This window comes from Rousettus aegyptiacus, unplaced genomic scaffold (assembly GCF_014176215.1).
Source record: "Rousettus aegyptiacus isolate mRouAeg1 unplaced genomic scaffold, mRouAeg1.p scaffold_m13_p_14, whole genome shotgun sequence".
NCBI lineage: Eukaryota > Metazoa > Chordata > Mammalia > Chiroptera > Pteropodidae > Rousettus > Rousettus aegyptiacus.
Genome location: NW_023416289.1, coordinates 704,999 through 844,594, shown reverse-complemented (window position 1 = coordinate 844,594; position 139,596 = coordinate 704,999). Strand labels below are relative to the sequence as shown.

Here is a 139,596-nt window from a genome sequence, read left to right as displayed (position 1 = left end):
TGTGGCAGAGTTCCTGTCTCCTCAGGAAAATGGGGAGTGTGGCAGAGGGTCTCCGGGCCACCCCGGAGCCCGTGGGTACGGTGTTGCCAACGGCAATCAAACCTTCCGGAGCTCCTGAAAATAAATGCTTCCGTCTGTAAAGCAAAGATGATAAATAAGATGGCGTCACAGCTTCGGGGAGCCGGCAACAGCGCTGGTCACCGCTGCCGACACGGCGCCTGGGTGCCAAGCCCGCTGGAACCCCTGTGGCCGCGGGCCTCCTGCCCCCCGCGTCCCCTCCCCAACGCGGAGTCGCTCTGCTTCGGGGTCCCCCTCCCAGGCCCTGCCTCCTCCGGACCCTGCGGGCGGCAGAGGTGGGCGGCACAGACGCGGGGGGCCTGGTGGCCTCTGTCCGCAGCCGGGCGGACAGTCCTTCGGGGCGGGGGCAGGCCCGGCCGCCGCCTCGCTCCTTCTCTCGCTACTGGTGGTGTTCGTTCTCGCTGACTTAGCGATGGGTTCCCATCTTAGGAAAAAAAAATATATTAAGCTATTCAGCTGTGATAGAAATGATGGCCTCTGGGCGTGCTGGACGTGGAATCGGAGAGGGTGGACTGTCCCATGGCCAGTGCTGAGCTGTCCTCACAAGGATTCCCATCTGCCTCATGCCGGCCCCCCCAAACCCCACTCCCTCCTTGGCAGCAGGACGAATGAAGGGAAAGGAGAGGCGTCTTGGGGGGGGGGGTCTCCCGGCTCCTGTAGCGGGGCCTCTCTCAGTAGGATGGATTAAGGGTACCGGAGGCCATGGCCTGCTCGAGTCTCATGGTTTCCTGCCAGATGCTCAGAATTACTTAAGGTAATTCTGGGTGCGACCGATACACAAGGAGCGCGCTGTAAACTCCACCCTGGGGTGCTGAGGAGCAGCCTGGGGGCGGGGCGCCCCCAGACCGCGGCCGCTCCAGTGAGCTGCGTGCAGCCCGCCTGAGTGGGTGTCACGCAGGCTGATTCACATCCTTCAAGTGCGCACGATTTTTTCTTTTTTTTAAGAGACACCTACTTGAGAGAATTCCTCTCTGGAATTTAAGAAATAACGAATGCGGACCTCACAGGCCCTGGCCTTTTTGTAGTTCATAATGAAAATGAATGTTCATTTTTCCTTTAAAACTGTCTCAGGCTAAATGATACTGACGCCTTCAATTTTTAACATCATAATCAATAAAGGCTGCTTATGCACACTTTGCAAAACCATCAGTTTAGAAGTTTGAAAAAAAAATCTGCGTATGGCTGCAGCTTGCTGGCTGGAACGCTCTCGCACTAAATCTTCCGAGTTAAAGTTTTACTGGTGTGTTATGAGTAAAAATGCCTTGTCAGCCGTCTGCCAGCTTTTCTCCCAGCATCCATATTTCCAGCCCTCGCTAAACATTGGGAGCACGCGGCCACCAGGGGCCACCTCGACAATTAAACAGCCGCACGCGGCAGCGGAGGCAAGGGCATGTCACCAGAGAACTGTCTCGTATTAATTTTAAAAGTCCGTAAAGACCAGCTCTGACCCATCCAAGATGACAGACTGATTGGAACTGTCAGCCCCAGGAGACAAAATAGCAGGGGTCGGGGGGGGGGGGGAGTCGAAAAGAAGAGAAAAAAGGAAATAAAGACAGGAAAAAAAAACAACAAACAATACGCCAGTGTCAAAAGCTTCAATAAGTGCTAATCATGGCTGATTAATCAGTCCAGTCATCCAAAAAGGTCACCGAGTCAATCGTGTGGAATGAGCTCTTCCTCGTGGGTCCCCCTGCGTTTGGGGTCTCTGTCTGTTCATTTGCATCTTTTGCCGGTGTTGACGCAGAATTCCAGTTCATTAGCTCTTCAGCATTGTCGGAAATGGGAGGGGCCTCTGCGTTTTCTCAGGGAGCATAGTCCTCAAAACTGCCGGCATTCCTGCCTCAAATATTTGTGGAGGGAGCTAACCTGCGTTAATTGTGTAAATCTCAGAGGTGTGGGGAGCGGAGGGAATGCAAACGCCCCTCTGAGTCACGGAGCTGCCTCCTTCCCCTGGGACAGACAGACGTCTCCTGTCCTTGGGGGCCAAATCGATGAGGATTAACAGGGAGCTTAACAGGGAGGGAGTGGGGAGGGGTGCCCTGGGCCGCCCCACCCCGGCCCACTAACTTTCTGCAGAGCAGCCTTTTGCAAAGCTCAGGAGCAGAAGGCGCAGGTCGAAGAGACAAGCCTGCCACACACGTGGAGGCTGCCGTGAGACGCCTGTCCTAGCCGCGTTCTGTGTTTGAAAATCTTGAAATCTTCCAAATGGAGGAAGAGAAAGTAATTCAGCCAGGCTTCATGGGGACAGTGGGGACAACGGGGCCATGAGGGACCCCCCCCCCCGCCCCGCCGCGTCTCAGAGGTGCACCTCGCGGTGCGTTTCAGACCCCACTGATAAGGACCCTGCCTCTCAGGGCTCACAGCAGCCAGCGAACTCCGGGTCCGGAAGCAGGCAGTTGTGATACGGGTCAGGCACGAGAGCCTCGCCTCCTCCAGGAAGCCCGCCCTGAGCTCGGGCTGCACTCCCACCCTCTTTTCCCTGCGTGCTCCTCGGCGAGGTCCTGGACACATCATTCCGCGTGACGGGTTCACGTCTGTCTGCTGAGCACGAGGCTCTAAAGAGCGGGACAGCTCGTCTTCATCTCGTCGTCCCTGTCAGCGCGCGGCAGACCCCGTCCTGCCAGGCGGGTGCAGCCCGTCGGGGCTCAGGCCTGGGCCGGGGAACAGACGGGGGTGGGGCGAGGGGCGGGCACGCCAGGCGTGTGTGTCGGAGGAGCCCACGACGCGCTTCCTGCAGGGCCCTCACGCAGGGCCCGGGTTCGGGGTGACGAGGGGTGAGGTCACCTCCTCTCCTCCTTTATTTCGGGTCAGCGGCCAATCGTGTCAGGGGCTGGCCGAGCACAGCCCGGGCTCAGGGCTGGGGCCCAGAAAGTGTTTGCAGAGGGACCGGCCAGTGGCCCTCGGGCCTCTCTTAAGACCCTCGCTGTGGAAAACAGACGTGGGGTTGATCTCGTGGGCGCTGAACGGAGCAGGGGCAATGCAGGCAGAGGTCAAGGTCACCCTGGGAAACCCGCCGGGCAACACCTGCTGGGCACCCACGGTGCCCTCGATGCTGGCCCAGCGCCTCCTGCGGGCCGGGGGTGGGACGAGGTGGCGAGCCTGCCTTGGGCGCCGTGTTGCATGAAACCTTTCTCCGGTGGGATCGCACTGTTGGTGACCAGGGTCCGGCCACTGTGTCCAGCAGGGCAGTGAGAGGCCCGCAGTTCGGGACGGGGTGAATGGCTGGGGACGTGGCCGCAGAGTAGGTTGCCCGCCTCATGCCAACCGCAGGCCAAGGTGAGAAGGTAAGTCACCTGCACTGCCGATCCCGAGTTCCCACGCGCCCTCCGCACCCAGGGGTGCCCGCATGCTCCAAGAAGCGGCAGCCGCGCAAGCCGGCACGGGCGGCCCCCGAGTGTGTCGGGCCCCGGGGCTGGGGCCGGCCGGGGCGGGGGCAGCAGGCGGGCATCGCACGGGCTCCCGTTCTCCTGATTCATCGTGTTTTATTAGCTCTCTTCCCTGACACACCTCCGCGGAAGGCGGGTCCTGCGAGCAGCCGGGGCGAGCGCCCCAGCCGGCAGGGCTTGGCAGGCGGCTCGCATCCAGCCGCCAAGCCACGCCGCCCAAAGCCCAGACGGGGAGAAGGAGGCTGCTGCCTGCCACGGCCCCTGCTTCTCCCGCCAGGACGGAGCGCCAGGGGACGGGGACAGTGCCCCCCGCTGGGACCGCGAGTGCGTCCCACGTGGCTCTGCTGCCCAGGGCGTTTGTGGACGGGGGTCAAATCTCTCCGCGGCTCTGACTCCCCGGCTTCCCCAGAGCAGCCACGGGGCGCGTTCTCCCCCGGCCTCGCCCTTCCTCCCTCTCAGGGTTCCCCACGCGCTCTGGGCCCCCCTTCTCGCTTCATTCAGTCTGGGCCCCATGGGAAAGGAAACAGGGGAAGCGAGGACTTTGCTATAAATGGCGTTGTCACGACATTCTCACGAATGCTCACGCGTGTGCTCGTCTGACCGGAGATGTGAGGAGGCGTGTGTGCAGCCCCGGCCACACTGGGGTGTGAGACCACGTCCACGCGCATTCACGCTCGTTCACGCGGGGGCTCCGGGCCCCACGAGGGGACGGGCGGAGCCCACAGCCCTGCGCCCCTTCCCCGTGTTAAGTCTGGGCTCCGTTCTCTGTCTCCCTAGTTGTGGCTTTGCTCTCACATGATCCTGGGGACCCCACTACAGTAGCGACAAGAAGCCCGTGGGGCACTGTCCCCACCCTCCGTGACCACCTGGGCAGCCGATCACGGGTTCTGAGTGGGGCTGGCATTCCAGGGTTTCGAGACCGTGAAGTGGACATTCGCATGACTGTCAAGATGGCCCGGCAGCAGCTGGCTCCAGCGGGACTGGGCGGCTGAGGCGTGTGGCCGGGGCAGTGGCAGTGGCCACGCTCCCCGCAGAAGCTGTCCACGCCCTTCCATCTGGCCTGGGAATCCCGGAGCTCAGTTTCAGTGGTAAACCAAGTATTTCCAAAGTCAGGGAGCACTCCAGAAACCCTGCCAGACGCATCTGCCCGCTCGGCCCCTGTCCACGTGGGAAGGGGGCTCTGCGGAATCCTCCTTCCTGTGGGACTTAAAGGCTCCCTTCGGCACCGATCCCCATCGTGACTTGTAAAGGTCCCTGGGACACGAGAGCGGGGGGCCCAGCTGCCGGAGCCGCGGTGACGGGGACCAGCAGAGGCGGCACGTGTGTCCTCTGGGGAGAGACACAGTTCTGTGAGTGGCAACAGTTGCGTTTTCTGTGACACTTTTGGAATTGCAACATCCATTTGCACAGCAACTCGTAGATGCATTAAAAAAAAAGACAAAAGAAGAAAAGGTAAAGATTACGAGACGTATTTCCCGTAATATTTAATAATCACATTGAAACACTGACATAAATTGTGCTGCATTTACGAATCTGTTTCCTTTGAAAATTACACCCCAGCATTTAATTCACCAAAATAACTCATTTTATACAGCACAACAATGTAGTAAAATAACTCATCTCGAACGTGTGGATGGGAATAGATTTAGCGATTCTGCGCTGAACGCCGTGAATCCGCCTGGAGCCCGGAGTGCGGCCCTGGTGAGGTCACCGTGGACTTCGCCGGCCCCTCGGCTCGCTGTTCGTTTTTGCTAAACCACTTCAGCAATTAGGGAACGCGAAGGGCAGACATGCTGGCGAGGTTGTTCCCTCTTCAAAACGGGGGCACGAGGCATAAATAATCATTTGCCGTGGACCTTATTTCACTAAGAATTGTATTTACCATCGCACGCAGGCGGGGGGCCCTGCACGCAGGCGGGGGGCCCTGCACGCAGGCCGGGGGCCCTGCACGCAGGCCGGGGGCCCTCCTGTTCGGCTGGCTCCGTGGGCAACGCTGCCCCATTCCCACGTTCTCCCGGCAGGGACCAGACAGCAAGGTGGGTTTTGAAGTCGAGCGGAAGTTGCCGAAAGCGAAGCGGAGCCCAGCGCACGGCCCTGCACAGGGCAGGGGCCGAGCGCCGCCGGGGCGGCCCCCTGAGAAGCCGCTCCGGGGAGCTGGTACCTCTTGGTCTCCAGGCCACGGGGGGTGGGGGGGGCGGCATGGGGAACACAGGGGTTCCTGGGCCCAGCGGCGCCTCCAGCTCTGGCTTTGGGGAGCGAGAGGCGTCAGTCACGTGGGCAGAGCCCTCTGTGCGGGGCGGCGGGCAACCAGGGACCCCCCTCCCCTCCCCCGCACAGCAGAGGAGAGCCCGCTGTCCATGCAGGCGCATGTGTCCCGCGGCGGGCGAGGCATGGGGGACCCGAGCGAGCGCGTTGGGGTGCAGAGCCCCGCCTCTCCTGCGGGGAGGCCCTGGGCGAGGCCCCGCCCCATCCGCGCCCTGCTTCCTTGCTGGCCAGGTGCGGAGTTGGAGCGGATGGGCTGGGGCCTCTTGCCTCCCCGGGGGCGAGGAAGCAGGAGAGGAGCTGGAGGTGTCGGGTTAGGGTGTAGCTTGCGGTCCCGGGGTCAAGAATCTCTCTGCGAGTGGGCAGGGCCACCCGACACAGAGGCAGCAGGGCCCAGGGTCCCCAGAGCTGCTGCGAGCCTCCCCGACTCCCCCAGAGGCTGCCCGGCCCAGCTGCCCCCCACAGGGCTTCTGGGCGTGGCACCCCAGACTCACGGGGCGATGCTTGGTGGCCAGGAACCCTCCTGCTGGGAGCCAGGCCTGAGAGGGACGGCCTGGGGGGAGGCGGGGGCTTCCCAGGAGGCCGCGGGCACAGCGTCCGTGATGCCCCGGACGAGCCCCCTGAGCACGGCGGGACAGGCCCCCCGGCAGCCACTGTGGGGCGCGTCACCTCCTTCCTGCTTGCCCCAGCGAATGGGCAGGTCGGCGCGGAGCTGTGGGAACCGTCAAGCCTCACAGGCCTGACGAGCAGGGGGGCCGGTCGGAAGCCCCCGCGGTCAGCGGCCACTGCCCCGGCTGGGCGACCAGACGGGTCAGGGACGCACCTCCCCTTGAGCGGGAGCCCCGCCCTGCTCCCCGGCTTCTCCTTCTGAACTGCCCCTGGGTCCTAAAGCGGCGTTGACAGAACGCTGCCCGGTGACTGCCGCCTGTCACCGCACCCCGTCACCCATCCAGCAGTGACGATCTGACTGGCTGGCTGGCCCCGCCGAGGTCAGGGGTCTGCCGACGCCCGCCTTTCCCAAGGCTGGAGTTACTGGGGGACGGAGGCCGCTGGCCCCCACGCTGGGCTGTCACCAGCTGCCACAGGAGCCGTGGTGACGCTGGCGTGGCCCTCGCCAGCCACGCCCGTTTACTTCACTCTGCTGTTCACTGCCACCAGCAAGCGGACATCACGCCAGCATCTGGGGACGCGCTGTCGACCTCCGAGGCCGGCATGGCTGCCGGGGGCGGTGGACCGGCCGCAGCCCGAGGACGTCCCTGAGGGGCCAGCGGCTCGCAGGGGCGGCACGTGCCCTCTGCGTCACGCCGGCAGGGGTGGCCGGGAGGGTCTGGAGCTGCACGAGGCATGCACGGCTTTGGGGTGCAGCAGGGAACCCCGGCTCCTTCAGGGGTGTGGGGGGTCAGGGCGCCTGGCCGTGTGGATCCTGACGCTCTGACCCCCCGCAGTCTGCGGTCACGCAGCTCCTGCGCCGGCGGCCCACTCACTGGCTCCGTGCTGAGGCGCGGCTGCGTGAGGTTGGGGGGGGCACCCCCAGAAGCGTCTCCCCAAGTGTCTGGAGCTTGCCCGCCAGCTGCAGCCCCTGCAAGCTGCCGTCCCCATGGCCAGGTCCGTGCCCCTCGGGGAGCTCGGGCTGCACACGGAGGGCACGTGTGTGGAGCAGACCTGATGGTCCCCAGCCAGACGGACGCTGTCAATGGCCACGGGCAAGTGCACAGGCAGCCGAGAGTGACAAGGGCCAGGCCTCCAGTGCCGGCCCTCCCCACCGCCGAGGCTGAGCGCTCAGTGTCACTTTGTGGGCCTCCAGCGGTCCCCAAGTCAGAGCAGCGATTCGAGTCCCCAGCGGGGCCCAGAGCACTGGAGCTCGTAAGCGGAGCCCTGACATGAGGACGCTGAAAGATCTGGCCAGGGGACTTCTCCAGCCGCCACGCGCCCGTCCTTCAGAGCCCGGGCCCCTCTGCCGCGGCTGCGTGCGGGCGTCGCCACCCAGCTCCGAGCGCTGCGGCCACCCGCACGCCCGTGTCTGCTCGATGCAGCTCAGCAGAACGATGCATCCGCCAGACACGAGCTTCGGCTGGGGTGGGGGAGGCGGAGACGGCGCCACTGCCCGCTGCTCGCAGCAAGCGCAAGGTGTGCCGCTGACCGGCCGAGCACCCGCAGGCCGCCTCCCGCACCTGGCCGGAACCCCCCACGGCGGGGGGGCCCGGGGCCCAGCTCCACCTGCCCTCCGCAGCTCGCAGAAGCTGGGCGAGGGGACGAGCCGCCTGGGAGCCAATCGGTTGGTTAATCGGGGCGGCGTTCTCCACGTGGGCGTGAGAAGGGCACCGGGGAACAGGCGCCCCTGTAAACCGTCACTGGGAAATACAGCCCGGTCTGTGACCCACATGCGAGGCACGGTCCGCGTGGGAGACCCAGAGCGACGTCGAGCCAGAACCTGCACGTTCTCCAGGGAGTAACTTGACCCGTTAAGCACGCTCGGTGCCCGGGAGCCTTTTCCCCTTCTGCTTCCAAGAGACCCGCCTTCAAAACGTAATTTGTTTCTCTTTTTCGTGTCCACCCCTTATTTGCACTGTTTCTCTACTACCGGGGACTGTGTTGGCTGGTCCTGAGGGGAATGGCACCAGGCCGTCCCACGCCGGGTGGGTGTGGGGCTGGAGGAGGCCGCCCCACAGGTGCCACCCCAGCTGGTGAGGGACACTCCACGTCCATCCTCCAGGCTCCGGGAGGCGAAGTGACATGCAGAAGTGAAAATGCTTCTGGAGGCTCGGGAGGGGGCGCCCCACAGATGCGGGCTGCACTCGTGACCCGTGGCTGGGCCGCCAACGCCGTGGGCGGTCCCTGAGCACCCATCCCGCCGGCCCCCGCGACGGAGGACGGTCCCACCGGGCACTTTGCCAAGGGGACAAGGACGTCACCGAGAAACATGGGCAGCGGCCGATTTCTCGATGGCTGCCCGCCTAGACTCGGCACGACGCCCGCCTCAAACGCCCCGCTTTCCTGTGGGGAAGGCCTGGCGGCGACAGTCGGGGAACGGCAAAAGGAGCGCGTTCCCAGCAAAACACGCGAGTCGCTCCCCGCGACGGCGCCGCGCGCAGAGGCTCCGGGTTTTGCTTCACCTGGCGAAGCCGCGTAAGCGGAACGCTGGCCCCGCCACTCTGCTGCGTCTACCGGGATAATGTGTCGCCAGCCGTTAAGGGAGAGCAGATTCGCAGGCGGAGCGAGCCCCGTGAGGCGACCATGCGCCACGCGGGGCGGATGACCGTTTCGGCATCAGGCAAGGACGGCTCGCGCTCAACGCACACACACCTTCCACACACCGTCGCCGTGCGTGAAAAGGGCTCAGAGGCCGACTGCACCTGGGCGTCACGTCCACGCCCTGTGCCTAATCCAATCTGTAAGTGATCGGAGCGAGGTCAGCAGCCTTTGGCCGCTGCGGTCCACTCCAGAGCCCGGGCGCGGAGTGTCCAGGAACCGCCGTGCTGCCTGCCGGTCAGAGGTGCGGAGGGTCCCCTCAAACGCGAGGCTGCCCCTGAGGTCCATGGACGCCTTCCCGCTCACAGTCCCCTCGTAGCTCCTCGCCCGCCGGTCCTCGTAAGAGGCCCTCGACAACACGCAAACCCGAAGCCAGTGCCATTCACCTTCAAGTGGCAAAGGCAGGACCTGCCCTCCACGGAGGGTGGTGGCCTTGGGGACGGGCTGGACGTGGCCAGGAGCTGTGAGGAGCCCCCGGAGAAGGCCAGCCTCCCCCCCCACACACCCCAGCGCCCCGGGACCCCCGTTTGCATAGGCCCCGCCCAGCTCTGACTTGGAAAACGTGCACCTCTATTATCTTCTTAAGAAGAAAGGCCGCCTGTCACTCAGAAGAGCTGTGTTTGCGACAACAGTCGCCCACGGTATCGCTCCGAGCATTGTCCCCGCGTCGCCGAGGCTGCCGAATCAAGCGCCGCGGGAGTTTAGAGAGCGATGGAAACAGCGACGAAGTCTCGTGCTTCCGTTTCCGCGCCCGACCAAGCCGCCTGGAAGCCCCTCCCGGCCGAAGCGACTCCAGGTCCCCTTCTCATGCCGCCCCACCTAAGGGGGCGGGGGACGGAGGAGGGGGACGGAGGAGGGGCGGAGGGTAAGGGGGCGCGCAGACGGCTGGCTCCCTGGGCAGGCGCACGGCAGCCCCGGACCCTCAGGGGACTGGGGACAGCAGCCGGGGTGCCCTCCGCCGCCCTTGCCCCCGCCCCCGCGTACCTGAGGGCCGGGCGCCCGCGTCTGACTGGACAGCTGGGCCGGCGCGCGTGGCCTTGTCTCCGCGGTGACAGCTGCCTCACTCCCCTGATGTGCGAGGACACTGAGCAGTGCTGACACTCGACCCGCTCCCCCTGCCACCCTCCCGGCTGACAGCTCCCCGGCCGGGGCCGCGGGGCTCGACTGCCGCCCTCCGAGGCGCTGTGGGACCGCTCGCAGGAAGCCGCAGGAAGTTGCAGATGGGGCAGGGTCCTCCCGGCTGTCACTTCGCGAGGGGAAGGCTCTGGTGGGGCGGCCGAGCCGGAGTGGGACCCGGGTGGGGCGCAGCCCGCGCAGCCGTGGACGGCCGCCTGCAGCTCCGGGCCCACACGCCCTGTTCTCGTCACGCGGTCACGCCAGGCCGAGTTCAGAGCCCTCAGAATTGTAGGCGGCGACAGCCCATGTCCTAGTGGCTTTTTCCTGCCTCGACACCCACCCCTCCCAGGCCAAGCGCCAGAGGGAGGGTGCTGCTGAGCGTGAGTGCCATGTCAGCCCCCATCACTGAGTGAGACCAGAGACGTCTGTGGCATCGAAGAAGCTGGTGTCCGGTGACTCGGTCACTCCTTCCTCCGGCTCGGACATCCCCAGACACCAGCGAGCAGGAGGCAGGCGAAGCCGGCTTAAGAGCCGGGGCCGGGCCGTCGGGGCCTCCGAGGGGCCACAGCAGCACGTCAGCAAGCGGCAGACAGCGAAGTCACATGAGGGCTCGAGGACGGCAGCGTGGCGCGGGGTGTCGGGGAGTCTCGGGCCGAACCTCAGGACGTTTGGGGCCAGGAGCCCGACACCGGCAGCCCGGCCTCATCGCCGCCCAGGTCTGCGGGGTCGTCCCCGGCCCTCCCGCTGGTGATTACCAGCAGCTTCAGAACTCACAGCCCAGCATCCCAGAGCACGCCGTCACCCCTGGCTCGGTGTCACGGCTAAGACCCCGGGAGCACATGGCTGGCGCTTGTCGTGTGTCCCTCACGGAACCGACGAACTGCGGCCGGCACACGCCCTCGTGGGGCTGACACGCAGCTTCCGCGGGCGGCGTCCGGATGGCGGGGCCGGGGTGGGGGGGGAGGCGGGGGCGTCCTGCGCAGAGGACTCCGGCCGCTGGCAGGTGGCGCCGTGGAAGCACAGGACGGAAACCGGCGTGAGGTGCACGTGGGGGGCGGGGTCTGACGGCCTCCCCGCGGAGCTGGGCGGAGATTGCCCGCAGTTGGACTGTGCTCACCCCCCTTGGCCTGCGAGCAGTAACTCAGGGGCTTCACTCTGCAAAGCGGCCGGCACGTGACCCGCACGTCAGCCCAAGAAACAGCGGAGAGGGCTGTTTGGGGATCGAGTCCAGCCTGGCAAAGCATAGAGGCCGGAGGCCAAGCCCGCCTGGCCCGCCCACGCCATCCGCCTCTGGTCCCGCGTGGGCCCAGTGAGCCCCACGGACTGGATGTCAGCCAGGCCTGCGGTCAGGGCTGGCTCCAAAGGGGACCCTGGGGGCCACAGGTGGGCCAGCCCGGAGCCAGCGTGACTGAGCAGCGCCCTGCCCATTGGGGACCGGGGAGCTGGGTGCGGAGCCGTGGTCAGCGTGCCTGGAGGGAGCCCTGGGCTGGGCGCCGGCTCTGGCTGGCGCTGGGGCTGCTGGCTGTGCACGAGGCCACCCCTGCGACTCAGGCTCTCTCCAGCCAGCCCCTTCCCGTCGCGCCCCCCGGAGCTGTCCCCAGCCCTGCCCTCCGCGGTGCGCATCTCCCCCGAGCCCCTCCTCCAGCCCCCGGCCCTGGCCGCGTCTCCTGTGAGTCCCCCTTCGAGACCCGGGCCTGTCTTGACCCCGACCCATGCACGTCTACTGTGACAGCTCCGCGGTCCCTCGGCGCCTCTCCACTGCGCTCCGAGAACACAGCGCTCCGAAGGGGCCTCGGCGACAGGGGGACGAGACACCTCCCGGGCCACGTGTCACTCGGCCGCAGCAGCTCCGGGTGCGGGCGGGGGCGGTCGCAGCTCCCATGGCCCCTCCGCACGCGCCCGTGCCCGCTCCCCGCCCCCTGTCCCCGTGGGAGGGCCACACGTGCTCTCTCTGTGCAGAGGACACCCCCCGAAGGGGCAGGGCCTCCTCCGGGCCGCGTGGCCCCGCCCTCCCCGGACTGCTGGGCGCAGGGTCTGCAGTCAGAACCAGGGCTTCGGGCCCCGCCTGGGCTCCTGCGGTTGCATGAGCCGCGCCGTGGACCGGCACAGGGGCCCGCCACCCCTGCACCACCAGGAGGGCAGACGAGGACGACGGGTCCCAACGCCCGCCCGGGGCCCTGCCGCTTGCGCCCAAACAGGACCGACCCGGGTCCGTGGCCCGAACCCTCCACCGCTGCACTTCGTAAACTTTCGCCAAACTCCACATCTTTGTCCCCCTATCTCGTGAGCGCCCCAAAGCCCACAGACACCCTGGGCCTCGCGCTCCGTTCCCCGGAAGCACAGGGCATCGTGGAGGGGAGTCTGGAAGAGGGAGCCGTGGGCAGGAGAACGAGAAGAGAAGTTCCAGCTTGGGGGTCCCTGGGGCCTCCAGGGCAGCTGCTGCCGCATGCCCCTGGGGCCGTGGTCCCCGCGTGCTGCAGAGGTCAGCCTCGCCTGCGTGAGGCCCTGGCTCTGTCGGTTTCGTCAAGACCCTCCCTCACGAAAAGCGAGAGGAATCCCTGAGGCGAACGCGGGCGAAACCCGGGGGAGGGTGGACGCGCCGAGCCGCCCGGCACACGGAGGAACCGCGAGCGAGCAGCCCTCCCTCCCCGCCTCTCCCGCGAGCTGACGGGGCCTCACGTGGCGGGACGGGCCACGGTCCCCAGGGGCCCTCGTGCCCCTCAGCGGGAGCGGCCCCACCCCCGGGCCCACTCACCCCCCACAGCTGCCCCCCGGCCAGCAGCTCAGGCCCGGGCTGAAGTCCGGCTTCTCCGGCTGCCAGGTTAGGGGCCGTGGGGCCACCTGCTTGGTCCTCCGTGCCTGCAGGCGCGGAAGCTGGAGGCTAATGGTCACCGTCGAGGGCTGCCGGAGGCCATGTGCTGGTGTCCGGGGCGCACCCTCCTTTCTCTGCGGTAGTGACCGAGCGGCCACTCCACGCCAGGCTCGGGGTGTGCGCACATCCTGCCTCCTGGAGGGAGACGGCGACCTCGTGAGCCTGTGGGTGAGCACCTGTGGGGGCGGTGCTGGAGGCGGGGTCCCCCTTCCCCAGGGAGCGGCCTGCTGCCCAGCCCGGGACTGTCAGGGACTGGGCCGGCTGCAGGGATCCTGGGGCAGCCTCCCGCGGGGACTCAGGGACCCGGAAACTGGGGCAGAGCGGCCTCCTTAGCCCGGTGCAGCTGGGGGAGCAGGGTCTGCTCCCCGCTCCCTCACTCCAGAGCCCCCAGCTTCTCTGCAGCTTCTCTTTGTCTGGCCACGAGGAGCTCGGGGTGGGGATGGGGGGTGGCTGGCGCTGTCCCTCAGAGAGGGACCTTGGTGCCCCGCCCCAGAGCAAGTGCCGTGATCGGCTGGGTGAGTGACATGTTTGGGAGGCCGAGCTGACACCCACTGTAGCTGTCACTCCCGGGTGCCCCGCTCTGCGGTGAAGCCCGGGTGTCACACGGCCCGCCTGGAGCTGACATACCTGTGTGAGCTGGTTCTGTGCCGACGGACACACATCAGAAAAGAAAAACATTTAGCCGGCGTCTGATGCGAACGGGTCCTTTGCAGCCGAACGCTGAGCGATCCCCTACACACATGTCCCCTGCTGCCCGCAGAGCACCATCCTCGTAAGCACACACGGCGACCTGCGTTCGGCCCCCCGGACCTCCCCCCCCAGAGTCAGAGGGCGAGCAGGCAGGCCCCATGTGGTCACGCCAGGGCCATTACAGCCCTGTGTCAGGACACAAACACCTTTAGCTCCTTCTGTGTGGCCGTAAGGAGCAGGAATTTACGAACGACTCTGTTTAATCAAAACTGCCATCGAAACGCGATTTGGCACAACCCCTCCCCCACCCGCCCCCCCACTGCAAATTTCAAGACGCGGATTCTGCTGGTGGACTAGCCCACGGCGCTGCTTCCCACTCAGATACGGAGACAGCCCCCCGAGAATGCCCGGCACGGGGCCCCAGCTCCCCACACACAATGGTTTAATCGTATATTGTTCTCTGAGCACTAACCCTTTACAAATCATATGACATCAAAAGAAAAATAAGTAACATTGTAAAGACAGTAATGAGAACTGTTGAGCTGAAGTGCCTCTTAAAGAAATCTTAATAAATTCCAGGATCCTGAGTCTCCTGGCAAGCTTTCCATTTAGGAGAAAATCGATGATCAATGGCTGCGTGCGCCGGCGTTGGGTTTGCATGCCTGCGGAGCAGGGGAAACTCGCAGACGAAAGATGACATTTCAGGAAAAAAAGCTGACATTGAGTCCATCACTGTCATCGCTGCTGCCATAAAGCAGCTTCAAATATTAAAACATTCTTCATCTGCGCTCCATTATTGGCACCAGAAATTGTTTTCTCTCTGTCTGGTGTGCACTTGAGCTGCGCGGCCCTCCCCCGAGACTTGGGATTGCTACCAGGGCCTCATGACATATTGACGTGGTGGTGCTCGTGTGCCCTTGCCACTCACAGCCCGCACGCCCCGGCCGCGGGCGCACGCCGCCCACCAGCACGCGGGGCCGGGGCCGCTGTCGCCCGGCCCGCTGGCCCCCCGGAGCTGTACCCCCCACCCCCAGCTGGTGCCCAGGCCGCGCCCGCCCAGGATGGTGTCTCGACCCTTTGGGCTGCGAGGCTGCCCTGCGGGGCAGAGTCTCACCGCGACACACAGCTGACTTCCTCTGGGTCTCGTGGTTCTATGTTCAGGTTCACGGCAATGAGGACAGACGGCCCCTGTGGCTGTCCTCACGGCCCTCGCGGTTTGGATGGTGACACATACGCCCACCTGGAGGGACACACATGGTCAGTCAGAGGAGGCCTCCAGCGTGGAGGGGCCCGTGCAGGGGTGTGCTGGGTGGTCAACGTCACCCAGGCCTAGACAGGTCACTGACTATAAAGGACGCTCCAGGGGTCCTGCCTGGGGATGGTGGCCGTGCATCCTGGGGTCAGCGGCGATGCCCCTGGAGCTCAAAGAACCACGGTAGGTGCCTGGGTCAAGGCAGCGCCTTGGCGGCCGGGGGCCCAGCCCTGCATCACGCTGGGACCCAGGACCTGACCGGTGTTCATGCTCCCAGCCGTCACCCTCGACCTGCGCCAGGATGTCCTTTCTCCCCAGGAGGTGGCCCAGTCCCAGCAAATGCTCCTGTAGGGGGCAGGTCTGGCCCGGGTGGCTTCTCTGGGTCTGGGGGGATGGGGTTAGACAGATGGGTGGCCCGCAGCTGGCGGGGCTCTCGGGGGCCCCCGCTCATGCAGTCTTGGGCTGGGGTGGGGCACCCTGCCCAGGTAGTCAGGGGAAGAGTGGGCACAGTGCCACACAGACTTCCCCAGGAGACACCCAGGGGGCCATGTGCTGGTGTCCGGGGCGCACCTCCGGCCTTAAATACAGAACAATTTCCTTCCAATGAAAATCAGGAGAGAAGTGCGATTCTGCTCGTCAGCAGCTGTGGAGAGGGATTCCGAGTGTTTTTTATGGAGTGAGAGTCCCACTAAGACCAAAGTGCCCAGGGCCTGGGACGAGGGCCGGCCAGGTGAGGGGTCCCCAGAACTGGGCGGTGACCACAGAGGTGCTGGGCAGGTCCTGTAGCCATGCCACGCCCCCCGACTGTCCTGGGAGTCCAGGCCTCTGACCAGGCAGCTGGGCGGGAGCCGGAGGAGAGGGCGTCTCACGGGAAGGATCAGCAGGCCCAGCACACAGACGTGGGCCCGGCCGCGGGAACCAGGCGCCTGGCCAGGTGTGGAGGGGCTGGCATGCCCGCTTGCCCTCCCGCAGCAGACAAACAAGCCAGCCTGGGGGGGAGGGGACGGAGGGCGGGTCACCAGGGCGCTAGGAGAAGAGAAGGGAGGGGTGGGGAGCAGGGAGACCACACAGGGAGCCGAGCACACAGCCATCTGCTGCCTTCCCGCTCCTCTCGGAGACTGACAGACACTCCTTCGGCAAGGCCCGGGCCCGTCAGATGAGTCAATCAATCAAAAACATTCTTATGAAACTTAATCATAGAGGGTCGTGTTAGGGAGTGGGGAGCAGATTAAATTACCACGGTATTAGATACGGGAAATGATTTCTGTCAAAACCATCTTTACTGCAATTATAATATGTTAATTATGTATTTCATTAAGTAAGTGGATTAGCGTCTGCACAGAGACGCTGTGCGGAGCTCAGCGGGAGGACCGTGAGCAGAACCGGCTGATCCGGGGGTGACCGTGAGCAGAACCGGCTGATCGGGGGGCTTCCGTGCTCACTCCGATTTGCCCGCTTCCTCTGCGACCCGCCCGCCCGGGTCTGCGCGCGAGGCCCACATGCGCGGAGCCCTCGGCCTTGCTCCTCGGTGTGGACAGAGCAGTGCCGAGGGCCTCCGGGGAGGACGGACGCCTCTGTGCCCCTGCCGTCTGCCGGCCAAGTCCTCGTCGGGGTCACGGCTGACAGGTCGTTGGTGCGCAGCGGGGCGCGCACGTGGCCCCACGTGCGCGTACGCCTGCCGCCTGCCGCGAGCCTCTGCCCTGCCCCGCACCTCTGGGGCCGCCCTGCACGCTGGGCGGGGGGCTTCGAGCAGCTGAACTCGCTCCTCCTTGCAACCCGGCTCCGGGCGGGACGAGCCGGGGCGGCAGGCACGCGCTCCACGCCGGCGCGGTCAGCCCCCTCCCCCCGGCCCTGCTGTCGGGTAAGGCGCCTCGAGGGGCCCTCCGCCAGCTGGTGTCCAGCCGCCAGGTGGGCAGGGCCGCAGCACGGAGACAGGCGGAGGGCGAAGTGGTGCCACCGAGTCCTCTCGGCCACCGCGGTGTGGCCTGCCCTTCCACGGGGAGGGGCCAGGGGCGCTGCGGGGACTGCCCACCTCGGCTCGCGCGCTCAGGGTCCCGGATACCACCAAGGAGCCAACCCCGCCCCCCGTTCTCCGCTGGTCCCGAAGCCCCTGCAGGATCAAGGGGCACCTGAGCCATGGAGACAAGAAAATAAGAATCGGTAGTTATTTTTCAAAACGAGGCGGTGTCCAGCGCCAGCAAGTGTCCTGGGTGCCCGAGGCTGCGGTTAGGGACGCCAGCCAGGAGGGAGGCTTGACAAAGGGGAAGGAGAGGACGCGGGCCGGCCTGCCTGGAGTGGAGTCGGTGACGGGGAAAGGTTGGCTGATTTGATGAAAACCCCATCAGCCTCTCCGGGGAGATATTACTTTCCTCATTATTCCGCTGATTGGCCTTATTTCATCTGAAGAATGGCTCACATCCCTTACAGGCCTCCTCAACAAGATGCGGGGAAAAAACCTCTCAGCCCCCCAATCCAAACGAGGACACAGACGCAACACATCCTTCCACGGGGATCAGCTGAGGGACCCACCCGACCGCCTCCCGTCTGGCCCTGACGCCCCTGCTGCCACCCCCACAAAACGACCCCCAGGCGCAGGCGCAGGCCGGTGTGGGCGGGGCTTGTCCCCTGGCCCAGGGCCTTTCGTGAATCCCACGCAGAGGACAAAGGGCCCGTGCGGGACCAGGCACCCCCCTTGGCGGAGTCCTAATGCGGCTGGAGGATTCTGGCGGCGTGTGGTCTCCAGGGAGACTGTGCCCTGAAGGGGAGTTGGTTTCACCTGATGCAACCAGGGCCTCGGGGCAGCGCGCCCTGGGGAGGGACGCAGCAGACACGCTGACACACTCGTGTGATTCAGACTCAGACTCAGACCCGTGGCCGGGAGCCGGCAGGGCTGTTAATTAACTGCGCTTTCTCATTATTCGTCAGCGAGGAGTAAGATTCAATGACGCAGCGTAACAATGGGCGATAATTTAAAGTGGTGACAATAGTTTAATTATTCGCACACACACGGAAGTTAACTTTATAACTTCTTTCTTTGTAAGAACAAGTTTACTTAAAATATTTTGAACTGTGCATACAATTATCATGCAGACTCTCCTTGGTGGCTGTCTGGAGACAGCGTCAACTCCGCCTGTGAATTTCCCGCCAGGCAGTTCCACGGATTGAGAATTCTGTCTCAGGAAAGCAAAGTGAAGGAAAGAAGAGAGGAAAAAAAGGAAAAACAGAAGTCCCACCCTTGGGCGTTGCTGTGTGTCCTGAGGACTCAGGAGGGGGTGGGCGGTCGCATACCACGAGGCCTCTCCGGTCACACAGGAGCGAAACAGTGACAAGCGTGTGCGCACGCGTGTGAGCATGGTGCGTGTGCCTGCCCTCCGCCAGCCCGTCCCGGAGGCTCACTTCTCTGTGCTCCCTGTGACCGTCCAGGTTGGAGACAGAAGCAGAAGCTGGGGGTGGGGCGGGGTCACAGCAGGGGGGTCGGCCGCAGGGACATGGTCCCAGCTGAGAACGAAATGCCGGGTCTTCCCTCCGGAGAAGACAGAGGCAGAGACCGGCCGGCCAGAGCTGAGCAGCAGGCAGCTGGCCCGCCGCCTGGCCCCTCCTCACGGCCGCCCTCACGCGGGGCCCTCTCGGTCCCTTGCCACCTGGCACTCGTGTCTGCTTTGCCCAGAGCCGCCCCCTTCAGTCACTCAGAAGCATTTTAGGACGGACGCCACGTTCCGTCACTGCTTCCGGTGGCTGCCGGACGTGGGCCCCGGCCCCTCCAGAGCTGACTGCGTCGCCCGCTGCCACGCATGGTCCACCCCCCGAACGCCTCTTCCCCTCCGCTCTTCTCACAAAGGTCCTTCCCGCTCGCTTCCCAAGACTCCGGTCCCGAGGCCTTTGTGATGATCCACTTCACGGGTCAACCCGGCTGGGCTCGGAGCACCCCGGGTGGGGCAGCGCAGGGTTTCCGGGTGCGTCTGTGCGGTGTCTCCGGAGGGGTCACCCAATGCGCCAAGTGAAGGACGGTGCCCGCCCTGCTGCAGGCGGGCGCCACGCCAGCCATTGGCGGCCTGAGTGACAGCCTAAGGGTGGCGGGGACGGACCCTGTTTCTGCTGGAGCCAGGTGGACACCCACCTCTGCCTCAGACACGGGCCCTCCCGGTTCTCAGACCTTCGGGCTGGACTGTCACGCCACAGCCTTTCCCGGGTCTCCGGCTGGCAGGCGGCCGGGGTGGGGGTGGGGGGGCTCTCAGCCTCCAGCACCTGGGAGCCAGGTCCCACAGTGAACCTCCTACGATGTCACTTACAACGTCACGCACACTCCCATGGGGTCCATCCCCCTGGAGAACCCCGACTCCTCCAGCCTCAGCGTCCAAGGGGCGCACCTTCCTGGAGCAGAACCGACCGTGCCCCAGCGACCCGCTGTGAGGGCCAGGCCCCCCAAGGGTGACCTGTGGGGGCGCCGCGGGGCGTCTCTCTGGCCGGCCGCCTCCCACTCCCCTTGGGGTCAGGCCATGTCCCATGGCCCCAGCTCCAGGCACTTACTAGGTGTGTGACGAAGTCAGGCGAGATGCCATTCACATGCTTCTCCTGCTTCCTGTCCATCCTTCCCTCCTGGCTGGGTGACCGGCAGTGTGGCCGGGGCGCCCACTCTGCCTCCCTCGCCTGCCCCCTGAGACCTGCAGGGTTGGGGAGGAGTCCCACACTCAGCCTCTCCAGGTTTGGGGGGAGGGGCTGCGGACACAGGAGCCAAGAGCAGGAGATCACCCCAAAAGGAGACAAAGCCTGTAACCCAAAGTGGGTTGGATTTCAAGACCAGAGTCCGTGGGGAATGAGACGGGGCGGAGAGCGGCTCGGAGGCCCTCGCCCGCCTGCATCTCCGCCTGTGTCCCGGTGGCTCGCCCGCCTGCAGGCTGGGAGGCTGGGCTGTGGCCCCTGCGACCCAGCCCTCCCCTGGGGCAGCCATGGCTGTCTCCCTCCCCCCAACAGGACACCAGACGGTCAGCGCGCCACCACGGCCTCTCGCCGATGGAGCAGACAAGAGCAGAGCCCGTCCAGACAGTGCCAGGCCCGGCGTTTGCCCGCTCTGTGCTGGGCCCGAGGCAGGTTCGTCACCTGGCCCCTGCGGCCCGCCCAGCCCGGGGACCTCAGCTGCCCACCCTCCGCCTTGGGAGCTGAAGGGCAGCTGTGCCCGGGTCACCGCCCAGCGCTGCCTTCCCCCGGCCACAATCTATCAGCGCTCGGCCACCGCTGTGCGCCCGTCACGTCCCCGCGCAGCGGCAGGAGCCCCGGCCACAGCCATCCTTTATGCCGCCTGAACTCCGGGTGACCTCCCCACACCCACGGGAGCCGCCGCGGGGCACCCGGGGGGCGAGATTTCTCACCCCTTCTCCTTTCGACGCTTTCCCCCCCTGCTACCCGACCCTCTCTTGCAAAATCTCCTTCTGCAAAACGATCTCCGGGTGCCCGTGAGCCATGATGGGAGAGCGGCACCGAGCAGAGAGCAGATTTCACGTGAAACGTGTCGTGGAAAAGGAGGCTCACGACGCCCTGAGCTCCGGGGGCCTCCGGGGGCGGGGGGACAAGCAGGGCGCCCGCAGCCAGCCGCCTGGGACGTCGTGCCCCCAGGCTCTGCTGTGGCCCGCGGGGACCGTGCGGGGTGTCGGGGCGTGTGTGCCCCAGGCCGGGACACTTGGGCTGCGGAGCCGGTTGTGCAGGGCGTGGGGCCTGCGCTAAGGGACGTGATCACATAAATCTCATCACGAGACAATATACTTTTTATTTGTTTGAATTTTATTTGTATTGGTAAAACTGACCCGAAACTGACACAAGTTTATTAGAAAAAGGACTCTGGAGCGAGGGGGCCGGCCTCCTCGCCCAAGATGGATGTGCCGACTTCCAGTGCGATTAGAGAAATGGATAACTCACTAACATCCGTGCAAAGCACAATAAGCCGGGTCCAGTGTGACCGCAAGGAAGACGAGGGAGCCTGTCTGTCCATTAGACGCTTTATTACAGGGCCGGCAGCGCTCCCCTAACCCAGTTACTCCTGCGCGCGCGCAGCGCGGGGCCTGCCTGTCACCCCGCCAGACAGCGCCCGGGGCGGCGCGCTCCCGTGCCAAGCGGGTGGCCATCGAACGAGCCTCTAGGAGGAGAGGGCGCCTCGCCCTGCGAAGGATTAACCGCAGACAGTGAGTGTGATCATGTCACACCATTGCTTAGAATGTTCACAGTCAATTTCTGGACACATGAGACAAGTCCTGCAACGGGCAGCGATCTCGGGAGCGCCACGTCCCCCGGGGCGGAGGGCGCCGTGGCCGGGCCGACCCCGCCAGCGCGCTGGGGCCGCTCGAGCCGGGAATGAAACGGCCGGGAAGGAGGTCGAGGCGCGGGCGCCTCCAAGCACCGGCCTGCCCTCGTCCCTGCCCTCCTGCCCGCGGAGCCCGGCCTCCCCGGGGCCTATGGGCGTGACCCCTCTGGCCAGCCGCCCGAGGTGCTTGCGCTGGTTCGATGTCCGGAAGAAACGCCGTTGCCCCTCCGGCCCCTGCAACCAGCAGAGACCAGGGGCCCCTGCGGCAGTGCCATGGACGAGGGCCCCTCAGGACCTCGCGGTCCGGCAGGCGAGCGACCCCACACCTTAAAACGCACCGCGCGCCCCACGCAGACACCCGTGAAGCACGCGCTGTGGGCCCGCGAGGCAGACGGTGATTTACCGAATCACGGCGACGCGCGCGCGGTAGGGCCACGGGCCAGCCTGCTCCTCGCTTCAGAGGGACGCCTGCGACGCGGAGCAGGGCGGGCGCACCCCGAGCTCGCACCCGGACGCCGGGAGGGGCGCCCGCGACAACGAGGTTCTGCTTCCGGGGCTCGGCCCCGGCGGCTTCCTGGCGAGCCGGACCCAGAACGTGGTTTACCCCTTCGCGTCTATATATGTAAATGAGAAAAGCAAACCACAAACCCCTGAGCTTGGTTCTGCTCAAGTAATTTAACATCTGCTGCCACCTGAATCTAATTGAAACAATTCATTATCAAATTTACTGATCTGCTTAATGATTTTGTATTTCTCTTTCAAAATCACCTTCCGCCTTAGCTCGTCGAGGTAAATCTCTCCTCCCTTCAAGCCCGAGAGCTTGCGGGACGTCGGCGTCCAGCAGTCTCGTTTTAAAGCAGGGGGACAGAGTCGGGGACGGGGGACCATTGGCCTCGCTCGAAGCCACACAGCCAGGCGGGGGACCTGGACGTGGGCTGTGGTCCCTGTTCTTGTCCGCAAGCCCCCTGAGCTCGGCCTCTGGGAGAAGATAGATGGAAGGGGGAGGGACGGACAGGGGTGACGAGAAGGAAGGACGCTAACGAGGGGGAGGGAGGACCTGCGGGGGGGGGGCACACGGTGGCCCTCCGTTGAAGAAATGCCTCGTGGTCACTGCGTGCCGTCGCTGAAGGCGCCTTGGAGGTGTGGGCCCCTCTGCTAGCACCGGGCTCAAGCAGCGACTTCATGCGTGGCATCTCTCGCTCCAGGTAAGGTCACTTGGGCGTGGCCCCTGCTAGCGCGTGTCCCCGCAGAGCGAACGCGATGAAGAAGCCTCTCCCCCCCCCCCCCCCCGCCCCCACCGCGTGACTGGCTCTCACGCCTTCGCTGCTGCGTAAGGTGCGTGGGGAGGGAGGGAGACTCGCACGTCTGCACCCAGGTGCACCTCTGAGCGGGACCCCTTACATCAGAGAGAGAGAGAGAGGGAGAGAGGGAGAGAGGGAGAGAGGGAGAGAGGGAGAGAGAGAGAGAGAGAGAGAGGAGGAGCGGGAGGGAGGGAGGGCGGGAGGGGCGCGGACAGGCGCGCGGTAATTAGAGCAGAGACGCGAGGCTGGAGGGGAGAGAGCACCAGCTCGTAATTGACGTAATTGATCTCGCGTTTCCCCCCTTTTGCCGCAGTAATTTTTATGCGTGCCATTGTTGCCGTTATTATCCGGGATGTGATCTTCCGCGGCTGATAACGCGGACGAGATGCGAGCGCGCGCGCGCCAGCCAATCACAGGCGCGCAGAGTCTATTTCTGCTCCGCCAGGTGCTACCTCAGGGGAAATATCCTCTTTTTTGGCAGGAACACAGAGCGCTGCATTATCTGTCATTTTCATTAGATTCAAGCTACAGCTGAGCCAAAAAGACTTAGTTCTAGCATATGTGCTCAAAATGGCCAAGCAGCCAGCATCCAAACCCCCACCCACCCCCAGGATCGCGTTGCAAACAACTGGCGCCAGAGCTGGAAACGAGACCGAGCAGAGGGCCTGGGTCCCCTGTGGGACGCCGCAGACGCTGCAGCTCCGGCCGGCGGAGCTCAGCGTCTCGGCCGCGGCAGAGGGCGGAGGAGACGCGGCCGCTGTCAGCCGGCTCCGCGGCGTTCGGCCCGTCGTAGGACGAGATGGAGGTGGCGTCGCCTAGATTTTGAGGACACTTAACAAAGGACACCTGATCTCTGTCACTCTGCTCGGCGCGTCTCAGTACGCCCCGCCTTCCAGGAGGCTGCCGGGTCTGTCGCCGGGCCTCGCGCTAGGCAGGCCGCTGATTCCCTTAGACCGCTGCCCACCGGCGGTCGTGGGACGGGATAGCGCGGGTGGCTCCCCGGCAGTGACGATTCCCGCCGGAACCTACAGGTCGACGTAAATCAGCGTGCGTGCAGGCCTGTCTCCACACGTGTCCCCACCTTAGAAATTCAATCCAATCTTTGGGCAGGTGCAGAAGATGCATCCCAGAATGAAACCCGAGTTACAGTGCTGGAGGCGAGAGGCGGCCGGCTGGCAGGTGCCCACTCCACCCGACGTCCCGGCGTTATTCTGAGCAGCCGTTGGGAAAGAGAGGGTGCAACCGAAAGGCCACGGGGATGTGGCACGCGGCACGGACGGCGTCTGGCCGTCCCTCCTGGAAAGGATCAAAGGCAGGGTCTGAAACAGACACCACTCAGCCACATCCCGAGCAGCAGGACTCGCGACAGCCAAAGGGGGAGGCAGCCGCATGCCCAGGGACGGACAAGGGACCAGGGGCGGACGAGGGACCGGGGCGGACGAGGGACCAGCCCGTGTGGCGCTTCGGGCGGAGAGCGGCGTCACAGAGGAAGGGCGCCCTGGCGTGGGAGCCGTGAGGAAGTGGGCGACAGACGGACACGAGAAAACGAACACCGCGGGGTTCGGCCGCGAGGCGCTCAGAGCCGTCAGGTCACGGAGACAGAGGCGCAGGGGTCGCCAGGCTGGGGCGGGGGGTCGCCGACTGCCGGGTCAGGGCTCAGTTCTGAGGGTGGGAAGAGGCCTGAGCACGGAGGGTGGGGACGGCCGCCTGACACCGTGAATGAGCCGGTGCCCCTGGAACCGCACACTTCAACACGGTCAAGACGGGAAATTTTCCGTGCGTTTTACCACAATTAAAAAATGGAAAAAAAGGTTAGACTGTTAAATTTTATGTTAAGTGTATTTTACCATCATCGAAAAGAAATAATACACTTGTGTCTATTTCTTCTGATCCTCGCCACTGTCCGGCCGACCTGCAGCCCGAAGACGCATGTCTGTGTCCCCAAATGCCTCGGTCGCGGGCACCGCCTGGAGGCCGTGGTGGACATGGCGGGGACGTCCCTGGTGAAGTACAGAAGGGAAGTGGAGGGCGCGGTGAGCACGTAGACCGCACGGCATTTCTCAAGCGTCTTCGTGGCGTGGGAAGGCCCAGCCGAGCCAGGCGGCCGGGGTGAGCAAGGAGAGCCGGCCCGGCTCGCGGAGAGGCGGGAACCGGGCGAAGGCTGCGAGAGGGTGGCGGAGGGTCCTGGCTTCTGGGGCAAGCGCGTCCCATGCCCAGGCCGCCGACGTGTCCCGCCACGGGGCAGGCTGACGACTCCAGAGAGGAGCTGGGGGCAACGGGGACAGGGCCAGGAAGCAGGGATGCCGGGTCCCACGGGGTCACACTGGGTCACACTGGGTCACGCGGGGTCACACTGGGTCGCACCGGGTCACACCAGGTCACACAGGGTCACACTGGGTCACACGGGGTCACGCGGGGTCACACCAGGTCACACCGGGTCACACGAGATCACACCGGATCACACCGTGTCACCCGGGAAAGCGGAAGCTGTACGTGTGTGCAGACACAGAGGTCATGGCGCGTCAGCTAGAGGCTCACCAGTCACGGGGTCTGCGGTTGGCGTGGAGCCCCCGGGGGCTAGTGGTGCGAGCTCTACCCGAGAGCCCCTCGGCTTGAGACCCCAGGGGAGCGGACGCTTCTGTCCACATCTGAGGCCAGGGAAAGAACAAGGCCCCAGCAAGTGCGGCCAGCAGGGGGCGCTCTCTCCACTCAGGAGAGGCCCCGCCCCTCTGCACAGGGCAGGCCTTCAACTGATTAGATGCAGCCCACCACACCGGGAAGGCCCCGCCGCTGCCCTCAGCCTGCCGAATCAGAAGTCAGTCTCACCTGAAACAGCCTCGTAGACACGTGTGGGACGTTCGACCAAATGTCCGGACACCTCGTGGCCCAGTCAGGTAGACGCAAAATCAACCGCCGTGCTTGTCTACCCCCGCCGCGTTTGCCGTTTATGAGTTTGTCTTAGCTATTTGTTTATCTGCCTCTGTATCTGTGTGTTTGAATTCCCCAGGAGAATGTAATTGCTACCAGCTGTTTGTCGAACAAACGAACTAGTGAATAAACGAAGGGAAAACCACCCCATGTGTGATTTGAGGTTCGGGAGAGGGAGGAGACGGGGCTGGGTGAGACGCGGAGGGGTCTGGGGAAGGGGCGGGACCGGGGAGGAAGCAGATGAGCTCAAGGCTCAGGAAGAACCAGAGGCCCCCGCTGACGGCCCGGGCGCCCTGCACTCACTCGGGCTTCCGTTTTCAATCTGGAGTGAGATATCCTCTGAGCTGAGCAAGTCAAGGCCTGAAGCAGGCCGGGCCCCCTCCTGGGCGGGCGAGGGGCAGCAGGGGCGGGGCGGGAGGGGGCGGGGCGGTCCGCGGGCGGTGCTCTCCTCAGCCTTGCACGCTGTGTCTCTGGGACAGAGGGCTGGGCCCTGGCCCCGTCCCGTGCGGTGGCCGGCCACCCCAGGGCCCAGAGCGGGCAGACAAGGGCGGCTGGAGCCCTCACACCCGGCACCTCGGCCGCGGGTCGGTTTGGTGCCGTTGACCAATTCTAATGAAAAAAGAAAAAGAGGAAGGGAAAGATGCCTCAGTATTCAACGTCACGCGCGTAAAAGTTGCTAAAACTGCGAAGAAAAATGTCCCGCGAGCGACTCAGGCTGAAACGTCTCTCCCAGCCCGTCGTGGAGTTTTTCTTTATACGCAGATGGCAGACAGCGAGGTCGGTTTTAAAGGCGTGGTGTGAGCCGCCTTCGCCAGGGACGTAGAGGCTCCGGGGCGGGGAGCGCTGAGCTGGGGCTCGGAGGGTCCAGGGGGTGCCCTTCCTGGCACAGGAGGTCACCTGCTGGACACGTGCCTCAGCCGGCCTGAAGGCGGGGCGCCAAGCCGGGGCTGAGGGCTGCTCATTCACCTTGAGAAAAACACGTCGCACGAGCAATGACTGTCTGTGGCCTGCTCCAGACGAAGATGGCCCTCAGCCGGGCAAGAAGGAAGGCTCATCGCTGGGGTGGCTCCTGACACCGGCTGTCCCCGGAACTGCCATGCGCGGCAGCGGTCAGGCGGCGGGGGGACGGCGGGGCAGGCGGGGCGCGTGGCGGAGCGCGTGGCGGGGCGCGCGGCAGGTGCTCCTTCCAGCGTAAATGGGGACACACAGAGCCAGCGCCCGGGGTTCCGAGGGCTGACGCGAAGGGCATCCGCTCGTCCTCACCGCACAGCGGCCCCTCCGAGCGCGGCCGAGCCTCCAGCTGGACGCCTCGCGTCCTCCGCGTCCATCCCTGGTAGCAGGACACGGGGAGCCCCGCGCGTCCGGCGGGGGCGGCCTTGGAGCGCTCTGCCCGCCGCAGGGCCACAGACGAGAGCCAGCGGTCCTTCCGAGAGCGAAAGCGAGGCCCGGCATCTCGCTGCCCAAGAAAACGCCGAGCAAACGGGTCTCCCCGCACGCCGACCCCGCCCACAGCCATGGCGCCCCGCGAATCCAGGCAAGCCTTCCATCGCGCCCGCGGACCGCGGCGACAGTGTGCCCGGGGCCGCCACAGAGGGCACGTTCACGCTGAGCACCGCACGCACTTTACGAGTGTAAGAGGGTAGAGGCGGTTACCGTTAAAAAAGAAAGTCAGAAGAACACGTGCTTTCCACCTTGTTGCAATCATCGTTTAAAATGAGCTTTTAATTCCTCCTTCAAAATAGTCGTTGCAACGAGCTGCTTCTTGGGCTGTACGGTGCTGATGAAAACCCACCGCACCCGTCAGCTCCGCCGGCCTCCCTTGCAAGTCACGGAAACTACAGCCCCAAGCAAAGGGGTGCCACTCCTCCGCGTTAACCCACCTGCGGCCCGGCAGCTGTCTCCCTTCACGTGGTGAGTGAGATGGAGGACGGAGCCACCGCCTTAGAGGCCCCGAGGAAACGGGGGCTGGCCCCGCCCCTCCACTCCGGTTGACAGCAGCCTCCGCTCTCCCCCCGCATTCAGTGAGTGGCCTTATGCAATTTATTTTTATCTTCAGCCAACGCATATATTTTTACTTGTGTGAATAATAGGGAGCAAGATTAAGTTATTTTATTTTGCTAATTAAACTGCATTTTTGCGGATCCATAAAGCCCTCTTTACCGTGGAGAAAGCCCGACCAGGAGGGAGAGACGCGGAAGGCCAGAGGAGCGGACGGAGAAGGGGAAAGACACACGTCCCGCGCCTCCTTCCCCAGAGGGCTAAGGAGGGCCACTGGCCGCAGCCTCCACGCCGGGCGGCGGGAGGCGGCGAGCTGGGACCCGGAGCCCTGGACCGCAGGCTGCTGAGACAGCGACGCCTTCCGGAGCCTCTGCAGCTGAAAGGTTAAAAATCTTATATTAAAAAAAAAAAAAGTGAGGCGATGCAAAGGTGGGGCGAGGCGTGCTCCGCCCCTCCCCCGCCCCGCAGACTCCCTCCCGCCAGCGCCCCGCACCCCCGGCCTCCTCCGGGCTCTCGCAGCCGCTGGGCTTAAAGCAGGGGCCGCCCCACCCCTTCCTCCGCAAGCCTCCCACCCCCTTCCCACGTCCCGGACACTCAGGAGAGTCCTCGAAAGTGAGGGGGGACACCAAGTGCGGGGGGAATCGGGGTGCCGCAGGAGCAGCTTGCCTATGTCTCCCGCGATGAGCAGGGCTGAAGGGCGGCGCGCGGCAGGGCTGAAGCAAGCACGGGAAGGGAGCCTCGGTGCGGCAAGGCCAGGCGCGGCCGCTGCCCGGGGCCCTGACCGCGCCTCCCGGAGGCACCTGTGCTCCTTTCTGACAGAGGGGCGGGCGGCACACAGCAAGGGGCACGCGCGTGTTCTGGGGGATGCGCTGTGGCAAATGCACGTGTGCAGCCATGAATGAGCGGACGATGGAGGGATGGTGGATGGAGGGAGGGAGGGAGGGAGGGACGGATGGATGGATGGTGGATGGAGAGAGTGAGGGAGGGAGGGGCGATGCTGGATGACTTCTCCTGACTGAACAAGCACCAACATGGACAGAAGCAAGGCAGCGACACCACACATGCTTTATTTGGGGGTCCGAATATTCTTGCAGGAGCCCCTAGAATCTTAGGGGGTCGAACTCCACCACTCAGGGGCAACAAATCCTTCAGCTTTCGTCTGTTTCTTCCTCTTGCGAGGTACGAAGACCTGATAACTATTTAGACCACAGCAACACATTTCAAGTGGCTCGTTCATGGGAACTTTCCTGATGACAATGGAACAGGGACAGGAAAGGATCTCACTTGGGCGTTTATTCGTGCAAATCTCCAGTCATCAGTAAGCATTTATTCCATGCAGACAAGCCGGCGACGGAGTGGGGGGGCGTCACCTGTTTTGAGAAGGGTTTTAAAGGCAGAGACGCATTTGTGCTTGTCCAGTTTCCAGGGCCTGGGCGGAGGCAGGCGAGCTGTTCTGACATCCCGTGAGCTCCGTTTCGACTTTCTGGGGGGTGCTCTGGCAGAAACAGTGCTGAGGAAATGTCCTGGATTTTGTTTTCCTTTCTGAAAAGCTCGGAACATGTCCTGGGAGTGGACGAGAGCCGGTCAGCACTGGGCGCCTGTCGCCAGCCGCAGAGCGGGAACGAGCCGCCTCACGGCCAGCGCAGGGGCCAGGTGGCCGTGTGTCAAGTAGGGACGCCTCTCCCCACTTCATTTAAATTATTTTCCAAAGCGGATTAAAATAACAGAGCAGTACAGCTTGCTTAGCTAAACGCTATGTTTCCAAATCCATTTCCAATTGTTTCCCTTCAATTTGAACAAATTCCGAGCAATTTTATTGCTATTCATACCTGCTTGATTTTTTTATTAGAAATTAGAGCGCACATGCTTTGTATGAAAGTCACACGGTGCTGCGACGCTTAACCCTTTCCTGCTGCTCAGCCCTTGGCTCGGAAAGAAGCAGCCCCCCCACCCGCTCCTGGGGCGCCGCCTCCCCGGACCCTGGAACGCATCCAAGCAGAAGCTCGAGGGAGGTCGTCCGCGTGATTTCTCAATTTTCAGAAAAGGAAACGAGACTCGCGAAGAGAGCGACTCCTCTAAAGTCACGGCGGTGTTTTGTGAAAGTTCCACACGCGGAGTCCAGTCTCTGATTTGCCACAGGGGCTTCTGACGCCAACCAACGGCCCACTGCAAAGTCCCCAGAGGAGACCGGGCTGGTCACCTGCACAGAGGGGGGTCTGGGGGAGCCGTTCCCATGGTTCGGAACGCCACACCCCCGCCCGCCGAGCCGTCCTGCAGGTGTGACCTGCTGGCCGAGTCTGGAGCAGGACGTGGCCAGAGCACTCAGCTCACGGAACCCCACAGAGCCCTGCACGTGACCCAGGGGAAGTCCTTGTGCTCCTGAGTGTCCTGAATGGCCACAGACCCTCCATCCTCCTGGCCCCGGCCCCGGCCCCCAGGGCAGAGAGGGTGCCTGGAGCCTGCGCTGGATGGGTAGGAACCCCAATGCCGCATGTGGCTCCTGGGTTTGGAGCAACAGAAACAGACCCCGGTTAGCAGGAGGAGGGCTGGGGTCACTTGGGGCCCTGGGAGCCAGGCCATGGGAGCTCAGGCCTCCCCCGGCACCCCACGGGATGAGCCCGCCCCGCCGTCCCCGCTTCCGGCTGTCGGGACGGAGGACCCCGTCGGCCGAGCTGGCCCCTAAGACCGCGTGTGGGGGCAGCAGGGAGCCCCGGGAGTCAGGGTGCGGTTAGTGGGAGAGGAAGTGGACCCCGCAGGGCACGAACAGCATGTGTCCACCCTGCCCCATGCGCCCCCCCCATCTGGAGAGGGGGGTGGTGGCACGCGACCGTGCCTGGCACGTGGGAGGCGCCCCGCGCCGGGGCCTGTCATGCGGGCGCCGAGCGGGCGCAGGGGAGGCTCGGCGCTCCGCGGCCGTGGGGTCCCGTGGCCGGGCCATGGCCGTGGCCGTGGCCGACCCTCCCAGCCTCATGTGCTGCCTCTGGCGTCATCAAACCACCCCCCGGCTCCAGCCGCAGCGCCCGCCGCCGAAGGCCCCAGGCATGCTGGGACTCGGGCGACAGGGTCGGGGCCGGGTGACGCCGAGGCAGTTTGCTGGGGACCTTCGGGCCCCTTCCCCGGAGGTGGCAGGGCCGGCGAGACCCTGCCGTGTGACCGTCCCTGCCTCAGCCTCGGCGAGGCTCCGACACGCCCCGGGGCCAGCCCCCCAGAGGGGACGCGGGGTGGGCCCCCAAACCGCGGTGCCACGAGAGGGGGCTCTCCTGCCCCACGCCCCGGCCGCCTCCCCCGTGGATGTCGGCGGGTAAGGAGAGAACAACCCGAGTGACATGCCCTCCGAGTTCACGCGCGAGAGTAGAAGTCAACTAATTAAAGTGGAATTAAGGGAATGTAACGTGCGCCGAGTCTACTGTTCGGCGTGAGAAGTTGCTGCATAGATCATACTCCGCGCTCCAGACTGGCGGCCGACCCAGCGGCGCTTAATTGTAAGAAATAGCCATGTACTCCTTAATTGCATAACTAGGTGGAACATAAAAATCACAATTACATGAATTATATTAAGTAAAATATGTTAAAATAGTTTGTTTTTCGATGGTGGAGTTTTATGGACACCATAATGAAACCGAAGTACATTTTTAATTACCTAATTATTGCTATTTTCAAAGTCCATTTACACCATAATTGTTCCTGTTTTCATAGTCCAGGGTCCTCATGGAAGGAAGGATGCGGGAAGCTGACGGGCGGGCAAGGCCTCGTCCCCCTGGGGCGCCTGCTCCTGCTCCCCCGTCCCCGACCCGGGCCTCGGAAGTGTCCGCTCATCCTGCGTCCGACGGGCAATGATGAGCACTGCTGGGTGTCCCACGGGGACACAGACGGAGACGGGGAGGCGGGTGCTGCCACCCCTCAGGCAACCTGCAGTCTCGCGACGCCGAGGGCGTCAGGGCGGAATGCAAACAGGGCCAGCTGTCACCCCGGCCGGGCGCTGTGGCTGCAGGGCTGGGGCGGAGCAGCGTCAGCAAGGGCCCAGCGAGGGGACCAGCAGGGGCTGAGGCGTCGGGGAGCTGCCAGCGAGCCGTGGGAGGATGGAGGGGACCGTCGCAAAGCCAGCGGGGCCCGGCTTGGCCCGCAGGGCTGTCCAGCACCGGAGTAGACGTGTGAGGTGGTGAGCAGCCCCGGGGCCAAGCACAGCGAGCTGGGGGCCGGGGAGCCGCGGCGGCGGGACTCCAAGCGCTGGGAAGACGACGTGGCCGGTGAGGTGGTGGGTGGATCGGGGACCGCGGGTGTGGGCCAAGCAGCGGGTGTGGAGCTGGACCGAGGGGCTTTGGGACCTCAGAGACTTCTGTAGTGCGTGTGGGGTGCGGGCCTCCTCACCCCGGACCCGGTGGCCCCCTGCGCCGGGGCCTGCACGGGGCCCGGGGCCCTCTGCACCGGGGCGCACACGCGGGGCAGGCTCCTGCAGCTCCCGGTCAGGGCTCCCAATGTTCCGGAGGCCTCCGGGAGCTCCCATGACTCACGTCGGGTGAAGTGTCTCTTCCTGTGAGGAAAATGCGTCCGGCCCCAGCAACCGAGATGCGAGTCACCGTGGTTAGGGACAGATCTCTGGATTCTCAGCTGCCGCGTCTCGGAGCTGGGGGCCGGGGGCGGGGGCGGCGGTGACGCCAGGGGAGACGGCCAGCTCAGGGGGTGGCGGGGGCCCCAGAAGCACCTCGGTGAGCCGCGTGGAGGGGGCAGGGCTCATCGGGGGCAGCACGGCTCTGATGAAGCGGGAACTTTCTCCTGCGTCGAGGACGGGAAAGCAGCCTGTGTGACACCCGGAGCAGCCACTCACCGCGGCCGTGTGTCCTCTTCCTGCCCGGGGCTGGCCGCGGTGTCATCGGGCCCGAGCCGCCCCTTCCCTGCCAGCTCCCAGCTCAAACCAACCCAAACCAAACCCCGCGGCCGGCGCCCAGCAGCCACACAGAGATGGGGCCCCCGCTCGGCCCAGCGCCCCCGGGCGTCGCCCAGGCCAGACCACGCTCGGCGCTCGTGGAGTCTGTCACAGCCGTGCTAAGTTCGCTAACGCCTTCTACGTGAGTCGGATCTCAACTTAAGCACATTGACTTAAAAAGGAAAATTTCTCTCCCTGAACGGGAAGCACCTGCCCCCCACACTGTGACCACAGAAATGAACGCGATGGAAACACAGCTCCTCGCGGACACTGTCCGTCCGGCCTCCCCCGAAGTCGCCCCTGCGCCGCAGGAAGCGCAAGGCAGAGCCGCGCGCTCCGGGAGACGGAAACTCCGAAGAGGCGCCGTTCCCGCCGCGGCGTTTTGCCCGTGAAACTGAAGGGCCGTGTCTTCACGCGAGCAGAAATCCTCGCCGAGCGAGGCTCTAACATCCCTCCCTCCGCCTGCACCTTCTAAAATAAAACGCGCCGCTGTTTTGTATAAACCAGCCCCGTGCAGGCAAAATATTCGCGGCGGGCGCAGGTTAACGGCTGATCCCGAGGGTGGCTCGGCAGCAGACACGCGCCCGCCGTGGGCACGTCCGCATGTCACCTGGAGCCGGTAATTGAAATTCGACTCGAATGCCAGCCCGCGGCACCCAGCGTCAGCTGAACACCCCTTTTAGAGGGAGCAATTATACAATTAAGCTTTATTAATATTTTTGTGATGAAGCAATTAATTATCTGTGAAGGTTTAAGTACACAATGTGACACTCACGAGGCGTCACCCCCGAACCCGAGTCCACAGACAGATGGCCGGGCGCCAGCCCCGTGGTTTACAGGGGCGCTCCCCCCTCGAGAGACCCCGCACATTGCTTAGAGTTTTTCTTTTCTACTTACAGGATCCAGAGAGAAGATTGATAATTTGCAAAAGAATCTTCAATAATTTCAGAGGAAAACCACCAAAATCTCAGTCTGAAAATTTAATTAATCGCGATTCAGGTTGCATATGAACGTTACGTCCAGTCACCAAATACTGGTGGCCAGTTGAGGGGGAAGGTCCCAGAGGGACGGGCGGGGCCCACAGGCCTGAGACATGAATTTATTTCGTGGGCCACCCCAGCGTTCCAAAAGGATTTTGAGAGCTGGGGCGTCGCATTCTAAGTCGCCTTTAAAATTGCTGTGACGTGTTATGACCTTGTAAGACCCGTTGGGAAGGTCGGTTGCCATTGTCTGGGACTCGGGTCGTCTGGAGGGACCGCCAATCTTGGGGTTCAGTCTAGAGTCACCAATGCTGCCGGCAGAGCCCCGCCTGGAGGCGACGGTGCCGGCCGCGCCAAGCCCCAGGCTAGCAGGCCGGAGGGGCCTGACCGGCCCGTGGCTTGTGGATGCCCTGCTCCGGGGCTGGGCAGCTGGCCCAGCGGGACGAGAGCAGAAGAATCCCTGACCTAGCACGTGGCCCTGAATTAGGTAAGGGGCCACCCCAAGGGTGTGAACAGCGGGAGCTTGCCTTTCCCATCCGGCCCCGTGGGCGGGCGTGACGGAGTGAGGTCAGCCCCGTGCGGGGCTCGGCCCAGCCTCTCCCTCTCGTGACCTTCAGCTCTCTCAGAAGACTCCTGGCCAGCGGGACCCACGGTGACAGCGCCTGCCGCTCCTCGCTGTCCGCCCAGGACCGCCAAGGCCGTGGTCTGGGCACATTTTAATTGCGGCAGGGAGTCCGTGGAGCTGCGTTTTTCATCGCATTTATTTTTGCAAAGGTAAAAACACGGGGGACCTTTGTCACCTGGCTCCGGGACTTCCTTTGTGGTATTTAGATGTAGCTGACTCAGCCATGACAGCGGTGGTACCGAGAGCCTAACAGATCAATAGGCCCGCAATGTATGGCTCCAAGACCCAGTGCCCAGGTAAGCTGGCGCAGGACAAGGTCGCCTAGCTCTGGATTCACTGGACATCCGGTCAGAGCGCCGCGGGGGAGGCGGAGCCGAGTGGCAAAGGGCTCCGCCCTGTGTGTTGTTTCTGTCAAACTGACTCCTGACGTCAGAAGCCTCAGCTGCAGCTTTAAAAACAGGATGTCGAAGCGCAGAAACATTCAGCGAGAAGCCGGCCGTCCTCACACAGCACGGACGCCAAGGCGGCCTGGCCAGGCTCGGGTCCCTGACCGCACGTGGCACTGTCTGGAAGCGGCTCCGGCTTCGTCCTGTGGCCACACCTGGTTGCAAAGGATGCTGGGACGTGAGGTCCGGCCACGAGCCAGGAGGGTGAGGGGCAGGATTTCGGGACTGAGTTCACGGGGCCACCGCGAGCACCGCTTCCCTTCGCAGCGACCGCAGAAGACAACGGAGTGACTCGCGGCCCCGGCGCTAAGCTCCGGGAACGCCGGGCCCCGCCGGCCGCGGCTCTGCCCGTGCGAGCCGGGCCTTCACTCTTCTCATCGATTCCCGGAGCCCCGGAAGCTCCCCACGAGTCTCCCGACCACGTCTGCAGGTGCGCGCGGGGCAGTCCCCGGCCAAGGTCGCTTCGGCCTGATTGCGAACCCCCTCCCTGTGGCCAGCACAGTCTGTTTTACCCAGCGTGGCTTCTCCACACGCCTGCGGCCGGCCGCGGTGCGATATGCTGGAGATATTGTCATTTGACTCTTGAGATGGAAAGAGAAGCATGTAAGTAAGGCCTGACACGCAGCCCATGACTTTCTGGATCCCGAAAAGCTTTGGACGGCTCTGGACGGAGGCCCAGGTCCCTGCCCGTCGGCGCCGCCCGGAGCGGACGCCACCCTCCCGTAGGTCTCCCGCCCCTGTTGCTCCGCCTCTGCCGTGAGGGCTGTTCCCCCCCAGATGTCTTCTCTGTAGACGAGAACTCCAAGGGCAAACGCTGATCTTTCTCTACATTTCCTACGGGGCTCAGCATGGGGCTGCCTCATAGGAGGGGTCAGGAGGCACTTGCGGGATTGAATGGAGTTGATTTGGATGCCCGAGTCCAGGTAAGTGGCCTTGGCGACTCCATTAGCTTTGCCCTGGGAATCTTGGCCCCTGTCCTACCCCATTACTGTTTGGCCAAACTAGCATGACAGAGCGATTCACTGGTCCTCCTCGCTCGCCTCGGAGAGCTGGAAATGAAATGTGAAAATGACAGCCAGGATTCGCGTCAACAGCCACGTGGAGCCGGGCCGGGAGCGAGTCCGGAGCCGGGCCGGGAGCGAGTCCGGAGCCGGGCCGGGAGCGTGTCCGGCCTTCGCCGAGGGGCCGTCAGGGCCACTTGCACGGACGTCACAGACGTCGCCCGGCTCGCGATGCCCGCGCCGCCCTGGACGCTGACGCCCCAGATTTCTGCTGAGAGGACATTAGCGGCTCAGGGACCCTCGCGCCCCGGAAGCCACACCCCCGCACACATCCGTGCGGGAAGTTGGTCCCTCTGCTCACGCCTCGGCTACGTCAAGCGTCCCAGTCAGCTCCTGAGAGGAGAAGCCCGTGGCCTGTCGGCCAGGGAGGTCTCGTGCCGCAAAGGTCTCTCTGGCGCGTGGAGCCCTGACGTCCATCCCTTCTCCCCGTGGGTCCCTAGGGGGTGGCCTCTAAGTGTAATTTCTACAAAGTACGTGTGTACGTGTGTGCAGGGGAGAGAGCTTTAAATTTATAACGTGCTTCCGAAAAGCCACTAAATGCAAGAAAAAAGTAGGTGTCTGTTTAGCCAAGCGTTTTCTGGCGCCGAAGCCAAGCCAGGCCTTCGCCCTGGCTTCTCGTGTTTATTTCGCTCCCTCCTCTGGAAGGCGAGGCACGTGCACCATGGGAAGCCAACGCCATGCTCGTCGTTGTCACACTAAGCTCACAGGGGTCACGTGCCAACCAGGAGGCCAAGGACCTCGCACAGAAGTCCCTGTCCTGGCAGGGCTTCCCGTGACACGCGAAGCATGGGGCTGAGGGAGCCCATCACTGCTGGAAAAGGGGGGAACCCGCCCCCCCCAGGCACCCACGGGGTCGGCCGAGCGCAGCCCCGAGGCCAGCGGGGCGCAGCAGGGGGCGGAGCTGGAGGCCGCCGCGGTGAAGCTGTGCTCTGCGCCTCGTTTATCCAAAGCATGTGCCTGGGTGGCTGTCATCCTGTGGCCGGATGTTGCTATCGGGAGTTGCCACACAGGAGAGAAGCCCTTTCATGTCGTGCTGAAAAGTTTAAGAATCTATCCAGACGCGGTCACAGCGCCATCACGTGCCGCCTCCACAGGACGACCTCCCCACCGCCTTCCCCCCGCGTTCTCCACGAAACTTCCGGAGCCTCCTTGGATCCGAGCCCGTCCACACCGCACGAGGCCAGGCCTTGCCGGGGAGCTGGGGGGCGGGGGGCACGCAAAGCCAGGCGCAGAAGCCAGCGAGCAACGCCGGGGGCTTCACAGTCCCCGAAGCCGCTGGCGGCGCCAGCAGCATTTCCCCGAGTGGTTTCTCAAAACGGTGGTCGGAGTTTTTCCTTCCTACTTACTTGGTTTTAATAAGCAGCGTCAGGTCAAGGCTTCTTCCTTTAGCTGGCACATCTGAGCACCGGGGTTTCCAGCGCCTCCCCCTGGGCAGTACGCAGAGAGCGGGGGTTCAGGTTTTAGACTAAGGTCTCCCCCGATGCTGCCAGGACGCTGGGCAGCCCACGCGGCCGTCACTGCAGGGCCGTCCACCCCCGGGGGGCTGCCGTGCCCTCTGCAGCCCACCGAGAAGCTAGTGCTTCGAAGGAGAGACACAAACACCCTGTCGCCCTGGCCTCACGCCAACCTCCCTCCGCCCTCTCCCCGCTCCTAGGGACCTTGGGCTCCCAAACCCGGTGGAAGCGGGGCCCATGACATCCGCCCCACCTGACGGTGGAGGCTCTCCTGGCCCAGGGGCCTCGGTGGGTGTGGAGAGTCGGCCTCCCGAGGCAGGCGCCGAGGCCGAAACACGAGGAGCCGAGGGCCCCGGGTCTCCTCTCCTGGAAGGGAACGTCGGTGACCACAGGCCATCGTGTCACTCCGGTTTATTGACGAGTCTGTCGAAGTTCCTACCCAAATTTTTTAAACTTTTCCTTTGAAACCTGAAAAATGACTGTAAATGTCGTCTAGAAGAATCAATGGACAAAATAATCAACCACAAGCTGATGAAACAGAACTATTGGGGCCTTTGCGTAAACGGACAGCAGAACAGACTCTGAAACTGCAGTAACCAAAGCTGACGGGTCCTGGACGCGGGCGAGCAGGTGGGAAGAGCACTTCGGAATTTAGTTCATCCTCTAACTCTACGGGTGGGGACGTAAACGGAGGCAGCCTCTGCGGAAACAGTACAGAGCTCCCTCAAACAGTGAGGAGAGGACCATCACGTGATCCGGCAATTCCTCGTCTGGGTATTTACCCAGAGTATGAAAACACAAATTCGAAAGGACATATGCGCCCCTACGTGGATTTGAGCATTATTAAAAATGGCCGAGACGTGCATACGACCTGAGCGTCCATGGACTAATGATTGGAAAAAGGAGAGGCGGAATAGTACTCAGTCATTAAAAAGGTGAAGCATTACCATTTGCGACGACATGGATAGACCCGGAGGGTATTGTGCTGAGTGAAATAAGTCAGGCGGAAAAGAACATATACCATATGATTTCACTCACACAGGATAGAAAACAAAGAGAAACAAATGAACAAACAAAACAAAACAAAAACAACGTCATGGACACAGGTGACGCATCAGTGGTTAGCGGGCGGGGAAGGCGGGCAGGAACCGGACTATCTGGTGAGCACGCTCAGTGTACACACACGTGGGTTATAATGTGATATACCTGAAACTTAGATGATGCTACTAACCGATATTACCCCGATAATAATAATAATAAAAAGGTTTAGTTCATGACAGGAGAGGTATTTCAAATCTCCGCAGGCAATGAATGATGAGGGACAGCTAGGAAACCCAGAGAATAAACTGATTCATCACCACATCATTTCAGGTGAATTAAAGGTTTAAAACCACACATTCAAAACAACTAGACGTAAATATGGGGCATATTTATCTGATCTCGTATTGGTAACATCTTTTAAATAGTCTTTTACCATAAAGTAAAATACTGGTCCAATTAACCACGTAGAACTTAAAATCTTCTGCCATGAGCCAAGTTCAAGGCAAACGACAGACTGAGAAAAAGCATTTGCCACAAAGAGTTAAGGTTCTTAACGTTCTCAAATATCGGCGTGGACAAAAGACACGGTTAGGGAACTCACAAAAGAAGCTTGTACGGCAAAAATATGAGGGATGTTTAACTTTGCAAGCTGTCAGACATGTGCAAACTGAAACAATAGTGAAACACGACTTTTCAGCTATTACGCTGACAGTTTTAAAAAAAGAAAGAGATTGGCGCGTGGGGGACCGTGCACCCAGAGACTGCTGGCACGCGCTCACGGTGGCACCAGCTTCCCACGGGGGGACTTGGCAAAACTCTGTGACATGCGCGCAGCCCGTGTACACAGCAATTCCTCTTCGAGGAATTTATCCTTAGAAAATTATCATAAATAACGGCAGAAATTTATTTAAAAGATGTTCCCTGGAAGGTTGTTTATAATAGCAAAAAAATTAAAAACAAAATAAATGTCTGACAATATGGGAACTGGTTACGTAAATGATGGCGCCATATAATCCAGGACCGTGACAAAGTCACGGTGGGAACTATTTAGTGGCTTCGGACAAGGTTCACCGTGAATAGTTAAAAGGGGAAAAAAAAGTTGAGAAACAACCTGTACCCTGTGGTCTCGTTTTTTGTTTTTTAAAATGTATGTATGTAAATCTATGCATAGAAACAGTCTCTAAGAGGATAAAAGTTAAGGGTGATTATCTCTGGGCGGCAAGAGTATTGGCGATTTTCATTATTTTCCAAATATTCCACAATAAAAATGTATTACTTTTGTTAACACTTCTTAACGTTAGCTTCTATTTAAATTCTGCATAGAAGTCGGGTCTCAAAAAATAGCCCTCAGGGGCCTTTTGGGGGGTGGTGGGGAACTCTTGCAGCCAGAAATTGTGAAATGCCAGGAAAACAGTCTGGATGAGCCAGCTGGGATAGGAGGGCACAAGGGGCACCCAGGCCCCAGGGCCCGGCGGCACCAGCCCCGACCCCGCCCCTCCCCGCGGCCGCCTCTTCCCTGAGTCACGGGCCCCGGAAGCTAATATGGGCCGAGAGTAACAACACCATGAACAGCAAACTCGTCGCCGCATCCGGGGTGGCAGCGAGCATCTGAGCGCTCGCTGCCCTGCGGACCCCGTTCCGTTCTCCCGGCAATCTCTTGGCAGAGGGACTGCTGTCTGCCATTTACAGATGTGTAAACGGGGACGCAGGCGGTGACGTCGGGGCCCCGTGTCCTGCGGCTCTGGGGCTGCGGGGCGGGGCCGGGGGCGCCCTCTGCACTGTGCCCGGCTCCCGCACCGCCACTGAGCCTGGGTGTCCTTTGTGATGCAGCCTGCATTGTGCCGCCTGACTCCAGTGTGAAAGATTTGTGGCAATTGCGTGATGTATGAGGTGCCGTTTGTAAAAATATTATTTAGTGTAAAACATGATGTTTTTGCTCCTGATTTACAAGTCGGATTTATAAGTCTGCACTTCTCACTCTCTGAGTTATATATCTTGCCGCTGATTTATAAAACTTGCCTGTAAATCTCCGCGGCAGAGTTTTGATTCAGAAATCATTATTTTAGGAATTAGATTCAGTTAAAACATTCGAGTGCTGCATGGGGGGGGGGGGCGACGGGTCCACACAATGCAGGCAGGAGCGGGAGGGGGGGTCCTACCGCATTCTGCCAGCCGAGCCCAGGGATCCCCAAAGAAAATGTCCCCGTCGCACTTCGGCCACTGCTGACTGGTTTACGCGGCCCAGCCAGTAATGGCCCATTTCATAAAACCCCACTTGTCTTTAACTCCAGACCCCAACGCGCATGCCTTGACTGGCTTTTCTATAGTGACACCTCTGTCACATGTCACACACTCCGGCGTCCCAGAGCTGGTCCTGGGGAGAAGACCCAGAGACCGAGGTTCCCCTGATCCAACGGAGCCAAACTGGGCCCCCCTAACCCTTGCCCCGAGGCCAAAGAGGCTGAGCTTGGTTCGCGAGAGTCAGCTTGGAGCTTCACTCTGTCCCTGCCCCTCAGATGAAGAAGGGCCGACCTCGGGGCCAAGGACCGTCATGTCCCGGGAAGTCAGAACACGTGTTGAGAATAATTGGTGGCTGAGCAGACCAATGAACAAACTTCATTTTTTCTTTTTTTTTTTTTAGAGCAGAGGCCAAAAGGCATTCAACAGACAGCACAAGGTGACACACGGGCAAATGAGGGAGGGGGGAAGGGGAACGGGGGGCAGCCATGGCTCAGGGAGCCCCCCGTGCCCTGGCTGCAGCCGCGAGGGGCCGCCTACCCAGTACATCCAGATCTGCCTCTCCTAGAGAATCCCGAAATCCAGGTTTGCATGTTAAATGCCCTGATTTTAAAAAGCGGTTTCATTCAGGTCTGTGATAAGCACAGTTAGCACGTGTCAAGTGGAGTGGGCGACGATGTCTGACCCCAGGGCCCGACCTGTTAGCCGGCAGCTCAGCCGCACTGTGGAGCACTCCCAGCCCAGAAAGTCGCTTCTGTCTGGGACAGAGGTCGGCCTGCCCCACCTCCGTCCCCAAGCGGAACCACTGCCCCGCTGAGCACTGGTCTGTGTCCGCCCCTGCACGTTTTAATGAAGACAAACAGAATCCTGAGGAATCCCTTTTTTTCTGCCACGACATGATGTTTGCGAGACCTCTGTCCATTTCATCCAAGGCATCAAATTTGTTAGGACAACGCTGTTCACAATATTTCCTTATTATTCTAATATTCTTATCATTTCTTGTTTATGTTTTTAGGGTATGTATCTTTATTATTTTGGGTATGTCTAGACATTCCAGGAGATAGGTATTAAATCACATGTGCGTTTCTGATACTGGTGATTGGGCCCCTTTCTTTATTCACCAGTCATTCTCGCCGGAGGGTTTCGGTGTCATCATCCTGCAAAGCGGCGGCTCGGCGCGTGGGTCCCCACGGCGCGTCACCCACGCACTGACATCCGTGGTCGCGTTCGTTAATCTTTTCTTCTACTACTTGGCGTTTCACTGACTTTTTCTGTTTCTATTGGCAGCACAGTTGGCTCTTCTTTTTTTTCTAGGCAAAAATCTCTGTCTTTTAACCGAGGTACTTCGTTCATTTATGTTTGATGTAACTGATGCAGGCATTGATCAGTTAGGACTTAAGTGTGCCCTCTGACCATCCCGTCTCAGTTTGTCTAGTCCGTTTTCCTTTTCTTCTGTTGCTTGACCCTGCGTTCTCTCAGGCTTATCAAATATTCCAAGACTCTGTTTCATTTTCTCTACTGGCTTTTCAGTTGTACCTTCTATTTATTTAGTTATTTATTTAGTTAGTTTTGGTATTTTTTGGTGGTTGATGTAGGGCTAATAAGTTGCTTCTATAAATTACCAGTATCTATTAAGGTCGATTTTATATATCTTTATATTTTATAGTTCACATAAGAAAAGGAACTTAACATAGTATAATTCCATTTATCTCTTTAGATCCTTTCTACAATTGTGTTCTTTACGCCTCTGTATGTGTTAAGTGCCACTCTGCATTATTATAGTCTTTTTAATAATCGGTTTTGTTCTAAGTAAATTAAATATGAAAAGGAGAACAACGTGGACTCATTTTACTTACTCGTTTCTGGGTCTGGGGTCCCTGAACCCTGACACACAGATTCAAACTTCCCTTCAAACTGAATAACATCCTTGCACTTTTTTTGTGTAGTGCAGATATCCTAAAATAAATTTTACAAACTTTTGTTTTTCAGAAAATATCTTAATTTTCTCAATTTGGAGATAATTTTTGCTAGATATAGAAATCTGGGTTGACAGGATATTTTTTTCCCTTTTACATTTAAAAAACTATAATTCAATTGTCTCTTAGCCTCTGTTATTTTGGGTGTGAATTCAGCAGTTAAGTTTTTCTTTTTACTCTTTTTTCTTTTGTCCCACTATATATAATATATATATTTTTATCTGGCTGCTTTCAAGATTTTCTTAGCTTTGGGCAATCTGACTCTGACAGTTTAGTTTATATTTATCTTGCTTGGAGTTGGGTGAATTTTTCTAACTCAAGTCACTGTATTCCATCCAATTTGGTAAGTTTTCCATCATTGTTTCTCAAAATTTCAGGCTGCTCCATTATCATCGTCTTGTCTGTTTGTGCTCATATTTCCTCATCATCTCAATCTCCTTTCACACTGTTTAAAAATTATCAAGCTCTCCACAGGCCATTTGTTTACGTGGGTTATGTCTATTGGTGTTTACTTGGTGTTTACTATATGAGAAATTGAAACACAGAAATTCTTTATTGACTTATTTTTAAGTAATAATAATAAGGAAAATAAGGAGGAGAAGAAAAGAATTATATAAATAACGTTCTTGATGGGGAAAAAGTTTTACAAAATCTTAGTCTGGAAAATGGCATCATTTTATATTTTTACAGACATTGTTCTGGCTTAATAAATAAAAGACAGCTGGCTTCTCTTATTCTACATCAATTTAGTGCATCGCATGGCCTCTGGAACACTCCGCCGCACACCCATGCACACATGGAAGTGGAAAGGGCAGGTAACATTTTAGTCTTCTCATGAAAATAGCTTCAATGCTGCAGATTTTCAGAAATGGTCTCGGGGACCCTCACTCACTGAGAACTGTGGGCAATTTATTATTTTTGCACAAGTCCCTGAGGTTCCATTCATTTTTTTAAAATACTTTTTCTCTCTACGCTTCTGGTCTTAAGTTGTCTATGGATCTGTAAACAAGGCCACTTTTTCTTTGTCCACTTAAAATCTTTTGTTAAGTCTGGTGATTTTTAAAAAAATTTTAAAATTATTGTAATTCTTAGTTCTATTTTAAATTATTATAATTTTTAGTTCTAAAATTTCCATTTGCTTTTTTTTAAGTTTACAGTTCTCTGATCAATTTTTTTTCCTGTTCACTTATTAAGACAATATTTTCCTTTAATTATTTGAACATAGTTATAATAGCTGCTTTAAAATCTTTAGTCACTCTAACGCGGGGGCCGCCTCACATTTAGTTTCTGTTGACTGTATTTTCTTTCTCTCTGGATCACGCTTTCCTGCCTCTTTGTACGTGTAATGATGTTTTTTGAGTGCCATGCATTAGAGATGACATGTTTCAGAGACTCTGGGTTCTGTCAGCTCCCTTCGGGAACGTGAGAACTGTTTTAATAGCTGTTCAGTCGCGGGCAGATCACCTGGTGCTTACGCTGGTGCAGCTCGATGTTTCTCAGTGCAGATCTACGGGAAGTCCCAGGTCTAGCCTGAACCCAATGTCCAAACTGTCTCCTGGGGGCGTCTTCTTGGGATTTGAATGTAAACATGTTAGGGTGAATGCCAAGTGCTTCTCACACCTAAGACACAGCCCTTCCGGTGACCCCCGTGGCTGCCTGGGGTGTGAACAAGGCGTGACGTGCCCACAGGGCCGAGAGCCCCACGACGCCAGCTGCTCTTGCCGGCCCCTGCCCAACCCCTCCTCCCTGTGTTTTGGTTTCAGCCCCTGGCAGCTGCCCTGGGGTCTGGGGTCGCTGCTGCGTAAGCGCCACGCATGCGCAGCCTGGCCTCAGCCACGGGTGGTGTGGCGCTCGCGCAAGCTCCTTTCAGCTGGCGCTGCTCCGTGCAGACTCCGGCACGTGTCGGCCGCACAGACCTTTGCCTCAGCTCGGCGGGACTGTCGTGCTCTGCTTGGACCCCAGCGTGCGGGGCTGTGACTGTGACTCGTCCCCAGGCACGGGGCCGAGTGACCTCCTCTCAGTTATCACTGTTGTACGTCATCTTTCCTGCCGCCCGAGCGTGGCTGTCACGCACTGCATCTGCTCTGTCGTTTCTGGCAGAACGGTCTGGGGCCAGCAGCTTTGCCATGGTTACGTGGGGCGGTCCTCTACGCCCCTGACGTTGGCGATGGCACGTGGGGAAGAGCACACGCACGTCTTGCTCATGGGCTCCCGGCGAGATGCCCGGCCGACATCCTCGCTTTTCGAAATGTGGTCCTCAGAGGGGCGACAGTGGCCCCGGGGGCTCACAGGAAACTCCCGACCCCAGGCCTCAGTCCAGACGCGCGGCCGGAGCCTGCGGCTTAACCAGACCCAAGGCGGGTCTCACGGCCTCAGCACGGAGGGAGCTGGGCAAAGCGTCCATCCGGTGTCCCCTGACCCAGCTCCGGGGCACCTGGAACACGCACCCCCGGGTGCTCCTCACAGCCACCACGCCGGACTCGTTAACGTGGCGAGTCTCATTGTCAGGGACGCCTGGGGAACACTGAGCTATTGTATGATCTGTGGCGGTCACTGGACCCAGGGTCCCATTGTAGTCAGCCCGTGGTGCCACTTCAATCTGACTCCCAGCGGACAATCATCAAAGGGTCTGACCCGCAAGGGTGATGCAGGGGGTGACCGCGCGGGCGATGACGGGTGACCACGCGGGGGATGATGGGTGACGGCGCGGGGGATGACGGGTGACCGCGCGGGGGATGACGGGGGGGGATCGCGCGGGGGGATGACGGGGTGACCGCTGCGGGGGATGATAGGGGTGAATGCGCGTTGTCGATAGATTACTGGTTACGTTCGCGGGGGGATGATGGGTGACGGCGCGGGGGATGCAGGGGTGACCGCGCGGGGGATGCAGGGGTGACCGCGCGGGGGATGACGGGTGACCGCGCGGGGGATGACGGGTGACGGCGCGGGGGATGCAGGGGTGACCACGCGGGGGATGACGGGTGACGGCGCGGGGGATGACGGGTGACCGCGCGGGGGATGACGGGGTGACCGCGCGGGGGATGACGGGTGACCGCGCGGGGGATGACGGGGTGATTTCACTTCCTGAGGGACTCTTTGGTCGTGTTTTCGAGACACCTTACTCATCCACCGAGCAGCCGACCCCCTCTCACGCCTGACAACTTTGGCTTTCAAAGCTTCACTTGGAATTTGCCTCTTCCAGGAAGCCCTCCTCAACTGACCTCTCCGAAGCCTTCAGCAAAAGTGAGGACGTTCCTATAGCTACAGACACGGCCCCCTGGCCGTCCACCTCACACGCGCTGAGAGAAGCGCGCTGCTTTTCCGTCACTCACTGGCGGCGTTTTTCTCCACTGACCTCAGAAAACCCGCAGCCTAGCTCGCTCAGCCTGACCTGAGCGTGACTCCAGGGGGAGCCAGCGCGCCCCCGAACCGCACTGCTGACTGGAGCCCCCGAACCCGCACTGCTGACTCCGCCCCCATGTGCCGTCGCCCACTTACAAACATTGCCGACGAGTCTGTGCCGTGTTTGCCCTGCTCACTCAGATCATCTGTTCACTCGCCCCGGGGACAGGCTGCAGAGACCGGGCCCCACGGGTCGCGCAGCCATCAGCTCAGGCATCACAGCCTCTGTCAGGCAGCGCCCTGCGCCGCGCCAGGTCCGAGGGAGGCGGCCCCGGAGGCGGGAAGTGCCGGGGAGACGCCCGGCTGCCCGCGTGTGGGACGCGTCAGGCGGGTCTGGGGGGCTGCGGCGTGTCCCTCCGCACAGGACACCCCCCTCCCCAGGGCCCCGCGCCCCTGCCCCCGAGGTCAGGCGCGGGCCGGCGATCTGGGGTCAGCCAGCTCACGTTCGCGGAGCGGGAAGCGGGCACCGGGTCCCCTCTCTGTGACCTCGAGGAGCTCACTCCACCCTCATCTGCACTGGGAGCCTCGGTGCGTCTACGTTTTGTTGTCGTGTGCGAGCATCAGGTGGCAGCTGTCAAGTGGCTGCTTCCCGAGCGGAACCGAGCTTTAGGTATCAACAGCCTAAACATGCGCATAACTTCCAGCCCATGATTTCACTCCATTTTTAGTGACATAGTTAAATATTTGCATACAGGGATTTATTCGAAACTATTTATAACAACGACAATGCAAAATTAGCCTAAATCCGAACGTGGAGGACTACCCGAATTATGATGGATCCGCACGATGGGATATTATGCAGCCATTTGAAATCTTGAAAAGAAGAGTTAATGGCATTGAAACATGCTCACACTACGAAATCACCCAAATAAATACTCTAATTGTGTTGCACGTGTACAGAGCGTGTAAGAACGTACCCATGCCGTTGTCTCTGGATGACAGTGTTACCTGCCGGTGATTTAAAATCTCGTCCTATGTGTTATGCTTGTCACAAGTCTGGACACACGAGAAAATGTGATTTAGGAAAAGCCCTGGATGGGAATCTGACGGCCTGGGTTTGAGTGCAGGTCCCAGCGCTGGTGGAGTGACCTGCAGAGGGGCGACAACTCTCCAGGCCTTTCTGGGGGTGGGGGCGGCGCGGAGGTGCGAGGGGCCAAGCCGGGCGCAGTGCAGGAATGGGCCGCGCCTCCCAACCCAGCGAGCAAACGAGAGGCTCTTCCTGTGAGAAATGTGGGCACCAGTCCGTGTCAGGTCGCCCTGGCCCTCTGCAGCTCGACTTCAAAATGACGACACTTTTTAAAAAGAAGGAAAGACAAAAGCTCGAGCAGCAGGGCCTCTGCCTAGAACAGCCTCGGGGTGGCTGAGGCCTCAGCGACCGCCGGGAACCGCGAGGTCTGGAGTCCCTGCCTGTCGCCCCCGCCAGCCATCACGGTTCCCGTCCCAGGCACCCAAGGAGCCACCACACCCCGCGCGGCCACTTCGGAGCGTGCTTGTGACCTCCTCTTACCTGCGGAGTGTGGCCGTCCCACGGCGCGGCGGGGGTGCGGGGAGCCGCTCGCGCATGCGTGCGCGGTCCGGGAGCGGCCTTTCCTCTTCTTTAAATAAGCAACCTGCCGGCCCGAGCGCAGCCCGCGGAGCCATGTTTATAGAGGTCACTGAACGGGACAGCTCTGCTTTCTGCGGGTGGACGCAGGGGCAGAGCACCTGGGAAGTGTCACACGTTGGGAGTGTGGGGGCCTGAGGCGGGGGCAGGGCGGAGGACGAAGTGTTCCTTACCCGCGTGCTTCTCCCGAAACCAAGGTGTTCATACACCACCTATGCAACTAAAACTAGTTTAAATGCAAAACTAAAATAGCGGAATGAAATAAGTATAGGTCGCTGATAACTGAGCAAACAACATTCTGCCGTCCACCGGAGCCAGGTCGCTTATCCCTGGAGGGTGGGCTGGTCTTGCAGAGAAGCGAAAGGGTTTCTGCATGAGTCTTGTGGAGGGATTGGAATGCGAGACATAGGTGTAAACTCGTGGTTTTACGGGGAGGATGGCCAGGGAAGAAGGGGGGAGACACGGGGTGGGGTGGGGTGGGGGGTCATTTGTAAGTCCACGGAGGGCCCAGAATCCATGGTGCCCGGCAATAGTGAGCCTATGGGCGCCCAGATTTGGATTTCTATGTGTCGTCCTCCACTAAGAGAAACTAAAGCGCTTTGCAGAAATGGCTAGTGCCAGGCACAGAACACAGGAAGATGAGACAAGCCCGGGATGCAGTCCTGTGCTGAAAAGTAAGGAAATGCTCATGGAGTGACAAGGACGTGACTTGTCAAAAGGATGGCGAGACCAGTTTGAAAGGCCCCAGAGTTCGGTTCTGAGACCATTTTAGCATCAAAGTAAATAATGATACAAAAGAATCGTAACAGTGAATGAAACGCAAAGCTACAAGTCACAGTGGCAAACCCACGAATGAATGAAAACAGGGAGAAGCCTCCCAGGGAGAGATGGCTGGTTAATTCGGAAGGAATAACGGAATTCGGAAAACACGCCTGAGCCACGTTCAAATAATAATAACGGGCTCAACCAGACATCTCGTGATGCTCGGGCAGCTGGGCGGACTCTGAGGAGGCTGGACATGGACATGGCCTCAGAGTGTCTGCCACAGAGATGCACCGATCACTCGGCACGGAGGACGCGGGCAACGTCGCCATGGCCCAGGTTAGCGTGGCCAGCAGGGGACGAACCCACAGCCTGCGCCCCGACTGGGCCTGCTGGGAAGAGCCAAAAATGCAGAACCTGAATCTCATCCTCGTAAAACATCAGACGAACCCAGATCAGGGCCATTCCGAAAAGGAGGTAGGCTGTGGCCCCCAAACGTGTCAACGTCGCAAACGCAGACAAAGCTCAAGAAACGCAAGAACTAAAGGCAGCGCCGTTAGCGACAGCACCAGGGCCGTTGGCCAGACCGGGACGAGGCCTGTGGACCAGACGACAGCCTTCCAGCGACGCCGGTTCCCTGCATTTCCTCTGCTTTCCGGTCCCTGCGGTCACGTGACATCCTTGTTTGTGGAGAGGACATGCTGAAGTATAAAAGCATTGTGTCCACATCTCATTCTCGAACAGTTCAGACTAATTAAAATGCATGTGTATGCACACCATGCTGACGTGTGTGTGTGTGTACACGCGTGTGCAACTGTTAACGCCGTGGGATCTGGCAAAGGTGCTGTGGGAATTCTTGCAGCTTTTGTGTGAGCCTGAGACCACAGACTGCGAGAGGTGACACGTGGAGGCGAGGCGGTGACAAGACGGCTGGCGGCGGACAGGTGAGGGTGGGGGCCAAGGTCCTGGCGAGTGCAGCAGAGAGGCCGTGTGGGCAGGAAGCCTGAGAACAGTGTGACGTCTCTCAGCTCCCGGCTCTCTCATGGGACTGTGGGCCCTGAGTCCGGGCCAGGGGACAGGGTGACACAGAGCAGGGAGAGGGACCGGTGTGGATTTCACCGGGCACTCCAGGGCGGGCACTGAGGGACGAAGCCAGGATGCCCGGGGCAGGCCGGTGGCCCCCGCTCCCACACAGGTCGGCCGAGCGGGGACACTGGCACAGAACACAGGGCGGCAGCTGTCAGACCTCGCGCACAGGTGCACGTGGCACGTGCTGGACACGCTGCACACACGCGCCGCGGCGGACCCCGGCTGCAGCCGCACAGCAGACGCAGCGGCAACGCAGGTTACATGCTTCGGGCAGCGAGCTGTCTTCTCGGCGGCAAGAAAATGTTCAGAGTTTGCAAGACCCCTGAGCTGCCACTGAGCCGGCTGAGTCCCCGAAGGCCAGGACTGGGGCCCAGAGGCCGGCCAGGCAGCCGTCCGCCGCCTCAGCCTTGTGTCTCCGGGCAGGTCCCTAACCCCCTGGGCCCCAGCGTCCTCCTGGGCGACATGCAGGTAGCACCCTCCTCGTCCTCTCTCACGTCGCCGCTGACTGCGTGCCGGGCACTGGTGGCCGATGTGAGATGTGACAGGAGGGGAGCAGACTCCCCCCCCCCCCAGTCAGGAAGGACCCTCGGTGGGGGCGCGTGTCATCACGCACATGAGGTTCTCCAGGACAGGAGGTGACGGCCATCAGGGTGTGGTGGGCGGGGGCGGGACGTGCACCGGGGCGGCGAGCGGCCGCTGTCCACACCACTCCACTCGTGCGTGGTCTTGGGCCGCCGGCCGCCCAGCCTCCCCTTCTGGGAAACCGGGTTAGAAAGTGGCCCTACTTCCCAGGCTGGTTTGGGGGGCCTCGAACAGGGAAGGGCGGGCCGGGGCTGGCTCTGCACACCCTCCGGCCAGCCAGGCCTCAGGCCTCCCTGCAGGGACAACCACTTAGCAGCTCAGGACAATGCACGCACGTGTCCCTCACCTGCCTGCCACCTGGCCACACCTACTCCCTGCTGGGCCCTTCGTCAGGTGCCGGAAAGAGAGACGCAGCCCTCAGGTGCTCACGGGCGGAGGCCCACCGGAAGCAGATTGCAACGCTCGGCAGCGACAGATGTCTGCCCGGGGCCTCGGGAGTGCGTGCTCGTGCCTGGGGACACCCCGGGGCGTACGAGGCAGAGACACGCTGATGTGTGACAGACACAGCACACGGGCACCACACACGTTCCTCTCTGACTGCGTGTCTTTCGCTTTCTGTCCGCCTGTCGTTTCTGGATTATCTGCTCTCTCTCAGGCCCAGAGAAGGTCCCCGAGAGAGACAGGCCCCTGCCCAGGGGCAGGGACACTACCGAAGGGGCAGACCGTTCCTTGCCTGTCTGCCGCACAGAACAGTGACAGTCCTGAGGCGCTGGCTTGCCCAGGCCAGCCTCACTAGACCATCGTCCTGCTCTGGCCAGCGGCCCTATGTGTGGCACGTGGCCAGACACACAGTAGGTGCTCAGCAAATGCGGCTGTGATGGGTATGAGGGCAGGCGGCCTTTGGTGTGCGTGTGGGGGGGGGTAGAGGGGCTGCAGGGGAGCCCTGCCATGTAGCCAGACCAGTGGGCAAGTTGCCCACACACCAAGATCCCCGAGGGTGGGGACCTGTTCACACGCAGGTGTTACACAGGGCCAGAGAGCAGAGCCTGGCCGGTAATGGGCACCATGCACTGGGCTCTGAGCAGAGGCAGCGCCCGCAGGTACTGAGTGCAGGGCCCTCACTCAGCCTCTGTCTGGGCAGAAGAGCAGGCTGTCCGCCTCCCAGTCCCGGCCTGCTGGGGACCCCTGCGCCCCACCGTCTCCACCCGCCCACCGCCCCTCCCGCGTCTTCCAGGGAAAGTCACGCGGGATTCCGAAGGTTAAAGCAGAGTGAACTGTTAATTTTAATGCTTTCTCTAAGCTTCAGTTTTAATAAGCGAAAATGATGTTCTTATTTGCAGTAAAGTGGTGTTATAAAATTCTGTCTGTCAAGCTCATTTTAAAACCATGGAAATAAATGATCTGACGAACCCGGGCGATTAGACAAGTGAGGAAGAGTGATTCCGCGAGTGGCGGCCGCTCCTTAATTTCACACTTGGTAGTCTTTTGGGTCGACTAAATTTTTAAATAAGTGATAAAATTATATTAGCGCAATTGCATTTTTATAGATTTTTTTGGTCATTGTGCTCTTTTTCAATCCCTTTATTTTAACTCAAACTGCTCTGCTGAAAGGTTACTCTCGACAGGGGTCACGCAGTGATGGTCTCCGCCCCGCACGGGTCCTCCGCGGGCCCGGAGGCTCTGGTGCCCACGGCCCCTCCCCGCCAGGCCCGCGGCTCGGGGTCCCAGTCCCCGGGCGGCAGGGAGGGCAGCCGGGGCCCTGCGTGTGCCTGTCCCTGGCTTCTGAGCCCGCCCGACTTCGCTCAGAATGAGAGAAACAGCAGATGGAGTTCCGGAAACTTCCGTTGCTCCCGCTGAGGATGCTGGGTGGGGGTGGGGGGGCCGCCAGGCCGGTGTTTGCATGAGAGGCCAAGGAGCCGGGCCTCGGGGGGCGGGGCTCACTTGGAATGCTTGCCAGAGGCCCCGAGGCATCAGGCTGCCAGGGCTGAGCTGGGTGAGCTGGGCGGCTGTCCTGGGCCCGCCCAGAGCCCCGGCCTCCTGAGCAGCTGGGGCGCCCCTGAGCGGTCAGACTGGGCCCCACTGGGACTGAAGGGGGCACTTCAATGAGATTTTCAGCACCCTAATCGGCATAACTCTCCAGCGCTTCCCGTGCCGACTGCCTGGGCTCACACGCGGGTCTTGAGGACTCACCCCCCCATGTCCCCTCACGTGGACGCTCAGAGCCGAGGGCCTCGCGTCTTTGCAGCGGGTGCTCAGGGCCAATCCTGAGACCTCACCAGTAGCTCCTGGTCCCCCAGCCTGCGCTCCCCTCTCTTTCTGCCGGGACTGAGACCCCCGCCCCCGGTCCCTGTCCGTCACTAGCGTCATCTGTGTCCAGTCTGGACCTCAGCGCCTGCCCAAGCACAAGAGGCCAGAGGACATGGCACAGAGGTGGGCTCAGGCTCTGGGGCCACAGAGGGGGTCCCAGCTCCGGCTGCCTCTGGCCGTCCCCGGGCTCTGGCCCCGAGGTTTGGCCAGGCTGCCCAGGGCAGCAGAGGCGCTGGCTTCCAGCAGTCCCCCTCGGCGGGCGAGCCCCTGCCCGCGGGAGGCAGGGGACGGGGTCTGCCGCGTCACCGCCGGCGCCAGGCCCTGCGAGTGCGGTGCCGAGAGTGTTCCAGGTGAGGGGTGCACCCAGAACAAGGGCCCTGGCCCAGGGAGAGCCGCCGCGGTCACTGAGGCCCAGGCGTCTGACAAGGGGACAGGCGGGAGTCAAGCCGCCCCCAGCCTTCCTCACTAACTCGGCGAAGCCAGCCAGCGCCGCATGGCGCCCACCTGAGGCAGGTTCCCGCGGGGAGGGGATGTGGGGGGGCTGCCGCGCTGGCCCAGGGCCTCCCGGGTCGGCTGCTGGGCCGGGGCGGGGGGGAGCGACCGGGAACCTCGGCCTCTGTGCCTCAGTCTCCCCTCCGTGCGGTGGCCCGCCCCACCCCGCCCGGCATCGCACGGGCGGAGGGTCACACGGCGGCCGCTGGCAGTCCGCGCCCTGCGCGCTGCGGGTTGTTCTCCCGACACTGGAGACGGCGCGGTGACACCGCCTCTCGCACAGTCCCCGCGAGGCAGCCGGGAACGCGCGGAGGGTTAGTGACACCACACGCCTCCCCGCGGAAGGGGCCCCGGCGCCGGTGGGCGGGGCCGGCGGGGTGGCCTTGGAGGGGCCGGGCTGCCCCCCTCCCCCGGGAAGGAGAAAAGAAGTCCAAGTTAGTCATGTCGTATTACTTCTTTTTATGGCAATGCTCTGAAAGTCTGCAAATGTCAGCATGTTAATTTACTGTCACTCAGTGATATTATTGCATCCTTTCAAAAATGTGTTTCTTGCATTTTCAGTAGCATCCTCCAAGCGCTCTCCATCGCAAAGTTTCTATAGATAGTGCGACTACTTTCACTCTGACCGGTGCCAAAATGTAGAGATTCGCCGCCCGGAGCCGCATGCGCGTTCGGAGCGGGCTGGGGCCGCCGCTCCCGGCTCCCGGGCAGGTCCGACCTCCCTCTGCTCCGCGTCCCCCCTTCTGTCCCCCCAAGGGCTCTGCGCTTTCTCTCTCACGAACATGCAGAGATAAATCTGACGCAGCGGGCGGGGCCGCGTCTGCACCCCAGGTCTGCGCCCCGCCCGCCCCCCGCCCCAGTCCTTCTCCGATGGTGGCAAACTGATTTCGAAAATTCTGATGAAACACTTTGTAAATTTTGTTATTCTGTGATGATAATAAATCATTATAGCCTTAAACACTTCTCTAGCTTGGAGCCTCAGTCACAAATTATCTTGTCATTCTGACCAAAACATTCTCCAAAAAAGCCTGACAAGTGCTAAAACCCAGAACATGAAACCATGTGTTGTTGTGAAAGCAAGCCTCAGAAATGTCAATTAATTAGATTAAGAGGCTACTTTTAGCTTTACTCGTGTTGCCAAATAACCCTCAAAATATGCAGAGCCGTGGAAACCACCTCCGTGGCCCGGCACTCGTGTGCCGAGGCAAGACAATGGGCCGGCCAAGCGAGCGGCACTGCTGCCTCCGGCAGCTGGCTCCAGAGAAGGTTCTAGAAGCAAAAGTCTTGCTTCTTCCTCCTCTGCCTGGCTTCACGAGCCGGAGGAATTCTGCCATTTATGAATTCAAGTAGCCCCCTCCCCACCCCCAGAAATCACACGCAGATCTGGGGGGGAAGGGGGAGTCCAGCCTCTTTCATGTCGGTCACCGTAAAATGGATTTTTAATGTCTGTTTTTTGTTTTTTAATTTCAATTTGTATTTTGAAGTTCACTTTGGGAGCAAAAATATCGTGGAGAAATTATTTCATAGTTTTTTATCCCTGTTTCTTGAAAATCTTATCTTTAAATAATCTATATCCTCCATTTTATTTATGCCATAAACTGTTCCTATATTTTAATGGTCTGTTTGCTTTAAAAGGGGTTGTCGGTTTTAATAGCTCCGTTACTATCTTTGTAAACTAGACTCCTTCTGACGACATCCGAGCAGATCGTCTCTGCCTGTGTGGAGAGCACATTCCAACCCCCGAAAAGGAAATTTAAGCCAAATAAATGTTCTGCCCAAATTGAAATACATAAAATGAATAGTTAACTCGGACAAGAGCTGATGGATGGGGCGGCCGGCCGTGGGCGAGTGGGTGCTGGGAGGCCGGGCCCCGGAGAGCAACGGCAAGCGAGACCGGCGAGGCCAGTTGAGGCCCCCAGCGGCCCCTCAGGACGCACGGAGCAGGGCGGCCTGGACATTCTAGGGGTGCAGAAGCGGGGACCATGGCAGGCTGCGGCCACCCCCTCCCAGGACAGAAGATGAGCGGTCCACAATCGCAGCCACGGGGCCCTCCGTCACTCGGGTCCCCATCGGCCCACTGGGGACACAGGGGCCGGGAACGCAGCTCCGAACGCCCATGGCAGTGGCACCCGCCGTGATTCTGTTGTCACCCATCACTCCCCCGGTGACAGGGCACTGTCATGGAGGAAGGACACATCCGTGCCCACACACAGGAACCGGGGAGGGGAGGCGGGGGACGCCACAGAGGACGCCTGAGGCCGGGCCAGCCCGTGGGGGCCTCTGGGAGAAGTCCCGCCCCCCTCGGCACTCATGACCTGGCTGCCACTGTCTACGGCCACCCAGCACCAGCGTGGGGACCCGAGGGCGCAGGAGGACGAGGTACCGCCCCTGAGCCCTCCAGCTGCAGGGTCCCTTCTGCTGCTCAGGGCGAGACGTGCCTGTGCCCCGGGGGACGGCCTGTGGGCGGGACTTCCTGCGTGCAGCCGCTTCCTGCATGACGTCATTTCATGCGGGGCGGGGGGAGCCATGGACGGGGCCTCTGCAGCCAAATGCCAGGTCCCAGAGTCTCGGGGCTCCTGTGTCCCTGCCGCACGGCCCTTCCCACCTCTGTGGGCCGGTCTCACTGCTCCGGACCAGCGCCGGGTGGCTGGTGAGCTCACGCGAGCCCCAAGTTCTCCCTGGAACTGTATGGGAACAAACACACAACCTGGTAACTACATAAACGGAACGGATGCAGATGGACCCAGCCTCTCGGCCCTCTGGGACCGGCAGCCCAGGGTGGCAGAAGCAGTGGCCTGGGCTCGTGTGTCAGCCCCGTACCCACACAGGTGTCACCTCGGCCAAGTCACCCCCCACCCCCACCCCGCCATCCCGCTGGGAACTCTCCTCTGGGCCAAAGAGCCCGCCCTGCAGAACACCTGCGGGAGAGAGGGTGGGGAATACGTAGGAGCCACGGGCAGCCCTGGGCCTGGGGTCCCATCCCTCCCTCTGCACTGTCACCGGGGGCCTGCTGCCTGGGCCAGCAGGGGCCAGCGCCAGCCAGGGAGTGTGGGACCTGGGGGACCTCCCTGAACGACCCTGCAGAGGTGCCTGCTGGCTCACCACTCCCGGAAAACCCGGGGTGTCGAGGAGCCCACAGCAAAGCAGGGGCCCGGTGAGACCCAGCCTCTGACCGGAACACAGGGCCAACTGTCGAACTCCTCCCGACGATGGCCCTTTTGTTGGTAGGGGGCCGAGTGCTGGTTCGGCAGGTGAGGGGGTTTATGTTCATTTGGCATGTGAACGCGTCTGGAAACAGAAGCCTGGCTGACCCTCGACAGCGGCCGTGGGTGCCCCACCCCGGGCTCGTCTGTCCTGGGCCCCCAGGGTGGCTGGGACACGCGGGGAGAACACGGACGAGGGACTGTCCCGGAGCTGCAGTGCCCCAGCACGAGGATCCCGCCCCGCGGCCTCGGGGGGGCCCCTGCGGAGGGGTGGGCTCCCCCCACTGAGGCTAGTCCCCACAGCACCGTCAACGTGCCCCTGAACCGTGGCAGGGGTCCCGGATCCCAATCCCAAGGACACTGCTTGGAGCTCAGCTCCACAGGACCGAGGGCGGGCGGCGGAGCCAGGGGACACACGTGCGCCCCGCCCAGCAGGTCCGCGCCGCAGGAAAGCCCCTCCCCCACTGCCGGCCACAGGCCCGCCTGTCTCCTGTCGCCGCGGCCCTTCACAGCCATCTGACCGGGCTGGGCGCATCGCGCTGTCACCAGCTCAGCTTCCGTCAGGCGACTGCGCCTCCATTGGCCCAGCCAAGCAGAAGACTCAAACACATGCACAAATTAAATCGACATCCAGACTCCACCGATATACAAAGCAATTTAAATGATATTCATTAGAGCGATGACAAGCCCTGACGAGGCTTCAGGAGCCGGTCCTTCAGCTTCTGCCGACGCGGTGTCGCGGTCACCGAGGCAGAACCCGGTGGCTGCACCTCTTCCCGATGCACCTGCCCCGCCCTCTCTCCTCCCCGTGCGGGCTGCGCCCCGCTCGCGGGCGCCGGTCTCCGGGCGCAGGCGCAGCCACGGCCCGGAGCCGGCAGGTGCTCTGAGAGGAGCGGGGCCCAGCGAGCCGCGGTTCCGCCCCTCTCCGCCCGGGGTCTCTGCGTCACAGTCCTGACGCTGGACGTGGGGCCCTCCCTGCTGGGGGGCGAGGGGCCGGCAGGCGATCATTTTGAGACTTAACCCTCCACATTTAAAAACTCCTTTCCAAAGTCCTGTTCTCACACTTCAACTTTGGCGAGCAGCAGGCCGGACACCCCCACCCGGGCTGCGGGGAAGAAAGGGCGGCCGGCGGGCGGGGACGCCCGGTCCCCATGTGTGCTGCTAGCTTCAAGTCACTCTCGATGTCCCGTCCGTGGCCTGAGTCACCCCTGCGCTGTCTAGGACTGTCCCGACACCACAGACCGTCAGCCGCTGACCACGCTCGGCAAGGCCGCCACGTGGGCCGCGCAGGGGCCGCGCAGGGGCCGCACAGGGACCGCGGGCCCGGATCACAGGTGCTTTGAGACGCCTTCAGAACCCTCCGCGCCCCCAGGCAGGGTTGCTTGACTCGAAACTCCGCTAGGGTGGCCTCTTGGGGAACCTATGGAGGCAGAAAGGCAGAGCCACGAGCCCAGCAGCGCCCCCCTCTGGCTCGGGGAGCCAGTGCAGTGCGAGGAAGGTCAGGGCTCCAGGAGGACGCCCTTGTGTGGCCTTGGCTGTGGCCTCGAGCTCCGCATCTGCTGAGAGGTGTCAGCAGCCCAGGGCCCGGGATCCTGCCAAAGACCATGGATCCTAACTGACCCCTGGGGAGGAGGACGGTCACTGCCTCCATCAGCGGAAGGGACTCCGGCAGAGGGAAATGGTAACTTTTGCTGGCTAACAGGGTAACAGGTGTTGCTTCACAGGTAAAGCATGTGTTAGTGGAGAGTGTTGGGGTTTGCGTGGTTCCCTTTTTTGCGATTGCTTCCCTTAACACAAAGTGTATAATTTCTGGGCTAAATCGTCCACAGAACACGATGCGATTGCAATTCTCCAATTTCAAAAGAGCTGCACAGGTGAATTTGAAAACACGGCCCAAGCGACCTGCTTTGGTGGGGCGGCTTGGGCGGCTTGGACCGCTCTGCGGCCGCAGGCTCCCCCCACCCCCAGCCATGTGTGCTGCGGGGCCTCGCGGCGCCCGCCTGGTCTTCCGGACTCTGCCCTCACACGCTTTTTTCTCCTTGAGTGCTGGGTTGCAGCAGGTCTGAGGGTCAGGCGGCCGTCAGGCTGGGCGGTGAAGTTGGGGTGGTGGCCGGGGCTGCAGAGCAGGGCTCCCGAACTCTGCTGGGGACCTCGGGGACAACCACCCGCACCGGAGCAGGACACTCTCCTTCAGCAGAATGAAAATAGAACGGAGACGCAGGGAGGTCTGGGTCCCCACCACAGCCAACCCTGTGTGACTATGTAAGATTTTGGTTAATTATAGAATTCTTGCTGCCTGAAACTTAAAGACACATCACTGATATTTTGCTGAATGTTGACTGCAGCAAAGAGCTGGGCTGTGGCATATTGATTTCTTGTTGTGAGCTGAGCTGTTCAAGCTCCATTTAAGATTTTCATCTTGCATGTAGCCCTGAGCCCATCATGGCACCATAAATTAGTTAAATTGCACATTTATCACGAATGTTATTTTAAGATACTGTGTAAACGTGATGGCGGGAAGACGCACACAGGGGCTGCAGCAAGCCGGGGCCGGGCGGGGTGAGGTCGGGGTCACCCGCGCCTGCGGTCACAGCCCCCGCCCTCAGCAGCATGCCTCCCCCTCCTGGGGCCCAGTCGCAGGCCGGCCCGGGGAGCCGTCCCTCCTGTCACTCGCGTTCTTGAGCACGGACCGCGGGCCCCAGGGCGCTGCGCGTCAGGCCCGGGACACAGGCCTAGTGCTCCCTGCAGGGCGCTCAGGTTGCTCCGGCGCACGGCGGCCCACGCCCTGGTGGCCCCGCCCTCGCCACGCCTAGGTTGGGGGCCGCGACTGTGCCCCGTGGGGCTCGCACTCATGGCCCGGGCCCCCAGCCGCCAGGCGCTGCTTCCTCTTGAGGTGCAGTTCGTTCCGGGCCCCTGTGTGAATCGCCTCTCCCGTCCCAGCTCTGGGCCCCGGCACCGAACGAGCGACGTCCGCTGCCCATGTCGCCATGGGTGTTCACGTCTGCGCCCACTCGGGCGGGCCCTGGGGCTACTCCGGGGGCGGGGCGGCGAGGGGCGGGCCAGCGTCAGGGTCTCCTCCCAACCTGGAGGAGGGGTCCCCTGCCACTGCACAAATGATCCAATCTCCCTTCGCGCCACATGGCCCCGCTGGCGACGGGAGAGTCGTCAGTTTAATCTGTTAGACGCAGGACGCTGGAGTCTAATAAACCGACGCTATATTTAACCTGTGAAAAATCCGAGAGTAGAAATCTGGGCTCCAGGATGTGAGGGTGTGGAAGGCGTCCGCAGGGAATCAGGCTGTGTCCCGCATCTCTTCCCAGGACAAGGCTCAGGGGGCGAAGAACTGCGGAGACAGATGGCCAGGGCGGGCGGGACAGTCCCGCCGCCCCGCGGCCGCCCCTGTGGGCGCAGCCCCGAGCGCCTGCGTCGCGGGCGAGCGCGCAGCCAGCATGGCACTCCCCGTGTGCCAAAAACCCGTTTTAAACTCTCGTGAGTGTCTCTCCAGAAGCTGGGAGAGAGATGGTTTCCCGAGAGAAAGCAGAGCAGACGAGATTCAGATTCGGGGCTCGTTTTGACAAAAAGGGGCGGGGACAAACGGCACGAACAGGCGCATCGCCAAACATCTCTGACAGGGCCTCGTTCCAACTGTTGGCGGAGGAGCACCTCTCAGAGCCGGGCGCTTGGCGGCCCCCGGCTGTGGAGCACCCCTCGTCCGTGGAGCACCCCTCGTCCGCGCGATTCTGGGGCAGGAGCGGCCATTCGGCAGGACCACGGGGCCGTCTGATCACGGCAATAAAGGTGTTTTACGGTCTCACGCGATGTTCCCAGCGTTTCGTTGGCATGATTTCCAGGGCTAATAAAAGCTCGTGATTATCCTATAAATGCTCTCCCGCCCTTCCCGGGGGTGGGGGCAGGCGGCCCGCTCCCCTGCCCCTCGTTATCTGTGATCCTGGAAGAGAGCCCCGGACCGAGCCCCCGCCCACCCTGGCTCTGTGCTCTGCTGCTCCAGCATGTCACGCCTGGCACGAGGTCGCCTGAAGACCTCTGTCCCCGTCTGCAGGGCACAGACCCACCTTCTCGCATCGGCGGGGAGACCTAGCCCGGCCCCCAGGTCACCAAGCGAGACCTGGTGCCCCGCTAACGTCTCTCTCCCACAGAGACTCCAACCCCGGGAAAACGTCTTCCTTGCTTCAAAATGTTCGTTCCTGGCGAAAACCCCGTCCGAGCGGCCTCCGCGGACTGCCCCCTGCTCCCCGCACGGCCGCGTCCACTCCACTCCCGGAGGCGCAGGCGGCTGCGGGCCCTGGCACCTGGCACACGCGGCGCCGGCCCAGCCGGGACCAGACCGCGTACCATCCCGCCTAACGTGCTCGTTAGTCGTAGCGCGTTCCAGATATAATTGTGAAGGCGACACAAAATTATAGCAAAAAGACAATTTTAATGCTGCCGTAGAAAAAAGGGTTATATGAAGAGTCACATAATGGTGGTTCATTGTCAACAACGAAACGGGGCACAGAGTGTGTTACAGAGTCTGTGCTGTTTACATGCCGGAATTTTATACACAGGTTCTCGCACGGTGTCAGCTGTCAGTTACTTCTGCAAATTAACTGCCAAAAATGGAGAAGAGGATCACTTGGCGAGCCGGTAACCACGGGTTACCTTTCACAAGCCTCGAGATAAAGCTGCAGTGTGGGGTCTCGGGAGAATAATTAGGGAGAACAAACAGAAAGTTACCGAGTAAAACAAGAAGGCGTCCAGCAGAACGGTCCAGCAGCCCGGAGGCCGGCCCGGAGTGCCCGCGGCTTCGGAGCAAAGTAGTACAGTACGAACGGGGTAAAGGCTATCTTTAGCAACGTTTAGGAAATACAGTACGAGTTCTTTTGTTGTTGTTCTTTTTTTCTCCTTTTCAAATAGACTTAACCCTTTGAGCACTGAGTTTATTTTGAGCATTCTTTGATTTCTAATAAATACTTTTAAAAATCATGTGCAAAATAGTTACGATGCTGTCTGCCACGGATGTATCTCCTGGCCTCGTTTATTCAGACTGCTCAAAACAAATGATAATATGGTGCTAATAAATACGTATAATTTAAACATGAACCTCTATCAATATAGATGTACTGTATAAACAAACAATCATACTTTGCTTTCAGATAATGTTTCTGTATACTTTATAAATGTTATCTGTGGTATCTTCTGTATAATTTACAATGTTCGCATGTATAAAACAAAACCCATAGACCTTAAAAAAAAAAAGAAAAAGAAATATACACTCTACATAGGCACGGCTTATGCCCAGAGCATAGCAGGTACATAAAACACTGTTGCTATAAATGCAGGAAAAAAGGTCATTTAACCACAATCACATTTTTCATAAGAGAGTCTGAAATCTATACAATATATACATCTATGTTTCAATGTGAAAATAATATTCTTTTAAATTTCAAGGCGTGTTCTACCCCTGCAGACCTGCATAAATGGAGGTTCATAGTATTAATTATAACGAAGCTGGTAAAGAGTTTAAAAAACAGAGCTTCATACATTATCATTTTATTTTATTTTTTTTAACCAAATTAATGCAAAAGTGCTTTAAAGTCCTCAGAGGGCTAAAGATGAGAGGGTGAGGGCCGCCAGTGCCTCCGGCCGCATGGCGGAAGCGCGCCGGCTTCGCTACCAACGCTTAGACGGTCCGCGGACGCATGCAGCTCGGAGCATCGGGGTGCTCGCCAGAGATCCCGTCCAAGCGGTGTTCCGGCCGCTGGCCGCTGCGCCTCCGCCTCCGTGTCCCACCAGAACGCAGCCGGCCACGCGCCTCCAAGACGCACCGCGCACGGGTACAAAACGGGCCGGGCCAACCCAGCACGTGCGCGGGGGCGGAACAGGGCCTCGCGCAGCCGCGGCCGCCGCCCACATTCAGCGCCGGCGCCGGCCACTACTGCTTGTCCAGCTCACACACGTACAGCAGGTGGTCCTCCGGCGACTTCCCGTGCGTTTTGCTGAGGTGCAGCTTGACGGCGTGCTTGCTCGCAAAGGTCCGATTGCAGAGTCTGCACTGGTAGGAGGTGCCCGGGTCCTCCTCCGGGGACGAGGTCAGCAGCTTTTCTGACGGCGACCTGGTTTGTGCTATTTGATTGTTAAGCTGTTCGCTGGACAACTTGGACAAGTCCCGGAGCCGGAAGCCCAGGTGAGACTCCAGGTGGCCGATGTACGTGGACGGAGTCCTGATCTGGGACGCGCAGTCATTACAAAAGAAGACGGGGTGGCCGGTGTCCAGGTTCTTGAGGAACTTGGTCCCACCTGTCCTTCGGAGCTGGTACTTGACGTTGGCCAGCCAGTGGCTGATGGTGGTCATCGAGAGCCCCGTGAACCTGGAGATGTGCATGCGCTCCTGCGGGCTCAGGTCCGACATGACAAACTTGCCGTCCGCGGTCTGCCGCAGGCTGGCGGCGAACTGCGCCTGCAGGATGAGCAGGTGCTGGGGGTTCCAGTTGGACTGCCGGCCCTTCCTCTTCTGGGCGGGCGTGGCCTCCTCGGCCTCCTCCAGCGTGGCCCCGTCGATGTCGGACTTCTCGGAGACGCTGGACGGCGTGGACGACTTGGACGTGTGGCTCTCGGTCAAGTTCTTCAGCATGTCGGAGATGTCCGACAGGGCGTTCTCGCGCAGCGGCGAGCTGGACATGAAGGACACCACGGCGGACGCCTTCGCCGGCGTCCCCGCGGACGAGGCGGTGGCCGGGGACGCGGACGCGGGCGGCAGCAGCACCGAGCCCAGGGGGCAGCCCTTGTCGCCCTTGCCCTTGGTCAGGTCGATGGGCTGGTCACTGCCCACGTGGTAGAAGTAGCGGTCGAGGGGCTCCGCCTTCTTGGGCTGCAGGGGCGGCGGGGGAGCCACGGCTGCCTTCTCGGCCAGGCTGTTGCTCATCTTGAACAGCATGCTCATGGGGTCGAGGGCTGGCAGCGAGGGCTTGGCGGCCTTGCCCAGGTGGATGTTCATGACCGACTGCAGCGCGCTCAGCGGGTTCACGAAGGGCTGCTCGGGCGGGTGGTCCGTGATGATGGCCGTGCTGCTGCTCAGGCCGCCGGCCGCCGGCTGCCCCAGCTCCTGGCCGTTCTCCGCCGGCTCAGCCGGGGGGCTCCCCTCCCTGCCGCCGGCCCGCTGGGGGCTGGGGCTGCCCCCCCGGCTCCCACTGCCCGCCGCGTCCACCTTGGTGGGCTCGCTGGCGTCGCTGCCGCAGGGGGACGGGGTGGCCCGCCTGGGCGGAGAGTGCGTGCCCCCCGGCTCCTTCATTTTCTCCTCGACCTTGGCCACCTTCTCGGTGACCTTCTTCACCAGCTCCTCCATGGCGTGGAAGTTGGTCTTGGGCAGGGGTGAGGTCTGGCTGCTGGGCGGGGGGGACACCAGCGTCTGGGTCTTCACGGGGGGCAGGGCGTCGGGGCCACCGAACGCGGCCTTCAGAGGCGCGCTCTTCGCCGACGCGCCCAGGGACAGCTTCATCATGTTGGGCAGCTGGTAGGCGGCGTGGATGCTGGGGTAGCCCCCCCAGCTGGGCGTGCCGTTCTGCGCCTTGTTGATGGCGGACGTCACGGTGTTCTCCAGGGACTTTAGGATGTCCAGCCCCCCCTTGGGACTCTCCTCCAGGTCGTTCTCGGTCAGGTAGTGGTACTTGGAGGAGATGTCGTACTTCTCCTCCTCCTCGCAGGCCTTCTCCTTGTCCTTCGGCTTCTCGTCGGGGGCGGCTTTGTCCTTGTCGACCTCCTTCTTGACCTCCACGCTCAGCTTCGGGGAGACACTGGCCGGAGTGTGGGAGGGGGACGCGAAGGTGGTGGCGGCCAGCGGCACGGACTGCACCTTCTCGTCCAGCAGGGTCGTGATGGTGGGCGTGACGGGCGTCTCCATGATGGGCTTTCCCTTCTTCATGGCGGAGCTGGTGACCTTGATGAAGTGGCCAGTGACCATCATGTGCGCCGTGAGCTCCTGCAGCGAGTCGTGGGAGCTGCCGCACTCCATGCACTTCAGGATCTGCGCCTTGCGGGCCTCGAAGTGCCAGGCGTAGCTGGCCCCGTTCTGGTGGCCGTAGCGGTTGTTGGGCGTGATGTAGGGGTTGGGGGTCTTCTGCAGCGCGTCGCCGGCGTCGGCGGGCGTGGCGCGGGGCGTCCCGCCGCTGGAGTCGGGCGAGCTGGGCAGCTCCAGGTCCAGCGGGGCCTTCTTCCGCGCGGCGGGGACGACCTTGGCGGCGACCGGCGTGACGGGCTCCTTGAGAGGCACTTTCTGGTAGTGTTTCGTCTTGATCATGTGCACGCTCAGGTCCTGCAGCGACTCGAACGAGTGGCCGCAGTACATGCACTTGAGCACCTTCTGCGCGTCCTCCTTGCCCTCCATCTCCAGCAGCGAGCGCTTGCGCGGCTTGGACCAGCGCTTGGGGTTGTTGCTGTCCGCCTCGTGGTTGTCGTCGCGGTAGTGGCCGGTCTCGTTCATGTGCACCGTGAGCTCCACCAGCGTGTCGTAGGCGGCGCTGCAGTCGCGGCAGCGGAACTTGCTGGCGCCGGTGAAGATGGAGCCGTAGAGCTTGCTGCTCTGCCGGTACAGCTGCACCGTGCTGAACAGGCTGGGCTCCGGCAGCGCGCGGCCCTGCGACACCTGCTGCAGCGTCTTGGCCATGGCGCTCTGGTGCCAGTCGAAGCTGCCGCTGCCGCAGCTGCTGCTGCTGCTGGTGCTGCTGCTGCTGCTGCCGCCGCCGCCGCCGCCGCCGCCGTTCTTGTCGCAGGCGGGCTGGTGCAGGCTGAGCGTCAGGCTGGACCAGTAGGACGTGGACAGGAAGTTGTGGTACACGGCCTTCATCTGCTCCAGGCTGTCGGCGCCCGCCGCGTCCTCCAGCGCCGCCGCCTCCCGGGCCTCCTCCTCGTTCTTCACCGAGCCGCTCTCGAAGTCCGCCATGCGGTCGCTGGCCTCGCTGAGGTGCGACTCGCTGTCCGGGTCGTGGCTGGAGAACTCGGCGGCCGGGGAGCCCTGGCCGCTGGCGCAGGCCTTGGCCGCGGCCGCCTCGGCGCACGCGTACTTGGCGGCCGGGGCGCCCTCGGGCGCGCGCGCGTCCGGCTCCGCGTCCTCCTCCGCCAGCGCGGCGGCCTTCAGCTCGTCCGACACGTAGGCTGCGCAGCGGCGGCACGGCGACAGGGCGGCAGGGCGACAGGGCGAGAAGAGAGAGAAACACAACCGTTAGTGGGAGCTGGGCCTGCCCGGGGGCCTGGGCGCCGCGCGCCGCGCGCAAAGCGGAGCGGTTACAATGTGTTTCTTTGGAGCAAAGAAAAAAAAACCTGCTCTTCAAACATAATTTGCCACCTTATTCTTCTCAAGGGGCAACAGCTTGAAATTAAAACTAAATTTGAAATTAATGAAGCACATTCTGGAGGTGGCATTCATTTCTAAAGTAATAAATTACTTGTATCAACCTCAGAGACAGCAGTTCCTGTCTGTCAATTAATATGTCTTATGCTTCTCCTACCCCTAATGCATTTCTTAACAGACAGATTCACAATTTAAATTAAGCAAGCGTTTTTTACTCATTACATTTTTGAGGCTCAATCTTTAATAAATATAAAGGACAAAAAACATCAATAAAATTTTTACGAAGTCAAAAGAAAGTGCACCAGTTGCAATAAATTAAAAGGGAGATTGTGCGCTCTTTCCCTCTCTTCCCTCTTGGAAAGCATGTGTCCCCCAAGCTGAGCGCGGGCGTCCTACCGGGAGGTGGGGCGGGGGGCGCCGGTTTGTTCCAGATGGGAGGGGAGACCCAGGCCCACGGCCCCCCAAGCGCCAGCCGCGGCCCCGTGTGTCCACGCGGCCGTCCTGGCCGCCCGCGCCCACGCCACCCACGCGGAATGATATCAGCGCGTGCGGGACAATTGGTATTCGCTGCTCGTCCCCGCCGTGTAAATACAGACAAGACCTTCCAGTGGACCTTGCAAATGTCAAAGTGTTTGCTCTTCAGAGTACTTTGTCAATATTTACTCAGCATCAGCTCCGCGGGCACCCGGCAGCGAGGCGGTGTCCCTGGGAGCGGGGAGGCGGGCGACCCGAGCTCCATGAGCGCGCGCCAACCTGGGAGGCTCAGGGCCGCGGCGTGAGTGCTGGAGACGCGCGTCGGAGGTGGCAGGCCCGGCCGACGCTCGTGTTCCCGGAACAGTGACTTTTTCAGTCTCTTGCAGTCAGGGACTTAGGTCGCCCCTTATCAGAGTTTGCCTGACGCCGAGTGGAAGTCAGGCAAACTCCAAGAGCTGGTGAGGACAGGCCACAGTGGCTGACACTCACAGCGTCGCCAGGACTCAGGGCCAAGGAGGACGACAAGCCCTATGGTGACAGTTTTAATCCAGAGGAGAAGGGAAAAGTAACTTGCCAGCAACTCAACACCTGTTGGCTGCAGAGGCCAGCGGGTGTGTCTGGTGCCCCAAGGCCACCGCTAGCCATGGCCGGCGGTTGCCAAAGGGAAACAGACTTGGAAAAGAAGCTTTTTTATGGAATTCAGTCCCATGACTATAAAGATTTGCCCTGAATGAGTTTCACTGAAGAAAACAGCGAAATGACTCAAACAAGCAAGATTCCCTTGAAGGTGCTCAGCTACACCCCAGTGGTGCCTCGCAGGTCGCGGTGCGAGTCCTTCTTTCTTTTCCAAATGTCTTTATTCAGCTCCACTCTGCAATTCTTTTTTTTTTTTTTCAATAATTTTTTTAGTTTTTAATTACAGTTTACATACAACATTATAGTAGTTTCCGGTGTACAACTTAGTGATTAGACATGAAAAAACTTACAAAGTGCCCCCAGCAAGCCAAGTACCCGCCCGGCACCACGCACAGTTATCACAGTGTTATTGGCGACGCTCCCCATGCCGCACTTGACATCTCCGTGACTAGTTTGTAACTAGCCATTTGTACTCCTTAAACCCTCCCCCTTTCACCCATTACCCCTCCCCCTCCCATCTGGCGACCATCAGTTCATTCCCTGTATCTAAGTGTCTCTCTGTTTTGTTTGTTCATTTATTTTGTTTTTTTAGATTCCACATATAAGTGAAGTCATATGGTGTTTGTCTTTCTTCGTAGGACTTACTTCACTCAGCCTGATGCCCTCCAGGACCATCTGTGTTGTTGCAGACGGCAAGATTTCATTCTTTTTTATGGCTGAGTAATATTCCACTGAATATACGTACCTCATCTTTGTCCATTCATCTACTGGTGGAGACTTAGGTTACTTCCATTTCTTCACTATTGCGAGTAATACTGCAATGAACATACAGATGCATGTCTTCTCCAATTAGTGTTTTTGGTTTCTTCAGATAAATACTTGGGATTCCTGGGTCCTTCTTTGTCTCTTGTTACAGCCTTTGTTTTAAAGTCTATTTTGTCTGGTACATGTATTGCTACCACAGCTTTTTTTTCTTCTTCCATAAAATGTCTTTTTTCCATTCCTTTACTTTCAGGCTGTGTGTGTCTTTTAATCCAAAGTGAATCTCCTCTAGGCAGCACGTGTAAGGGTCTTGTTTTCTTATCCATTCAGCTACCCTATGTCTTTTGATTAGAGCATTAAATCCATTCACATTTAAAGTAATTGTTGCTAGATAAATATATAGTGTTTGCCATTTTACTATTCATATTTTTTACCCTTTTTTTCCTTCTACTTAAAGAAGTCCCCCTAACATTTCCTGTAATACTGATTTGGTGGTGATGAACAGGCTTTTTCTTGTCTGGGAGGCTCTTTATCTGTCCTTCGGTTCTGAGTGGTAGTTTGGGTAATGTTGGTTGGAGGTCCTTGCTTTTCACCACTTCGAATGCTTTGTGCCAAGCCCTTCTGATCTGCAGTTACTGCTGAGAAATCAGCTGACAGTCTTATGGGAGCTCCCTTGTAGGTAATTTGATGGTTTTCTCTCACTGCTTGAAGATTCTCTCTTTGTCTTTAACCTTTGGCATTTCCATGATGATGCGTCTTGGTGGGGGCCTCTTTGGGTTCATCTTATTGGGACTCTCTGCTTCCTGAGCTTATGTGTCTATTTTCTTCACCGGGTTACGGAAATTTTCTGTCATCATTTCTCCAAATAGGTTTTCAATGCCTTGCCGTCTCTCTTCTCTTTCTGGCATCCCTATCATGCGAATGTTGGTTTGCTTGATGTTGTCTCAGAGGCTTCGTAAACTTTCTTTATTTTTTGGGTTCTTTTTTCTTATTGCTGTTCAGATTGGGTATCTCCCCATTTTGGCTGCCTCCCCGTGTTCGATTCTATGTATTAAGCAGAGCTGCTCGGTCTCCCGGTCTAGGCAGAGTGGCCTTATTTGGCAGATGTCCTGTGGGGCCCAGTGGCTCAGTCTCCCCGGTCCCCTGGGCCGGGTGCTCCGGGTGTGTCCCTTGTGTGGGTCGTGTGTGCCCTCCCATTGTGGCTGAGCCTTGGTTGCTGTTTGTGCATCAGTGGCAGGGGCTGACCCAGGGCTGACTAGCTGTGAGGACCGGCTGTGACCACAGTGGAGGAGCCGCTGTGCAGGGCTGACCCCGCGGAGCAGGAGTCGCTTCAGCGGGGCTGTCGTGGCCGCCCAGTCTGCCTCCGGGCGTGTCATGTGTGGAGGTGGCCTCCAGTGTGTGTCCCAGTTGTAGGACTTCTGTTCGGCTGACTTCGTGCAGGTCTCGGTGATGGTCGTTCCGCAGTGTAGCTGTGATCCCGAGGTGGCCATGGAGGAGGCGTGTGTGGCGGTGACCACGCCGCCATCTTGGCCGGAAGCCAAGTGTGATTTCCTGTTTCCTCTCGAAGCCCCTCTTCGTGCTCCAGGCTTCCTAAGCTGTGACAGTAGTGACATGCCCACTCAGATGGGGACGGCGTCCCAGGCACGCATGTTCATCCTATCCATAGTGTCACGGACACTTCTGCTCATGTGGAAACGGAGCATGCGCCTTGTGTCTGAGCCACCGAATGCCCTTTATGAGCGAGGAGAAGATGTCCTGCTCTGGTCATCTGAGGTGGGAAGTGCCAAGGTGGACTGTAAGCGTGAGGCCGCACACTTAGAGCTGACAAATTAAGATGCGAAGCAGCTCATTCCTAGGGCCGGAGCCAGAGTGACTAGGGAGCACCGCGCTGGCCCCAGGGAAGGTGAAACGGACTGGAAAGGAAAAACCGAGGCGGGGTCACTGTCCCTCACAACCGTCCTCAGCTCACAGCTCGCTCTGGAATCCTGGCTCGTGAACCCCAGCGGGGCTGGCCGGTCAGGAGCGAGGGACCCAGGGGACAGCGACCAGGAGCCAGTTTGCCTGGAACGCTCCTGGTCTCAGCTCTGCGCGATCCGCCTCCTGCGAGCTCTTCTCAGCCCTGGACACGCCAGACCAGCGGGCCGCCCAGGCCAAGGACACGCATGATGGGTCAGAGCGCCGGGGTCTGCAGCTCTCCCGGGGCGGCCTGGGTCTCACGCACCACAGCCCACTGTGCGGAAATGTAGACGGCGCCGCGGAGTGAGCCCCTGACCGCTGCCATCACCTCACCCCCGTCCCCCCACAAGCCCCCCAATACCGTATCCACTGTGATTACTGAGCTTCACACTGCAAGGAAGTGTGGAGGGGAGACCGAGTCCCCCGCCACCCTGCGTCCCCTCCTCCGCCCCTGCACCCCTCCCGCAGAGACCCCGGCCCCGCCCCCTTCGCGAGAAAGGGGCAGAGAGCGGAGCGGCGAGCTCGCTGGCTCCTTGCGACACTCAGCAGCAAGCAGGGCACTCGCGCTGAGGGCCAGCGTCCACCCGCACAGACGACGGCCTCCGGGCCCCGGGACAGGCCGTTAATGACCCCGGGTGGGGAGGAGGGGCTGGGTGGGCAGCGAGAGGCCAGCTGGGCAAGCGGCCGTCCCCGGCATGCTGGCGTCGGTGGTCCCCTCCCCGCGGCCCAAGGCAGGCGCCAGCCACCACTGGACCCCAGGGCGAGACAGGCGGGCCTGGGAACCGGCCCCGGGCCGGCTATGTGGATCCCGGCGGCCTCTGGGTCCCCTGTGAGCTCCCGGCCCGTTCTATGTCTGCACGGCCTGGCTCCCAGTCAGCCGCTGCCTGGGAGGAGAGGGTCGCTGGACGTCATGTCCGCAGCGGGGGCTGGCTACCGGTCCCTGTCACCGCCCCGGCCTCCTCTCTGCCCCGCCACTAGCCCCGCCCACCTCCTCTCGGAGCCCCGCCTCCAGCCCCAGACCCGCACGGAGGCCACCGATCTCGCCAGTTGGGGGGTGGTCATGTCCGTCCCGTGGGACACCCTCAGTGACTCCCCATCGGACGTGCAAGAAGGCTCTAATGTGCCACGGGCTGCCGCCTTCACTGTCACTGCCGCCCGCCCCACTGGGGCCCTGGGGCAGCACCGAGGGGACCGTGAGCCCCGTGCCCCCTCCCCAGCCACACATGCCAGGCGCTATCGGGCGGGGGTGGGGGGCTTCTCTGACCCTGACTTCCTCCCCTTGGCACCTCCCTTCTTGTTACTGGTGTAACAGGATGTCGCAGACGCCAGCTTGTGTGGTCAGGACTGGCCCGACCCCGTGCCTGCTGCAACCCCACCCCAGCCACGCGCTGCGCCTACTGGCAAATGAATGAATGAGTGAATGAATGAATGAAAGGAAACATGAACGAATGAGTGAACCAACACCACAGAGCACAGCTTCAGACCTCCTAAACCGTGGCAGAGCCGTGGGCCGGATCCAGACTCTGGCGAGGCCCAGAACGAAGCCGACGTGCCGGTTCTGACCCGCCCTGGGGCAGAGGACAGCCCCGCCCCCGCTGCGCCCGCACCCGGGCCCCCCACGACGCGGCGTCACCGACTGCGGCTGGGGCGGTTCTCCGCGCACTCGGCCCACCGGCAGCTGCGAGGACGGAGTGCGACACGCGCGGCGGAGGCCGCCTCGTCCCCCCTGCCCTGGAGGGGGGCCCAGGCTGGACCGCAGTTCGGCCCGCGCGCCTGCCCGCGCCCCGAAAAGCCCGTGCTCCCAGGGGGACCGCAGCCCGGCTCTGAGGGCCCTGCCTCGGCAGAGGCGTGTCCTGCTGAGGGGCTCCGGGGCGACACACCGCCACCCTGACGTCCAGCGAGAACAGCGCGCGCCCGGACACGCGCGCGCACGGCCTGACCCTCCGCGCGGTCCCGGGAGCTGGACAGCGCCGACCCCCTTCGGCCTGTTAGAGGGGCCCAGCCGGGCTCTCGGCAGGGACCTCCGGGCGTCGGTGGGGGTAGAAGGGGATGTGACAAAGCCCACACGGGTGTCATGTGAGAGACGCCCCCTGCGCCCTACCTGCAGCGTGACCCCAGGCCCGCCTGCGGCACCCAGCACGGCGACGGGAGGCGGGAGGCGGGGAGCGGGCGGCTCCGTCGGTGACAGTCGCCATCAGCGTTAACTAACGACGACCACGAGGCATTTGGTGTGAACACGAACCCACAAGCCGCGCAAGTGGGAGGGGCGCGCAGGGCCCTGTGCGGAGCCCCACGAGGGGTGGGGAGGCGCTGAGCGCCCAGTGGGTCTGCAGTCTCTGGCCAGGGGTCAGGGGGACGCTGGGAGGTGGCGGGGAGGCGAGGCTCCCACAGCTGTCGTGGAAAACACGGGGTGTCACCAGTGTGGGCACACAGGTCTGTCCCAGCTGCACTGACCCTGCAGACAGACATGCCCTGTGGCTGCTGCGGGGATGTCACCCAGGCGGGGCGGGAGCCTCTCGCGACCCCAGCTCCAGCACGCAGGGCTCAGCGCTGGCCATCCCCAGGCCTCGGCCTCTTTCAGAAACGGGGGTGGCGAGAGGTCCCACCATGACTCGGCTCCGCTGCCCCTCCCTCAGGTGGCCTACAGGTGCGCGCAGCGGAAGTGGAGAGGGCCAGAGGGAGAGGTGTGGGGACAGAGGACAAGGGTGGGAGGCGAGGAAGGAGGAGGCTTCAGATGGACACGAAATGACATTCCTGAGCCAGCACAGGCCCCCTCGGGGCACGCAGCAAGGGGCAGGGCCACGCCCAGCTGTCCCCAAAGGTCCCCTCCAAGTGTGGGGCACTGCTCACAGCCAGGTGGCTTTCCACAGGTGCCAGCCAGCGGCAGGGGCCCACCAGCTGCCAGAGTCCCTGCAGCTGCAGCCCCTTCCCGCCTCCTCCAGGTGGGGCCCCGCCTCACCACCCTCCCCGTCAGCGGGGAAGGAGCTGAGTCCCCAGAACCTCTGACCTTCATGTCACCCTGCACCAAACACGCCCGAAAAACCCAGACGACAGGCCCCTTCCACGGGACTCCTGCCCTGCAGGGCCTCGCACGAAGCCCGCGGACGCTGCCCCCCCCCCCCCCACCCCGTGACTTCGCACAGGTCTCTTCTGTGCCAGCGTCACGCCCTCGCCGGGACAGGGAGTGTCGCCACGTCTGAGCACCGGGCCTGTCTGTGGCAACCTGATTTGGGGTCACCCCTGGTGGGCCGCCACGGGCCCAGGAGGGGGCGGGGGTGGCGAGACAGATGCGGGGCGGGACTTGGCCAGCAGCCACCAATCAGATTCGCCCTCCCACAGCTCCGGGCACCCCATGTCTGAGGGCCCTGGGGAAGGCGGGAGTCAGGCTGCTGCCCAGGAGGGGGTTCAGAACAGCAGCCGCAGGCAGCGAGGTCCTTTTCGTGCCAAGACAGTGAGGAGTGGCTGGAGGAGCGGGTGGTGGGGGACTCGGGGCTCAGCCAAGCGCATGGGCAGCGCCGAGGGGGCGGAGCGAGCGGCCGGGGCGCCGCGGACTCCGCAAGGCCCGCTGAGGGGGTGCCGCGCCCGGCAGGGCACCTGCTCGCACCTGGGCACGGCGTCACCGGCCTGAGGACACAGTGAGGATGGCGCTCTGGGACGTATGACCGAGACCTGGCCCCGGAGTCCCCGCTGGGCGCTGCCCCCTCCAGGAACCGCGAGGTCCGCACACCAGCCCGGTGAGGAGGGCCAGGAGCGCGGCCGGCTCCGGGGCCGGAAATGGGGGCTGACGCCGGGACTGGCCCCGAAGGCCAGCCCCTGGGGAGGCAGCCGGCTGGGTGGGGCGGACGCTCGTTCAGCTGCGGGGCGCTGGGCTACAAGGCGGCGCTGCCCCCACACCACGCCAAGCCGGGCCTCTGCCCGCCGGGAAACAAGGCCGGCGTGAGTGCGGCAATGTCACCCTTCCACAGAGCCAGGGACAAGCGCTATTCAGGCTGTGACAGGCCACCGCTGACCCTCTAAGGGGCCAGCAGCAGCGAGGTCCAGGGGACACCTCCCAGGCGCCAGAAGCCCAGACTAAGGCCTGGTTCCCTAGAGGAGGAAGAGAGCAAGAAACCGAGTCCCCAGGAGCCAGGCCTGGGGGCCCACCATCGGGGAGGGCAGCCGGCTCCCTCGGCTCAAAGTCACACGGTCCCACTGTTCTGAGGGTATGCTTGGCTACAGTTCGGCACCGACCCTGCCCCCAAAATCTATCAAAGATGCCCACATTCAAAGCAATGACCTCAGACAAATCCTCAGATAATAAATGAAAAAAGTTCAGGGACTCTGGGTCACCTCTGTTCTTGGCTTCAGGCCATTATGAACCACTGGGCACCAGATCAGCAGAGCAAGTCCCGAACTCGCAGCCCTCACGGCCGGACCGTGACCTACCCAGGGCTAGCCCTGTGGCAGCGGGCGTGCTGGGTGACAACCCAGCCAGCTCTGCTCGGCACCCGGGGGCGGCCCACCTCGAAGCACAGCCTGCCGCGGGTGCCACGGTCCCGCGCCCCTCTGCGCCCACGTCCCCTGCCCCCTGCGGTGAGGACGCCGGGGCTGCGCCCCTGCCTGACCTTTCTCTCTGCTTCTCTACAGAATCTGAAAACTTAGATCCGCTTGATGAGGTAACTTCATCGAAAGGTCAAATCTGCTCCCGTTGTCGGAATTTCAGACAATAGCAAACAGCACCTGGGCGACTTAGGGGCAAGGGATGCGCTCAGACCCCCAAACCGCACGCGGGGCCAGTGCTCAGTTTTGTGCATGGCCAAGAAGAGCTGCGCCCTCGACACCTTCAGCTGCGGAGCAGACGCTCTCCCGGAGGCAGGACGGAGTCAGCCTCGCTGGGGAGCTCGTGGCCCCCAAGAAGGCAGTGGGACCAAGTGGAACTATGCCGTCTAGACCTCAGTGATCTCAGAACCTGGGGGAACCACAGCAGAGAATAGGGCAATGTTTTGGGGAAATTTAGGACAGTCTTCACACTGGGCCTCTTCACAGAGGGCTGTGCACACACAACTCCAGGTCAGGGAGAAGGAAAATGGATGGATTCAAGACAGAGGAACCAAGATTCAAACAGAAGAGGAAGCACTGCTTCCCCCAGCACACCCGCCCATCCATGCATCATCCATCCATCCATCCATCATCCATCATCCATCCATCCATCCATCCATCATCCATCATCCATCCATCCATCCATCCATCATCCATCATCCATCCATCATCCATCATCCATCATCCATCATCCATCCATCATCCATCATCCATCATCCATCCATCATCCATCATCCATCATCCATCCATCATCCATCCATCATCCATCATCCATCATCCATCCATCATCCATCCATCCATCCATCCATCCATCCATCATCCGTCCATCATCCATCCATCCATCCATCATCCATCACCTGTGGCCACCACTAGGCGGGCAGGTCACATTCAGGATGAGCTGTCACCTTCCCAGACAGTTTGAAGAAAGAGTCCACGTGTCTTATAATTTTGACTGACATATGTAAATACCCATTAATTGCAACTTCGTTTCCATTTATTAAAATCGATTTCCCCAAGCCCGCTGGCCGGCTGGCACCGCCTTGCATGTCCCCGTCAAGTGCCCGGTGTCACGTGTCCACGCCAACGCCATCACGGTCTGACTTAGGTGTTTCTTGTTCTAGATTCAAGAACCCACAACACTTGCCCACCATTCAGGAGGAGCGGGGAGAGAAACCGAGAGCAGCAGACCCCGAGGGTGGCGCGTGGTCGCTAACTGCTTAGCGCGCTCGCTGTCATCGATGGGCGGTAACTGAGCAGCACGTGTCAAAACGGAAATGACGAGGACGGTTTGTCCCGGCTGGGAACAGGACACACACACACCCCTGCTGTGCCTCAGGGTGTCCTCAGCAACTTTCCTCATAATGTCCAAACAGTAGGCACGTGAAGTAAGCCCACCCCGACCCTGAAGTAACGTGCAGCAGCTTCCAAGACCGGTGACGGACAACGGCCCGTGCTGGCAGGGGGTGGGAAGACCCTGCCCCCGACAGGTGTGGAGTGGGCCTTGCTAGGTGGGCTGGCACTCCTGCCTGACGCCAGGCGGCAGGGTGCCCAGAGCCCACACCCCTGTCCCCAGGGTGGGCCAGGCCCCTCCTCTTCTCCGTGGTCAAGACGGAAAGTGTCCCTTCATCCAAAATCACTAATGGAGGGCCACTTTCTGGGTCAAGCGGAACCTGGACATTCCTGGTGGTGACAGGTGACAAGGCCACAGGGTACGGGGCACGTGCTGTCTTCCAGCCTCTGGCACAGTCCCACAGGCTCCCGACTCCCAGGCACAGAGCCCACCACCGAGTCCTGCCCCTGTGTCTGATGCCTCTCCCAGGGGACAGTCCGAGCAGCCTGCAGCCCCTACCGAGCACGTGGAATGTCACACGAGCAGAGACACTTGTCAAACACCTCTCCCTTACAAGCACCCTCATCATGACCTGTGTTAATGAAGTTAATTGAATTTAAGATCAATAATGGTTAATTATTGCTATTTGACATTCAGAGATAAATGGCTTTAAGACAGAGCAGTGTGTGTGCGTGAGGGTGCGTGGGGTGGACCCCGCGGCACGGTGAACGCGTCACACGCGGAACCGGGTGGCTATGCACGCTCCCGGGGCGGGGCCACCCGATTTGGGGCAGTTCCCTACGATTCCGGCGAATGCTGATTCTTCCTTTTTACGTCACCAAAGATGAACTCAGCATGACGTAGGGAGGAAGCGAAAGCCCAGCTCGGAGGGCAGGTTCCAGGGGGCCCTCTGGGGGCCGCGGGGCAGCAGCGGGGACCGGCCCAGGCCTCCCTCGCGATGACACTGGCCGCGCGGCCCGCCCCGGCCCCACCACGCTCCCGGGCCAGGGCCGACGGGCGGCTCCGCCGGCTTTTTCAGTTGCCCCTCGGAGGGTTTCTTGGCCGACCACCCCCAAGTGCCTGTGCGGCAGCCCTGAGGCACACAGCACGGGCCAGCGACCGCTCGGGGGCGTTCTGGTGACAGAGTGGACCCTGTAGGGGGCAGCGACTGGAGCGCTGGCCCTCAAAGCGCCGAGTCCCGTCACACCTGAGGCCACACGTGGCGCGTGGTGGGCCCGCTGGCCGCCCGCCATGCCAGCCGCCGCGGGGCGGACGGCGTTTGCGTTACCCACGGGCAGGAGCGAATCCTCGCTGCAGGGGGCCAGCGCCCACCCGGCCGCGAGTCTCCCGCACGCCTTCCGCCCGGCGGCCGGGGTGCGGCCCGGGCCTGCGACTCGCGGGGCTGGAGGCGCGGGCGACGCCAGCGTCCGGCGTGAGGGCCCCACCCCGCCGGCCTCTGAGGGGAGGTGACAGGCCCCCCTGCGCCGGTGACGAGCAGCAGTCATGTGGCCCTCGGCCGGGTGGCCGGGCCCACGCGTCTGATGTCACCTCATGTGGCGAGGCAGACAGCAGGCACACGGGGACAACTGTTGGGATTTCAGCTCAGATGCCAACGACCCCGGACTGGGGACGTCCAGACACCGCATCCTGGTCACACCGCGCTGCCCACAGTTAAGGTGACGTGGAAATAACCGAGTGAATGTTGCGGGGCCTGGAGAGGTCCAGGCGAGTGAGTCGCGTCCACAGGAATGGGTCTGGCCCCGGGCTGGGCATCGTCACAGAGTGGGGACGCCACGTCAGGGGCCCCCTGGGAAGGTGACAGAGGTCAGGTCAGAGGCTCAGGAAGCACCTCCGAACACTCGGGAAACCACGCCCAAGGCCGCCTGGGCTTTCCGCAGGACGGGCGCAGGGCCGGCCTTGGTGGCGAGGCCGGCATGCTCGGGTCTCCCTGCTGCTGTTTCTGAGCACCTGCTGCCTGCTGCTCTCTCACGCCCACCGGCGAGGGAGGTTTGGTGGCTTCCCCACGTTTCACATGAGGACACTGTGTCCCGCTTCGTGCGGAGCTGGTGGAGGAGAGCAGGGGACGCCTGTCCCCAGGCATGGACCGGCCCCGCGGCCCCTGAGGACCCGGGCTGCACAGCAGGAGGTGAGCGGCGGCGAGTGGAGCTCCCTCTGTGTCTGGAGCCGCCCCCAGCGCCGGCGTCACCGCCTCGGCTCCACCGCAGGTCGTCAGGCCGTAGATGCTCCCGGGAGCACCGGTCCCCGGGGCCATAAAGGCTGGGGACCGCTGCCGTGGAGGGCAAGCTTGCAGGGCGGCCAATTCAGGCACACGTCCGTTGTGCGTGTGTAGATGGGCGTGTTCAGGCCCCCGCCTTCACACGACGGTGACAGCGGACGACGGCCAGCGCGTCCCCGTGAGGCCGGCGCCCGCCCGGGCCGACCGCGCACGCCCACGGCCACGTCTCCCAGGCACGCTGCTCACACCGACCCCGAGAGCCTGCCCGGGGGGCAGCGTGCGCACACGGCACCAGGATCCGCACCCCGCCCCCGCTGGGCCCTGAGGCCCCGACGCGCACCTTGCAGGACCAGCCCCCTCAACTGTCAAACTGGGTCCCCAACGAAAAAACATCAATCTCGAGTTTGAAAACATCAAAACCTTGACTTGTTTAATTAAACTAATCATCATTGGCCAACCCGCAGTGTGGGGGCTGGCCTCATACGGCCCTCCGGCCTCGGTGAGATAGGGCACAGGGCGTTGGGGCGCAGGGCACACGGAGTCGGGGCGCAGGGCACGTGGAGTGGGGGCGCAGGGCACAGGGAATCAGGGCGCAGGGCACACGGAGTGGGGGCGCAGGGCAGGCGTGCGGGGTGCAAGCACCGTGCGGCTGAGTCGAGGCCGTTTGCGACACTGATCTCCGCGGCCAGGTGACCGCGGCGGGGGTCCGCAGACGGCGCGCACGCGCCCCGCGCCCCGCGTCTCCGTGGGGCGCCCCCGCAGCGGGCTGCAGCTTCCTGACGAGCGGCTTTCACTCGCGGCAGCCGTAATGAGGGGTTTGATTGCTTCCTTTGCAGACGTAGTAATTTAATAACTGTGATCAGTCGCATAAATTTGCTATACAACCGTCTTAAGTTAGCCACATTAAAATTAAGCAAAATTGTAATCTGTTGACAGATTATTGCTACTGAACAATCCTACTTAAAGCGATTCAGATGAGCAAGTGCCACGCGCACTCCAGTTTGATAAGCTCGTAAAAAACACAGCGGCCTCCCCTCCCCCGCGCCCGCACCCCGGCAGCGCAGTCTGACGGACAGCCTCTGCCTCCTGTCAATCACCTGACTGCTGATTCTGTCACTTGAAGGGTTTCGTGCGGTGGCTTCTGCCATCTGCAAGGGGGAAGGGCAGCGTGTCAGCTCCCTTTCTCCCCAGCAATTTCCTTTATGCAGCTCTGCACCCGCGGCCTCTGACGGGAGCCTCGTGGATGGAGGGAGTGTCCCCGCAGCAGAGGCAGCCAGCACCCGCCCAGGGGCCCGCGCGCGCGGCGTCCTACAGGCGGACAGCGCAGGCGCGTCCGGCCCGGCCGCCGCGGGAGCCTCGGGCGTCGTCGGGGCCCGGCGGGCGGAGGGCGGAGGGCGCGGTCCCCGCAGGCCTCACCCCGGGCCGGCCGCTCGGCGCAGGGGCCCGTGAGGACCGGCCTCCGCGCGCGCGCGCAGCACGTTGACTTTTCAGAGCGCTGTTCGGCCAAGCAGGGAAGGCAGAAACCACTGCTTCTGACACTCCCAGCAAATATCTTTAACCATCTGTTTACACCTACCAAATATGCTTCCACGTTTCCAATTTTATCAGTATATAAAAAGAATATCTGTTTTTTTAAAAAAATTGTAAATATCTTGTGATGCATCTTTACATAATTCTAGAGAAAAAAAAATTATTTCTTACATCTCAGTTGCAAGGCAGCGGGAGCTCGGGACTGTTGGCACCTCCGCTCACGTGGAGGTTTGGCTGGGGCCGCTCAAGGGGGCGGGGCCTTTCTGCAGGGCAGGGTCGAATGTCAAAGGTGACAGGCTGCCTGTCAGGGGAAGTGGCTGTCCTCCCCGAGCAAGTGGCGGAGCACATGGGGGACGCGTTTCCGGGTGGCCCTGCGTGTGCCGCCTGTCACTTCCCAGAGTCGGGGTGTCCCTCAGACAGGTGAGGTACAGGGGCGGGCTGCCGGCTTCCCGCCCAGCGGAGGCCACCGCCACGCTGGACAGAGCGAACAGGACTTCCCCACCAAACTGCCTGCCACGAGGCCTGACGGTCAAGTGTGTCTTCTCATGGCCACGGGGTGACGCCAGGACGCTGACATGTCCCCGCGGCTTACAGGCAGGGTTAACGGGAAGTGATGGGGGCCCGCGAGGCCCGTGGGACTTTTACCAGCCACGCGAAAGGGACGTTCATCACCGGCTCCTGCACCCCAGGAGGACACGTGTGCGCGCCTGCACGGGTGTGTGCGTGTGTGAGCGTACACACGGGTGCACACGCTGCGTGAGACCGTGATTCTCCTTAGGCGCCGCTGCCGCCGTTACCTGCAATTCAAGGTAACAAACTGGAGCTACCCCGAGCCAGGTTTGTTTGCCTCTAATTATAACTAATTATGCCTCTAAATATACTCTTTAGGGTTACCACGTGCACAAGAACCGAGGTAAGAAAGAAAGAAATGCATCGGGATTATTAAAAGAAAGAGAAACAAACTAATTAGCTAACTAGTATACTCATTTCAATGTTTAATAATATTTTTTAACGTTCCAGCATACGCCGCAGAATAAAAAGTCACCCACGGCATCACCTGTGCGCGGGGGCCGGGGCCTGGCGCCCCCTCCTGAGTCCCGGGCCCTCCTCTCCCCCTCCCCCGTTTCTCCACGTATTTCTCCGTGCTCCACCCCATCCCACCACCACAAATTAAAAAAAAAAAAAAAAAAAAAGACAGTTTTGCTGTTAAAGACCTCGTGTGCAAAGCACACTTCATCACTAACTCCAGGGCTTGAGGCGTCTGCCCTGTCCGCCTGCACTGGGCCGGAGCGGGCAGCGCCCTCCCCCCGCCTGGTGCTCTGGAAGGTTCCAGGCTCCGGGGCCTGCGATGGGCCAACTGCCTGAGGCTGAGCCGACAGGAGGCGGCGGAGGGCGTGGAGAAAGGCCGGGGGAGGACAGGAAGCCCCCCCGCCCCGACACCTGTACACAGGACACCCGAGCACAACGCAGAACGGGCGGGGGGAGCCGGCAGTGCCCCGCAGTCAGAGGCAGGTACTGGCCAAAGCCAGGGCACCCGCCACCCCGGGGCCCGCCGTGTCCAGCCCCACTGCCGACTCGGGTCAGCCAAACCCAAACAAAGCCTTAACAGAAATGTTACCGAGGAAATAATAGCCATTTCCAATGATAATACACAATTTTCGCGCCGACGCTTGGCTGATTTAGGTGTTCGGCCGCTGTGTCAAGCAGCCCGCCTTCCTCAGGCAGCCCCTAATGGGTGACTGGCAGGCCTGGCAGCCTCGTCCCTGCTGCAGATTTGGTTTGTCACCAGGCCTGCATTACCTGCCATTCATCTTTGATCTCTTTGGACAGGCCTGATCAAAAGATGTCATTTGACCTACTCCACTTGGCAGAAACTTGTATGACTCTCATAAAGGGGCCACCCCAGCTATAAATAAAATGACATTATTATTTTTCTGTCCTATCATGTAGAAGAGACAATTATGATAATGCAGTGTCTGTCATGGGGAGCCCAGCAAATTGCTAGCTCTCACGCAACTGTTTAGCTTTCTTATTTGTTTTTTGTCTGTTTTCCTCCATTTCAAGTTGGAAATAAAGCGGAATTGAAATCCCTAACGCTCTGGCCCCGGCGCCACGTCTTGGGGCCTCTTCCCGCCGTGCCGGCGTGCAGGTGTGGCTGGCAGCTTGTGTCTGTCCCTGGCGGTGCTGGCGGTGGCCGAGCCGGCAACACACGGTAACCAGGGTGTCGGGCTCGTGCTGCACTCAGCGATTTGACAATAAGCCGCTCCCTGGACTTAGAACTGTAAAATGATCAAAACCACGGCAAGGGCCCATCGTGCCCTTAGTCAGGCCGCGATAAGGGAAGAGGACAGCTGGGCGGTCACTGCGGGGGCCGCGGCCTGGGGGACGCCGGTCCCAACGTCTGCCCATCCCCTCCGCAGCGAGGACCACGGCTTGAGCTCTACCGCTACGAGCCTGGCCTGCGGTCCTCTCTGGAAACGGGGGTTGGGGTCCCCAGGGTGTGCTCCCTCCCCGGGGCCGAGCGCTGCATGGCCACACAGGGGCATGGGCACGGGTGACTGGCTCGGGTCGTTCCCTGCTGGCCAGACGCCTGTGTGGACCCGAGGCGGCAGCTCCCCCCGCCCTGAGCTGCTCCTTGGTGTCCCCACAACCGCTGCCCTTGCCGAGGGAGAGAGGGACCCCGCCAGGGATGCCTGCCGAGTCCGGCCGCGGCTGCTGGACACAGCGTCCTAGACTAGGGAGGAAGCAGGAGCTTAGAAACACTGGTCTGCTGGAGGAGACGGGAGGCCCCCTGCAGGCAGCTCAGGGAGCAGGGGCGGAGCCAAGGCCAGAAGCCTGGCCACCTGCTCCCACGGTGGGGGCGCTGCCTGCCGCCTCGCCGGAGGCCAGCCTGGAGCTGGCTGTCTGAGTCCGCGGCCACAGCTGCGAGCCCACAGGGCCGGCAGCCCTTCACAGCTGCCTGTGGACGCTGGCCAAGTGGAGTCCTGCCGGGCACGAAGAAGCACGCCCAGTGTCGCTGCTGGTCACCCCAGTGGACAGCAAGACAGTGGTGCCCTATGGCCCCGTGGTGCCCCCACTCACTCAGGCTGGTGACGGACGGGGAGTAGCCACCGGAGAGGATAGGGTGGCTAGTGGGCGGTCAACGACCGGAAGTGGGGGGAGGGCGCGGGGCGCGGGGGCGTGGCCTCCCCAGAGGTCAGTCGCACCTCTGCCACCACGTGGACAGAGCGTTTGCCAGCACGTGGCCCAGGTGGGGCCACCTGGAGGGCACACGCGCTGTGACATGTGATGCCCGCTGTGAGGACACACCCGAGTGACCACAGCCCCGGGGGCCATCAAGTGAGCACGAAGGGCTGCTCCGCAGTGGCAGAGGGGTGGAGAGCTCCGGCCACGGTCCCCACGCTGGGCAGTCGGGGCAAAGGGTGAGGGCGGGAAGCGCGCAGCCTGCGGCCACCCGGGCGTGGCCGCCGCACGGTCCGGCAGAGCCTGGGCACCGGGCGAGCGGGGAGGCGGGGTGAGGACCTGTCAGCGTGTAGCTTCCTGGGGCTCAGCTGCAGCACCCTGCGCTCAGGGGCGGACCCCAGCCCCTCCCCGCCCCCACCCCGTCCCTGGGTGAGACCCCGCCCCGCGTTCCCAGCCTGCTTAGCGTCCACCCCTTGGTGGCGCCCCCGTCGGAACTGTCGCTTCTGTGACGTCCTCCGCACGCTGACCACCCGAGGGCTGCCCACCTCAGTGTCCACTGGCCTGAACAGGTGCGCGACACGCGTCCACTCGGATCGTCCCAGCGGCCTGGGAAGCAGGCCCCGTGGCGGGCGCTGCTCGGGGGTCCGCGGCCACGGAAACACGCACAGCCCCAGCCCGGGCCTCGAGTGCGGGCCTCCCTGGCCCGCCCCAGGCCCCGGCCCCGCATCTTGCTGTCACACCACAGGCTGCTGGGCCCATTGGGCGCCCGCCTGGTCCCTCCCCAACCCTGGTCCCAGGAGGGGACCCCTCTTTCCCGCGAGCTGCACCTCACATGCCATTGGATCAAAAGCTGCGTGGCAAAGGCAGGGGAGGGGCGGCACGGCCCCCCCAGCACCCCCCTACCCGCAAGTGAGGCTCCGGGCTCACAGACGTGCCACACGCATGTCCTTCACCACGGGAAAGCACTGGCCCTGGGGACTGCCACGCAGGCGGCCACAAGTGTCTGCCACCTGGACAGACGGACAGGCGGGAGGGTCCGGCGAGGGGCCAGAGGCCAGTGTGGACACGGGAGGGCCCGGGGCCCTCAGCGGGGCGCAGAGCACGAGGCTGGCGCGCCAGACGGAGACCCATGGGGCCCAGGCCCGCCTCCCGCTGCGTTCTGCTTGGCTGGGCCCCTGGGCAGGCGCCCAGCCCTTGAGTTTCATCTGAGGGGGCGTAAAAGCGCGCACTCCCGAGACCTGCTGGCGACGGGTGCGTGTACAGCGGGCCGGCCCCTGGTGACAACAGCCACCGCCGGCGACGGCCACCCTGCGTGTCCGCCCGCCCTGGCGATCCCGCGAGGACAGGAAAGGCAGGATCTGCGCAGGGCCAGGGTCGCCGGGCGCACCTTGCATTGGGGACAACCATCAGACGTCCAGGACACGGGCCTGTGCTGTCCACTCAGCCTCTTCAGCCCGGAAGCAGCGTGGGAGCTGAAAACGCCCCTCCGTCCGGAATTCTCCCGCATCTCAGGCCAGAGGTCCAGCAGCGGCCACCCGGGGGACTGCAGGCTAAGCGCAGGTCCTGCGGGGCTGGCACAAGGGAATGGGGGACAGGCAGGGGTGTGCGCTGGCCCGGCGGAAGTCCCGGGTGGACGCTCCTGCCCCCCTCGCCTCTCGGCCCTAGCACAGGCCAGGGGCGTCGGGTCGGGGGGTGGGCGACATGCCGGGCGGGTGGGCGGGTGTTCCAACTGGCCGTGCGCCTCCTGCCCTTCCCCTCGGCCACCGCCTCCCCACGGCCCGTGGCCTGCGCCCACCATCTGTTTCTTGCTGGGAGAGGGCTGGTCCTGCGAGCCCGAGCAAGGCTGAGGTGGGGGCAGTGCAGGCATGCGGGGACCTGCCATCCACTGCTGCAGGGGGCCACGAGGCAGGGACACAGCGACTCTTCCCCAGGGGATGGTCAGCGGCCACCCTCTCTGCCCTGCGGGTGCTCTGTGGCCTCGAGCCTCCGTCCCCTCGTCTGCGGCAGGGGTGGTGGCACTGCCTCACCCCAGGTCGCAGTGACGGGGACACACAGTGTCCTGCCCACGGCTCTGCAAGGACCAGTCTGCCTGTGCACAGACCAGCACGGTGGCCCCCAGGTCGGGGGGCCAGCTCGCACATGCAGGGGAGCCCCGAGCCGTGCCGTCCGAGAAAATTAACCTAAACCAAAGACATGAAGTCCAGCTCCGCAGTCGCACTGGCCACACTGCGCGTCAACGGCCACCACACCGGGCCGCTAGGAGCAGCTGTGTCCACCAGGGCGGACAGTGCCCCCGTGCTGACCCAGGGGTTCTCCGCTGGGGCACCTCAGCCGCCTGGCTCTCGGGTGTCCATGTAAAAGGACGCCGTTCTGCAGGACGGTCCTTAACCCTTCTGAGGTCGGGACCCCCCAGAAGCTGACAGCGGACGCCGCTCACAGATCCAGACCCTGTCCTGCGGGGCGAACTCGGCCGAGCAGGTGCACCTTAGCCTCCCGGCCGCGAAGGCCTCCTGTCGGTCTGTCACGCCTCCGTCGGCTTGCTTCGAGGAGGAAGCACGGCTGGGCCCTCTGTCCCCAGCACCTCCCCGCGGTGGTGACCTCCTTTTTAAGAAGTGAGATAAGGCACCAGACTCAGGCCAGGGACAGGTGGGGGGATCCAGCTAGAATTTAATGACTTTGTTCGATGTCACTGCATTTATTTTTATGGTTATTTTCTCTTCATGGCAAGTGATTCTGGGTCTTCATTTATGGAAGTGACACTATTTCCTTTAAGAATAAATTTATTTGATTTAAAAAGTTCGTAATTAGGAACGTTTGGGCAGCGCACGTGGCATGCAGACAGGCAGGCAGCATGACGGGTTTGGGACGCGGAGCGCCCGGCCTCCTTGGGGGCGAACAGCAGCCACAGACGGTTCCAGAGAGGACTGCACAAGAAGCTGTCTTCACATCCCCAGCCCGCCGCCCACGGTGGGGGGTCTGGGCTCCCCATTAATTGCCAGCGTTTGCTGCTTGAGCTTCCAACACCCCAAACATGTAATGGGATCTGGCAGGCTTGGTTCAAAAGACATGAACTTCCACTTTGGGGGAGTAGACGCTATCGGACCCCAGTACTAATAAGCACACCAGTAAAACACGTCAAATTTGCAACGCGCCGTTATTGATTAAAGACAGGTGCTTCGTGCCTGGAGTGGGGTCCCATGCCTGGCTGCTGACCGAGCCTGGCCGCCGGTCTGCAGAGCGGGTGGGGGGCCAGGCTGGTGTCTGAGACGCATGCACCCCGCGTGATGCCGCCCGGGGGCGGGGGCGGGGCGGGGGCGGGGCAGGGGGCGGGGCAGGGGGTGCTGCCCGCATCCAGCGCTGCTGCCCAGCCGTGCGATGGCGTCCTGTCCCCACGTGGCCGGCCGGCAGCATCTCTGAGAGGGCGACACGTGTCCATCTGTCCCAGACAGAGCCAGCAAACCAACAGCGGCATGCAGTCTGTCCCAACTCGGGGCAGCCAGGCCGTGGGTCGGATGACCATGCCACTGTGTGGCTGCAGCCCTCGGGCCTGTGCCTGGAGTGCGGACCCCCGGCCTGGCGGACACGCCTACCAGCATGTGACTTGGAGGGATGCTGGGTCCCCCTCTAAACCAGGCGACAGCTCTGTCCTGGCCAGGGGCGGCTCAGGCAGTGCCCGGGAGAGAGCGAGCCTTCCCCTGGCCGACCCCAGCCCCGCTCCATGGACAGGACCTCGGGCCCAGAGAAGTAGGAAGAGGCCACACTGCCATCTGTCACCACAGCCCGGCCCGAAGCCCATCTCCCCTCAGTCTCGGAAGACACTGCAGGGGTGAGGGTGGGCTCCTCATGCAGGCCAGGGTCTGCAGGGGCACAGACCACGGCAGGGACCACGCACCTCCGCGGTGGCTGCCCCCAGGGCCCACGTCTGTCACTTCCAGCCCCGCACCTCTGCCGGACAGTCCCGGGGCCATTTCCAACGGCTGAGTCATTGCTGACGAGCGGGCTGCACAGCCCCGTGCAAACATGCTTGTTCACAACTAGTAATTTGAGTGATTGTGAATTGTTCCAAGCACCAGATTTGTATTTTGCGAAAGATCAGGGTTTTATTCACGTCTGACTCAAAATGTGTTAGATTACGTTCATTAACTCTGTGGCCCAAATGAGGGGGTCGCCTGTCTTGTGAACCCTGCTCCGGGATCACCGCAGGCGAGGACTGGAGGGGCGGGGTGCAGGGGGGACAGCGCGGAAGGTCATCGCCCAGGCCCCCTTCAGGGGCCACATTCCCAGGCCTTGCGGGGCGGCGCCCTGGGAAAAACGGGAGATGGACTCACAGACTTCTGGATGTCGTGGGTGAGGCTGGATGGACAGGCCGGGCTGCCGCCATGAGCCCTGCCGCCGGAAGCTCTGGCCGGACGCGTCTGTCCAGGCACCGGTCCGGGAAGGAGACACCACCAGAGACGTGGACCACGCGCCCTGCCCTGCGGCCAGCAGAAGGCGCAAGGGGCCAAGCAGACGCGCCGCCCCCCAGGGACCCAGCGGGGGGCAGCTGGGAAGGTCACCTGCGCCGCCCACATCGCCTCCGCGCCCACGTCACCTGCGTGATCACGTCACCTGCGCCGCTCACGTCACCTGCACCGCCCACGTCACCTGCGTGATCCACGTCACCTCCACCGCCCACGTCACCTGCGTGATCACGTCACCTGCGTCGCCCACGTCACCTGCGTGATCACGTCACCTGCGCCGCCCACGTCACCTGCGTGATCCACATCACCTGCGCCGCCCACGTCACCTGCATAATCCACGTCACCTGCGCCACCCCCGTCGCCTCCGCCGCCCGACCTTCCTTGTAACGCTCACGTTTCCGCTTTGGCTCCTGCTTTCCTCCCTTCCCCCTTCTCCTCTGGGACGGGAACCTGAGTCCAGTGGCCCTCACCTTCCTGCCGGTATCGACGAGGCCCCGGCGTCTCCTCAGGCTGCCCCCAGCCGTGACCCTGCAGGGGTGAGCCCTGGGGGGCGGCGCAGCGAGTCAGGGGCCTGCGGGCCGGTCCGCGGGGCCCCCGCCCGGCACCGGCGCTGGGCGGCCTGGCCCCCGAGTGCGCCGCACCCCCGGCCTGGCTGGGCAAAGCTCGGAAAGGTAAATATGAGCAATGCAACGGGAATTATGATAAACAGAAATAAAAAGGGCCAAAATCAGAAAGGTTTTGTGAAAAGAAAAACGGCTGGCAATAAAGCTGAAAACAGCAGTGCTCCGAGGCAATTTAGACTGCAAAACACAAACCATTAAGTTTGTGCATTATCTTTTAATTTAATCTTGAATGATTTATAATCCATCACGCAAGGATTCAACCATATCCAATTATTCTCTGCTGCTTGATTGACAAGAAAGGTGATTTATTAAGCTAATAAAAAGTGATGTGAGCTGAGCTCATATAAAAAATAACCAGCCGGACAAAGACTTTAAAGAGACATCGACCATTTTTTTTCCCATGGAGAAGGGTTTTGTCACTTTTACCCATTCAGCACTAATCAAGTGGCAACTTAGGCGAGAGTGGCAAGGTGTAATAATTACTACTCTATAAAATTAGGCTCCCGCCTTGGCGGGTCTGTAAGGAAAAGGAAATAAATACCAACGGACGGCAAAGGTCCGACGCCCCTCAAACTGCCCGAAACGCGGGCGCTCCCGAGGGCAGCGCCCCAGGCCAGCCAACGCCCCCGCCTTCCGGGGGGCCTGCCTCCGCCTGCCGGAGCCCGCTGCGGGGACCCGTTCTGCCGCCTGCAGCGGTGACACAGGACGCACGTGCGCGCGTTGCAGGGCAGGCGCGCCCCGGAGTCCTCTCCTGTAATCGTTTACCTAATGCCGCCCGGGCTCTGGGGAGGAGGCAGGTCGGCGAGGCGCGGTGCGCGTGCCAGGCCCCGCACGCCACGGGACGCCCCTTTAATGTCCGCGATGCTGGCGCGTTCCAGCGAGCACAGCGCTTCGGGGCTAATGGTGCGATCGGGCCGCCCGGCTGCGGCGTCCTGCTATTCGCCACAGCCGTTGTGTTGCGTACTAAAATCTGCTGCAACGGAGAGGGAACAAGAAAGTAAGAAAGCAAAATTCTGCCTCTCCGTGGGGGAGAGGAGGAGGAGCGCGCTCCCCAGCCCGGGGAAGGGGGGCGGAAAGGCCGGGACCCCGCCTCGGACACGCCAGACGCCCCCCTCCCCCGCCCTGGCTCTCTGGTCTCTGGTCCTTCCGGCTTGTTTCTCAGTTATTTGAGTCACACACGTTCCGGCCAAACACCCCCTGCTTGCCTGTCCTCTCGGCCACAGCCACTGTCACCTCCAGGTACTAAGCGACCCAGAGGGGCCGGCACCCCTTCCGTCACCAGGAGCAAGGCAGTGCCAGCGATTCACAGAGAAATGACAACAAAGACAAGACCCCGGGAGTTCAGATTTAGTCTCGGGGACTTTATTCCAAAGACAAAATTCTCCTAGAGGTTTTTCCACCTGTATCCGCCTCCCTCACCCCTCTGGGCACCCCGAGCCCCAGCCAGCGGCCCAGGACGGGGACAAATGCCCAGCCCAAACCCACAGCCATTCCGGGGCAGCTGCTCCAGCCGACCCCGGACCGTGGCGTGGCCCATGTCGGGCACCCCGAGGGCAGCAGCCGTCGCGCCAGACGCGGGGCGCGGGAGAGCGGAGGGCCGGGGGCCCCTGGCCTCGCCGGGCTGCCCAGGCCCTGCCAGGGCTCGGAACCTGCCTGCTGAGCCGCCTTCATCACACCCACCCTGCTGGCTGAGCCCGGCCCAGACCACAGAGGCCGGGGAGGGGGCTCCCTGCTGAAATGAAAGACAAAGGAAGTCACCAGCATGCATAGTTCAGACGCAGGAGCCAGGTGTGGGCACTGCAGAGGACACAGCGCCGGGCCGGCCTCAGGGGCAGCAGGGCCTCTGCGGGGGCGACCGCGGAGAGCCGGAGCCCTGCCACTGCCCCCGCCCCGCCTGCCCCATGCTCCTGCAGTGACTTCTTGCCCTTGGCTGTAAAAAAAGGAAAAGACAAAACCTTCCTTCTAGAAATCAGGCCTGAGCACCCGGGCTGCGGAGACCACAGGTCCAGCCTCACTTATCAACTTCTCCTCCTGCCCCTGTCCCGCCCAGGTCCCAGGGGCGGGGCTGCCTGGCCGGCCTGGCCACGTCCACTAGCTGGTGTGACTGCCTGCAGAGCCTCCCTCTACCAAAATCAATTCAAAGATTCAAAACAATCTATCGGAGAGTTTTGCAGTTAGCTTTTAAACCACTTATAAAAGACAACACACAGGAAAAATTAACCCCTGTGGCTCTATTAGGAATAGTGTAACAAATGTACATTTAAAAGATCTATAAACACATATTTATCTGCAAAATGTTCTTGCATAAAACTGTTATTGAAAAGGCTTTCATTTTATCTTTGTGTTATTGTAATTTTATTGAATTGCTTATTCATTCTTTGATATTGTATTTTAATGGTATTATAAATCTGTTTTATGTCTGATAGGGGCCTCATTGTAAACTGATGTAACAGATAATGTGGCAATTCCCCATAAAAATTCTAAACCAAAAATGCAGATCAGAACGCAAAGAAGCACTTTAATTCATTCTCGGTTTCTTTTCATTTTATTTTTTAATTATTTTTCATGTGCTGGTTGCCATCTGTTGATAAAGGATGGTTGTGTGAGACTCACTGTACAACACAATGGAAACTTTTTGTACAATTCTATTCATAAAAACGATAACAGGATAAAAGCATCACACTCCTGTAGACGGAGGATCATTAGCAAGTTCATTGTATAAACTGATTTAAATTAGTCACTTTTGGAACAAAATCCTTTTTTGTAAAATATCTTATTTTGGGTAATTTTTAGTATCATGAATAACAGAACAAAAAAAATCCACTTTCTGAAATGTCTCCTATTATTTTTATCCCTTTATTAAAAACAATGAAAAACGATTATGATAAAAGATGGTATCAACATGCAGAGCAATTATGTCACAAACCCAACTGTGGCTTGGAAACTTCGCGGGAAGTTCATTCAGCGGAAGCACCCTCCCCCGCCGTCGGTAAGTGATAAACCCCGTCACCAGAGGCCGCGGGAGCGGACACCGGACACCGGACACCAGGCTGGCGCAGGGCTTCGCGGCCTCTCCGGGGCCTCCCTGGGCGTCCCGGCCGCGGCCAGAGGGGCGCCAGGGCTAGACGCGCCTTTCAGCCCCGCGCGGGCTCCTCCACGTGAGCCTGACCGACACCAGGGCGGCGAGCAGACCCGAAGACAAGCCGTCCCGTTAAAAGTCACGCAATCATTCCCGCGAGGACAGAGAGCGGGAGCCGCAGGGAAGTGTGGCTCGGCAGCGGGCAGCTGAGCACCGCGGCAGAAGCGCGCGAGCTGCGAACGGCGGCCCCGAGGAGGCCGCGAACGTGGCGCGCGCCCGCCAGGACCGCCGCGACACGCGCTGTCCTTCAGGAGCGTCACGCGTGAACCGTTGTCCCCAACAAATGCTTGGAGACGTCACTGGGAATTAAAACGTCCGTGTACGTGGATACGTGTGAAAACCGCCCGCATTGGGGGAGGGCTGCAGCCCCCCGGGGAGGGGACAGGGAGGGGGTGAGGGTCCGAGGAACCACGGCTCGCCCGCGTGGCCCAGGGCCTCACGGAGCCACCACCGACAGGGCTGGCACCGGGGACAACGGCACCACGGACACCTCTCAGCCTCAAACAACCGTGGCTGGAGCTGGGGCTGCAGAGTCCGCGGAGTCGGGCGGGACGCGAGGGCTGCGTGCGCATCCCCGAGGCCGCCAGAGACAGGGCGAGGGCTGCGTGCGCATCCCCGAGGCCGCCAGAGACAGGGCGAGGGCTGCGTGCGCATCCCCGAGGCCGCCAGAGACAGGGCGAGGGCTGCGTGCGCATCCCCGAGGCCGCCAGAGACAGGGCGAGGGCTGCGTGCGCATCCCCGAGGCCGCCAGAGACAGGAGTGACAGTTTCCCACTAAATCCCCCTCGACCGAGACCCGTGTGTGACCAGGTGGCTCCGGGATCCAGCTTAGCGCTGCGAAGGCGCAGCGAGGCCACACCAAGCGTTTCCCCCTGGGAGACCTGACATGTGCAAAAATCCGTGGGACACGGATGCAGGTTCTGTTCTCTAATGACACACACACGCCTCGGTCGGGGCCCGAGAGCCTCGGCCTCCCCCCGGGCAGGTCTCCGCATGGCACGGGCTGGGCAGCCCCGCGAGCGTCCGCGCCAGAGCCGCTCGGAGGCCGCCGGCCGGCACGATGCGCGCCCGCCAGGCCCGTCCCGGGAGCTTGGGCGGCCTCGTCTTCGCTGCTCTGAGAGTCCATCGTGTCAATGTTCTCTAACTTTAAACAAACTGAAACGGGCCGGGCAAAAAGTGTCCTCCTCAGATGCCATGACAGGTCGCGCGTGCCCTGCCCCCCACAGGACCGTCCCGGCGGCTGCCCTGGGGCTGGGGGCTCCGTGGTTCTCACTCCGCCCCCCTGGGGACGGCTCCAGCTCCGGGTGACCTGGGGGTCGGGCGCCCCTGTCTCGAGTCACTGGGGATCGACACAGCAGGACGCAGGCCCACGCCTCCCTGGCCCTCCGCACTGACCAAGGCCTGGGGGCTCACAGGCACTGAGGGAAGTGTCCCCACCACGGGCCGCAGGGTGCTGCCGCGTCCTAAGCCGCAGAACCCGGAGGCCGTGTGAGATGGTGAGTGGGTAGCCAGACAGGCCGCCTCGTGCTCTGTCCGCCTCAAGACTTCCAGATCGTAGCTCAGCAGTGCCCCCAAACTGTCTCCCACTGTCCCCCACACAGAACGCAGCAGGTGTCGGCGTGGGAACAGCGGACGGCAAGAACGTACGTGCGAAGCACAGGGTGCTGCCGTGTTCCTTTGCAGGCCTCGTCTCGGCCAGCCCGAGCCCAGCACTCACCCCGTCACAGCCAGCGGAGGACGGCTGGAAGGTGCAGGCCCGGCTCAGGGCGGACCTGCACACGGGCGGCTCGCCCTGGCCAGCACCGCGGCCCCGCCCCCACGGCCTCCCGCCGCCTGCGCACGCCCCGCAGCCCGGCGCTGGGCGCTGCAGACCCGCCCGCTAAGCCTTTGGTTCGCAAGCCGCCCCCCCCCCCGGGGGCCAGACTCCGCTGCCCGCCGTAAGCCTAACCGGGCCGCAGGCTGCACCTGGATCGGGGAGATGCCCTCGTGCCGGCTGCTACCGAAAACCGGCCCCCGGCCCAGTCAGCTCCGGGCGGAGCGCTGGCGAGCGTCCTGGTCAGGGCGTCCCGTGCACCCGCGTCACCCGCCCGGCGGCCTGGGGGGCGGTGCTGCTTCGCTCTAGGGGGATCGTGTGTGAGAGAGGGAGAGGCAGAGAGCTGAGGCCCGGGGAAAAAGCGAGCGCTCGGTTTTGAATGAAGAGACGGCGGATGAGAGAGGAAGGGGGCCTAAGTGTCCTGTCGCCTTCCCGGAGGCCACAGGGTCCCCGGCGCGAGAACGCCAGCGTCAGGGCCAAGGTTCGAGGCTGAAAACGTGAGAAATAGCGAAAGGCGCGTGGAAGGAAGGGCAAAGGAGCAGGAGGGGGCGCGAGGGGCGTTTCCCCTGCGGAGCAGGCGCCTGGGCGGGGCGGGCGGGCAGGCGCGCTGTCTCACGTGCCTTGGGGGGGGGGTGCTGTGCCTCCCCCACGGCCGGGCTGCGAGCAGCCAGCCAACTGCGGGCCAACGCGGAGAGCACCCCAGGGCCGGCCTCCCACGACCCGGGTGCCGAGGCCCGGCCGCCTCCCTGGCACCATCCTCGCCGGCACCACCGCGGCGACTTGACCCAGGGCGGCGGGTCGCGAGCCCGCGATGCAGGTGCTCGGCCGCCTTTACTGGTCAATGACTTGGAGTGTCGTCAGAGTTAGAGAAAACTACTACAGTCCAATGAGGAGCCCCTGTAAATAAGTGGAATTACAAAAAACACAAATTTAACTCAGACGTCAGGACACGTGAGCTTGGCATTTAGGTAAAAAGAGGAATTCTGCCGATGCTCATGCTTCGTGCGCTTCCTTGCTCGCTGCTGCAGTTTGTGCCTCAGCCTGTGAGGCTGAGTGGGGGGGGCTGAACGTGGGGGGCCTGGGTCTGCCTCAGGGCTGTGCCCCACCCCCGAGGCCCAAGGCCCTCCGAGGCTCCCGCCCGAGAGTGCCAGGCCTGGCTACATGGCCCCACACCCTGGAAGGGGGCTCCCCCAGGGCCCAGGGCAGTGGCGGCTGCCCCACCCGGAGCCTGCACCCATGCCCCCTGACCCCGAGGTGCTGCAGACGCCCCTGGGAGATTGCTCCACGGGTCACCGGAGAGGCCGCAGGCAGCCCTTACTGTGGGCATTGACGAGGCCTAGGGACCAGGACCAGAAGCCAGGCAGGACATCACAACCCCGTGGACGCAGGCGGACAGACGCCTCCCAAGCACACAGCCGAGGCCGGCTGCCCACCCAGGGGCAGCCGAGGGCACTGCCAGGCCCTGCTGTCACCGCTGGTCCTGGGACCGGCAAGCCTCCCACAATTAAAAGCAGCTGTCTGCATTTTTATTTTTAATTTTACAATTCAACTCTTCAAAATGAAGTCTCAAGTAGCAAGACTTTACCCCAAAATTAATCCCCCCCAAACAATGGTGCCAAGGCTAGGAAAGCTAACACAATTCATTTAAATTCCCTACTCTGACACCAGCTAGAAGCAGGCCGGCCCCACATTCGGAGTCAGCTTGGGCCCCGGGGCTGCCGCGGTCCGTCCTCCGCGTTGGACCCAGGCGGGGGAGGTGGGGGAGGGGCCGGGCCGGCTGGCAGGGGGCGCGGGCAGCAGTCCAGGGCCTCCTCCGCCCACCGCATCTGGCTCTGGGGACACGGGGCCACCACGAAACCTGCCCGGACAGCACTTTGCACTCACTCCCGGCACCGCGGGCCCTCTCCCTGCGCTGCCATCGTCCCCGAGCCCCGGGGCAAGCCACCGGGGGAGCCCGGGCGGCCTTGCTATGTGGGCCACGTCCGCGGGGGACGCAGCGCACGACGGCGGCGCCTCCCGGCACAGCGGTTCGTGGACGCACAATGGGTTTTGTTTTTCAATTCCATGAGTGGAAAGTGAAGAAACCATTTTCATATGAGCATATTTTTCTCCAAGGAACAGTTAGAAAAATGCTGATGTGGTGTCTCAATACATTTTACTAGAATGCCATCAATTACATAAAAACACAATTAAGTCACTGTTTCAAAATCCTTAAATATTATTCAGCCAAAACCCAAAAGGGCATTTTCAGGGCTCCGCAGTCATTATCTCCAGGGCCGTGCGCGCTGCCGCCGCCTCCGCGTGCGCCGCCGCCGCCTCCGCGAGCCGCAAGCGCCCCGCGTCCGGGGCACCCGGGGTCCCGGGCCACCCGCACAGCGAACCGCAGCGGACGCAGGGCCATCTCCGGACCCGGCGGCCCCAGGCATCTGGCCGCCGGCCGCGCCAGGAAAGGGCCACGTGGACCTGGGCTGGTCTCGCTCCAGCTCCGCCCGGTCTCCCGCCCACCAGACGCAGCTGGCAGCCCAGCGCGGCCTCAGGGTCTTGGCACCAGCGTCTGCCCTGCGGGAAGTTACGTAAAACCGTGGGGCTCCCCACACCTTCACATCCGTTTTTGGACGCATGGGGGCGGAGGCTGCTGACTGCGCTGGCGCATCACCCCGGCTGTGCCAGGCGCGCGCGCCCACGCCCCAGCGGGCGCCGCGGCGCGCCGTCTGCAGGAGCGCGGCCGGCGGTACCAGTGTGCTCCCCGCATGCCCCCCTCGGCCGCCACTTCCGCTGTCAGGGCGGAACCCGCAGGGACGTACGCGCAGGGGCATCACCGTGCGAAGCCGCACACAGAAGGATGGCCGCTGTGGCACTGCTCGAAGCCACCTGAGTGTCCATCCAGAGGGCAGCTTGCCCACGGGCTCACGTGTGACCCTTAATGAGCACGAGGCGGCTCTATCGGACGGGACGGTGTCTGAGAACACAAGGAACGACACAACTAACATGACACAAGATGGTCACTGATATGTGAATTCTGTCACCACTTCATTATGAAAACTGTGAAACATGCAGCAAAGTTTAAATAATTTTGCCTGTACACCGCCCCCCAAGATGCTCCCTTCAATGTTGCTTCGCGTGGTCTACCACATACGTGTGCGTCCGTCCATCCGCGTATCCTAACTGTCGGACGCACGTCAGAGTGAACTGAAGATACCTAAGACGCGTTTCCCATCGCACGCAGCACGGCGAGGGCGTCTGTGGCCTCAGAGATGTTGTTCTGTGGACGGGCCCGTTTGCCCCGAGGGAGGGGGACTCTCTCCCTCCAGGGTGTGTCCTTCCGTTCGTTTGGATTTGGTGTTATATCGTGCATATAATGTAATTTGGTGTCATATTTGGTGCATACCGCGTTTTTAATTTTTAAAAAAGTAAAATGCATTTCATTTTACCGTCGAACTTGTCTGGTCTCAGCTGGAGGCGCATGCGCGCCGGAGGCCGTGCGCCACAGCGTGGGGGGGACCTCTCGTGGCGCCACCCTCTAAGTCCCCGGCTCACAGCAGTGCGGCTGGTGTGGACAGGAGTCTAGGCGACTCCTTAGGAAATCCGAGGGGACACCGGAGCCGGTAGGACCGCGCCCTCTGCGAGGTGGGGCGCGCGCGGTGGCGGCGCCGTTGCGGGCTGCAAACGCTGTGCGGCCTCTACGAACCCCAGGGGCGCCCACGCAAACCCCGGCGACGCGGAGGACAGCGTGAACCGCCCCGGGGGCCGCGCCCCCGCCCCCGGGAGCCCGGGCCAGAGGGGAGGCCCCCGCCCGCACTGACTGCCAAGGCGCAGGGGGCCCGTTTCTGGAGACAAACAGCAAGCGAGTAAAGTGCCCTAAAAAAATACGTAACGATCACGGTCACGGCGAACAGCACCACAGCGCGACAGTCCAGGAAAAAATAAGCGCCCCGAGCGACGCAGGGCCGCACTGCGCCGTCCGCGCGGACGCCGCGGGTGTCCTCTCCTCCCGAGGCTCTTCTTGATAATACTGTCCCCCCCCCCCCCCGTCGCCTTCCTGCAGGAACACAGCACGTGCGCGCGACGGACAAAGCGTGAGCTGAGTGACTGCGCGTGCTATATCGCCAGGCCCGCCCTCTAATGCCAGTAGTGGCCCTTGGGGGCGTCGAGTTATGCGGGATTTCTGACTGCGCGGGGTCGGCCCCCCTCTCCCCCAACACTGGTCAAGGGTCACCTGGACCCCACAGGCCTGCAGAGCCCACACAACTCCCTCTCCCCCAAGACGTGGGCTCCTGCGTGTGCGCCCAGTGGCGCGGACCTTCCACACTCGTTTTAAACCCTAGGATCAGACTCCACACCTTAGAGACAGTAAAATAAAATAAAATAAAATAAAAAATAAAATAAAATAAAATAATTGAGATAATTGAAAGCGTGATGCGTTGTATCAAGACGTCAGGATAAATACCTTACCCTCCTACACATGGAAAAGATTTGGTAGCTAATGAGAGGGAAAGAAATGTAATTCGCTAGCATTCTGCTTATTCCGTTTAAAACATATATGAAGCTAGTTTTTAAAAAAAATCCGTCTGGTAAGAATGACCGAAACGCTGATCTCAACCGGGTTTCACACATGTGCTGTACGTACACGCGCGTGCACACACACACACGCACACACACACGCGCACACACGCGCGCGCGCGTGTCCACCGCAGACACACATAACCAGAATGCGTGTGGAACGAAGCCCGCATTTTCCCTCAAGACAAAGGCAGCCCAGCAATTGATAGCATGTAGCTAAAAAAGATCCTGTATATTAGCTAAACCTCCAAATTCCACACACAAAGTGAAACTAATTACACTGGGGGCAGGGAGGGCTGGGACCATGAACTGCTATGGCCTGTGCGTCTCACGTCCTCCTTTTCTGCGGTTTACTTGGGCGGCGTCTCCAGCTGCCTCTGCAAACCGATCCGTCCGCTGTCAGATCACTAAGGCGTTTGACGAGATCATTTTGAACCTTTAGTTACCGAGAGATCAATAATTAAAGCGCTCAGTTCGCACTTTGTTCTTGTGGGTGCCAGCCATTTATCTCTGTCCTCTGAAGGAGCTAATGGCATCATGGGCAAGACCTCAAGAATAATTAAGAAAAACGTTGCTATAAACTGTCAGGAGAAATGCAACTTTCAGCCAGGACCCCACTAAAACCCGTTCGCGCAGGCTCTGCCCAGAACGCAGCGGCGGCAGCGCGCCCGGCGCGCGGAGCGGCTCGGCTCAGCTCGGGGAAAGGCGGGCGGGTGCCCCGCGTCCTGCCAGGGACCGCGCGGGCCGCGAAGGCCCGGATGCGTGCGAACGCCGCGGGCCACGACGCAGAGCGGGCCACATCTGCCCGGCGGGCAGGCCCTCAGGGGCCCGCTGGGGGACAGGAGCACCAGGAGCCCTGCTCCGGGTGGCTCCCACCTGCAAGCTCACCCCCCGCCCCGCCCCCACTGCTCCCTCCGGGCCCATGCGCATGACTGGGTGGCACTGCCAGGCTCTGAGCGCGGCTTCCTCGAGGACCACCTGCTGTGCCGTGAGCGATAGCTCCATCTTCAGCAGAAAATGTCTTTCTCCAATAGCAAATAAAAAAGGAGACTTTTTCTTTCTTCTCTGAGTAAGGGCCAGGCCTAGTCGGCCTAGTCGGCACAGAAGCCTCCAAACAGGAGACTGTTTTCGCGTGGGTGACGACCAAAGACAACGCTGGGTACCTGCAGCCATCGCGACGTAAGAATCATCTGGAACCGCGGCGGTGGGAGACAGCGCCTCTCAGGGAAGCGGTGTGACATGTCTGGGCATCCGGTCAGTCTCTCCGTCAGCGCCCCTGTGCACAGCAGTGGTTTGCACCACCGCTCGGCCACCTCGCCTGCGGGTGACCTGCTGGCCAGCTTCCCGCGGGGGCCACGGCGGCGCCCGCGACGTCCGCTTACAGACTTCAGAGAGCCGCCTTTGCCGCGGGAAGTGTTCCCGCTTCACCATTCCGTTGCAGAGTCCTCGTCTCTGTGGACAAAGACTGCACTGCAGCCGGGTGTCCTGTTAATGACAGGGACGTGGGGACAGCGGGATTGGACTGCACCTCCGGACTTTCGGGGGACAACGTCAGAGGGACTGCCCTGCCGCCCGAGTCGTGGAAGTACTGCCTGGCTGGGCCACCTAGGTTCGGCGCGAGAAGCAAGAGGCGCCGGCGAGGTCTGACGGCTTCAGGGCCGGTGTCAGCTGCCCCGCGTGTCCTGTGCCGACGGAGCCGAAGCGCCCGTTCACAGCACGCGACTGCGGCCACAGCCTTCCGGGATGCAGCAAGGGGCCAGGGTGCCAGGGCAGCCCTCGCGATGGCCACGCTCGAGGCCGCCCGCACACGCACTTACTTAATTTGGCCACGGGTGAGACATGTCTGCCCTTGGCCACAGTCTCGGCCTGCGCTTCACGCCAGTGGGGTGAGCTGCTACTGACGACTTGCAGACCAATAGCAATAACACGATCTTTAAAGACGGTGCTAATAGAGGGGCCCCCAGTCACAGTGGGCCCAGTTCACCTCTGGGTGCCTGACGGTGAACGAGTCATGGTCCCCGGGTGGTTTACTGGCCTCGGGTAAAGGCTGGTGGGCGTCAAGGCTGGCGGTCCAAGGCAGATGCTGGGACGGCGCCAGGGCCGTGGGCACTGGGGTGGGGGGTGGCCGGGCCCCCGCCCTCCTCACGGGGCTGCACGGCATGCCCCTCCCCCTCCCCGGTCAGAGAGTCCACGACGAAGGCCACCGTCCCAGCCCGAGTCCAATCGCGTTCGGTCAGCTACGAACGAGGATCACGCGCCAAAAATGTGTTGTTGTTTTCACATCAAGTACAAGCCACTCCTCGTTCCAATAGAAAAAACGAGAGCAGAGACACAGCGAGGAAGAGGAAAAAATGAAATTCCATTATAGCCGGCTTCCTCCAGCTCCGGCCTAGGATGTGAGTAATCACGGAACTGTAACATCAGCTTTTCTGTTTTCCTCACTGGGTCCCTCCTTCGTTTCCTTTCAAAGAGGGTCAAGATCTTTTTTCTTTTTCTTTTTTTTCTTTTTTCATTTTTATTTCATAAAAGCCTCTCTGTGACCTCTAAAAGGCTGGGTTCTCCCTGTAACAGCCAGTCTTAAATTGGGGGGCAAAAAATAAAACTCACAAAATTCTCTCAGCAGCTGCTGTGAGGGGACCTCAGGCCCCTTGCCGGCCCCTCCCTCGGGGCTTCTGAAAGGCCCTGGGGGGCAGGGGCAGCTCCGGAGGGAGCCGGCCCGCATGCCCGGGCCGGGAGCCGCAGGCCCTGTCCGCGCCAGGCGGAGGCCCATGGACCACAGGGGCCTGGCCGGGCCCTGCCCTGTCGCAGACCACGCCTGTCCCACGGTGGCCGGGTCACCACCGGCAGTGGGGGCGGGGAGGGAAGACCAAGCCCAGGCTGCTGACATGCTGTGTGGTCCACACCCCTTGGGAACCGAAACATCAACGAGCCTCTAACGAGTAGCCAAGTTCCATCTAAATGAAGGGGAAAGTCTCAAACTCCCACGGCCAGGAGGCGACCCAGGCGGGGGTCACGGGACCTCGTTTTCCCGCCATCCCCGGTGGCAGAGACGAGGCTCTGTCTGGAGAAGGTGGCCCACGCCCTGGGAACCGGCATGCCCATGCCTGCCCCAGGGCACGGTGCGGCGCGTCCTCGGCCACAGGCCGCGCCCAGCTCGCTCGCTCAGCAGAGATGGAGCCTGGAGTCCCCAGCACTTGGAGTGGCCCCCAACAGAGAGGCCGAACCGCCAAGGGGCCTCCCGTCCCTGCGAGGGCCCCAGCAGAGACACCGCCAGCGGCCTGCCCGTCTCAGACACCCCGGCTGAGCCCGGGCTCCGGGGGCATGGGCTCCCACAGGAAACGTGCGGGCTGGCCCCGCGCCCGCAGCTCCCCCGGGCCGGGCCCGGCGGCCGTCCGGGAAGGGGCTTCCGCGCCCAGCAGTTTGTTACCTGTTTTGGATGCGCCGACGAATTAAAAGGGGGCATTAATTTCCTTCCACAGCTTGCAACAGCTGATTTATCATTTTCTGTCTTTGTCACTGATACTGCACGTCTGTTGTGAACTGTCTTTTAAAATTAATCTGCATTCAGGCCGGCACCAAAGCATCGCGGGACGCACGGGCCCCGGGGACAGGGCGGAGACCGTGCGGGACCCTCGCCCGCCGCCGTGCCGGCCGGACCGAGGGGAGACGTGCATTCTGGAAGTGCCACGGGGCTTGGGGAGGAGAAGCCGCGGCTGGGGCGCTGGCGCTGCCACCAAGCGCTCGGGCACTGCGTGCCACCGAGGGCCACTGCCGGAGCTGTCCACTCCAGCCATGACGGTCCACCGGATCTGGAGAACGTCCACGCAGGGCTGCCGGGTGGCAGGTGCTGAGGGCGGAGGGCGACTCTCGCAGACCCTTGGCCTCGTGGGGGCTGCGTGAGCCCACTGTGGGGGGATGGTGACAGGGACCCATGATGGGGGTGAGCTGGGCTGCCATGCCGAGGTCGGCAGCCGTGCTGGGGGGCCGGGGGCAACAACGAAGTGTGCGCGAAGCTCTCACCATCCCCGTCCTCACCTGGGCGGGGCCTCCGGTCAGAGGACGGAGCCTTCCGATGTGAGGGACGTGGACGAGGATGTCAGGTGCCCCTGAGAAGGAGCCAGGACCGCGACGGGCCCACAGCGACCAGAGGAGCCGGGCTGGGGCCTCAGACAGGCGGCCAGGGGCCCCCTCGCCCCGCCCGCCCACCCTCAGAGCCGGGATGGCGGCCGTCCCCACCCCTGGACCCGGGGGCGGCCCACCACCCCGCACGGCCACCGCCAGGCAGAGCCGTGGCCCAGCGGGCCCAGCAGCTCCCGCTCCGGGGTGTCCACGTTCACCCGCCCAGCGTCCCGGCCACGAACACGCGACAGGCAGAATGTCTGCTGATCTCCCGGCCCGGGCTGCGGCCACAGGGACGGCCCAGCGGGCTCAGGGGCAGACGCTGTGTCCTGGCCCAGGGAGCCGGCCTGTGGCCACCTCTGCCCCGCAGACCCCCGGCCCTCGGCAGCCGTTCCCGGCACCCACGGCCCTGCCGCCCGCCTCGGCCAGGTTTCCGCACCGGCGCGAGTAAGCGCTTGTTTGTGCGGCTGAAAATCCTTACGGCAGAACGCGTCAGGCGACGAGAGATGCCCCCCTTGGAGAACAAGCTCTTGGCTTCCACGGCGACACGCAGGTGACCCCCCCCCCAACCACCTCCACCAGGAGCGGGCTGGGGTGCAGCGAGCCAGCCCACTGCACGGCCTGGTTCTCAGAACCGAGGCCTGGCCGTCCCCGTGGTCCCTGTCCTAGGCCCAGGTGACGGCGGTGACCCTCCTCACTGTCACATGTGGGCCAACACCAGGCTGGAGGGCACTGTGGTCCCAGGCCCTGGGTGGAGCAGGGCAGGGAGCCGGACGCGGCCTGGTGGAAGCCACGAGGACCCCGTCCTCCTCTGCCCAGCGGGCAGCCTTGCCCCCTTCCAACATGTCTCCGTGGGCAGAGGACGGAACCACCGTATCTTGGGTGGTCCAGGTCCTCCGACTGCTCCAAACGTCCTGACCTACAGGCAGTCCGGGGCCGACCCGCATTCTTCACACCCACCACGTGGCCAGCAGGGTGGGGACCGAGCCTGCTCCGAGTCTACGGCAGCCGAACCAGGAAAACCCAAATCGCCGTCCAGTCCTCTGTCCCCGGGGGACCCTGGCAGGCAGATGCATCACTCGGACAGAGCACTCCGACCCCAAGCTGGCGTGGCCTCAGTGCGGCCGAGCCGCGACGGACGACCCGGACGCGGTGGCTGTCCCCGGGCGCAGCCCTTGCGACCCTCGAGACCCAGAGTTACTCCCCTGCCACATATCACGGCCCCGGGACAGACGCTGAGACCTGGCCCAGAGGCGCACTCACAGAACTGCGCCGAGGACGAGCCGGCCCGCCCCGCCCGCCCCCCTCAGACTCGGCCTCTCGTGTCTTGGGTGTCACTGAGGTCGATGCCGGGGTGGCGTGGAGAACAGGAAGTGGGACACCCCAACCACAGCTCCGGAAAACCACCGCGCGAACGTCTCCGGGTGCGGGGACGTTTCCTTCGTCCCGAGGTCCCCGTCTACGGGGGAGGACGTGCCCGTCCGCTCCCACTGACGCTCACCGCGGGTTTTGCGTGAGTTCCAGCCCCGCCGTGGCGCCCGTGGCCTTGGCCTTGCCTTTCCCGGAATCAGGCAGTGTGTCCCGTCCACCACTAACAGGACGGCAGGGAGCAGGGCCGAACCTCACGGGGGCAGCAGGGCCCCGGCCCCTCGGGCTCCCCGAGGCGTCTCGCTGAAGCTCTCTGGCCCCGTGGGGTGCCCGTGGCCTCACTGGCTTCCACGGCACAGCCCCCTGCAGGCCACACACAGGCACCGCTCGGGGTCACATAGGACCTCAGTGACACCTGCTACACCATCAGGGAAAGCCCCGTCGGACTCAAGGGCTCCGGAGGGGACACCCGAGGACCTGAGGGGTGACCTGAAGTCAAAGTTGCCCACGTTCTGGAGGCCAAGATCCGAGTGCGAGCACCCGCCAGCCGCCTGCAAGGGCCACTGTGAGGGGCCGGCCGGCCAGGCGGGGGGCCCCCCCCCCCGCATCGCCATCCTCCTCCTCTGCCCTACGGGGCTCCCCGCACGTGCCGGAGAGGGCAGCGTCACACCCGAGGTGTGCCGGGGACTCCCCTGGGACACACGGCAACGGGTCCCCGCCTCCCGGGTCCCCACCGCCCGGGTCCCCGCTGCCCAAGACCCCACAGCCCGGGTCCCCGCCTCCCGGGTCCCCGCCTCCCGGGTCCCCGCCGCCCGGGTCCCCGCCTCCTGGGTCCCCGCCGCCCGGGTCCCCACAGCCCGGGTCCCCGCCGCCCGGGTCCACACTGCCTGAGTCCCTGAGTCCCTAGTCCCCGCCGCCCGGGTCCCCGCCGCCCGGGTCCCCGCCGCCCGGGTCCCCACCGCCCGGGTCCCCGCTGCCCAAGACCCCACAGCCCGGGTCCCCACCGCCCGGGTCCACACTGCCTGAGTCCCTGAGTCCCTAGTCCCCACCGCCCGGGTCCCCGCCGCCTGGGTCCCCGCCGCCCCGAGCACCCTGAGGGGCGCGGCTCCCAGTGTCCCGGCCAGAGACGGGTGGCTTTCTCCCTCCCCCCGAATCCTAATATTCAGGCCTGTTTCCCTCCTGCTAATTTTAGAAGTCCTGCTATTCTTTGGGAAGAGAACGGTGTGAAAATCAAGCATAGTATCCAAAAATAAAAGAGTGGGTCTGTTTCAGGGCTTGTAGCATATTTAACTGAAACCGACTCCAGCTCTGCCGCTTCCCATCTAGTCTCTAATGCAGTTTCCAATTCTCCGGCATATTTTAGCTTCAGAAAAGGCAAGGATGAACTTCCCAATCTATGAATACTCCCGCGACTGAAATGGGCGCCCAAAGCGATTTCCAGGTTGTAACTGAGGGGTCTCTTCGGAAAGCGTGGCCAGGCTGTGGCTTCGAGCTGGGGCTGTGCCGTGGGGCCACGCGGGTGGACTGCGGGGCTCCCCTCGGGCCCCGGGGCCTGCGCCCAGACAGGTGGAGTGCCACGGCGCTCTGTCCGTGGCCCCTGAAGGTGGACAGCGGGACTTTTCAAGCTTCCTGCCCTCCGTTAAAAACGCAGATTCTCGTAACCTGAGGCATTCAGTCCTTCCGGGCCCCCCACACCATGGAAGGTCTTGGGGTCCAGGCGGGCAGGCCCCTGCCACTCCCGGGGTCTGAGGCTCTCCCACATGAGGGCCGGGGACAGGGCACAGGCCTGGTGCTGCCGTGGCCACCTGGAGACCCCCACCTGCACCTCCTCCAGCCAGGGGAGCCGCAGATTTGTGACAGGAAGTTAGAACTCTGTGTCGAGCCCTTCATGCAAACAATAAATATTACTTCTGCTCAGAATCGGACTTTCTCCGGCATCGTCTTTGAATGTTGAACCTTTTTCAATTAATTAAAACTATGCGCTGCAGAGTGCATATTTTATCAGCCCTCAGCTGCTCAAGTGTCTAGAAAAGACCAGGCAGTTTTTCTTTCTTTCTTTCTTTCTATTTTTTTTTTCCAGGCAACCCAGAGCAAGTACTTGCAAGGGTCATATCTTTTTAATTATCTTTTCTCTCTTTGATTAATTATTCCGTCTGACAATAGCGTGTTTCTAATGCTATTCACCTGCCTTTGATGATTGACAACTTCTCTGTCTGATTCAGAGCAAACAGCTGCTGCCACAATCTCCTAGCAACCGGGGTGTGATGGATGAGCCCCCAAGATGGATGGCTGCAATAAATCATGTCTCCAGCCATAAAACTGAGAAGAGGGGATAAGAAGAAAAGCGAACAAAAAACAAAACAAGGTTTCTTCCCGTGAGTGCACTCAGCGCCTTCCCAATTACACCTGAAGTGGACTTTGCACTGTTAATGGCAAAGTTTTTCTAATCAGTGAAAACGGGACGGTGCCATTTGTATCGAAGGTGTTTACAATTGTTCCTGCAAACTGGCGCTTGTCCTGCAGTCGCCCCCAACGCTCCCCAAGTGCAAGGCGAAGGAGCTAAGTTCTGCTTTCCTCCACGAAGTCTCGGCGAGACGCTTCATGGTCGGACGTGACCGCAGACACCAGCGGAGGGTGAGACCGGATCCTGCCCGTTCGGGGTGGCAGCCGGGCCACGCAGAGTGAGCCCTAAGTCGGCCCGCGCGCAAAGGGTCAGGCTGTCACACTCAAAACACACACGCACACACCGGGCCGCCCGCCTCGGGGGGCGAAGAAGCCTCACTTCCGCCATTCACTTATCGGGGAAAAGTTTGTTCGAGAAGCAGCAAATGTGAACGTCCGGCCATTCCCTAAGTTCTGGATTCTCACTTCTTCATATAAAAAAAATTAGCCCGCGCTAACTTTCTGTCCATCGTCTTTCGAAATGAATGACCGCACTGTAGGTCATACGAGAAGCCCTGAATTTAGTCGGCAGACCCAGATAGTCACGCACATGACAGGCGCCTGACGATGAAGTCTGCACAGTGGGCAGAGGGGGCGGAAGCCAGCAGCTCCGGCCTCCCATGTCCCCCCAGGGCGTCCAGGCCGCAAGGCCGCTCCAGCGGGGGAGGCAGCCGGGGATCACGGGAGCCGGCCGCGTCCCTGAGCACTCCCAGCGGGCAGGGGTGTCCCGGGGAGGAGCTCAGGGTGACTGGCCGCGGGGCCTGGACACGGCTGTCCACAGCGGTCCACAGCGGTCCTGGCGGAGCCCGCTGGGCTGCAGAGGGGACCGAGGCCACTGGGAGCGGGGCAGAAAGCGCAGGACATTGTCTCCTATCTGAAACCTCCGAGGCCGGGAGCCGGCGTCCCTTACCCTCTACCGCCACCAAGCCGGCCGGGTGCTACGGGCGGTTCTGCCGCGCTGGGCCCCTCGGGCACGGAGTTTCTAAGCTCATCACAGAGTTTAGAAAGATCAGGCGAGGGTCCTGGCTTGGCGAAGCACGGCCGTTTGCGTTTAATGCTTCGTACGTGTGGCCTCTGTCGGGGGCGAGGGACAGGGGCGGGGGAGGGTGCCGGCAGCTCCAGCGTGAGCCACAGACGCTCCGTTTCCCCTGCCCCGCGTCTAGGCGGCGTCTTCCATACCGTCAATGAGACGGCCGTGGCCGGCCAGCAGCAGTGAGAACCCAGGGCTAATCGATGGAAACCACACACGCACATGCGCACGCACGCGCACATGCACACACATGTGCACACACATGCACACGCACGCGCATGCACACAGGCACACACATGCACACATACACGTGTGCGCGCACATGCACGCACGTGTACACGCGTGCACACATGTGCGCGCGCACATGCCCTGCCCCGGCTCGCCAGCTCCCAGGTTGCAGGTTTACACGGCAAGTCTAAATAATATTCACAATGATGAATGGCGCCCGACGCCCGGCACCCGCCATCCATCTTTTCTTCGGGAACATCCATCTTCCATAACGTGTGTTTGAGTCATGGGGAGCCAGGAGCCCAGAGATTCGCCCGCGGTGCCCCTCGGCCCAGGGCGCCCGCGCGGTACCTGTCAGCCCCGGGCCGCGTCGCCGTGCCGTGTTCTGTTCATTCTCTACTGAGGCAGCGGGCGGGGGGCGTCGGGCGCCCGCCAGCACCCGCGGGTGACGGGCGGGGCCGCCCCCTCCCAGGCCCGCGCCCGCCGGCCTCTCGCCCTCTCCTCTCGCCGAATGGGCAGCGTGCTCCCGGCCGGCCCGCATGCTGGCAGGGGGGACCGCGCCACAGGCACCGGGCTCCCCGCCCCCTCCCCGCTGTCTGGCCGGGCCCATGTGATAAATGACATGTGTCGTTCTGTCAGGAGGGGGGGGCGGGCCGGTGATGTACGACTCCGCTGGAAAGGAAATCGACGCTTGGCACGACGCGCTCGTCCCCACCAGGATCTGCGCGGAGCTCTGAGATGAATCCTCCGACGTTTCTAGTGCACACTTAGGGCAGGCGAGGGCAGGCCCGGGGAGGGCGCACTTTGGCCTCCCCTGCCCTTCCCACGGCAAAAGCGCCACCGCCGCCGCACGGAGGCCCTGCCACCGGCACCTGCGCAAGGCCACGCTCCCCCGGCTGCCAGAAACGCGGCTCGGGAAGAGAGAGAAAGGAAAGGAACGGAGTGGACGAAGGGTAGACCTCTTATTTATTTATTTTTTTAATGGCAAAGGGCTGACACAAAAGCAAGATAAAAATTAGCATGTTTGAAGTAATCATCCCGCAGCTTGACATCTGCATAGTAAATTTTAAAGGGAAAAAATGTGTCAGACAGCCGCGAGCCGCCGCGCCCCCTTTCATTAGCTCACTGCCAGGGAGGCACCGCTGAACCTCATTACGGCGGGAGGATTTATGAAGCTGAACCCAATGGCAAAGAAAAGGCATCTGTCAATAATTGTAGGGAGCTGCACTCACAGCTTTGAAATCTCATTAGGTATGCAGTTATCAGGCATAAAGATCAAAAACATTACTCAACTCCGACAGAATCTTATGGAGAAGCATTAATTAGCAACAGGCCTACAGTACAAAAAAAAAAAAACACACAGACTTCCTCTCACACCTGCCCAACCCACAAACCTAAAGCAACACTCCCCCTCCCGCCCGAAAAAAAATAATTCCCAGCATCTGAGGCTGATCAGGAACATGAAACGAGAGACAGAGAGGCCCAGAGAGGCGCGGGCGGCGGCGGGCGGGGAGATGCGGCTGAGAAACGCTCGCTCGGCGTGAGGGGAGGAAGGGAACGGGCTGTCAGACTTGAGAAGGACGGCAGCGCTGGCCCTGATCACGGCCGCACAGTTCCCAGGCCTTTCATCATCCTGGCCATCAGACGGGCCAGGCCGGGAGACGCCGAGGGAGAGCCGCCTGCGGGCCGCCGCCCAGCGCCCAGGCCGCCGTGGCCTCACCTGGCAGGCGAGGAGGCCGAGCCCGGCGCCCGGGGCTGCCGTGCCCTCGCTGCCCTGGGCCCCTGCACTAGGCCAGGCCAGCCCACCCCGGGGCCCGGCACCCGCCACCGTCCCCCGCGCGCCCCGCCTCCTCGCACACGCGGTTCCCCCATTTTATCTCTGCGTGTTGCTGATCCATGTTCTTTGTCACTTAAAACACACTGAAAAACAAGATATACACGTGGACCATTCGCGTCCGACCGTCGGGCCGAGCGTGGGTCACGAGGCCACGGGACCTGTGCAGCAGCACACGGGGGAACCCGCCGCCCGGGTTTCCCGCCCCAACACCGCCGCCTTCTGCGGCCACACCGGGCAAGGACACAGGACACAGGTCTGCGAACACCCCGTGCAGGCTGAGCGCTCGGGGTCTCAGGCAAACTCCTCTCATGTCCTGGGTCCCGGGGGGGTGACCGAGGCTTGGGGCGGGGCCCCAAATGCCACTCAGGGTCCTGTCTCACAGGCAGCATCGGCCGACCCCCAGGTGTGCCGCGTGACACTCGGGCGCGGTCCCCGGGCTCCGCCAGGAGCGTGACCATAAAGCATGTCCTCCGCGCTCATTTCCCTGACTGCACCGTTACAGGAAGGTGGCTCCCTCCGGCTCCCCGTGAGCACGTGCTGCCCTGCTCCTGTCCCCCGCCCTCCCCCTGGCTCACACACACTCACGCGCACACACGGCACTTCCCATGACCGCGCGCCACGGTCCCCACCCCGCCGAAACCTGGCCGCGGCCTCCTGCGGCGTTCACCTCCCTCGCCCACAGAAGCGGTGGTCACCTCCTCCTAATTAGCCGCATCCTTAAGGAAGAGGTCATTAGGATTCCCGGGCAACCAGCTTGGACACCCCGCCACGCCAAGGCCCACCCTCCCCGAGGAACGCGTGTCCTCTGGAATATCAATGAACCCGGCCCGAATCAACTGTCACCTACGGCCAAAACTAGTGACGTGCACTTGTCGGCAAAGCAGGCTTGACAGAGGGTTTCGGCAGCGGCGTGACAATAAGGTGTTTATATTTTTTATGTGCTTACCATATTACCTTTATTATGTGTAACATCAAAGTGATTATGGCAATTACATCTAACAGAATTAATTACAGAACTCCCCATCACCCGGGATACATAATGCATTAGAGGTGAGCCCACGGAGCGGCGTCCTGATGCAGGCGCCATTGTTGGCGAGTGCTCCCCGCAGCCGGGCCCACCGGCGGCAGGAAGAGCGGGCCGGGCGGGCCGCGCGGGGGCGCAGGCGGGGAAGGGGGCGCGTTCTCCCCAAAGGAAGCGACGCTTTTGCCTAACTACGTGTGGGCGCGACTGGACCTGTGACATCAAGGCGATTTTTAAGCGTAAATCTTTAAAAGGTGGTTCATCCACACAAAGAGGGGAGCACATGGGGGCAAGACTTACGAGTCTTTACGTATGCAAAACAAATTCACTCAAGGCTTCATTAATATTAATTTAAATTCAAAACCCATTTACATTAAATTGTTCATTAAAAATTGCCTATTTTATGCAACATGCATTTCTCAAAGAACTCAGAGGAAACTGAATACATAGGACTAGATTTAATGATGGGGATGGAAAATCAAAGGTAAACGAATCTGAGTCATTTCACGTCTGTCACCAGACGGGCCTCTGGTCTTCGTGAGGATGGGTTCCAGTTTGGGAACACACACACCTCGGAGTATTCTTTCTGCGACTTGCAAACACGACCTTCTGGTCTACCACAGAGTGGGAGGAACACAAGAGGTGGGTGGAGTGGACAGGGCGGCCACCCCGAAACGGGGCTTGGGGAGAAGGCGGGCTCTGCCCTGGCCCCCGGCTGGACGGGCACTGGCCACGGGGCCTGCGCCCGCCGGCACCCGCCCGCGCCACCTTGCTCCAGAATCGTCTCTCCCCGTCGCCCTGCGCCCCGCGCCCCGCGCGCCTTTCCTCCCGAGGCAAGGGGGCCAGGGGCAGGAGGACCAGACCCCGGGCTTTGGGGCCTTCCCCGTCAAAAACAATCTGAATGCGCCCCGTTCCCCCAGCAGCTGCTGTGGATGAAGAAAACGCAGCCACGGCGAGTAGCATGCGTCCTGGCCGTGTGCATCCGTAATTCATCGCGACGCCCAGACGGACGCGCATCACTGTTCGAGGGCCTCGCCTTTGCACGTCTGAGAGGGTCAGGCGAGGAGCCGGTCGAGAAGTCCAGGTAACGTGACCTTTAGAGAAATGCTCCCCCCAATACATCTCCTGGGCTACTCTTGTTGAAACACTGAAATAATTTACAGAATTGAAAGTAATTAAACCCAAGAAGATAAGTGCTGATCAAATCAAGTGCATGTGCTCGAAACGTCTTCTTTTTCAAATGGGGCTTATAAAATATTCAATATTTGGCCAAGGACACGCTGTGATCTTTCTGGTACAGAGCCCTCAACCCAGAGCCTGACAGGCGCCCAGGTTCGCGGCCACGAGCAGACCCTGCTCCGTCACCGGCCTCTTCCTCACTCTCAGCATGCAGGGCATGGCTCCAGTCACAAACGGCAGCCTGAATTTTCACATCCACGTCCGACACAAATGCTTACAAATGTTGAGACACTGGAGAAAGCTAATGAGTCTATATATCCATTCCTCACAACTCAGGTAAGAATTCTAGCAGGGAGAGGAAAAAAAAAAAAAAAAACACCAAAAAAAAACCAAAAAAAAAACAAGAAACCCATATTCATAGCCACTGTTTGCTAGGATTTAAAAAATTAATTTAATGACTAACTGCAAATACTGGAAACTAGAATTAATCTGTCTGGATTTTTTTAAAGGCTTACAGACATTTAAATGCATGTATCAGGACACTTTATCAACCTAACATAAAATTGTCATCTTATCTTATTATATGACTATTTTATGCATGTGTCAAAGAATTTAAAAATGACTGCCTGTCTATTCAGTCTAATTACAACTGCACATTATCTGTCTAGATGTACCAGTCCATATCATTGTCACGGAACACAATATATTGTATTCACCTTTCATTTTTTAACTTCAGGCAGAGAAACCACAATTTGGAGCATAACTAAAACACACACACACACACACGCACACACGCATGCACACACACATGCGCGCACATGCACACACACGCACGCACACACACGTACACACGCGCGCGCGCACATGCACACACACGCACACGCACACACACGCCCCTGAGCCGTCCGGCTAAGTGACGGCCCTGTCCCCTGCAGTGCACTTCTCTCCGGGGACCGGGGGGAGATGCCACAGGGGTGTTACAAAATGGCTTGGGGACAGCCCGGCTGTCTCAGTACGCTCGCACAGACGGGGAGACACACACCCCAGTTTTCTGGTTTCTGTTCTGTTTTGTTTTGTTTTAACTACAAGACCCAGGCTGCGTGCGTCACGAGCGTCGCCGCGGGCTGCAGGGGGCCGCGTGCGGGGGCTGCGCCCTGCTCGCCGCCGGCGTCCACGTGGCTGTGGAGCACCAGGACGAGGGACCTGACCCTCCCTCCGCTGCTGCCTGAGGCCGGCACACCGGGGACAGGGGAGGCGCAGGCCACGTCCTGGCCCCGGGCCGTCCCAGACCCGGTGGAACCCGGCGGAACCCGGGGCGGAGGGCGGGTCGGGGAGGGCTCCGTTCTGGGGGCCTCGCCTGTGTCCCCGGCCGGGAGCAGTCGCCTCTCGTCCTGACCACTTCGTAAAACCGTCCTCAGTAAAACGAGGGGCCTGCAGACTCGGGGGGCAGCGGTTTGGGGAGGCACGTCAGTCCCTGATGGGCTCGCTGCTGCTTTAGGAGACGCTCAAGGCAAAACCGAGAACAAAATGACAACGCCGGCCCTTCACGCGCGAGCGTGGCCCTGGAGGGCGCTGAAGCCCCGACTGGCAGTTGTTGAGGTGGGGGGGCGGTGCGGCAGATTCTGGAAGGTTCTCTCCCCTGCGTGGGCGTCTGGGGAAGAGCCTCGCCTCCCCTCTGGCACTTCTGATTTTCCCCTTCCCACGCGCCCCCCCCCCCATGGTCCTGTCTGGAATCCACATTGTTCCTGTCATTTTGCAGGAAGGGGGGTGACCTGACCGAGCACCGAGCTCAGTCGGTGGTGGCTTTGCTACGGCAGAGGCTGCCCGAGCAGAGCGGGGACGCGCGGCAGGTTTGAGAGCAAACGGGTCCCCAAGGCCGAGGCCGTGCCGCCCTCCCGAGGCCCCCACGAGCTGCCCGGCGGGGGGACGCGGCTCCGGGGGGCGTGGGCAGCCGGCCCGGCCACCGCCAGGTGCGCGCCCACGTCTGCTGGCAACAGTGGCCCCTACGCCTCGCCGCGGCACGTCCTGGTCCCTGCCTGTCCCAGCAGCAGCGCCTAAGGGGTCCAGACCCCTTTTACAAAAGTCAAGATGGGATGGGGACACCTAGGGACCCCGGGAAGAGTCTCCCCTTCGAGGAGTCAGGCTCTGAAGGCCAGCGGCCCGGTGCTCATTGAGGGCTTTTCTCTTAAGTTTAAGCAACGGCTTTTTATTTTGCATTTTCCTCCAGAAAATGAATCACAGTGGACAAAATGGTACCTGCTGTTAAGTGCTGCTGATTTTTTTCTGGTATTTTTCAACAAATACTTGTTTAAAGACAAACGCTACGCACATGAAAGAGCCGGGTGCGGCAAGGGGTGAGGGTCACACTGCCTGGGGGACGCTGCCCCCGGCCTGCTCTGGCCCGCCGGCGGCTCCTCAAGCCTCCGGGGCAGCGACACCTGTCCTGTCCAGCACACGTGGCCCTCAGAACGACGTCGAGCCAGGCATAACTGCCGTCAAAGAACGGAAGACCCCGAAGTCCAGCAGCTCGGCCGTCCGGCTGCCGGGGCCGGCACGGCCTTCGGGGACCGGGCCTCCGTCTGGCCCTGGTCGAAGCCGCACCTGTGCGGCGCGGGCACCCCGCCCCGGCTCTTGGGCCCCGGCAGTTGCTGTGCTCCCCTGGACCATTAAGGGGGCCCTAATTCCTATGACATGGTTATCCAGGTACCAAAGCCCATTTGTCACCTGCAGCAGAAAATTGAGTTAATGCACAACTAAAGGCAGCCAGGACTGTGTAATATCAACTTGATTACATCAAACTAGCTGCAAACCTAATTCCGCTGGATGACACTGCGTCGAGCTTGTCATCTCCAATCATTAAAGCTGTCAGGAATCCATCAGGTTTACAGCTAATTAGGTGAACACTAATGAAGCTGGCAAAACAACTTTTCTTTTTTTATGGCTGAGCGGACCTTTCAGTTTAGAGGCGGAAGAACTCTCCAGCACTCCGGGGTTGCCGGGCCTGGGTCTCGGGCCCAGTCAGGGCCCCCCTGCCCCCTCCCACCCGCCATCAGTACAAAGCAGTCAATCTGTCGTCACACCCAGGACACGGGAAAGCAGACGTGGACCTTGTCACTTGCAGCCGTGAGAACCAGGAAGAGGGGAAAAGGATGGCAAGTTTCTTGTCCATACAAACAGAGAGACAGACGGACCCACAGACAGACTCCTACGGCTCACGCGCTGGCCTGTGCGCACTGATCGCCACCTCGACGTGGAGGTTTCCCCTCCACAGAGTGAGTCACCCCTCGGACGCCCCCCGCCGCCACACGTCCATTAGGCAGCGGCTTTCTGATAAAGCGAATCCGAAACCAGGGAGTCGGGAAGAAAGCACTCACGCTGCCAACTTCTGATTGACCATTAAGCTATTGATGAATGTGCCTGTCAGGAGAGAGACAATTAAATCAAATATGAAACAAAGTCGTTTTGACGGGTCATTTTGATAGAGCAAAACCATTCATGCTTCCATCTCCTATTAGTCCTGCAGTCAAGTTCTTACATAATGAATATTTCTTAACTGACCTGAGATTTCCTGGTTGGCTTTCTAAAAGGTGCAAAAAGGTTAGTGACCAGGTTGCTTAGGAAAAAGAAAAACAAAAAAACCAACGGTACATTTCCTCCTTATCTAATATTTTTAGCAGAAAGTTATCAAATAAGAGTGTCGGATTGGCAAGGTGAGAGGGAGATGAACCAGCCGTGGCGAGCATTCCGAACCAAACGCAAAGATGTGATCGCATATGGCTCGTCTGAGGCACGCAGGCACCTTAAAATGTGCATCCAAAAAGAACAGGGAGGATTTCGAAGACTGGAAGAAGCCCAAGACACTCCTACCGCCCAAGTTGGGAAGGACTCCTCCAAACTTTTCGAGGTTATCTGGGGTAGAGAAGCTCTTTCTGGAGCCTGGAATTCAGAGCAGAAAGCGGCCTGGGTGAGGACCGTCGGTCGGCAGGTGACCTGAGGGGCGGCCCCTCCCTCCGGCCAGTCCTGGGATGCTCGAACTTTCTACATTTGGGTGACACTGAGCACAGAGAGCAAAACCTGCGGTTTACACCCCGGACCAAGCCTGCTTTCTTCCAAGGCTTCCAGAGGCACTAGCAGAGAGGGGGCTGGGAGCAGAGCTCTGCTCGCTGTGCCCCCCGCGAGGGGCCTGGGTGCAGGGTGCAGCCTGTGTGAGCCCCCCGACCGGAAGACAGATGGATGAGAACGGCAGCCCCGTGCCCCCGCAGGCACGTGGGGACACGGCGCTCCCACCCAAGGGCACCGGGCAACGTCCTGACCCTGCCGCTCGCCCTCCCGGCCTCCGCCAAAGAAACAGAACGGAACAGAAGAGAAGAGGGAAGAGAGAAATGTCCGCTCAACACTCTCTCGCGGGCGGCATCGGCACCTGGGCACATCTGGGTGCCACTCGCACCGCCACACGCCCCGTCTACGTGTGGTCCTCGCCGCCGTGTGCCCCAAATCCCCAAGTCGCAGCGGCAGGGCCCTGGTGACGTCACAGAGCTTGGCCTCAGCATCGCCAGTGATTTATTGATGTTTATTGGGGATGAATAGATCAAAGACAGCAGCATGACAGGCGATCAATCAGTCATCAAATCAAGGGTGGCCAAGGGCCAGCACCCCCTCTTCCAGGCAACATGCCCCCAACTGACATTGTTGCAAAATGATGTTATGTGTGTGGGTTTTGTTTTGTTTTCAATGAAGCTTTTCCCAGAAAAGAAAAAAAATCAGCTTATTTGTAACAGGAGTTGACATTCCCGGCAAAAAAAAAAGAAAAAAAAGAAAGAAAGAAAAAAGAAAAAGAAAAAAAAAGAAAAGAAAAAGGGGGAAAAAGGGGGAAAAGGGGAAAAAGTACTCCGACACGTCCCAGAACTAAGTGCGAGGAGGAGACGCGGGTGGGCACAAGGGGTGACCCGCCGGGTGCGGGCGCCGGCATGCGACACGACCTGACAGTCATCTGACAATACCCAGACCCCGAGCGCTCCGGCTGCCACCGCTGGGCCCGGTTTGGGCCCAGCGAACGAGGACTCCACCGCATTATCAGTCGGGTGGCTGAAGGGGACCGCTCGCTCGCTCGCTCTCAGGCCAACACACCGGGCAGCCCCCCGCTGACCGGCCGCGGGAGGACACGGACGGTGTCCCGGGGAACTCAGGTGACCCCGCCTGCCCCCCCACGGAAGCACCCAGACGCGGGCTGGTTCCCATCCCCTCCGCGGCCACGGGGCCGAGGGCGCGGGGAGCAGCCCGGCCCGGGGCGCCCGGGGCCCGAAGTGGGCGCAAGCGGGAAGGGGCCGGAGCGCGGCTGGCGTCCGGGGGCGCGGGGTCCGCGAGGCGGGCGCACGCACCGCAGAGGGAGCGGCGACGAGCCCGCGCCCGGAGTTTCTCCGCTCGGGCGCCGGAGCCAGGCGCGGAGCAGGACGCGAGCGGGGTGGCCGCCGGCGCGAGGCCGGGGCGCGGGGAGAAGGGGCAGGGGAGGCAGGGCGGCGGGCGGCTCGTACCTGCTGCGCGCCGGGGCGCCTGCTGCTTCCTCCTCGGCATGATGCTCGTCCGGCGACTGCCGCCGCCGCCGCGCCGGCTGCGGAGGGCGGGAGGGGCGGCGGGCCGCGGGGGGCGAGGCGGGCCGGCTCGCAGCCTCCCCCCGAGAGCGGCCGCCCGCAGGATGCTGCTGCGCCCCGGCTCTCCGCGTCCCCCCCTCTCCGCCGCGATCCCCGAACGTGCGGAGGGAAGAAGGAGGGCGGGCAGGGGAGGCGCGGGAGGGAGGAGCGGGGGGGGGGGGGGGCGCTGCCGGCGGAATGGGAAGTTTGACAAATCGCTCCAGAGGCCGGAGGAGGAGGGGGCGGGGAGGAGCGGCGGCCCTGCCCCCCCCCGCCCGGTCCCCAGACGCGGTGCTCGGGGTTCGGGGCCGGGGGGTGGGGAGAGGGGAGGCGGCGGACCGCGGGCTGGGAGGGGGAGCGCGCGAGCGGCCCCGGCCGGGGGTCACGGCACCGGGGGGCGCGCCGCCGCCGCCGCCGCGGCCCGGGGCTCAGCGGTCCAGTCTTCTGCCCGCGGCGCGGCTGGAGCGGCGGCGTCGGCAACAGGCAAGCTTAAAGGAAAAGGAGATGATCGTGTCACCCGCCCGCCCGCGGGGCGCCGCGCCCCCGCTCCCGGCCCCGGGCTTGCCGGGGACCCCCGCCCAGTCCGGGGAGCGGGTGCCGCCCCTCCGCCTCCGCCCTGTGCGCGCACGCGGGGGCGCGGCGCCGGCCAGGCCGATCCCGTCCCGGGGCGCTCGCTTCCCCCGCCTCCCACAGCCTCGCCCCCCCCCTGCGGCCCCGCCCCGGCCGCACCCCTCCGCGCCCGCCGCGCCCAGAGCCCCCGGCTCCGTCCAGGACCCGGGCCTGCGACCCAGGGGAGGCCCTGGCCGCGGGCGGAGGGCGCCCTCAGGGAGGAGGCTGCGGGCCGGAGTGGGCGGGGGCCGCTCTCAGACCGCGAGCCACCCGGCTCCTCCCCCGGGACCCGCCGCCGCCACTTCCCCCAATTTTGTTTCCTCGGCAAACTTTCCCGGGCCCGTGCCGGGGGTCGCCGTGGGAGGGGTGCCTGCAAGTTTCCTCTCGAACGGGAAGATCGCGGTGCCCCGCCGCGCCCCCTGCCCCTGGCGCCCATGGGTCCGCGGGCGGGACGGGGCTTGGGAGAGGCACTCCGGCTCCGCGGCCCCTCCCCCTCCCCGGGGCGCCCCCCGAGAGGGCCACCGCGCCCGGCACCCCGCCTGCCGGCAGTCCCGAGCGAAAGAAATTGATTATTGACTGGATGATCGGGGTCGCCTGGGCGCCCAGCGGGCCGGGCCGCGGGCCGCGCACCGGGGGAGCCGGCGGGGCTGCGGCGGCAGCGAGGCGCGCAGGCTCACTCACGGGAGGGCCAGCTTCCCGGGACGACCCCCGGGCGGCGGCGGCGGCGGCGGAGCGGGAGCCGGGGCGGCGCGGGCGGCGGCGCATCGATGCGCTGCGGGCTCGATTGCGTCTCCCTGGGCAGCTCGCGGGCCGGGAACGGGGCGGCCGCGGCGGGGCCGGCTCCGGGCGCTGCCGGGCGGCGGGGGCAGGGGCGGCCGCCGGGCCGTGGGTCCCCGAGGCGGCTCTGCGTCCACGCGCACGGGCCGGGGTGCCAGGCGCCCCTGGGCCGGCGTCCGGCAGCGCGGGCGAGGCCGCAGCCCGCGCCCTGGGGCTGGCGCTGGCCGCCCGAGCGCCCCGGGGCCGCGGGCGCGCCGCCTCCCGCCTGCCTTTTGCCTTCTTGCTTTTCTCACGTTTCCTTTTTAGTCTCTTTCTCCCTCTTCTTCCGCCCCCCTCCGCCTCGTTTTTCCTTTGTGACTGTTTTCGCAAGTTTGTTTTCAAAGTTCACGGGCTGGCTTGCTTTCCCCGTACCCCGGGGCACCGCGCGCTCACCCTGACGGCGAGACCGGCCTCGCTCGCGCCCACGCCGCGGGCCGGGGCGCGGTCCCGACGCCGGCCGCCTGCGGAGCCGCCGCGGGCGCCGTGGCGAGCGGCAGCGCTCGGCGAGGCGGGGCGCGCGGCCGGGCCGGCGGCGCGGAGTCCGCCAGCTGCGGCGGCCCGGGCTCGGCCGCGCGGGGCGGACTCGGGGGCGGAGCGCGGCGGCCTCGGCGGCCGGAGCCGCTGCCCCTCCGGGCCGGGGCGACGCGGCCGCAGGGCGTGAAACGCTTCTTGCGAACGAGGAAACGGTGAGTTGGTGGCGCCATCCGCGGCCTCCCGGGTCCGGTCGCATTGCTGGGCGCCCCCGGCCGGGAGGAGGGTGGGCGCCGCGCGAGGTCAGCTCCTGCCCGCCCCTGCTCGCCTCCCCGGGCTCGGCGCCCACCCCGGCGCACCGCCGGTGGCGTGTACGGTGCGCCGGGCGCCACGCACGGAAGGCAGAGAGTTTCGCCCGGATTCGTGCTTCCACCCCCTTCCCTTCCCCGAGCCGCTGCCCAGACCCCCGTTCCCTGCTCCTCCCCCGCCGGCAGCGGCCTGAGCCCGGTCCCTGTGCCGCCCGCAGCCACCGTCCGGTCGCGGCCTCGCCCTTCCCCCGCCCCGGCGCCGCGCGCCGCGCGATCCGCCCTAACATCTGTCCGTCCAGCCCTTGGTGCATCCATCAGTGTCACCGAGCTGCACATCGCGGCGACAGCCCGTCACGCACAACGCGGGCTCTGCGGAGGCGCACCGCCACCGCGCTGCCTCGCCGGCCCCCGTTCGGCACAGCCGGGCGCCCTGATCTCGGTGCCCTTTTAACCCCAGCACCCCTTTACCCATCGGGACCTCAAAACTGACTACTTTGCCAACCATTCTAAGGATGAGGCAGATGAGGGGAACAGCGTCAACCTAGCCCTTGCCTGCCACCAAGCTCTCTCTCCTTTACCGTTGACTGGGTGGGGCGTTGGCCAGAAATGGGGGGGGGTGAGGCTTCCCAAACGCACCCCCAACACAGTGTCAACCCGGAAGCTACCTGAACACACGCGCTTACACCCGCCGCACCTGGGCCCAGCCTGGGGCTGTCGACGTCCCTGGCCAGATTTTAGCCAAAAGTCGCAAGCTAAAACTTTGCCAGGCCCCGCCTGCCTGGCTGCTGTGTGACAAGGCCTGACAGGACTGACGGGGGATGGGGAACCACTGTCCCGGTGAGAAACACGGGCTCGATGGCGCGGTGTCCGGGGGCAGCACGTCTGTGAGTCGCACGTCGTTTGCGGAGAGAACGGATGCGCCATGTGGTTGAGGAGCGGGCCTGGCGGGGCTCTGCGGCGCCATGCTCCCGAGCGCGCGCCGCGGCTGTGGCTACGGTGACAGGTGACGTCTTTGCCTTCGCTTCTTGCCCCCAACACCCCTCCCCCGCCCAGCCCTCGCACTGTCCGAAGGACAGACATCACCTTTGTCCCTGATCAGTGTGACAAGGCCAAATGGCCTTTCTTCACCCCCCTCCCCCACTGCAGGAGAAGGGCGCACGCGGGGCGCAGACGTCCGCGGGTCGGCTGGACCTGGCACCTCACCGGACTTCCCCCCACCGCAAGTGCCCGGTGCGGCGCGCGGGAATCACGCCCTCCGGGGCAGCTGAACCGTGGGCTTAAGCCACAGAGACTGTGGCTTCTGCGCGCCAGCAGGGACCCAGGAGGAGCTCTCCGCCAGCGCCGAGGTCCGCGCGGGCTGCGGAGGCCGGAGCCAGCTCTTTCGCGCGAAGGAGGGAGCGGCGCTCCGCGTGCGGGCCTGGCGCACCTCGGCCCGCGGCCGCACAGCTCTCGCGCCGGACCGGGGGCCGGAGGGGCCGGCACCCGCGGCGGGGCTGCGACTCCGTTCTAGACGCGCTGCCCAGAGCCCCTTCCAACAGCTGCAGGGCGTCGCGGGGCCCTGCGAAAAGCAGCCGCAGCTGCGGCGCCCGCGCGAGCACCTGCTCACTTCCCGGGGCGCCAGGAGCGCGCACAGCGAGCACCGGGGTTGGGCAGCGGCCCCCGCCGGGGAGGTGCCGCGTTTCTGGGATAGTTTTTTGGAGCCTGAAAAATAAAAGGAAACGTAAGGTGAAGGGCAGAGAAGCAGCTCAAGGAAGCCCAGTGGCAACGGCCCCTGCGGCCAGGGGCTCACCCGTGCCCAGGTGACACAGTTTAGGGCCCAGAAAATTCTCAGGGGCAGTGAAGACCACTCCCGGGCCCCCAGGTTGCTCATGGGGCCCGCTGGCGCCCCACGCCTCTGTGGTGGGCGCTGAGCCCTGTCCAGGACGGCGCGCCCATGTGCTGCTCCTTCAGGTCAGGGGGCTGGAAATCTGACTCCAGCTCTCTGAACTCGGGGAGCCAGGCGCCGCCCTTCCTTGGGACCCCTGGGAGTGCCTGCCCATGGCCAACCTGAGCCCCACCTGGTCGAGTTCTCAAGGAAAAGACAAGTCAAAGGCAGGCATGGCTGCTCCGGGGCGGCGGGGCAGGGAACCGCCGCCAGGGCCCTGTGGGAGGCGGGGAGTTGGCGCTGGGATGGAGACGCCCAGGTGGGGTTCACGGTGCTAGTGAGGCCAGCAGGTGACAGTCCGCTTGAGCCGAACTACGCTGAAGTGCGTCCTGGTTTGGAGTGGCCAGTGCGGGAGGCCAGGTCGTGAAGAACGAAGGCTGCGGGGAGCCACCCACCTTGGGAACCCCGGGGGGGTCCCTAAGCCCACATTCTGAGAGCTCTTCCCCCTCGAGTGAGGCACAAGCCCCCTCGGAGGGACAGGACGCACTGGGGAGTCCACTCCCGAGCCTGCGCTCCATGTCAAGGTGCGAGGGCGCCTGGCCTGGCCGTGCGATTCGGGGGAGTCCAGGGTCAGCTCCATAATGCCAGGAGGGGCAGCACCAAGCACTCTCTGCCGGCACCCGCCCGGGTCGCAGCAAGGTCCTGCTCACACCCCCGGTGGCGCCGGGCGGGAGGAGACGCCCTGGCTCAGGCCGCCTTGCTGCAACCCCGCACCCCACACCTCAGCGGGCAATGGGGCCGCGGGTATTCACCCTGCCCAAGCGCTTAAGCCTCGGAGCGTGGGCCGAGCCGTTGCCAAGCGGGAAACTGTTTGCTGAAAGCACATTCCCGTTTCTGGTAGCTTTGTTTTAACGAACTAGATATTTTGTCTGTAAATTCTCCCAAGAACTTTTACAGCTGGACGTGAAATAAACTTTCAGAAATCGGAGCCATGTATGAGTGCCACTTCTGTAGGGCCTCTGGGGGGTACATCATCAGGGCCCCTGGCTGTGAGCTGGGCTCAGGGGCAACTCTCTGCGAAGACTACCCTGGGCCGAGGTCGGGAATGGGTGTCGGGAGGTGCAAGCGCCGCCCCACCCCAGCACGTGGTGGGGGGAGGGGGCAGGTGGTGGGGGAGGGGGCAGGTGCTGCCAGGCTTCCCGCCTGCTGTGAATTTCTCCAGCCAAAGCGCAGAGGTTGGCCCAGCTTCACCAGCCACGTTCGCTGCCCACCTGGCCTTGCCCCCTGGAACCACTCGACTCAAAGGCAGAACCCAGCGGCCTTGGGGCCAGCCGCATGCCCGGGTCGCTGGGGCCGGCACCGAGCTGAGTGTGACTGGCATGAGCAACTCAGGCCGGAAGCTGGCCGGTCGGGCCCCCAGGAAGCCAACGCCAGGAGGTTCCCTCCTGGAGGCCTCGGGGCGAACAAACCGCACACCTAACAGGGAGGGAGGGGGGACCGCGGTTGGGCTGCTCGGCGCCCACCTCCCGACCGGCTTCCCGGGCGCTGGACTTCCCGCCCCGCCCCCGCTCTCCTGACTCCGGGCCCAGACGCGCTCGTCTGTCTCCCGTACTCCTCTGTCAAGCTCAATCATTCACCGAACTTTCCAAAGAACTTCGTAGGGAGACTGAAGATTAAGCAAGGAAAACAACAAGCCTTTGTGTGCCGGGCCGGAGCGCGGACGCGCGCCCGAAGTCCACCTGGGAGCCGCTACTGGCCGATGCCCTTTTGTGGAGCCTCATGGCGCCTCGGCCGCGGGGCGCGCCGCCCCAACTACTGGAACAGCAAGGCGTGGTTGCCACTCTGGGCGAAGTTGGTTCCTGGGGGCCATTTGGGCAGAGCCTTAGACAGAAACCCCAAACCCAAAAACACAGAAGCCGCAGGGGCGCCGGGTCCCCTGCTGCGGCTGGGAGGCAGGGAGGGGTGCCCGGCGCCGGCGCGGGACGAGTCCGCGCAGGGGCGGCCCGGGGGCGCGCGCAGGGAGCGGGAGGAGGTCGTGGAACACCCGCAGCCCCGTCCCTGGCGGCCCCGCCGACCAGCCAGGGGGTCTGCAGGACAGGGAGGACCTCGTTCCCCTTCCCCACCTCGCTCTCCCTGTCTCCTGCACGCTGCGGTTTTGCGTTTGACCCTGAATTTCCAAAGGGGCAAGACCAAGCACAGTGCTCACTGGGGCCAGAATGAGAGGACACTGGGCTGGCAGCTCGTTCTTTCTCAGGCATTTCTTGAAACTTGGTGCCTGACACTGCTATTTCCGGATCAGGGGAGCTGGGGCTCGTGGCGACACGGTGGTCAGAGGGTCACACCCTCCGGGTGCAGACGCCTCTGGTCTCGCAGGTTTGGATGATCTCGAGTTTTTCCTCCTCCGCCCGGGATCTTCCTTCTCGGCCACCGACTTCCTTCCTCCCTGCAACTCTCTCTGATTTCTCATTGTCTTTGCTATCATCCCCCCTCGACCTCCATACGAATTCACAAAGGGCATTCACGTCAGGCTCACCCCGTGCGGCCGAGTCCTGCCTGGGACAGCCACCCCGCGCCCGGGTCTCCAGGGAACGAAGTAGTTTTAGCTGCTGCTGCTTGTCAGGTGGGGGGAGGGGGAGTCAGAAACGGGTTGACACCTGGTTTAAAATAAAAGAGCGGGTGCAGAAGTTTCGAAGCTGCCAATAAAACCCTTTAAGTGGCTCGTGATGCAGTGCCTGGAGTCACTGCGGTGGCATTGGTAAATGACTCTAATGCCCAAAGAAAAATATTACAAATGCCGCTGTCTGGGCCACCAATGGGGTGCCGGCTCCTCTCCTGCAGGGAGGGCACCAATATTTGCATGATAAATTGACCAGACCAGCGGCAGCCAATGAAATATTCAAATGAGGCCAGGGTTAGGGGTGGAGTCCCCGGCTCCCCTCCGAGCCCACTGCGGAAGCTGGCGGCACCACCTCCTCTCCGGCGCCCTCTAGAGGCAGGCTGAGGGGGGGCGCCCGCTCCGCCCCAGGGACGAAGGCAGGAGGGGCCCTGAGGAGGTGGCCCAGGAGCTCTCAAGGCTGGCCCAGGGGACTAGGGGAGCTGCAGTCAGTCACCCGAGGTCATGCACTTGGAGTGCTGACGGACCACAGAAGCAGGTCGTGGCACCAGGGACAGGTTTAAGAGCTCCAGGCCCTCCGCCCCAGCCCCTTGCCCTGGGTTCCCCAGCAAACCTAGTACTTACATCAAAACTTCAAAAATGCAGCCCACGGCCACCCTCCCCGGAGCCTGCTCCCACTGCAGTTCTGGGGCTGACTGATCCGGCCTGCCCTGAAGAAAAGGCTGGGCCGCGGGCGCTGGGGGCTAAGACCAGGCCAGGGTGGGCCTGTGCCTGCCTGGAACCAGGGCGAGCAGATGGTGACTGTGCTGTCTCTGGGCCTCGCAGGCAGAACTACACCCCCCCCCCAGGGAAAACACCTCAAGGCAGGAGCTCCTGAAGGTGTGCGAAGGTGTGCAGGCGGGGGTGTGTGGACATGCAGGCCTGGAGCAGACGCCCAGCGGGAAAGCTGTGGACGTGAGTGCGTGTGCACGTAAGTGTGAGTGCACAAAGAAGCAAGCAGTCAGCCCGAGAAGGCGCCGCCCTCCGGCCTCGCAGGCCCCAGGCCGGCTGAGCTCAGGACGCAGCGGGGACTTTTGCACAGGACACTGGCTGGGTCCCACCCAGGACCAGCGGGTACCTCCTGTGCCCTGAGCACCCCCACCGCCTGCACCGCCGCCACCCCCCTGGGGCCGCCCTGGCCCTTCTGGCTTAGGTGAAGTTTGAGGTGCACGGTTGTCTTTCTCTGCTGTGGAGTGGGGACACCGTGTGTCCTTTCTGCACCTCAGTAGGACCTGAGTTGCCTCCCAGCTGACAACCGCCCCAGGGAGAGCTGGGCCCCCTTGGAGCCAGCAGGGCCTGGGGGGAGGGGCAAGGCTGCAGGAAGCCTGAATTCCAGCCCAGGGAGCTTTCTAGGCCCCTCAGTCAGCCCCCTTCCCTGGCTCATTTAGAGGGGGACTGGGTGGGGGTGTCTCGGGGCATGGCTCCAGGCTGGCTGACCACCTGTCTGGAAATACACACATAGAACAAGAAATGCAGATTTGAGCAAGTTGATTTCCATTTGGGATCACTTATCAGCATGAAGGTGCGTTCACAGGAGGGCTCCGCATCACCTAAGGCCCTCGGGAATGTTTGGCTGTAGAGAGGGGCTCGCTGGGGACGCACGCGGGAAACCGCCACCGCGGGCTGGGGAGCAGAGGGCCGCTGCTCCTCCAGGGACCCTCAGTCCCTGCCGGCCAATGACACAAAGTCTCCCACTGGGAGAAGATCTGCAGCCTGCAAGGAGCCCACACACTCTCCTTCCTGCCCCTCGGGCCTCACCTGTCGGCCAGGAAAAATGAGACTTGAAAATGGACCAGAGTCACCCTCCAACAGGAATTTGTCAAGGAGTCACTCACTCTGGTCTCAAATGTCCAGAACACACCAGCTGCTCTCTTTTGAGGGTGGCCCTGTCTGGGGCAGGCGGGGGGTCACGAAGGAAAGACGGGGGATGGGGGTCACTTCTCTGCGGAGGGGCGTGCCTATCAGCGGCACGGAAGGGCCAGTCCCGCAGGGTCTGCTGTGCGCCTGCGCGTGGGTGCTGTAGGCGGGGCGCAGGTGACCCGGCTCACCACCGGGTCAGGGGCAGGTCCCCCCTAGCCTCGCCTCCCCTACCTCCGAGCGGGCCCCTCTCCCATCTTAAGAATGAGCAGGGACTCCCAGGGGAAATTCCGTGGCGGTCAGAGGTGCCTTGGAGGCTTTGCTTCTCTGTGCCTCATCCTGGAGCTGGGGGCGGGCAGCCGACCGGGGTGGGGGCGTTTCCAGGGCAACTCGGGCTTCCGGGGTGGAGGGTGTCGGTGCTTCGGTGAATACATGGCGACCTCACCTCCATCCAGGGAGTCAGACCGCCCTGAGGTCGCAGGCTGGTAATGGGGCAAGGCTGGGTGCACCCGAGTGCCAGGTGGGTGCTCGGGGTGGAGCAACGGGGAGGAAGGGGCTTGCGGGCGCAGGCCGGCACAGGCCTCCTGCCCCTGGCCAGGTGGGCCGCGGTGGCCAGCCAGGCCCGCCCCTCCCGGGGAGGACCGCCCAGTGGGGGCCTCGCGGATAACCCCCTCTTCCCCATTAGCTGCTGGACCTGGCGCCATCCCGGCCAGAGGAACGCAGAAGCCTGGGATGCCCGACACACCGATTCGCTCTCGCTGCCGCCGCTCCCGGTGGGAGGGGGAAGTGTGCCTTCCACACTGCGGTTAGGGAGCAGCCTGCTGCCGGTGGCTTGTGGGGGCTCTCACGTGGCTGAGGCCGCTGTCCTGGGGGGGCCAGCGAGGCCTGCATGCCGCCCCGCCCTGTCCCGCTCCCCTTGGCCAGCCCTAGGAAGGACGGCGAAGTCCCAGTGCTTTCAAGCATTAACGCCCCTCCAGACATCCTTCGGCCTTTACTGGTTGCACCCTGATGGAAAGGTCATCTTTTCCGAGGAGGCTGCTGTCCCCCGGTTGTCCAGGGTTTGGGCTGAATCCCACCCCACTCCTGAATCCTCTAGTGGGACCCAAACCCACGCGCACATGCCGCGTCCGTGTGCTTCGGTGCGTGTGCACGCGGGGCTCTGCGTGTGCAGGGGCGTGAGCTGGCGGTGATGTCTCGCGTCCTCACGGAATGACTTCTTTATAGGACGGTGTCTACAAGAGTCGCTTTTCTGAATGATAAGCTTTGCTAAACAGCTGATGCCGGCATTTATTATGCACTGCACATGTTCCTGATTGTTTTGAAAAAAGGTTTAGTCAATTTCTAATTTAACATTTCACTGCTGTCCCTGCAGTAAACGGCTCCAGAGCCTGGGAGAGCTGAGGTGTTTTTCCGTCTGTCTTCTCTGAGCTGTCAGCCTCTTAGCTGTCACAGAAACAGACATTGCAGCGTGTTAGATTCATACTTAAAACAGAGTTAATAGGCTCAGAGAAGAGCATGAAGGAGTTTTCTACAAGGAACCGTTGGGAAGCTCGTGCCGGGCTCCCCAGGGCGTGTCCTCTGGGGCCGGTGCCCTCTGCTGCTCTGCCCGCCCCGGTGGCTGGGCTTTTAGGATGAAAGGTCCCGGCTTGCAAGGCCTGAGGCTGTACAGTGGGACGCCCAGCTTTGCAGACACCCAGGGGCTCTTCCGGCCCAACCCGGACGGGTCGGCGAGAGCGCGGGGAGACAGCGCGCCCGTTAACTAGGGAACCGGCGCCGCCGCCCAAGGGTGCTGCACTTCGTAAACACACACGGGTGTCAGAGCGGCGGCCGGGTGGGGGGGGGGCGGGTGGTACCGCAGGGAGCCAGCGCTGTGGCTGGGTTGCTCTGGGGCCAGGAACGCCAGCCCGACCTCTGCCTCGGCACGCGGGGCGCGGCTCCACCCCCGGAGCCCGGGCCAGGCCTGTTGTCTGGGGCTGAGGCCTGGGGGCAGGATGAGGCCCCGCGCCGGGCACGTGGCGGTCAGGTCCTGCTCTCCCCCACAGCCCCGGCCTCCCGGCCTCCACTTCGGTGCCTGTTTCTGAGGCGTCTTCACATTTCAAACGTCCTGAGAATATGTTTAATTAGAACTTGGTCATACAGCCTTTTAAAATAAAACAGAAGGGACCAGCTAATTATACCGCTCGGCATTCGGTGGCAAACATATATTTTTTAATAAAACACTTTCCTAACCGGAGCAATCCCTTGAGGTGCAAATCCTCATTTATAAGAAATTTCCCAAAGGGAGTTGAAGAGAAGACGCCTCGTGAAGAAAAGACACAAAGAGAACAGGGACGCGTTCGCAAGGCGCTTAGCGAAGGCTCGCTCGCTGCGGGGCCGAAGAGCAGGTATTTTATAAATGAAGATTTTTGTTGCAAATGTCTGATGTCGGATAATTCTTTTCTGTTTTTTCATACGTTCTATCTGCTCCCCCCCGCCCCTTTCGATTGTTACTGCAAGTGTCCATGTTTCTCATTCTGGTTTTTTTATAGGTGTAATATTTAAACAAACGAGTCATTCTTCCCAAATTGCTGCGTGCTCTGCTGGTCCCCTCCCCGGCTTTGTGACTCACCCCTCTGTTGGTGGCCCAGGGCCCACGCCGTGCAGAGGGTGGGGCTGGGTGTGGGGCTTTGTGTCTGGGGATGGTGGTCTGACGAGGCCTGGGCCCCCCTGGGACCCCCGTGTGGCTCACAGCCCCAGTGGCTCGAAGCCACATCGATGGTGGCTAATGCTCGCTGGAGTCACCCCACCCAAACACGGCGACATGCTGAGCAGGTTAGGCACCTGCTGTCATCAGCACAGCACTGTGAAGCTCACTTAGCAGATGAGGAAGGTGAGACCTGAGGGGAGCCCTTAAGGACCCCGTGGCTATTAGAAGGAGCAGAGCTTGAACTTCAACCCATGTCTGTGGGGCCCAGAACTCAGTCCTGCCCCCCACACTGCAAGGCCCAAGGACAGGACGGGCCTTAGAATGTGCTTTGCGCCTCTCCTCTCGGAATACTGTGTGGTCCTGTACCATCTCAGGGTCCTGGCCGACTTAGGGGGGGTTCCCTGGGGAGGCCCAGATGGGCGCAGAAGGCTTCCGCCTGCAAGGCCAACGGGCGGGGGTCATGGGGGAGCCCGGAGGCCAGGAGGAGGGGCTGCCTCAGAGCTGTACCCTTCAGAAGACACGCAGAGGTGACCAGGGCGTGGCACCTCGGGCTGCCCTGTCTGCGGCGCCTCCTGCTGGACCCCCCTCCGGAAGCTGGCTGGCAGGGCGCGCACTGACACGGCCGCCCAGGCCGGCCCCCGCTGCAGGGGGTAGCCGCAGGGGAAGCCGCGAAGCCCGGCTGGGGGGTGACGCCTCTGCAGGGCACCGCAGGGAAGCAGGTGGGGAGGGGACCACAGTGCGGCCCAGCCCTCAGGGTGCGGGGACAGGGGACGTTCACTTGGCTCAGGGACTAAGGGGCCCCCACGTCCAAGGGGCAGAGAAGCACTTTCAGAAGCAAGCGTGGCTTTGCCTCCAGGGATGAGCCTGCAGTGACGCGCCCGCCACGTGCAGCCACCCCGGTCACCAGGCGGCTCCCGAGACGGCCTCCCCCACCGCAGGGCGAGCGTGGCCCTCCTTCATCTCATGCTTATTAAATCCAGGTGAACTGAAAAAAGGAAAGGAGACAGAAGCCACCATGACCTCCTCCAGCCACGGTGCTGCGGCTGAGAGTTTGGGGGCGCCGCCCCTCCCTGGGTTTGGGGGCGCCGCCCCCTCCGAGCGGCCCCCGGCGTCCGTGGTCATGGATCCTGAGGTGCCGTGGAGCCGCCACTGCTTCGCGGCCGCGGCGGAGGCCCTGGCGAGCGTTTCTGGCCGGTGCGATGCCCCCTCCTCCCGACGCCGCGCCCGGTTCTGCCGTTCGGCTGTTCCCGCTGTTTCCTGCTTTTCGTTCACGTCCAGTAATGCCACGATTAACAACTTTGTGTGCAAAGAATTTTTTTCATGTTTCAAATTATCTCTTCAGGATGACATGAAAGTACTGGGTCAAAGGCATAACACCCTGCCGAGCGAGGGGCAGAGTGCCCGGCAGGACGCCGGCCGGTCGTGCGCCGAGCGTCCACCCGAAGGCTCTGGAGCCTGGCTTAGAGCGCAATGCAGGCCGCACCTGCAACTCCAGATTTTACTGTGGCCACATGTTAGAAAAGCAAAAGCAAAAAAAGCAAAGAAACAGACAAAACACCCAGATGAAATGAAATCTAATGATATATTTTACTTAACCAACATAATATCAAAAAGTTACCATTTCGACATGCAGTCAGCATAGAAACGGTCACTGGACACTTTGCGTTCTTCACCCACGTGACCCTTTGAGCTCTGAGTGTGGTTCACACTCAGGATACATCTCAACTCAGACCCCACTCTCAGGCGCTCGGCAGCCGAGGGCCTCTGCCCTGGACAGCGCGGGGCAGAGTGGGAGCTTGGGGCTCATTTATTCAGGAAGATTCTCTGAGCACGTCCTAGATGTTCAGCCCTGTGCCCGAGCCTAGGGATGCGCGAGTTCGTTACAGAGCCTGTCTGCGCCCTTAGGGTCGAGCGGGGAGACGGGCTTTCATCAGACACTTGCACAGGGATGCGACTCGCCCTGTAAGTGCTGTGAAGGACATGTACGTCAGGAGACGCGACGCCGTGGGCCAGCGTGGCGGCCTGTCCCCGGAGGTGTGTGATACGGGCTGTCCGGCCCCTGGCCAGGCTGTCCGGGTGAACACCCCGTGACGGACAAGAGCTGGATAAGCTCTCAAGGTCCCTTCCCGCCCCGGCGCCCACCGGCTGCGTCTGGAGAGTCTGGGGGGTCATGGCACCTCCGAGAACCCACGCCACGGACCGGGAGCACCGCGCTGTGCTCCTCCTCTCCAGGGCGCTGGAGCCAGCGGGAGCCGGAGCCGCAGCGCGGAGGCGGAGAGCGCCCAGTTTGCCCCTCGCGGGCCCCCTCGCCCGCCCCCTCCTTGCTCACAGGCCGGTTCCTACCCGCCGGAGCCGAGCAGCCTGCGGGGCGTCAGGCCCCAGCCCGCACCTTCAGAAAGCAAGGCCAGCGTCCCTCTGGCCGGCCCGCGAGGCCAGCTGGTCACTCCCGGAGAAGACAGCAGCGCAGAACAGAGGAAAGCGGTGCGAACGGACCTCCTTCTCTGGTCCCCGTGACGTCGCCCCGCGGCCGGCAGACGGGCCAAAGTGATGCCCGCGAGGCAGGCGCACGGCGGCCGGGGTCTCCGGGCAAAGCGTGCAGGCCTCGCCCACCCCGGGGGCGGACAGGGACCCCTTCGGCGGGAGCCACGGGGACGGCGTAATTCCAGCTGCGCTTGATGCACCCTATACATCACTGTCTTCTCCACCAGCTCTCAAATTAAACCCTGATGTATAAAGTTAAACAAAAATGAGATAAAAACTGGCAGAGGTTGAAGAGGGTCAGAGCGGCCAGAACGCGACGCGGACTCGCTCCGGGCCCACCGGGCTGTGCGCTCAGGGCGGCTACGGGCAGCGCCGCGAGCCCCCGGAGGGCGGGGCGTCGCCGACTGCTCTCCGCGGACGGGGGGCGGGGGGCAGGGGGCCGGTGGCGGGGGGCGGCTGCCAGCGACGCGGCCGCCGCTGGACCTCCGAAGCGCACTGTGACGACGCGAGCCTCCGCGTCCCCAGCCGCGGCCCCGACGAGGACCCCGCGGCGTCGCGCGTGTCCGGCCGAGGGCGCTGCTCTGCCTTCCTCGCCCGCTAACGCTCGCGAGCCCCCGAGGGGTGTAGCGAGGCCCCGAGAGGTGTAGCGAGGCCCCGAGGGGTGTAGCCCACAGTGTTCATCCGCCCCCCGCCCCCCGCCCCCCGGTGGCTGCGGAGACTGAGGCTTAAAGAAATCGCATGGTCCTGCCCGGTGCTCGCCGGACACGGACGTGAGCGGGACGAAGGCCGCCTGCGGACCGCGCCTTCGAGGGGGAGAGACCGCAAGTGACCGCGGAGGGCGACCGCGGACGGAGTATGACCGGGCGCAGTGCGCTGCGGCGGGGCGCCGAGCAGGAGGCGGGGCGCCGGGCGGGCGGGGACGTGGGGGGCCTCGGCAGGGGCGACCCAGGGCGGGGTGCGCCCTGGTCAGCGCCGTTCGAAGGGGGCAGGGGCGGGGCCGGGGCCGCCTTCCGACGAGCGCCCCCAGACGTCCACAGCCGCGCAGACCCGCGGAACCCCCTCGCGGCCAGGGCGCGGCCAGCTCCGTGCCCCCCGAAGACACGCTCGCGTCCCCCCTTTACGGACACCGCCCCGGCCCCAGGAAGCGCCGGTCGCTTTCTCCGCTGTCGCTTCTCCGCAGCCGCGTGGCCCCCCTCAGTGTCGCGTGGGCGGGGCGCTGTTGCTGGGCCCCGGGCCCTGGGGCGGCCCCCCGACTGCCACGCGCCGCAGCGGGGGCCTCACTGCCGCCCCGCGCGTGGCCGTGCGGCTGTGCCGGTTCCCCGCGCTTTTCCCAGGGGCGGCGGTGACCGGGGACGCTGAGACCCGCGTCCGGCCACAGGCTCCGCGTGGCGGTGCACGTCCGTGTCTGCGGGCGGACGCCCGGCCCGTCGCCCGCGCTGCAGGTCGTGGCGTGAGAAGCAGGCGGGGGGCGGCCACCCCCGTGGGCCCCAGACCAGCCGCCGGCTGCCGTCCACCCGCCGGGCTTCAAGCAGTGTTTGCTGACTTTTCTCGAAGTCCACGAAGGAACACACGCTCAAATAGAAAACTTAGAAAATAAGTTGTTTTTAATAATTCCATCTGTAATCCCTTTACTCAGACAAAACATATCGATACATTTGTATCCGGCCTTTATTAACACATTTTGTAACACGGTTGTGACGTGATTCATTTCTCCACACAGTCTGGCCGAGAACAGCTGCGCATCATGGTCCCTCCCTGACACACGCCTCCCCCCGCCGCACGTAGCACCACGTGGGTTTACCGTGTCCCCTGTCACGGACGCCGAGGCGGTGACTCTGCAGTAGAGAGTGGGCACGCGTGAACCCTCCCGCGTGTGGCTTTCCGGGGGCCTCCCCGCGTGTTTCAGTAAAAGCCTCAGGACCTTTAAGGCGCCAACTGGGAAGACGTCTTTGTCCTGCTCGGGACGTTCGGGTGGGAGCGTGTAAGGCCGGAGCGGTGGGGGTCACTGCAGTGACAGAGGAGGAGGGCGATGGCTTCCTGGTGACGTCACCGGAACGCCCGGGCCCACCGATACCCGTCACCCAATCCGGCCTGAGCAGGCGTGGCATGTGCGGCCTCTCGCGGCAGGTGGAGGGGAAGCTGAGCCGTCCCAGGGCTGGCGGGCAGGGGCCCACGCCGCCCACACCCCACTGTCTGCCACAGCAGCGGGGGCCGCCCGGCCTCTGGGCAGAACCTCCCCCCCCCCCCCGTGGTGGCCTGAGGGTCACCACCGTCAGAGTCCCTGCCACCCATTATTTCCCTGCTGAAGACGCTGAGCGTTGGGAAGTTCCTTGGCCTCGCTGGCGGAGGTGAGGGTGCAAGCGCTCCCGCTGCGGCCGGCGGGTCCTGCGGCTCCTGCCGCGCCACCGGCGACGTCCCTGTCCCCTGGACGCACGCACGGCGCGATGCTTGAGGCAGACCGCCCGCCCTCAGTCTCCCCGCCTCCAGGTGGGCTGGGAGAGAGGGCTTCTTCCCCACGAAGCTGTCTCATCCATCATTTAGCAAATGTCTGTGGAGACTTTAAAGCAGTTTCTATCATAATAAAAATATTTTAACTTATAACCTCAGAAAGAGATAGGCATGGGAGTCTTTACAAAGCACAGAAATCCAGATGAGCATAATTTGAAAGTAATTTGAATCGTAATGAGCATTTTTAATGTAAACAGGCAGGAGAGGAGCTGGCTGGGCTGTGACGTGTTGCCCAGGCCACGTGCACGTCTTCTGGGGGAAACACCAGTGTTGCGGGCATGCGAGACGGTGCGGACGTCCAGGGCGTGAAGGAGGGAGGAGGGCACGTTCTGTGGCCGCGGGTCAGCGGTCCGGCGGGAAAGGAGGGCAGTCGTGTGCTGCGCGGGCCACGCCTCGGTGGCTCGGCCCCTCCGTGGGGACCGGGGACGAGAGGTGGCTGCCGAGAGCGGTGGCTGGTTCTTCCAAGGCAGAGGGATGAGCGGACAGGGCCTTGGGGGCGGGGCCAGGCGCACAGACGTCGGGCACGTGGTCTCTGCGGCCAGTCCCCCCAGCGACCTGTCCCGTCTGACCCGGCCCGAGCCCGCACCCTGCTTTCGAGAGGAGCCTCGATGTCATGGCCGCAGACGCCCTGGTGGCTCGCTGGGACCGTCTCGTCAGGTCAAGACCCTTACTTTAATGGCACCTGCGAAGACCTCTTTTCCTTGTGGGGGATGTTACAGACCCAGAGCTTAGCACTCGCTCCTCTCCAGACACGCGCGCCCACAAACCCGTAAGCTGCAACCCCGACCCACAGAGCTGACGGGCAGCAGGTGGGGCCTGGGAGGGGCGCTTCCCCCTCGAGGCTGGAGCCGTCACGGGCTCCAGGGAGACCCCCCACGGCTCCCGGCACACGGGGATGCTGTTTGCGGGTGACAACCGTGAGCCGGGCGCCCGAGCCAGGACGCGCCACGCCAGCACCGGGACCGCGGCCTCCAGCTCCAGCCCCGGTGTCTGCGACCTGCCTGGCCCGCGGCGTTTCGCCGCAGCGGCCGGAGCTCGGTGACGGGCCGCGTCTTCCGGGGCTGCTGCTCCACCTGCCACCTGCGCTTCCCCGGCCGCCAGGCAGAGGCCGGGCTCTGAGACATCGCCGTGAGTGTCACTGCACGAATGCGCGGTCTCTTGTCCCCTCTGCCCCGGACACGTCCTGCTTGGGAAGGAAGGGCGCAGGGTCCCGGATCCGGCTGGGACTTCGCGGCCTCCTGGGAAACAGGCTGCCCCGCCCCCCGCGATGCGAGCCGCCAGCTTCAGCCTGCTCTCCGCCGACGGCACGAGGGTCCAAGCCAGTGTGTGGCGAGAGTCAGCAAGGGACCACGGGCTCCTCGGGGACGGAGCGAGGTAGGCGGGCCACATTCCCCCTGGGAGTTGCCAGCACCGTGTCTCTGTGGGAGGCGGGACACCAGGCTCCTATCCTGTGTCGGATGGGAGCCTGTCCTGACCAGACGCCCTGTGACAATGCTGCCTTCGGAACAAACTCCCCCAAGGACCATGTGGTGACCCTGACTCCCGTGGGAGGGCTGCCGTGTGCACCGGGCCCCCGCCTCAAAGCACCTCACAGGACACGCCCAGCCCCCAGAGGCCGTACCAGGTCTGCTTTACAGATGAAGAGACCGAGGCTCAGAAGCCAAACCGGGATCAGGAAGAGGAGAAGGGTGGACAGAGGCCCCGCACTGCGGACGCCCTGCCCGGGGCTCTCCGGCGGACCCGCGGTGGCCGAGCCCCTCGTCTGTGGTGAACCGGGCATCAGCGGAGTCTGGCAGTGGCAGACGGGAGAGGGACAGGCCCGCCTCCGGCCTCCGGGACACGGCACCCAGCCCCTCCGCAGAGCTGAGCAGGGGCCTTCGTCGGGACCTGCCCCCCACGCACAGCCCCTCGCCCCTCAGCTGCACACTGGGCAGCTCCAGTAAATCACCGAGTGACACGGAAAGTTAGGTTCAGCACTCGGGAAATTGAATTTACCGTGGAAATGTTTTATTCTCCTGAAAGTTCACGCTGGCAAAGTCTAACGTACAGAAAAGCATGAAATACTGCGGCCGGGCCGTCCGCGAGCGCCAGCCGCGGGCCGCGTGCGGCTGGCGGCCTCTCTCCTTCACCCGGGCGCCCATCGGCGTCCCCGCTAAGTGGGAGATTCTCGCGCCTCTCCCCCGCCAGCACGTCGCGGAACCCGCAGAATCACAAATCAGGGTTAAGGCCGGCCGACGGCGGGGCCCGGGGCCGCGGCCCCCCACCACGCATCCCTCTCCGCTTGGCCGCCCCGCCTGGCAGGCTCGCGCGGCCCCGCCCCGAGCCCGCAGCCCGACGGCCCCCGCTGCTCCCCGAGACCCATCTGAGAGGGGGCTGGAGTGTGAGCGCCGCACAGAACACACGAGCCGCATGAAATATTTAAACAAGGCCGGGAACTGAGGGCTGCTCCAGCCCCGGGCAGCCCCGGCCCCGGGGGGCGGCAGCTGGAGATTCATCACGAGCTTCATCTTTAATGTTATTTTTAGTTCGACAGTCCGCAGCGCGGAAGTAAATCCCGGCGCCAGCTCCTCCGCCCTGGCCTCCTCTCCCGGGTCTGAGCCTCCAGCTCCACTGGAACCTGAGACCTGTTCGACAGGTTGATTTGCGACGTCGTGACGCTGCTCAATGCCCACACGCTGCGACTCGGCCAGGCGGCCGGGGGCTCTGGACGGTGGGGTGCGGGCGGCCGGGAACTCGGCCTCTGCTCCCCTCCGTGCCCGGTCATCTCCACGCCCCAGGCCCGCGGAGCCGTTCTGAGCGCGAAGGGGCCCCCCGCCCTCCCCGGGGGCAGCCGTGCCCGGTGCCCCTGCACAGAGACACTCGGCTTCACGTGGCCACTGCTCGGCCACCCCCTCGGGGCTCCTCCCTGCTGGGAACCCTCCTGCGTGCCACCTCCACAGGCACTTCCGGAAGGGCGTCTGTCCCCCGGCGTCCTGGGGCCGTTGTGCAGGCTCCTGGTCCCCCAGGGGACAGACGTGGACGCGGTCTGGGCCGGGGGCGGCTGGACGGTGACAGGGAGGCCGAAAACGCTGGGACGGACGAGCTGGAGGCCCGAGGAACGGCCCGAGCCCGGGGACAGAGGCGGCGCGTCCGGCCGGGCGGACGGGGCAGGCTCTGCTGGCCCCGCTGCCCAGCACGTGAGCCGGGAGCAGGCGCCTGGGCCCGCGCTCCGCCCCGCGGGCTTCTGGCTGGATCTGCGGCCCCCACCACCTCCGTTCGCGAGCGTCTGAGGGCCGCAGGTCATGCTTCCGCACGTGGAGGCAGCAGCTGGGCTGGTCACCTGCCCGCCTGTGAGCAGCAGGTAAGCAGAGCCATGTGTGTGGGGCAAAGGTCTCAGGAACAGTGGGCTGGACCAAAGCTGCCTGGGGGCCCCGGCGCCCTGCAGACGGGGATCTCCCAGGAGGCCTGCGGGGGGCCGGCGGGGGACTCGGTGGCCCCAGAGTGTCCCGCCTTGAGGCGGCTGTTTCTGGGTGAGGTGACTCCCAAGGCTGAGGGCAGGTCTCAGGAGGCGTGTGCCCATCACCACTGAGCACCCAGCTGCCTGCGACGGGCGGGTCTGGACAGGACACCGTCCACTGCTCCGCAGGCAGGCGCCCTGTGGGGTGAAGTCCCCAGAGCCGGGTCCACGTCTGGGTTGTCCGGATCGTGAGACCAGAGCCTCGCGGGGTCCCGCGCCCAGAAGCACGTGTGCCGCCTCCCGGGGGTGCTCAGGGCAGCTGCTGCGTCCGGCAGGAGGGGGCGGCCGCCCATGCCCTGTCCTGCCCTGGGACGGCCCCGCGAGGAGGCCGCCGCCAGGTTCACGGAGGAAACCCCGGGTCCGGCGCCCCAGGGCCACGCAGCGTTTGTCGTCCCGGGTTGCCCGAGTGCAGCGGTCAAGCCCACTCGCCGGGTTTGCTTTTTCACAAACCCCCGGCTGCGACCCCCTGTGCGCCTGGCCGGGTCGACCGCACTTGGGCACCGGGGCGTGCTGGGCAGTGGCGGCGTGTGGCCTCACGGGCCACCTCCGGCTGAGGGTGGCGGCCGTGCTGCCCGGGACGACTGCGGCCTCCGACTCGGTGCCGAGGAAGCGGATCGCGGGAGCTGACACGGGCAGGCGTCCCCGGAACGTGCCGCAGGCGGAGCGGCGTCTCCGCGGCGCCTGGGTTGCCCCAAGGGAAGGGGCGGGGCTCCCGCACCCGCGGTGCCTGACGAAACGAAGTGCCTCCGCGTCCAGAACACGTGCAAACACGGAAACGACGATGGCGAGTGGGGAGACAGGCGCCCCGACAAAGGTGGCGCCGACGAGGGCGCTTCAGCACAAGCCGCTCGGCCGCCCCGGGCGTCCGCGGCGCGTGAGGTTAAGCAGCATCGTGTGCTCCAACCTGGCAAGACGTTTGGCCTGACGAAAGGGGGTGCGCGCGGGGTGCGGGCGGGGTCCGCGTGTGCCGGGCATCTGCACCGGGGCTGCAGAGGCGTCCTCCAGCCCCCCACCCGTCACGCCCCGTGTAGCAGGAGGGTTCGCGGCTGGGCCTCCAGCAGCACGCGGAGGCGGCGGCCGCATGGGGCAGACAGGGAGGTGCCCGCGGAGCATTGCCGGGGCCCCCTGCCCGGCTCCAAGTGTCCCCACCCGTCCACTCCCAGCCTCCCCATCACACCCACACCCCTTATTTACCAAACGCTCGGTTTTGGTTACGTTGCTATAAAAATCAGCCAGCTGGCGACTCGGGCTGATTAGCGGCCTCGGCTCTGATTAGCACAGCGCGTAATCAGCCCGCGCCGCTCAGCTGCGGGCGGGGCTGGGGGCAGCGCGCCCTGCCGGGCGGGGGGACGCGTGGGGTGGGCATCGCGCAGGCCCCGGCCGGCACCTGCCGCCCCCGTCTGCGCTCGGCCTTCCCGGCCCTCTCCCCGGCCAGGCCCCCCGACAGCGCAGCACCCCTTGCCGGAACTAAGCCGCCCCGCGGGGGGCTGCGCTCAAGGGCAGAGTGCTCTTGGGTGGGGGGTGTGAGGGAGGCAGGCTTCTGTCCGAGTGCTGGGCGCAGGCTCCCCCTGCCCTGGCGTCTGTGGAGGGTCCCGAGCTCCCGGAGGTGCCCAGGCCGCAGAGGGAGTGGCTGGATCAGGCGCCTCCCCGCCACGCTTCACGCGGGACTGGCCAGTGCAGGGCCTGGGCTGTGGGCCCAGGCGGGCGGCCAGCCTGTGCCGGGTCCTTCCCCAGGCCTGCAGAGCAGCGAATTAAAACCCCGGCCTTGCCTTCGACCTGCTGCTCCGAGGGCCCCGGGAGGGCACTCTCTCCTCGTGTCCCCTCCAGATTCCTGGACTCCCCAGAGCTTGGGATCGCCCAGGAAGTGGCGGGGGACTGGGCTCTGGGCCGGGGAGCAGGCGCTGCTCCAGGGGCGTGGCCGACAGGTCCGACTGCTCAGTGTCCCTGGGTCACATGCTGCCATGTGCACATGGCAGCACCCGGAAGCGAAGCCCCCGTGGGACGCCCCGCCAGGCAGGTGAGAGGCACTCGCCAGCCACCAGCTCTGGGCGCCCCAAGACCCTCGGGTCTGTGAGGAAGAGCCCGGTGAAGCCACGTGCCCTCAGAACCTCCTCCTGTCCCCAGCGTCAGGCCGTGGCCCGGAGCACTCTGAGCACGGCCCCAGGGACCAGAGCCCGGAGGTACACGGAGACTCTCCAGTCTGCCTGCCAGGTGCTGGGGACAGGAGACTGTCGGGAGCGGTGGCTTGGGACCCAGCGCTCATGCCTCAGGGGAGCCAGAGTGCTGGCCACACCCAGAGCCGCCCAGCCCGGCCCGCACCGGGCCCCTCACCTGCTGGCTGCAGGACCCTCGGCCAGGCACCCACAGCCACCACGGGCATGTGACCGCGATCAGTCGGGGCAGCGCCTAAACGTCACCCTTTATCGTCACTTTGCGGGTGACAGGGCAGCCCCGACGTGCCCTCCCAGGCTGGCTTCGTGCAGCCGGTCACCAGGCGAGTCGTGTGGCCAGCCCAGAGTCGTGCGGCGGAGCGGCAACAGCGGGAAGGTGGCCTCCTCGCCCGCTGGCCTCCAGATGTCCTCGTCCCCGTCCCCCCCTTTCCGTGTCCCATCCCTTTGGGTTTTGGCTAAAACAGCAGCGGGGGGTGGGGTGGGGGGAGCGGGGTAACAGGTGCCTTGGGCGGATGGAAGCCATCCTAGAGGAGGAGCCGAGGCCCTGCCCTCCTCCACGGGCTGGGGACACCAGGGGACGTCCTTCACGCCAGGCCCTACCCAGGACCGCGCGCCCCCTGCTCCCGCCGCGTCCAGCAGGCTGGCCTCCGCGGGCTGTGAGCCGGGAGCAGGTGCCGCAGTCGCCCCCATGGCGAGAGGCTGAGCACAGCCCGGGACCTCGGCTTCGGCCTTGTCTTCCCCTTAGCGATCGCAGCCAACGTCACTTTTGCCAAAGTTATACGCGGAACGGATGTTTTGGGTCAGGGTGCCACAAAGAACGTAGAGCTGCATTTCCGACAGTAAATCTGCCCTCCTCGGCCCGGACAGAGATGGACAAGCCATGGTGATTGACGTTTCACCACTAAATTATACTACGTCTACTTCTGGAAGAAATGTCTCCATTCCAAAATTAGCTAACCATCAACATAACATAAAATAACTTGAACACGGTGTCATTTCACAAAGATATTGATTCATGGAGACTTACTGGATTAATAACTGGTTTCCCATAAAAGGAGTAGTCACTATGTCTTTGGTAGACAGAAAACGTATATACTTTAGAACAATATATATTGATACATTTAAGCCTGATTGCGGAGCTCAAAAAAACAGAACCGTTTTCAGAGGCAACACTGCAAATGCGGACAGAGGTGACACAATGTAACTCACGAATGGAGCCGGGGCTGATGGAGAGCTAATAAAAAAAGACAACTATGTATTTATTTGGGGCATTTTATTTTACTCTATTGGATTACACAGAGCTCTAATTTTTCAGCGCGGTCAGTCCGTGTGAACGTCTGACTGATGGAAGCACGTGTTTAATTCCCAAATGCCTTCGCTTTCCGCCTCCGCGTCCTCGGAGCTGGGCCGCCCTCGGCGTCCTGAGTGGCAGAGAGGTCTGGCTCGCGGTGCCGAGACCGGACGGAGGGCGCATCGGGGCCAGCCAGTGATTTACGCGGCACCCGGTGACAGCCAATGCACTCCTTCCTCCTGGGGACTGGTTTGCCAATAGGTTGAGAAAATATGTTTCTTTGCCTTTTTGTTGAAAGTGTGCTTTCTGCGATGAAGTTTTGTGGTAATAAAGTAATTGAAATGAACCTTCCGAGTTACTCCTCTGACAAATTATCCCCCGGCACCGAGGATGAAGTCCCCATGCCTCGCCACAGGGTCCGCGTCGTTCACTCAGCCGGCTTTCCCGAGCTCTCCGCTGCCCACCCTTGTCCTTGCCACGCGTGGGGTTGGCCCCGGCAGCCCCGGGCATGTGCTCACCCTCTGTCCAACTCCGCACACCGCTGAGCCCTTGTCACCGGGCGCCGCTCCTCAGAGACGCCTCCCCTGACCGGCCGCTCTCCCAGAAAAACGCCCATGTCTTCGTCGTCCGGGTCCGTTTCGTCGCCTGCTCCCCCTGGAACGGGAGCTGCGTGGGGACAGGCGGGGGCTGCGTCACCGTGGCCCGGCACACGCCAGGACACAGCAGGCGCTCAGTGACCGACCGGACGCGCTTCTGGGAGGAAGATTCAGAAACGAAAAGTTTTCTTCTTGACTCAATTCCAACTTTCTGTCACGTCATGTGGGATAATTATCTTCTTTGCCTCTCAGTGTTTCTTCCTTTAAATAAAAAGAATGCTGCTCGTTTGCTGCCCAGACACGGCGCCCAGATTAACTCGTTGTAAAGCAAAACAAGACAAAACAAAATAAAACTACTTATTCACTCAGTGGCTTCCGAGGCACTTTCCCGGATTGTGCACGGCGGGACTCAGAGGCAGGAGGCTGCGGACAGAGGAGACCACTGGGCGTGAGGCCGCGTCTCGCCCGGGGAGGGGAGCCGGTCCGGCTGGCCAGGCGTCTCTCTGGAAATGGCCGTGCGCCTTTGCGGCCCCCACGGCCCGTCTGCCAACTAATCTTCGAGAGTTCGCACAGGCCACTGTTTCTGCAGTTGAACACCGGACAGTTGTATTAAAAGTGAATGTTTTAAAGCAGCGGAATCACACGCCGCGAGGGGCCCACCAAGGAGAGACACGCGTGGATGTCGCCGGCCCGGGGTCTGTGTGCCC

The 139,596-nt window shown here is 62.4% G+C and overlaps 1 protein-coding gene and 1 long non-coding RNA gene across 2 annotated transcripts; one reads left to right on the top strand and one right to left on the bottom strand.

Moving 5' to 3' along the window:
• Positions 1-60,027: 60,027 nt before the first annotated feature.
• On the bottom strand, positions 60,028-115,032 carry TSHZ3 (teashirt zinc finger homeobox 3). Its single transcript, XM_036231208.1, has 2 exons — positions 114,987-115,032; positions 60,028-64,756 (listed from the first exon to the last, which is right to left on the bottom strand). Exons 1-2 carry the CDS (start codon positions 115,024-115,026, stop codon positions 61,542-61,544), a joined length of 3,255 nt encoding a protein of 1,084 aa, XP_036087101.1. The 5' UTR covers positions 115,027-115,032; the 3' UTR covers positions 60,028-61,541.
• A 2,072-nt stretch (positions 115,033-117,104) lies between these two features.
• Positions 117,105-120,138, top strand: LOC118611320. Its single transcript, XR_004954173.1, has 2 exons — positions 117,105-118,289; positions 118,433-120,138. It is a non-coding gene; the product is annotated as an uncharacterized LOC118611320 (long non-coding RNA).
• Positions 120,139-139,596: the final 19,458 nt, after the last annotated feature.

Coding starts and splice junctions, on each gene's coding strand:
- TSHZ3 (XM_036231208.1), bottom strand. CDS start 115,026: ATGCCGAGGAGGAAGCAGCAGGCGCCCCGGCGCGCAGCAG. Junction 64,757..114,986: donor GGCGCCCCGGCGCGCAGCAG/GTACGAGCCGCC, acceptor GCCGCTGCGCAG/CCTACGTGTCGGACGAGCTG.